The sequence below is a fragment of the Nomascus leucogenys genome, chromosome 13, assembly GCF_006542625.1.
Source record: "Nomascus leucogenys isolate Asia chromosome 13, Asia_NLE_v1, whole genome shotgun sequence".
Classification (NCBI taxonomy): domain Eukaryota; kingdom Metazoa; phylum Chordata; class Mammalia; order Primates; family Hylobatidae; genus Nomascus; species Nomascus leucogenys.
In genome coordinates this window covers 98,425,283-98,562,727 of record NC_044393.1, presented here as the reverse complement: position 1 = coordinate 98,562,727, position 137,445 = coordinate 98,425,283, and the positions used below count along the sequence as shown (strand labels likewise).

At 55.5% G+C, this 137,445-nt stretch overlaps 5 protein-coding genes and 2 pseudogenes across 19 annotated transcripts in view; 1 reads left to right on the top strand and 6 right to left on the bottom strand.

Moving 5' to 3' along the window:
* Positions 1 to 7,025, bottom strand: part of LRRC61 (leucine rich repeat containing 61) — a 15,340-nt gene extending 8,315 nt beyond the window's left edge. The window contains exons 1-2 of the mRNA XM_004092762.2: positions 6,498 to 7,025; positions 4,061 to 4,230 (exon numbers count right to left, since the gene is read on the bottom strand). The gene's annotated coding sequence lies outside the window, so the exon portion shown is untranslated. The remainder of the gene's footprint in view (positions 1 to 4,060; positions 4,231 to 6,497) is intronic.
* Positions 7,026 to 15,519: 8,494 nt separating this feature from the next.
* LOC115830463 lies at positions 15,520 to 16,869 on the bottom strand (annotated as a pseudogene). Its single transcript, XR_004033022.1, has one exon. The product of XR_004033022.1 is annotated as an uncharacterized LOC115830463 (transcript).
* LOC100590961 (V-type proton ATPase subunit e 2) lies at positions 15,520 to 23,201 on the bottom strand. Its single transcript, XM_012504077.2, has 4 exons — positions 21,921 to 23,201; positions 20,446 to 20,493; positions 17,284 to 17,396; positions 15,520 to 16,877 (listed from the first exon to the last, which is right to left on the bottom strand). The coding sequence occupies exons 1-3, from the start codon at positions 22,022 to 22,024 to the stop codon at positions 17,303 to 17,305; spliced, it is 246 nt and encodes an 81-aa protein (XP_012359531.2). The 5' UTR covers positions 22,025 to 23,201; the 3' UTR covers positions 15,520 to 16,877; positions 17,284 to 17,302.
* Positions 23,202 to 28,613: 5,412 nt separating this feature from the next.
* Positions 28,614 to 57,717, bottom strand: ZNF862 (zinc finger protein 862). Of its 9 annotated transcripts, none has more exons than XM_030826115.1 (10): positions 52,222 to 53,517; positions 51,365 to 51,476; positions 49,826 to 49,930; positions 47,664 to 48,361; positions 45,741 to 45,918; positions 36,685 to 36,789; positions 33,712 to 35,823; positions 30,707 to 32,159; positions 29,763 to 29,962; positions 28,614 to 29,674 (listed from the first exon to the last, which is right to left on the bottom strand). In XM_030826115.1, the coding sequence occupies exons 1-8, from the start codon at positions 52,264 to 52,266 to the stop codon at positions 31,984 to 31,986; spliced, it is 3,531 nt and encodes a 1,176-aa protein (XP_030681975.1). In that variant the 5' UTR covers positions 52,267 to 53,517; the 3' UTR covers positions 28,614 to 29,674; positions 29,763 to 29,962; positions 30,707 to 31,983. The 9 variants fall into 9 exon arrangements, with proteins under 9 accessions (XP_030681975.1, XP_030681973.1, XP_030681974.1 ...); XM_030826113.1 differs by having other exon boundaries at positions 28,614 to 29,962; positions 30,707 to 31,159; positions 31,756 to 32,159; XM_030826114.1 differs by having other exon boundaries at positions 28,614 to 29,962; positions 30,707 to 31,159; positions 31,825 to 32,159.
* Positions 57,718 to 62,044: 4,327 nt separating this feature from the next.
* On the bottom strand, positions 62,045 to 119,013 carry LOC100596883 (annotated as a pseudogene). Its single transcript, XR_004033112.1, has 103 exons — positions 118,811 to 119,013; positions 118,339 to 118,421; positions 117,993 to 118,172; positions 117,503 to 117,747; positions 117,311 to 117,410; positions 116,421 to 116,579; positions 116,253 to 116,332; positions 115,673 to 115,825; positions 115,228 to 115,399; positions 114,881 to 115,121; positions 114,435 to 114,579; positions 113,131 to 113,248; positions 112,406 to 112,581; positions 112,094 to 112,321; positions 111,752 to 111,917; positions 111,293 to 111,527; positions 110,359 to 110,548; positions 110,150 to 110,244; positions 109,635 to 109,891; positions 109,150 to 109,284; positions 107,813 to 108,009; positions 107,584 to 107,711; positions 107,407 to 107,516; positions 106,908 to 107,057; positions 106,718 to 106,811; positions 106,457 to 106,626; positions 105,980 to 106,213; positions 105,555 to 105,776; positions 104,857 to 105,093; positions 104,172 to 104,432; positions 103,980 to 104,071; positions 103,667 to 103,898; positions 103,422 to 103,574; positions 103,185 to 103,325; positions 102,910 to 103,092; positions 102,662 to 102,812; positions 101,929 to 102,082; positions 101,772 to 101,826; positions 100,270 to 100,374; positions 99,739 to 99,957; positions 99,503 to 99,630; positions 98,710 to 98,854; positions 98,479 to 98,629; positions 97,881 to 97,953; positions 97,073 to 97,130; positions 95,198 to 95,368; positions 94,771 to 94,914; positions 93,206 to 93,376; positions 92,957 to 93,121; positions 92,037 to 92,216; positions 91,822 to 91,936; positions 91,567 to 91,696; positions 91,358 to 91,483; positions 91,085 to 91,176; positions 89,655 to 89,828; positions 89,182 to 89,346; positions 88,251 to 88,503; positions 86,947 to 86,993; positions 86,597 to 86,767; positions 86,085 to 86,216; positions 85,723 to 85,868; positions 84,259 to 84,353; positions 83,555 to 83,607; positions 83,155 to 83,361; positions 82,836 to 83,006; positions 82,632 to 82,711; positions 81,435 to 81,604; positions 80,847 to 80,893; positions 80,564 to 80,755; positions 80,274 to 80,444; positions 79,843 to 80,043; positions 79,427 to 79,523; positions 79,123 to 79,322; positions 78,694 to 78,833; positions 77,496 to 77,626; positions 77,117 to 77,343; positions 76,744 to 76,785; positions 76,421 to 76,576; positions 75,711 to 75,920; positions 75,341 to 75,508; positions 74,443 to 74,574; positions 74,102 to 74,348; positions 73,673 to 73,825; positions 73,551 to 73,597; positions 73,016 to 73,360; positions 72,536 to 72,703; positions 71,763 to 71,893; positions 71,397 to 71,521; positions 71,115 to 71,161; positions 70,575 to 70,853; positions 70,124 to 70,282; positions 69,856 to 69,972; positions 69,310 to 69,448; positions 68,972 to 69,174; positions 68,672 to 68,799; positions 68,428 to 68,570; positions 68,284 to 68,330; positions 67,259 to 67,476; positions 66,528 to 66,623; positions 66,265 to 66,325; positions 64,762 to 64,892; positions 63,115 to 63,265; positions 62,045 to 62,219 (listed from the first exon to the last, which is right to left on the bottom strand). The product of XR_004033112.1 is annotated as an SCO-spondin (transcript).
* Positions 119,014 to 120,338: 1,325 nt separating this feature from the next.
* Positions 120,339 to 121,855, bottom strand: LOC115837969 (spidroin-1-like). The gene is made up of 2 exons (XM_030826109.1): positions 120,996 to 121,855; positions 120,339 to 120,415 (listed from the first exon to the last, which is right to left on the bottom strand). The coding sequence occupies exons 1-2, from the start codon at positions 121,853 to 121,855 to the stop codon at positions 120,373 to 120,375; spliced, it is 903 nt and encodes a 300-aa protein (XP_030681969.1). The 3' UTR covers positions 120,339 to 120,372.
* ZNF467 (zinc finger protein 467) lies at positions 121,704 to 131,079 on the top strand. Of its 5 annotated transcripts, XM_030826106.1 has the most exons (6): positions 121,747 to 122,178; positions 123,916 to 123,981; positions 124,222 to 124,297; positions 124,741 to 124,857; positions 126,081 to 126,191; positions 129,023 to 130,548. In XM_030826106.1, exons 3-6 carry the CDS (start codon positions 124,264 to 124,266, stop codon positions 130,546 to 130,548), a joined length of 1,788 nt encoding a protein of 595 aa, XP_030681966.1. In that variant the 5' UTR covers positions 121,747 to 122,178; positions 123,916 to 123,981; positions 124,222 to 124,263. The 5 variants fall into 5 exon arrangements, with proteins under 5 accessions (XP_030681964.1, XP_030681966.1, XP_030681968.1 ...); XM_030826104.1 differs by lacking the exon at positions 123,916 to 123,981 and having other exon boundaries at positions 121,704 to 122,178; positions 129,023 to 131,079; XM_030826108.1 differs by lacking the exon at positions 123,916 to 123,981 and having other exon boundaries at positions 124,758 to 124,857; positions 129,023 to 131,079.
* Positions 131,080 to 137,445: the final 6,366 nt, after the last annotated feature.

Below are 137,445 nucleotides of genomic sequence, written 5' to 3'. Positions count from 1 at the left end.
CACCACCCCTAGAATCTCCAGCTCTCAAAAGTGGCCTGGACAGGGAAGTTGTTTTCCTTTTTAAGAAGGACAGGTAATCATAGTATTTCCCATGCTGGAGTGAAATGATTAAGCGTGAGACCAGATAATGGACCCAACCCACAGCCACTACCTTCTGAGGGAGGAAATCCATCACGGGCAGGCCAGGCTTTATTCACATCTTGTTTCCTCACAGCCCACTCTTGGGACAGGGTGCTGGGAACTGTCCCAAGCAATGGGTGGCGGAGACAGGCAGACAGTGTGGCTGGGGGACCGCTGCAGACCTGCAGCTCCCACACTCACCCCACCCAGCTCCGGGCCAGTGCAATGGGACTGATTTGCTCCCTTGGATACTGTACCTCGGTCCCCCATCTCCCAGGTGTCCACAGCACTAGCTGTGTTACCCATGCGTCTGTGCATCTTAGCTTTTATTCCCCTTAATGTTGTTTGTGATGTTGTCTACTTTAATCTCGGTCCCTCACTCCTTACTCTTCCCAGGTACTGAGCAACCTCAGGGATAAGTCGGCAGAAGCTCCAGGCCTGCATAGCAGGATACTTCTGGTTGTTTTTCTAACCACGAAGAGCAACTATATGGAGGACCAGCCTATTGAACTACCTCATGTTTGCCACAGACTTGGCTTTTCTGCCACAGTGTCCTCCTGAAACCCCCCCACCTTCAAAATGTTTCACGGGAGACTAGGTTTCAACTGGATTGCATCAAGACTTGATCTCTGGCTACTGGAAGATTGAAAATTAGACTAAGGTGCAGAGACACCAGGGGACACCAAGGTTAGCTGAGGGTTTCCTAATCCTAGGGCATGGGACTTGCTTCACACACCAGATCCGTCCTTCACTGGATTGTGCTAGGCCTACCATCCACAACAGAGGGTATGTGTGTGTATTCGTAAAAAGCGTGACTTGGGAAGGCTAAATTTTAAGACCAGTGCCCCTGTACCCATCCTGTGCTGTCTAGGGAAGGTATATGAAGCAAGGACTAAAATTCTTAACGTTTCCAAATTCTTGGGTTCAAGGGAGCCCTCTAAGGAGGGCCTCTTCATGTGGTGTGCACAGCCAGCGTCCTGCCCTGCTGCAGCGCTGATTCAGTATCACGGTAACTAAGGAGAAAAGGGGGCTTCATTTACATGCTATAGGATCACTGCAAACCTCCCTTGCTGGGCTGGAATGGGACAAGCATGATAGAATGTGTTCAGGGATGCACATCTGATCCTGGGTTTGTTTCCCCCTGATGTTGCCCCCTCTAGTTCCTGTATTTGTCTGGACTTTGTAGCAGTTGTTGACTGCTAGGTGGTCTAGTTTGTGTAACTGTACTGTGTTGGTCTTTCTCCATGTTCTTTTGGGGTTTTATTGTTTACAAACTTTTTTGTATTTTTTTTTTTTTTTTTTTTTTTTTGAGACGGAGTCTCGCTCTGTCGCCTGGGCTGGAGTGCAGTGGCGCGATCTCGGCTCACTGCAAGCTCCGCCTCCCGGGTTCACGCCATTCTCCTGCCTCAGCCTCTCCGAGTAGCTGGGACTACAGGCGCCCGCCACCACGCCCGGCTAATTTTTTTGTATTTTTAGTAGAGACAGGGTTTCACCGTGGTCTCGATCTCCTGACCTCGTGATCCGCCCGCCTCGGCCTCCCAAAGTGCTGGGATTACAAGCGTGAGCCACCGCGCCCGGCCCAAACTTTTTTGTATTGAGAGAAAAATGGCCAAAGTATCTTTACAGAAAGTTCTGAACCAGGCAAAAAGGATGTAAAACATGAGTTTGGGGGACCCTCATATTGAAGTAGGGATTTTCAACTATCCTTTCTTTGTGTTTCCCTTCCTCTATTTCCTATTTTGGACCAGATCTTCTGCCCTAAAAACTTGACTTCTACTGTACCTTCTTCTCCATTCACCTACCCCAAAAGAAAACCTACATACCCACACACGCACATATTGAATTCTCGGGCTATGTCTGCAACTGTTAAATGATGTATGAGAACAACCTGAAGAAGTTAGGAACCCTCCATCGCTTGTTCCCACCCTGAGTCAATGTGGTTCACCCCAAACACTGAAGACACTACTTTATTTGGATGGATCAAACCTACTTAATCCGTAATCTCAAAGAAGGGAGAAGCAACCGGGGGCCTTCCACGTAGAAGTGGGGTCAGGAGACCAGGCAAAGGAATATGAGTATATATCCAAGTCACTTAGGAATTTTTATGCAAGTGCAAGAAACTTTTTTTTTTTGAGACAAGGTCTTGCTCTGTCACCCAGACTGGAGTGGAGTGGTACAATCTTGGCTCACTGCAGCCTCAACCTCCCAGGCTTAAGCGATCCTCCCACCTTAGCCTCCCAAGTAGCTGGAACTACAGGTGTACACCAACACGCCTGACCAATTCTTTTTATTTTTTTGTAGAGACAAGATCTCAGTATGTTGCCCAGGCTGGACTCCAACTCCTGGGCTCAAGCAATCTTCCTTCCTTGGCCTCCTAAAGTGCTGGGATTACAGGTGTGAGCCACCACGCCCGGCCCAGTGCAAGAACTTATGTCAAAGTGGCTACAAGATTGTTTAAAAGGAGAGAGATGAATGTAACCCCATGTTTACTGCTAGAAACCAAAGCTTTACGTGAAATCTTGAATTTAGGGGCAGGGAGGGAGGGTAGAAAGGCTTGTACCTTCCCTGATCCCTGCCCCTCATTCCTGAACTGCAGGAGACCAGGGCCCCTTGGGCTTTGGTTACTCCATTTCTGGGATGCATCTATTGGATGGTCGATTTTTCTGTACCAGGTACTTCCTTTCCCATTTTCTAATCACTTTGTAACACACACGCTGACCCTTTTCACTTCCCTTCTCCTTTCCCTGGAAAGATATAATGAATAAATAAAGACTTACTGGTACTGAAACTCAGAAAAAAAAAAAAGATAAAAAAGATCTGACAATGAGTGATGTTAAACATTACTCACCAGGGTAATGTTTAAAAAGGGTCACCAGAGATGGCAGGGCTGCCTATAACAGGTGACAAGATGGCTAAGAAGGCTCAAGCAAGACTCTGGCCAGAAAGAGGAGCTCCTCCCAGCCACAAGAACCTCAGAAGGGTTAAGTGGCAACAACTTCGAGCCCATCTCGCAAGAACTTTCAGCCACCAATAAATCCAAGAACTGAAGGCCTATTGCAAGGTGACGCTTGTGGAGGGGCTAGGTAAAGCTGCAAAGGAAACACAGGCTGCTGTCCTGGGCCCACAACTGCTCTCAGATGTCACACTGGAAGGGACTTAACTCTCACTTCATGACTGAGGAAACTGCAACCCCAGAGTGTGAACATCCAGGCCTCCACAGGCTGTCTGCAGAACACAGTCACACTCCAAAGTCGTTTTTTTTTTTTTTTAGACTGGGTCTTGCTCTGTCACCCAGGCTGGAATACAGTGGCATGATCTAGCTTGTTGCAACCTCTGCCTCCTGGGCTCAAGTAATCCTCCCAACCTCAGCCTCCCAAGTAGCTGGGACTTCAGATGTGCACCACCACACCCAGCTAATTTTTGTGTTTTTTGCAGAGACGGGATTTCACCATGTTGCCCAAGCTGGTCTTGAACTCCTGGGCTCAAACGATCCCCCTGCCTCAGCCTCCCAAAGTACTGGGATTACAGGTGTGAGCCACTGCACCCAGCACACCCCAGAATCTTCATCTTAAGACCTACCCAGTTACCCCAGGACACCAATCTTGTTCTGTTTCCCAATTAGCTTTGTCTCATCATAAATGCTATACTCTGTAGATACTCTTGATTCACTCAATCATTTAACAGAAATTCATCAAATGTCTACTATGAGCCAGGACTGTGCCTTCAAGATATGAATAGAGGAGAGTAGCTGCCTGGTTGGCACTTGGGGCTCAGGATGAGATGACAACCTAAAAATGGGCTCATCATTAGACCAGGCGGAAAGTGGGGTACGGTGCTATAAGGCGGGGAGGGATCCCTGGGGGGCCCCCAGGCTGACCTACTGAGAAACAGGGTCTATTACACTGAAGAGCTTAGACCCGTCTTGCAAGGTGTTGTTTACCTTAGGCTATTGCTGCACAATCTTCAATCCTCGCAGACCCGTCAGGTAGATCTGGGATTTTGTGTCATCACTGGTACAACAGTAACACCACCATGTTCTCTTCCACAGAAGTACTTTAGGATGACAGTGCAGTTGGCACTGTTGAGAGCCAACCTTGAATTCAAATGAATCTAAAACGTAAATTTTAAAAAGAAAGTCATTGATAAATTCCAGCACTTTATAACTAAGAAGTTACTTGTGGCTGGGTGTGGTGGCTCACGCCTGTAATCCTAGCACTTCGGGAAGCCAAGATGGGTGGACTGCTTTGAACTCAGGGGGTTGAGATCAGCTTTGGCAACATGGCAAAACCTTGTCTCTACAAAAAAATACAAAAAAATCAGCCAGCTGTGATGGCCCGTGCCTGTGGTCCCAGCTTCTTGGCAGTTTGAGGCAGGAAGATGGCTTGAGCAGGGAAGTGGAGGTTGCAGTGAGCCGTGACTGCACCACTGCACTCCAGCCTGAGCAACAGAGCCAGACCCTGTTTCAAAAAAAAGAAGTTACTTGTGACACAGATCACCACAGCTGACAACACATTGGAGGCCTACAACCACAACAAGACAAGATTCCAAGGGCTTCTAAGCTGAGGCACGGCCTTTTGGGCTGCAAGCCTGCCCACAGTCCATCATCTGGGCAGCAGTCAGGAAAGCGCCCTAGCCAGGCCACATGGGAAGCAGGCATATCCCTGGGAGGCAAAAGGGAAAGAGGGCCAGGCCAGGGTGACGGCAGGGCAGGGTGATGGCAGAACGGGTGGAGGAGACTGTGGGGAGAGCTGTTCAGGATGTGGCCCATGCCTAAGCCTCAAGTGGAAGAGGAGGAAACGATGGAGACTCCACAGTGATCCTCTTTACTCACACAGGTCCATGTGGGCTATTTTGGGGCAAATCTTCAGGCAAGTTTCTAGAGAAACTGAGGGAAAACACCAGAGGGGGCTGCCCAGGTAATGCTGACAACACAGGGAGGTGAGAGGATGAGCAGATCTCAAACGTGACTGAGAGGCAGAGGGGAGAGACAAGGAAAAACCAAAGTAAAGTGAAGTTAGGGAAACCAAGAAAAGACTTTCCAAAAGCAGTGGTCAGCGGGGTCAAAGGTCCCTTCAGTGGGCGGTACAGCAGGAAGTGGGGGAGAAGCAGGAACTGGGAATGCTGGAGGTGGGGATGGGAGGGAAAAGGCTTGGCTCTGTCCCTAAACAGAAGGTGCCCTGGGAGGAGCGGGGAGGCGAACTACACAGGGAAGAGAAGCTTCCTGGAGAAAGGGATCCAGGGCACAGGCGGTGGAAGGGATTGGCTTCAAGAGACCAGGAAGAAATCTCATTTTTCCTGACAGAGAAAGTAGGATGGGTCTGGTGGCAGGCAAGTCCCGGAGGGCTGTGCAGAAGGGAAGTGAGGCAGCTTATGCCTGAGAGCCAGGCGTGTTGATTGCTCAGGGGGAACCGTACATCTGTAAAGGCAGCCAGCGGCTGGCTGAGTGATCTGGCTTAGCCTGGGCTGGGAAGCACCTCCGCACACTGGCTCAAGAAATTAGACACGTTCTTCTCACTGTTCTTATACCAAGCCTTTTCCCAAGTGCGTGCCCAGAGGAAAGGGGCCACTCTTCTACTTCTCTTGTGCCTGCAAGAGAAGTAGAACCCCACCCTGGGCATTCCATGATTATGCCAGGCCTTTCTCACTCCTCACTCCACCCAGTCCCTCCAGACCCTCTGCTCTCAACTCCAGCACTGCGCGGGGAGAGTGTCTACTCCACCCCCACCAGGCAGGGGATTTTAAGCACCTGCTGGGCCCTCAAGTCTCATCTTCCTCCACAACATCTGTGAGAAGATTGAAAGGTGGTGAGAGAAAGGGATTGGAGGAGGTGAACGTGTGAAAAGAGAGCAAGCCATTGTATGTTTTGGGGTTTTGTCCCACATGCAAATTTGAGTACTTATAAAGTCTAAGCAAGATGTTTTAAATAATAATCATGCATCATTAGGTTTCATACTGTGCAAAAAAGTGACACAAGGGGAGATCTGTTACAAACTACACGGCAGCAGTCTGCTCCTTTCTGGAAGCTTAGGGCTAGCAATGGAGTCAGAGCATGGCATCCAGAGCCCATCTCTGAGCACGGCGGTGATCCTGCTCCAGCACACGCCTCGGTTTCCTGGTCTACATTATGGGAATATAACAGCACCCGCCTCATGAGATTGTTAGGGTTAAACGAGTTTAATTAATATCACAGTATTTCAGGGCAGTTCTTGGCACAGAGGGAGAGATGGGTAAGGGCTGGCTGTTCCAGAAGATTGTGGCCTCTCCCAGTGTGTTTCGGCGCGGGGGTACGGCTGGCCCAGGAGGTGGCTACCCGGGGCCGGCACGGGCCCCGACAGCCGCCGCCTTCCCTGAACCTCGGCGGCCCAGTCCCCGCTTACCTGAGGGGTGGAGCCGGCAGCCTGCGGAGCCACTGGCCAAGCTGGGAAGTCCGGCGCAACTCCGCACCGCAGAGCCGGTGCCTCCTCTGCAGGTAAGAGCCGCAGCCCCGCCGCCCGCCGCCTAGCGGCCCCTGACCCCTGGGCCGCGCGCCCACCACCCGACGTGTTGGCCAACGTGCTTCTCCCAGCGCCGCAGGCCTGAGCTCCCGGAACGCGCCCAGGGGGCCTGGCCAAAGGCCGCAGTAGGCGCTCTGGATTCCGGGATGCGCCAGGGGTTAGTTCCGGGAGCGCAGCCTGCGGGGGTCTTCGCGGGCACCCCCCGCCCCGCAGTTGGTACGTTCCTCCTGCCTGCGGCGCCTGAGTGCGCAGGCGTGGGCAGCGAGGCAGTGCGGCCGGAAGCGAAGGGGCCGTGAAGTCAACAGTCGGTAATCGTTTATCGGTGCGGCCTTAGAGAAAGGACCTCCAAGCCCTTATTCAATACATGTTGGGTGGTGGTCACAGGTGCGAGTCTCCGGGCAGATGGCGGCCTAGATTTCCTCCCGGACTCGGTGGCACCCAAGGCCCCCAGCACGCCGGCGCTGTGCGTGCCAGGCTGACCGCCCGAGTGCGACCCGGGCCTCGTCCGCACGTGCAGATGGAAGGGGCCACAAAGACGATAAGGATCCAGGTCTCCCCGCGTGGAAGGCTTATCTATGGGTTCAGGAAACCCACCCAGGGTGTCTCCTGGTGTTACCAGAAAGGGGTCCTGATCCAGGCCCTGAGAGAGGGTTCTTGGATCTCATGCAAGAAAGAATTCAGGGCAAGCCCATAGAGTAAAGTGAAAACAAGTTTATTAAGAAAGCAAAGAAATAAATGGATGGCTACTCCCTAGGCAGAGCAGCTCCAGGGCTACTGGTTACCCATTTTTATGGTTATTTCTTGATTATATGCTAAACAAGGGTTGAATTATTCATGAGTTTCAGAGAAAGGGGTTCCAGCAGTTCCCGGAACTGAGGGTTCCTCCCCTTTTTAGACCATATAGGGTATTTCATGATGGTGTCATAGCGTCTGTAAACTGTCATGGTGCTGGTGGGAGTGTCTTTTAGCATGCTAATGGATTATAATTAGGGCATAATGAGCAGTGAGGACCACCAGAGGTCCCTCCCATTGCCATATTGGTTTTGGTGGGGTTTAGCCAGCTTCTTTACTGCAACCTGTTTTATCAGCAAGGTCTGTATGACCTGTATCTTGTGCCAACCTTCTGTCTTATCCTGTGACTTAGAATGCCTAACCTCCTATGAATGCAGCCCAGTTGGGCTCAGCCTCATTTTACCCAGCCCTTATTCAAGATGGAGTAATTCTGGCTTAAACACCTCTGACACTGGGGTAAATGCCTGTTGCCTGATGACTCCCAGAAGTCCTTAACACCTAACCCAGAGACGTCTGGGCCTGCATTCACTCTGGTGCTCTGCCAGTCGTGCAGCTACAAATTGTGCAGGAGGCAAAGAAGTCACGTTCCCTGGGCGAGTGCAAAATGCCTGTTTGTGCCATGTTGGTTCCACATGTGCACCAAAGTGAACAACTTTTGTCTCCCTCTACCTTGAAGTTCTCTCCACCTCCTGAGTTGGACGTATTCAAGGGGCTGGCCTTGGGGCAGGCTTCCCTAGTCTTCCCAGGGGCAACCTCAGCTTTTCCCATCTCTTTCAGATGACCCTTCTCCTGCCCTAAGCAAATTAATGCCAAGCCAGTCTAGTTCTCCAGCTTGGGCTACAGCTGGGACCCCTGCCCAAGAATAGTGATTTTTATCTTTACACTTTATCCAAGTTATTTATTTTTATTTTTTTGAGATGGAGTCTCACTCTCTTGCCCAGGCTGGAGTGCAGTGGCATGATCTCAGCTCACTGCAACCTCCACCTCCTGAGTTCAAGCAATTCTCCTGCCTCAGCCTCCCAAGTAGCTAAGACTACAGGCATGAACCACCACACCTGGCTAATTTTTGTATTTTTATTAGAGACGGGGTTTCGCCATATTGGCCAGGGTGGTCTCGAACTCTTGACTTCAAGTGATCTGCCCGCCTTGGCCTCCCAAAGTGCTGGGATTGCAGGTGTGTGCCACCCTGCCCAGCCATATCCAAGTTATTTTTAATCTCAGTTGATCTCCATGCCTCGGAGATGGAAGTATTAGTTTCTCCATTATACAGATCAGAAAATTGAGACTCACACAGCATGTTACAGTAGGAAATGGGACTAAAAGAAAAATTATTCAAACAATTGTTAAGGTGAGAGACTTTATTCAAGAACAGCTGCAATAGGGGTTATGCAGTAGGGGCAAAAAAATCAGGCTTAACATCAAATACAAGGACAGGTGGAGATTTATAGTTAAGCAACAGGGTGGAAGTCAGCAGATGGAAAATTACTAAGAAGACACATAAAGGTTAGGGACATTTTTGCTGAACGCAAGCCAAGGTGATCAGATACCAAGGGTAGGGGATTTTTGCTGAGCTGACTCAGCAGGATTCTTGCTAAAACTGAACTAAGTGAGTTAAGGACCAGCCCAGGGTCAGGGCCTAGTCAAAAAGAGGACTGAGAGGACCTTGACTCAAGTTTAGTCAAAGAGTGAGTTCTTTTCATGAGCTACCAATGATTTGAGTTGTATTGTCAGAGGTGTCCTAACTAGAGTGACACTATCCTAAATAAAGGCTGGGGAAGGCAAGACCTGCTGGGTTGCATTCCCAGGAAGTCAGCACTCTTGATCATAAGATGTTTATTGTTGAGGAAACAAGTTAATGGAAAAAGGCATTCTTGTTTTTGTTTTTGTTTTTGTTTTGGAGATGGAGTCTCACTCTGTTGCCCAGGCCAGAATGCAGGAGCACAGTCTCTGCTCACTGTAGCCTCAACCTCCTGGGCTCAAGTATTTCCCTTACCAACCCTTCCTGAGTAGCTGGGACTAGAGGCTCACACCTCTACACACACCCAGCTAATTTTTGTATTTTTAGTGGAGACAGGGTTTCACTATGACGCCCAGCCTGGTCTCGAACTCCTGGGCTCAAGGGATACGCCCTCCTTGGCCTCCCAAAGTGCTGGGATTACAGGTGTGAGACACTTTGTCTGGCTGCTTATCATATTCTTAATTCCTGATTGTAAATTTATTTCTGGACTCTTATTTTCTCCCCTTGAGTCGTCTGCATGTTCATGTGCCAGCCCCACTGTTTGCATTTCTGTAGCCTTGCAAATGGTATCTTTATCTTAGACTTTTTAGTATCTGGGAGTGACAGTGTCCCTCTCAATGCTCTGCTTTTCCAGGAATATCTTGGTTATTTCTTACATGTTTGTTTTTCCCAGACGGCTTTAGAAACAGCATGCCAATTCTAGTATCTGCTTCCTCCCCGCATCCTCCAAAAGCATTTGTGTTTTTACTGAGAAGATGCTACATTTATACATTAAAGACATTTGACAGGAAACACAAAAATACAGATACATAAGCAGGCCCCAGGTATTTTTCATAGTACTTATTTGTCAGGTCCTGTTTTGCATATAAAAGCACGCAGGGCATTTACCACCTTCTCTTCCGCAAAGTGCATCAGTGTGGTGAGCATGACAGGAACAGAAAAGGGGAAGGAAGCTGAGATCCTGGCAGAATAAAATGTGGCATGGAATTAAATAGTTAATATGTAAATATAATGAAATTAATAGCATTTATCGACCAGTTAAGCACTTTAGTCCATTATCTCAGTTCATATTCACAACTTCTATGAGGCAGGTGCTACTAATACTATCCTGATTCATCAATAAAAATGAAGCTCAGAAAGATTAAGTCACTTTCACTCAACTAATCATCAGTAGAGCTGGAATTTGATCCAGCTGTAGACTCTGCACTCCCAACCTCCAAGCTGAGCTGAGCTGCTAAGTGAAGTTAACTGCTTCTGGGAGTCTGGGTAGAGAGAAAAAAGAGAAATATGTTTGCTGAATCAATTGCTGCCAGCCAAGGGCCAGGCCTTTGCACTTGGTATCACAACTGACTGAAGCTGCAGAATCCGCAGGAATTCAGAGCCTGGGGCTCCTGCTGTGTGGGACACAGAATGGGAAGATGAAGTCACCACCCCAGTGTGTCCCAGGTCTTTGTCAGAGGATGAAATGCTGACATTTCAGGAGGGAGGAATCCTGAGGTTAGGGAGCCAAGGCGGGGGTCCTGTAGGGGTCTGAGAATATCCATCCCAACCATGTCTGCCCACCCTGCTCAGGGAGCCGCCTGCAGGGAGAACACAAAGTTCCACTGGGCTCGGGGCAGTGCCGGAGCTCCCTGCCCCCGGCCTCCGGGGAAGCACCAGCTCGCAGAGGGACCAGCTCGTGCTGGGATCAGTGCCTGCTCTGATACCTGGAAGTCCCTGGCAGCTTGGGGGCTTCCTTCTTGCTGGGGTGTGGTCTCCTGGTCAGAAGGTCCAGTCCTGCTGGAGAAGCCAGCTGAAGGCACTCGGCTCCCCTCAGGGCCTCCCAGGCTCCTTTCCCGAGGGTCTGGGTTGATAACTAAGTTTGGAAATCCCTTGATGGGTTGAGGTTCTAGAGCAGTGGTTTCAATGGTAGGGGTGCTTCCCTAGGGAACATTTCAAAATGGCTGGAGACACTTATTATAGTTGTCATGGCCAGCAGCAGGGAGAGGGGTTCTGCTAGCATCTGGTGGGTAAAAGGAAGGGGTGCTGCTAAGCATCATAGGATGCACAGAACAGTGCCCTCCCTTGCTCCCCCTCCCCCGCAAAAAAACCCAAAGAATTATCTAGCTTAAATTGTCAACAGTGTCAGGGCTTGGACATCCTGTCTTCGAGGGCTTCAGTTAGCACCGAAACCCTTGGGAGGTGGTTTAAAATGTGGAGTCTAGAATCCCCTAAACCCATAGGGTGCAGTGTGGGACCCAGGACCTGTACTTTCAAGCACTCCAGATTATTCTATTACAGGTGGACCATACTCCACATTGACAAGTAGCACAGCAGGTTGCACCCGGTGCATGATTCCTGAACTGTGGCCCTGTGTGGGTCTGCCTGTGGCAGAGGCAGCTGGAGAGCTGGCTAAAGCCCCAGCCTCCTTCATCCCTGGAGGTTCTCTTGTAATAGACATGGCTTCCATCCCAGAATTCCATGGGTTGTTTTGTTTGGCTTGAGTGATTTTTTTTTCCATTATTTTTAAGTCGACAAAAATTGCATACATGTAGGTATATACCATGTTTGGAAATGTGTACACATTGTGAAATGGCTACATTGAGCTAATAACAAATGCATTACCTCACTTTTCATTTTGTGAAATCTCCTCTCATCGATTTCCAAGCATACAACACACTGTTGGGCACTTTGTCGCCATGGGCTGCACACCAGGCCTCTTGGACTTATTCCTCTTGTCTAACTGAAATTCTCTATCTTTTGACCAATATTTCCCCAATGAGAGATTCGTATTTAGATTCGCTAACCCAGTATGTGGCCTAAATCCACACAGGACTCTGGTCATCTGCCCTCATCTTCCAGTGCCACAAGTCAAGCAAACCTGTGGTGCCTGCCAGCTGATCTCATTCCCGGAAGCCCAAAGCTGTATCAACAGGTCACTTCCAGCACACAGATAAGGAGATTAGCCACGCCTCTCACTTCACCTCCGGCTCCTCGCTTTTCCAGAATTATCAACTATCCTATTTCTGCTCAAAGCAGCCAAAGTTAACTGCGGGCTGCTCTCTGAGGGCTTCTGCAGGGAGCATGGGCCCTGTGGCCAGCAGGAGCAGCACCTCCCTCCCTCCACTAAGAATCTGTGGCGTCCCTGTTACAGGATGGAATGTGCTAGATCTCTCAGGGATGTTGAGGTACGAAACAGTTCGGGAAGACGGAACCAGAAGACAGTTCGGGAAGCCTGGGATCAGAGTGGAGAACGACAGAGCTCTTCAGCATGGTCCTTTGGTTTCCGAAGCAGTGCCTGGCACCTCATAATGGCTCAATGCTCATCATTCATTGCCACTATGAAATATTCCTGAAGGGCGTTTCCTCCAGGCTGTGGTATTGTCTGGAGAATGATCATGGCTCCCTGCTCAAGCCTATGACTCTAGGGCCACCGTCTCTGACCTCGGCACCATCCACCCCCAGCGATGCGCAGATTGGACAAGGGCTCGCTGGAGACTTCATCCTGCACGCAAGTGCTGCCCTCTGTTGGCCATACTCTTTGTGTGCAGCTTAACTTGGTTACTTCTACTTTTTTTTCTCAGTGGCTTTGTCCTCTGTCTCAGCGTGGCCTCCAAGGCCACTTCCCACTCTGCCACTTGGTATGGTTCAGGGCTGCCCTGCTCTCAGTCACGGCCCATTTTTAGAGCTCTTTTGCATCGTGTAGGTTCGTGAGTCTGTGTCAGAGGCTGATATTTACTGATGTGCCTCCCCCATTGGGCCTGGTGTTGGCGGGGCGGGTGGGGTTTGAAAGTGAGAACTCTAACAGAAGTTGGGTACACAGTGACTGCATCCAAACCCCTGCACCAAGAGACTGGGCCAACCCTAGCATGGCTTCTGGCAGCCCAAAGCGGCATCCCTGGGACCACCTGGCCACCCTTTGAGTTCCTGTCTGAAAAAGCTCAAGGCCGTCAAAATCCTTTAGTGTTTGTTCCTATCAACACCTGACAACAGGCCTCCGACCACCCCCTCACTTTCTTAGAGCACTTATGTTAAAAACACTTAGAGTCGTACCTCCTTCTCTTGTCCCTTTGAGGTGTACATTCATATCTGTCCAGGAGTGTCTTTCTCAAGAGCCTGAGAGCCAGTCCTTTGAAATGGCATCATCAGCAAGGATGGGGCCTGTCTCCCAGGCTCTGGGGGAGGACAGAACCTAACTTCCATTACTGCCAGCTGGCACACACAGCTGGCCTGGCCACAATAACACAGACAGCCCTTTGTAGTTTTTCAGTCCCATGATTCCTGAGCCCCAGGATGCCCTTTCCCAACTCCTACATTCTCCCATTGAACTGTCCAGTCCCCCTGCACAGATCTGAATGGAGCTCAGCTTCTCCCCTGTCAGTGGTTAATGAATAAGATCTGTTTTCATAGCTTGAACTAAAGTCCAGCTTAGTTTATCTTTGACAGACCCACTTACCCTTCAGGTTCCCGCCTTGGGCGTAGAGGGAAAGCCTCTGAGAGGAACACGGTCCTCACCAAACGGTGGGAGACCAGATCGTGCCAGGGAGTGGAGTGGACATGAGCTCTGGGCCCCTCTCCTCTCTCCTGGAATGGCTGCACAGGAAGGAAGGATGGAAGATGTGAGAAAGGCCACCCTGCCTGGGAAGGAGCTGCCAGCCCTCAGCAGTCCAGAGGCTGCCCAGAGAGCAGGGAGCAGCTCTCCAGGACTCCACCTCCCAGGCCCAGAGGATGCTGCCCAGGGGGCGCAGTGAGAATTCAGCCACAGCCACACACATCCCAGGAGAGTGTCTAAAGATGCCACTAATCCAACATCACGGAAGGCAAGAACCCAAAGAGCAGAAGCCGAGATGGGGAAGCAGCCCTTTCGGATACATGTCCCCCACCCCAATCCTGGGCCAAAGCAGATCTTCAGCATCCTGAACCTGAAGCCCCCACGGTGGGCCTGTGGTGGGCTGGGTGTGGCTCCAGAGGTGCAGCGGCAGGAACTGGCGGAGTGGTTCCCCCAGGCCCAGAGCTGACCCACAGCAACATGGGAAAATGGGCCCAGTAGGTCCCTCCTTGTTTAGTTCCCTTTCATTTTTCCAGGTCCAGCTTCACTGGGTCCACGGGGTCCCCATCCTGAGGTCACTGTGTTTCTCACCCCCTACCTGCCCACTCACTCCCAGCCCACTGCAGTCTGACTTTACTGCCCATCACCAAAGATGCCAGCTGACCTTGACTCCTTGAGGGTAGAGGACAATGGGGGTCTGTGTTACCTCGACCACTCTCTCCTGTTGAACCTCTCATCTTCCTGAGTGACACTCACCTGGTTGTCTTCTGGCTGCCTGCAACCTCCCGGCATCCTCTACAGGCCACCTTCACCCACCCACCCCGTGACCTCACACTCCTTGGGGTTCTCTTCTGGGTTTTTCTCACTCTGAACCCCCTGAGCAACCTGCACCCCTCAGGGATCACCGGTTATTTATGCCAATGGCTCCAACTCTGCATCCTGCAGCCTCATCTTCCTCCTGACCGTCCACCCCACCCATCCAGCCACTACCAACACTTCCACGGGGTGCCCTGGACACACACGACTCAGCGGGAAACAAAGGAACATCTCAGCTCCCACAGCCACCCTCGGACCTGCCCCTGCTGCACTCCCCACCACGGGCAGCCTCGGTCTCTATGGGCCACAGCCATGCAGCTCCCCCCTCACTTCTCTGTCCTCACCACTTCCACCAGGGGCGCTAATACAAATGTCAAACCAGCCTGCCATCCACCGTGCAGCTTGTAGAGATAATGCTAGAAATGCACTTGGCCATGTCATGGCCCTGCTTTAAATCCCTTTCACAGCTCCCGTGGCCCTTGGGATCCATCCAAGCTCCTCAGCTGGCTTTCCGCCCTCAGTGCTCTGGTGCCTCCATTGTGCGCCTTCCAGTCCCACCCCACCCTCCTGTCCCTCCAGGGAACTTCTTTCAGCTCTGCCCTGACTACAGGCTGGGCTCCCTCTACCCACTTCCCCACTGGCCCTGCAGGGAGACGCGCTGGCAGATCCCAGCTCTAGGCTATTTCATGAGGCAGGCCTTGGAGCCGCTGGCGACCTGCTTCACTGCACAGCCCCAGGAGTCCTGCACTCTGTCCTCTGGGGCCCAGACGAGTGGTGCTCAAAGCTGCACTTGAACAAGTCCTTGGTCTTCGTGCCAGGCCTGGTTCTCCACCGAATCTGGGCAGTCAGCAGGGGGCCAGATTGTCCTCCAGATCTCAGGAAAGTAGTCCTGGGTGTCTGTGTTCATAACTGCAGCTCCCGGAATCCTTCCCTGCTCCCCTCCCAGACCCACCCACCAGAGAAACAAGAATCAGGTGGGCGGGGCAGGGGACCTGCACACAGGCAGAGGCCAGGGCTTTGTCACCAAACAGTAATCTTTTCATCACCATTGTTTATTAGATATGAACCAGGTTTTCAGCACAAGTCACACTCAACACCCTCACCCAATAGGAGGGGCGACAGAGGCCCAGAGAGGGAGTGTAGGGGGAGGATGTCAATGGGAGGCCCCAGCCTGAGTCCTGAGCAGCTGGCCAGCCGGGAACTGGCATGTGAGAGGCATCCTATCCTCCTGCTGCTCCAAAGACAGTGCCCGCTGAACGGGACGGCAGGCCATATCAGCAGTCCATACAGAAGCGAGGCTGGCGTTTCTTCCCCTGGAGCACCAGCGAGGACAGGCCCCCAGCTGGGAGCCAGGCGAGGTGGGTGAGCTCTGTGCGAACCACACCGGGAGCTCGGGTAAGCGTGAGGGCAAGGCTGGAGAGGCCCGGGACCCCTGCGTGTTGCTTCCCACTCCTGCCAGGCCGGCATGCCCCCATTCTTCACCATCCCTAGCACAGAGCCCAGGGCCCAGGGGCAGAGGGCAGGGCTGGCCCGTCACATAGTGCCACTCACATTGCCCCTTCCCCTCTCTCATCCCTGCTCTGGTCACTTAGATGCTGCCATGAGAGGCTCTGAAATCCACCCCCACTGCAGCCCGAGGCCCAAGTCAGAGCCAAACCTGCACTGTGCTCGGACTGACAGGCTGGGGTCCGGGGGAGGGAAGACATCTACTGAGGGAGGTCCAAGTGGGAGGAGGCGGAACAGGATATTCTGAGGAGACACAGCAAAGGGTGCCAACATCTAGGACTGAGGCCATCTGTCCTCTACCCCCAAGGAGCCCACATGACTATGTTGCTTTTTGTGTGTGAATGTTTCTCTACTTCAACATTTTCAGAAATTTCACATCTAGATGTGTCAGAAAATTAACAATTCCATGCCAGAGAAAAGGCCTTGCCTATAACCCAATAGAGGCCCCCCAGTTCCCAGCAAGATGGTGGCAGAGCTGCTGACTGGGCACAGACTCCCCAGCCTGGGTCAGAGGGAGCACCCTCTCCATGAGGACACGTGTCCTCCTCAGGATGGGCTGAGTCCTGGCATCTGCCCCGTCTGTAAAGGGAAAGGCCCCACCCATACCAGCTCCCCAGCAGCATCTCCTTGGGAAAGAGGCAAACTCCAGAGCAGTGCAGGTACTGGAGCAGGACATCCCCTCAGCCGCTGCTGTGCCCAGGGCTCCCCAGGGCCCGGGCTGGCTGGGAAGACTGGGAAGACTTCCCGGAACCAGGCAGGCCCTGCGGGTCCGGGTCTCTGGGGGCCAGCAGGAGGGAGCTGGTGACCAGACACAGTTGTGTGAGGGAGGGTCCGGACGAAGGGGTTGTCAGGGACAGTGGAGCCACAGTCATTCCGAGAGCACCTGAAAAGCACATCACATGGAAGGGTCCCGGCCTTGCAGTGGAGACTCCGCTGCCCCCAACCCTCCCTGGAAAGCCCCCTCACCCCTGCCCAGATGGTCCTCAGCTTACCCTCTCCCTCCCTCCGTCCAGGTTAGGGCCCAGGTTAGAGTCTTGCCTTGGGGTGAAGCGCTGTGAGGATGGGGGAGGGGGGTGCTGGGAGCATGGTTCCCATTTCATCCCTGGCGGCCAACACGGGCCAGGCAGGAAGGGAGTCGATGTTCAGTCCCCTCCCCGCCTTTTTTTTTCTTGAAATAAATAGATGCCTGAATCCCAACAAGAACTCTAACCACGGCCTTGTCTTTCCCCTCTTCCCCCCCCACACCCCTCGCCACACGGTACCTGCCCCACCCCTCGTCCACACAGTACCTGGGTCGGGGGCAGCAGGTCACTCCCACAGGAAGCGCACGTACCAGATGGTCTCATTCTTCAGCTGGGGCCCGAACAGGGGGTTTAGCTGCGCCAGGATGGCGATGAGCCAGCTGCCAGGGACAGCAAGGCATGGTGAGCCTGGCACAGGAGGGTCCTCCCACACCCACAGGGGAGGCCTCGGTCATATTATTTTGGATGCGACCAACCCAGCAGATGGCGGGGCCTGTGTTCCCAGGGTGAAGAAGGGCCCAGGGAACCATCCACACTCCAGCAGGCACATGGGGCTGGTATGGCACTTCTGGGTTTGGTTTTGGTTTCATTTGATGTTCGGTAGATCTGCAGGATCCCCGAGTTGGGGCTGAGCCTGGGGTTAGGGAAGAGGGGAAGCAGCCTCAGGGGCGCTTTGGGAGCGACTCCCAGCTGTGCCCTCAGACATCTCTGTCCAGGCTCCCCAGGCTCCATGCACCAGGGAGCGAATAGGGCGGGCCTGGTGGGCAGCACGTTAGAATCACCTCTTCTTAGGAGAGAGAAGGAACTACCCCAAGACATGAGGAGCTGACGGGTCAGGGGCCTCCTGCTCAGGCTGCTGCCAGGCCACCTCTGTTCTTCAGGCCAGAAAACCTTCAGGGACCTGCCCCACCTGTCATCACCGCTGGGTGTCTGGGTGGCTGTCTGGCCCCATCATTCATGACAAAGCTCCCAACTTCATTTGCCACAGTAGTTAGTAGGTCCCCACGCTCTGCCAGTGCCTGACCTGGAAGGGCCCCCCACGACCACATCCACACTGCTTTGTCTGCTTCCGCAGGAAGGATCGATATTTTCCCTCTTTGAATCCCTCACAGTAGGTGGGAGGACCTAATGCCCAGGAAGCCATCAGAAATTGTTATCTCCTTTACATCAGCATTCTCTCCAAGTTTATGTTTTGTAAATATAATTTCTAGGCATAACATTTTCTTAGAATGGCCCCACCTTTCTACCTGTATGCATCCAATTTGCAGTGTCTTTTCTGTTTCCCGTATGTTGATTCGGTTGGTATTTGGGATTACCCCACATCTTGTGTAGACCCCGTGTCCCCCACCCTCCCAGCCACCAAACCCAAGCCCCTCTGAGTCCCTGCCATGGGCAGATGAGGATCTTTTGTCAAGCCTTGAAGGACCTAGAAATAGCATTAGAGAAAGGGCCTCAGAGATGCTCTGTCCAGGAAGAATTAAAAAAAAAAAAAAGTGTGTTTAAGTTAAACCATGTGTTAAGAGTCATTTATTTCTAACAAGTTTAGTTTTTGTCAGTAGGAGGGCTTATACATTTCCGGGTGCAGTGGCGTGTGCCTGTAATCCTAGCTACTCAGGAGGCTGAGATGGAAGGATCGCTTAAGCCAAGGAGTTCAAGCACAGCCTTAGCAACATGGCAAGACCCTGTCCCTACAGAAAATTTAAAAATCAGCCAGGCGTGGTGGCACATGCCTGTGGTCAAAGCTAGGCTGAGGTGGGAGGATGGCTTGAGCCCAGAAGGTTGAGGCTGCAGTGAGCTATGATCCCACCACTGTACTCTAGCCTGGGCAACAGAGTAAGACCCTGTCAATTAACTAATTAGTTAACAGCCAGGTGCAGTGGTGTGCACCTGTCAGCCCAGCTCCTTGGGGAGGCTGAGGCAGAAGGATCATTTGAGCCCAGGAGTTTGAGACCATACTGGCCTGGTCTCAAAACCAGGGGTCTTGACAAGACCCCATTTCAATCAATCAATCAATAAAACATAAGGTAAATTAAGAGAATTGGTTAATAGGAATAAAGAATCCATGACCTAATCAGATAAAACAAATTTAACTATGATAACTTCAAATCTGAAATCAATCAAGTAAATTTTTTGAAAGCGGGTTTTGTCCTATGTATTTTGAAAAATTTGGCAACCCTGGAAAATATTCCAGTTGCTTTCAAAAGAATCTGTTACCTCTTAAAGAATGAGCATCTCATCACTTTACCTGTCCTGTTTTGATTGTTCTGAATTAAGAACACCCAACGATGCCAAACTTAACCCATAAAAATAATGTACAAGACATAGGAAGACCGGAAACCCAACAGCCTTAATGCAGCTTGATTAACCATGAGACAGGCCTCCCCGCAAACTAGAACTTGAACTTATCTCTTGGTTGGCAGCCAGGATCATCTAAACATGGAGCAATGTAACAGCAGGACTGGGATGGATGCGGGGGCAGGGTCTTTTTCTTTTTCCTTTTAAAAAATTGTTTTAATAAAGAGGGATTGGCTATTGTGAATGGCAGTTTTAGCAAGAGACTAAACAATGGATACTGAGGATCTGGAAACTGATTCCCTCACACTGTCCAGGTATTCGAGTCCCTTGGAATGTTCTTCTATATCCCCAGGGTACCTATCCCAAGTTTGATGACTTACTCTCACCTAGTGGTTCTTTTTTTAGAGTCAGATTCTCGCTCTGTTGCCCAGGCTGGAGTGCAGTGGTGTGATCTCGGCTCACGGCAACCTCCATCTCCCGGGTTCAAGCGATTCTCCTGCCTCAGCCTCCTGAATAGCTGGGACTACAGGCGCGCACCACCAGGCCTGGCTAATTTTTGTATTTTTAGTAGAGACGGAGTTTCACTATGTTGGCCAGACTGGTCTCGAACTCCTGACCTCGTGATCCGCCCACCTCAGCCTCCCAAAGTGCTGGGATTACAGGCGTGAGCCGCCACACCAGGCCTCTCACCTGGTGATTCTAAGATGGCTGCATTCCAGTCACCTGGGGGCATTCATGAACAATAGGAATTCCCAAGTGCAAATCTCAAGAGTTGTAATTTCACGGGTGTAGGGCGCAGCCTGAAAACTGTGTTTGAACAATCACTCCAGGTGACCCAGTCAGGCACAGACAGCACTGAGGTGGCCTGCCTCCTTCCTTGCCCAGGTGAGAAAACTACAGCCCATGGGGGCCAGAACACTGGGGGCAGAGCCAGATCCAGAGCCCAGGGTTCATGACTTCTGGCCCACTGCTCTCTTTCCCATTCCACACCACCTCCACTCCTGTTGTTTCATAGGTTCAGCCTTTCAAGAGGCATTTACTACCAGGACAGAAGGAAGAGCAGGCTAGGGTGAGGAGGAAAGGAGAGAGGACAAAGGAACTGGCTGATTTTGAGCTGGGGAGAGTAGTACTTACAAGAGGTAACAGCAGACGGCGGTGGCGACCAGCATGGTGATGATCACCCTGTAGCAGAAGAGGACACGGGTCAGGACAGATGCAGCCAGCACCTCACAAGGCCTGGCCAGGACCAGAGCAAGAAGAGCTCCTGGTGTGAGCTCTTTCCCATTGGCCTTGCTGATGCCTCCTAGACACAGGAGGCTGAGTTCCACTCAGGGCAAGAATAGCAAGGCCAGAAAATAAAAACTGCAAGTGCCACCTCACAGAGAGGCCAACCTTGGCCACATCCAAGTTGCCTTAAGAATCCTTCCCTTCATTTCCCTTCTCTACCACCCAGTATTTCTCCATCTTAATGCAGATGTGTTGCGGAAAGGCACTGCACAGAGCTGCGTTTGTGGCAACCCACCAGGGAGTGGTCTGTGGAATTCAAAATTCATGGAGCAAGGGGAAGGAAAACAATAGGCTAGAAGACAGGGCAAGAAGCAGGCAGACTGTGAGCCAGTTCTGAGGCCCAGTGAGTTGTTACAAAGAGAACAGGGACTAGCCACCTTGAGTGTACTCAAAGAAGACCGGAGACAGAAGCTTCAAGTGCAGCAAGAGAAATTTCAGTCAAACTGAAGCAAGAACTCACCAAGATTAGCAGGAGACACAAGACATGAAAATGGTTTACAAAGTGAAGCTGTGGGATCCCAAACCCTGCGTGTCTTTAAGAACAAAGGCAGCACTCACATGTCCAAACGGCCTTTGGGCAAAGCTAACTCTAATCCAAACCAGGCCCTTGATCTTTGATCTAAAGCACTGCAAGCTGGTGCTGGAGACAGGAGCACTCGATCCCTTTTTCAACATTACTAAGCTGGTTGTGCCAGTCCTGGCTGGGCACTGGGTAGACAATGGTGAACTGGACAAACTCCAGCCTCTGGGAACATGCAGTCAAGGGAAGGGTGCTTTGTAACTGAAGATAATATGAAGCAGAAACTGGTGAATGGCGCAGCAATCTGCTAGAAGACCTTCGAAAAATAACGCCAGCTAAACTTATCCCATACCTACAAAGTACCATGCACTGGTAGGTGTTTTAAATGCGTTACCGCAGGTCATCGTCACAGCAGCCTTTTAAGGCAGGAGTCGACATTATCTCCATTTTACCCATGAAGAAACTGAGACTTGATATTGGTTCTAGGTCACACAGCTAGCAAGGAGTGGAGAAACTGCGTCAGTGCCCACCTGTGCCCTTTACTGGCTGCAGGAGAGGTGACAGCCATCTCCAATGTCACTCTCCTTTTTACCTTCTGTATATGCCCTCTCGCCCCACCTCTTGCATGTTCCCGGCTGTCAGAGACCCAGGTGCAGAGAGACCTGAGGTGGCGTCCGGGGTCCTGGCGTCCCTCCTACGGACGCTCGCTGCAGGGCAGGAAGCCGCCGCCCCGGGGCGGAGGGGCGAGCCCGGCCGGGGGATCGAGGTGGAGAGGTCTGCAGGGCCTGCGCGCCTTCCTTACCCGCGGTTGGGTCCCTTCGGCACGAACCAGGGCCCGGCGATGCCGATGAGGCCCCAGAACGTGGTGAAGATGATGACCGGGAGGGCGAATGAGTGCGCCGTCATGGCCGGGCGCAGGATGCCCTAGCGGGATGCAGGGCCGAGCAGCGGGCGCTGCAGATGTGCGGGTCCCCGGCCGGGCAGCGCGCTGAGCATGCGCAACAGGAGTCGAGCACCCGAAGCTATCAGCCGGGCCGGGCCGCGCACGCGCACCTCCTGACCCAGCCCGCCGCGCTGTCACTCAGGACCTGCCTAGGAGCCCACTCGCTGATTGGCTGAGCAGGGCCGCGGACAGAGAGAAACGCCGAGGTCGAGGGGGCGCGGCCGCCCGGGTTCGGCGATGGGGTTATAGGATCCGCGTTCGCCCCGCGCCTGCACAGCCAACGTCGCGCCGCATTCTTATTTCCGAAGACCCCTGGAGCTTGGGGTCCCACCCCAGCGATCTTTCGGGGCGTCCTCTGCCCGTCATGCGCCGCGCCGGCTCGGCCCGAAGCGCCCTGCGGACTCGCAGCCTGGGCCGCCCCAACCTGACGGCCCCGCGGGGGTTGGACGCGGGAGGAAAGGCCTCGCTTTCAGAGACGCAGCGGGAGGGCGGTCCCCGCCGTCCCTCTGGCCGGGTCCTCAGCACGCGTTCTCCTCACTCCCAGGACTAGCGGAGCGGCGGGCGCGGACCGGGGGCCTGGGGTCGGAGGCGGCGCAGCCAGAAAGGCGCCAGCGGCGCTGAGACGTTTGGGGGAAGGCGGGGGCTTCGCGACTCGGTGGCTGGAAGCGGAATGAAGTTGGACCGGCCGGGCCAGCGTTCAGAGACCCGGCGGCTGGCGTCCTCGCGGACATCCATCTGCAGCGAACCCGGCAGAGGCTTTGGGATTAGATCCCTGACTCCTTCCGTCAGTAGCTACAGTTTGTTTCAATATAAAATGGGATGGCCGTTCTTACAAGGTTGCTGGAGGATTAAATGAATAGGCATGTGGAAAGCATCTAGCATAATAAGGCTCGGTAGTTTCTTCCATCAGGGCTGGAAGAGACCTCGGAGCCTGCTTTCCTCCTTGGGCGTTTAGATCTCACATATCCCTTCTTCTCTGGCGATCAAAAATCCCCATCTTCTGTAGAGATCCCTTTTACAGATCAGTGGCCTCCAGGCGGTATCTCTAGCAACAAGTGCTACCCCAAGCAGCCGGCCATACAGATTCCCTGGCTTCATGACATAGGGAGGCGCAGTCGCCACGTGATACAGAAGGGAAATGTGCCTGTCCTTGCACTGACCCCGTCAGCGATGTGTGCTCCTGGCTGTTTTCCGAAAGCAAGAACCAGTCACATCCGCCCTTCTCCGTTCCCTAGTTGAAACTTCCCTATCCATCCTTTCAACATTCATGCAAGTTGGAGGTGGGCATGGGGTGACACCAAACTGTTAGGTATAAAATACCATCCTAGCCTTCGAGGGGTTTCTAAAGTAGTTGAGGAGTGATATATTCTGGTAAAATCATAATGTTGGCCAGCACAGTTCTAAGAGCCCTGTGATCAAAGTAGCCAAATGCCCATTATGAGAATTCAGAGGGTGAAGAAATCCAGGAAGACTCCCTAGAGGAGGTGAGATTTTAGCTGGATTGTAAACAATGGTTATTTTTCTCATCCAGAGTGTGTGCATTGTTGAGAACACTGGCCTAGGATAAGGGTGCACTCGGCATCCAGGAGATAAAGAGGATGTCCATGCAGGCCTTCAAACATTTACCACGAGGGCTGAGCGCGGTGGCTCACGCCTGTAATCCCAGCACTTTGAGAGGCCGAGGCGGGCGGATCACGAGGTCAGAAGATGGAGACCATCCTGGCGAACACGATGAAATCCCGTCTCTACTAAAAATACAAAAAAAATTACCTGGGCGTGGTGGCGGGCACCTGTAGTCCTAGCTACTCTGGAGGCTGAAAAGAAAATGGCGTTAACCCGGGAGGCGGAGCTTGCAGTGAGCCGAGATCGTGCCACTGCACTCCAGCCTGGGGGACGGTGAGACTCCGTCTCAAAAAAAAAAAAAAAAAAAAAAAAAAAAAAAAAAATCACCACCAAAGTTCCGTAGCTCAAAAAAGATGGACTTTTTGAATTTTGTTCTGGAAAAAAAACATACTCTGTATAAAATGACAGCTGTAAAGTGAAATGTATTTCCTTCTTTGCCTCTGCTCCTTTGTCTTGGCTTTGGCCAGAACCAAAAACATTGCTGAGTCTGCGCAGCCACTCATATTAGCAGCCTGCAGCTCTTACTCTTCTCCTTTAGTGTCTTTGATGTTTCATTTCTGTCCTAATTTGCATGTGACTGCATGTGTCACTTGTTTGGCAGCTTTGTGATAGTCTGAGGTCCATGAAGGGATTACAACCAGGAACTGGCTCCTTTTCCAACCACTAAAGCCTCATCTGGGCTCACAAGCCCTGGCTGTTCCCTGGAGCGTGACTGGAAGATGTGAGCAGCTTTGTGCTGGAGCCCCATTTCCATGGGTACACTGTTCACCTGATCAAACAGCTCCCCAGAGTTCCACAGTACCACATATTTATTTTCTAGAACTTTGTTTTTAGCTGAAAGGGATCTTAGAGGCTAAGGCAATCCTATCACTTTACAGGTGATAAAACTGAGGCCCAGAGAAGTGAAGTAACTTGCCTAGGCCCACACAGCTCATCAGTAAAGGAGCCAGAACACATGGCCGAGGCTTCTCCTTCCTAATCCGGTGTCTCCTCCACACTCCCAGCTCACCCCTAGGGTTTGTGCCCAGGCTGAGGACACTATTTTCAGAGGCACTAATGTAAGGCAAAGGGCATGTTACCAGACACAGCCCCGCCTACCCCGGTCCCCTAAGGTGGAGCTCTGCATTCCGCTGGCTTCACGGTTCCCCTCTGCCCTGGCGGCTTCTGGTTGGTATTGGCGCCACTGACTGCTCTGCCACGGCTCCTCAGTGAGTGCTTTGGGTGTGACTGACAAGTTTCCATGACATCTCCCAGGGAGTGGGGTCCTGATGTTGGTGACATCTATATTATTCATCTTTTCATAAATTTGGGGCTGATGAATTCCTAGAAAGGGTAGAAGCAGAAGGAGCCACTGAAAGAGGCTCTTTAAAACTTCCCTGAATCTCCCCCAGTGCGAATGAACAGGAGCCCCAGGACACTTGAAGGCTCTAGGAAATCACACCTCGGAGCCACAGACGCATCCTAATGCTCTCTGCAGACAGGGCATGTGTCGGAGGTGAGGACAACAGCTCCAGATGTCTCTGTCTTTGCAAATAAGGCCTGTGACATTTAATGATGTGACCACCTACCTTCCACCCATTGTTCTGGTGGCCATGAGTAGAAGGAATTGTACCGGGATGTGATAAGAAGGAATTAGGAGCTGGGAGTCTTGCTGGGTGAGGACCTTGGCCCCTTGCTTGCTTGCCATCTAATAGGGGCACTCCTGGCCTGTGGGGTCAGAGAGAACTAGACCCAGAGCATGGTTGTCTCTGTGACTAGTTGGGCCTGTTTCTCCTTCAAGGGCCCCGCAGTGGGAAAACATATTATGACAATTGCACTGTTTTATCAGCCCTTGGCACTCCTGAAGTTGCCCTGAAATAAACATTCCTACCTGCATGCCCGGCCCTGCCTGTTTCTGGAGCTCTCTTAGGTTTACAACCTACCCCCACTGTCCCAGATTGATAGGGTGAGCCCAGGGCATTAAATGGGTGGTACAAGTCAGGCTTCAGGACTGACATGGATCTATGTGCACTCAGTGTGGGTTAAGGGGTGCTCGGCTGTCTTTCTCCCTATGGTGCGTGCTGCTGCCAAACCAGAGATCACTTGTTTGTAGACTTGAAAGGGAACATGAGCTTTGGGTGGAGAATTCCCAGCCCCCAAGAGAGGCCAAAAAGCTACCACTCAGCCAGGTAAGTCTTGATGGAACATCTCTTGCACAAAGATCACCATGTTCATTGGGCCTTTAGTGCCTCCTGGGCTCTGATCAACCCACGAATCAGTATCTCCTCAGCACTTCTGTGGCTTGGATTCAGGTTTTGTACTTCTGTTTCCTGCCTTTATGATAGGGGTTTGGGTAACCTGTGAGAAGCACAGCCACAGTGTAAACCTCTTGAGACAAGCTACACTGAGGGGACAATCAGGGTGAGGGCAATCCGGCGCTGTGGCTGTGTCAGCTCACGTGTGCTCTTTCAGGAGGACATGTCTCACAGCCACAGATCTTCAGCTCTTGACATGCTCGATCTCACAAGCCCTTTTCTGAAACCTCCATCATGTCCTTTCTGATTCTCTACAGGCAGAAAGAAAATAAAGTATACATTTTATGATACAACTTAGCTTGGAGGGATGAAGTGGAAGGTCCTCACTGCACCTCATGGCAGGCTGCTGACGGCAGATATTTAACCGGGCTCACTGAACTGGGCAGTCAGGGAAGGGTCGGCTCCTGCTCTGTCCAGCTCTCTTCATAAGGGACTCTGTGACACTTTTTATAAAAATGACTTTGATTTCTGCATAAGAAGGCTTCCAAGCTTGCTGTCTAGCAGTGGCTGCTGCAGGGAATTATTCAGATGGCAGCAAAAGAGCCCTGACCAGGACATTCCCTTCACATGTGTTGGAATGAGAGCAGGAAAAGCGCTGGTCAGAAGCCCCTCCCCAGTGCTCTGGGACTTCAGTGTTCTCTGACCAACCAGGCCGCTCCTCTGAGCTGGGATGCTGACCCACACTTGGCCCCGGCTGTGGCATCCACAGTACACTGCCCTTAGCTGTCATCTTGCTGGGGCTGGGGGCTGAGGGCTGAGCAGGTCATACTGAACAAAAGGAGTGTGTCCCCATCACTAGGGTAACATCTGAGTTCTCTTCCACAGAATTTGGTAACAAAGTCAGAAAGGAGACTGAAGATGATTCTGGAGGCAACTGGGAACCCCCCAGAATGATTCTACAGGCTTCTGGGAAGCTGAAAAACCCCAAGGCCAGACTGGCCTCTGAGAACGCCCGAGTCTTTTCGATTCCACTGGAAAAGCCATCCATCTGTGCCAAGTGTGTGGAGAGCTTCAAGAGCCATACAGCCCTGGCCACACGTGAGCACAGCCACGTGGGGGAGTGGTCCTGAAAGTGTCCTGGTGTGGCAAAGGCTTTCCACTAAGTGGACCTCAGATGGCACAGGAAGACCCTCCTGGGGATGTGGGAGGACACTGCCTAGTGGGTGAGGGGCCGCTCTTTCAGGTGTGCACACTAAACGCAGAGACAGCCTCTCCTGGCTTCCAAGAAGCCTGTGCATGACCCAGGACCATGAAACACTTGCAAAATGTCACTACCCAGAGGCCCTGTGCCTGTCTGGAGTGTGCCCAGTGTGTCTGCGCCCCACAGCTTGTCCTGGCCCGCCAGCAGAGCTGTAGCACTGCAGGGCCCTTCTGTTGTTGTGAGTGCCAGGGCCCTTGCTGGCTGCCTGAGCAAGGCAAAAGGTTCATAACAGGACGTCTCTGGGCAGCTATTCCCAGGTGCAGAGGGGAGCAGCGGCCACACGGGTGCCAGTGTGGCAGGAACTGCAGTCAGAGGCAGCATCTCAAGAGCCCTGGGAACAGGGGCCGGCCACGTGAAGCCCACGAGTGTCACTGGCACGGGAAAGGGACACAAGGATCACACTGACCCAAGAGAAGGCCCACAGTGAGGAGGCCCCACCGAAGCATCCCCAGCAACAGGGGCTGAGGCGTCGGAGGCAGCCCGCCCACTCGGAAAGGCCTGCTGACTGCACTGGGGATGTCAAGAGCACGCTTGGGAAAAAGAAAGGCAGGAGTGCAGCACCTTCTAGAGCCTCAGCTCGCTTCTCTCCTTCTAGCTCCAGCCGGAGTGATGGAAGAGGCTGCGCTGGGAGCTGCCTCCCTGGGAGCCTACCCTGACCAGCCTGAGAGTGGAGGCTACCGGCATCGCGCTTCCCCTAGTGAAACCCATCTGTCCTGAAGGGAACCCTGGGAAGGGGTCAAGGAGACCCTGTTCATCCCCACCACGGGGTCAGGTCTTCACCGCAGGGAGGCCGCACAGATTCCCAGTCGCAAACCCAAACCCTTGCTGCCTGTGCCTCTGCTTCCATGGTTGTTTCAATGTCTTTTTTAAAAATCACATACACTCGAGTAAGACTGAGTCTCCTCACCGAAGAGACCTGGCTGCATCCCCAGTCTCTGAAACCTTTGCTCCAGTCCCGTGGGAGCGCGCCGTCCTGAGGACGTGCAGCCGCAAGGGCTCACCAGAGGGATCTCAGGAGCTAGGCCTCGAGGAGCATTGTTGAGTGACAGGTCTGATGCAGCAGCTTTTACTACTGGTGGAAATCGATGTTTTTTCCTTGAAAGTCTACCTTTCTAATTTAGTAAACCAAATTAGATCATGTATGTGAAAGCACTTTGTAAACCATGCAGTACTCCCGAAAAGGCAGCCAAGCCCTTCATTATAACTCACCAAACAGCCGACTCTCATCTCTACCTTCGAACTGGCAAAAATGATTCAGCTCACTTTGAAGGACTAGAGAGGAAAGAAACTGAAAGACAAAAATCAGGTGAATACACAGGCACTTCCCCTGCCCACCTCTGTTCCTGGCCCTGTCCCCTCTTGAGCGAGGGCAGAGCTTGTTCTGTCAGCTTCTCTGAGCTCCTGGTCCTCACTTAGGGACACACAAGACAGAGATGTGTTGAAATAGACTCTGCTTTATTCAGGTAGCAAAAGGTTAGGAATCAAACACGGTTTTTAAAACCTCCTTTCGTCTTTGAAAATGGAGGAGAGAACATCCCTGGGCCAGTCACAGTTAGTGTACCTGGCTAAGCAGACACCTGTATGAGGGACCTGCCCCTCCACGCTGTTCTGATAGGTACTTAGCACCCTAGAAACTCACCCACTGCAGGAGAGAGAAGCAAGGGTCTGGAGCGCGGTCACATACTCTAAGGTATCTTCCAGGACAGGGGGCTGGGCTCCCTCACTCCCACCTGGAGTCACTATGGCTATTGGGATCAAACTACCAGTTACATACTGGTTACTTGGAATGTCAGACGCGGTGGGCATCAGTCATCAGGGAGAGGGAGGGGAAATGCCAGGACACGTACATACGGATGCTGTCAAGAATACAGGCAAGGAGGAGGGTGGCGACAAGCGCTAGGACTCCAGCCAAAGCAGGAGTGCATGCTTCTTCCACTCCCAGAGTCCTGTGGTTTTTCTTCTTGTGAGGCATAAACAGGAAGCCTCTCCAACAAGGGGTCTCCAGGCAGTAGGGGCCGAAACCCAGCCAGCCTCTCCAAACAAAGCAAAGGGGCCAGCCTGGGCCAGGGGCCTCTGAGAAGGATGCTCACTGTGTTTCCACGGGGGTCCTGAATGAGGAAGTTCAGGAATGAGACGGCAGTCATCTTCTTCCTTCTTGGCCACTGGCTGACGAAGGGGAACGGAGCAGGCCTGCGCCCCTCGAGAAATCGGGCAGTGCAAATTCTATGACAAACAGCATTCTCAGTGGCCCTGCTGCAAGGGGACCCCCTTTCCCACCACCTAAGGAAGGCATTGGATGGTGTCCTCGGAGCACGCTGATGCTGACGTGGAGAGGGCGAGATGCTTCCCCTGGCTTCCACCTCAGCTCCAGAACTGCTCCCACAGAGACCCACTCACGGCTGCTCACAGGATGGCCTCCTGCTCTGAGGGATTCTTCAAGGATGAAGAGGCCGCGGGAAGCGTGGGCGCTGGAATGGCATCCTGATGTGGAATCCCTGTGGGTAGGGCAGAGGCTACAGCCCCACCTAAAAAAGCCTTTCTCCCTCCCCTTCCACCAGTTCACATCGCCTCACAGTGCCTGACCTGGGCAAGTTCCTGAACGTCCATGGAGACGGTGATGGGGAGAAGGAGGCCTGTGCGCGTCTTAGCCACGCGGATAGTAACACCTCCCAGAGCTCCCGTACCACAGGCCTGTGGGGTCCCTCTGACCTCCAGACCCACAGGGCTGGGAGACATTTCCACAGGTCAAAGGCAGAAAGCAAGAAAGGAATTCCTGACTAGAACTGAAAATGACAGGAAAGAAACAGTGCTAAGGCTAAGTGCTGGGGTGGGGATGAAAGGGCATGTGGGGTACTAGGGCACCTGAGGTACTGGGGAGGGGCTCGGACGCCAGCATCTACCCCGGGAATGGGAAGGGTACTCAGACAGCAGCTTCTACCCTGGGAATAGGACGGGTACTCAGGTGCTCAGATGCCAGCATCTGCCCTGGGAATGGGAAGGGTACTCAGACAGCAGCTTCTACCCTGGGAATAGGACGGGTACTCAGGTGCTCAGATGCCAGCATCTACCCTGGGAATGGGAAGGGTACTCAGACAGCAGCTTCTACCCTGGGAATAGGACGGGTACTCAGGTGCTCAGATGCCAGCATCTACCCTGGGAATGGGAAGGGTACTCAGACAGCAGCTTCTACCCTGGGAATAGGACGGGTACTCAGGTGCTCAGATGCCAGCATCTGCCCTGGGAATGGGAAGCGGCGGACTATGGAGAAAGGGCCCACCCACAGGGGCCCGCGGCACAGCACAGGACCTGCCTGAGCCAGGCAGCAAGCAAGCTGGGATGGATGGCGCCCACTTCCTGCCTGTTTAAAACAAGTATCAGGCAGGGCAGAGAAACCCTGCCCGCTGACTTTCCTTATTTCTTGCCCATGGTTAAGGCAGGCAGAACCTAGACAAAATCATCCCCCTCCTGATAAGCGGCCTCCTGAGCCTGCCAAGACGGAGCTGCCCCTGGAAGGAAAAGTGCTTCACCTTAGGTGCAAGGAAGATGGGTGAGGAGGGTGTGAACCTAGCAGTGCCGGCAGCCCCTCTGTGCCTCTAGTGTGGTGGTTCTGTGGTTCTGAAGCTGGAGCAGGCCCACAGTCCCTGGAGGAGCTTGTTCAAAGTCCTTGTCACTGAGCGCCCATCCAGAGATGTCTCAGTGGGCCCTGGAGATCCTGGTGCAGAGTCCCCAGGGCAACTCGGAGAAGAGTGGACTAGCCTGTCGTGCAGATGGTGCATTCGGAGAGCAACTCCTACAACAAGGACCTTGGAGACAAATTCCTACCTGTCCCACTAAGGACGAGAATGGGGCAGAAGGCAGCTAAGTCCACACTGCAGCCAGAGGTCTTTCAGGGAGCTCGAGGCTCTCATTCACTAATCCTAGGGCAGATGGGGAGTCAGCAGGCACTTGGATTTTCTGCTGCCACTTCATGGAGAGGGAAACTGGGGCACAGAAAAGAGGAAGGGATTAATCAGACCACTGCCTGCAGCAGAGCTGGGGCTACATCCCAAGCCTCCCAACTCCAACTTGGTCCCATCGTCTCCTGGGGAAACCGGGCCAGGCATGCTGCGGGTCAAACGCAGCTCAGCTCTGTGGGAAGCACCAGACCGCCTGCCAGAAGAGCCCTAGCTCCACCATCTGGAGCTGCAGGAAGAGAACTTTCTTGGGTGCTCTGTGCAAAGGGCTTGTGATTGTTTTGCCCTAGAGGAAGCCCTGGGAAGAGGTAGAGTTCCGCATGAGACCGAGGCCTCACTGCTTCTGCTGCGGGAGCCAGGGTAGGAAGTCCCAGAACAATGCCTCTGGGGGCTCTTGCAGCCAGGCCAGCTGTCCCTAGAGCAGGGGCAACCTCCACCTCTAACAAAGTGGCCTTTCCCATTCCCACTTAGGCTGTGGGCAGCCTCCCTGGAACATTCCCCAGGGATGTCCAACAGTCTCCCCCACCAGGACAGTCCTCTTGCCACCAGAACTCAGGGGCTGAAACATTTCATGATGGGGTTATTTTCTGGAGCACCTTAAAAATGAACTTGAGATATAGAACCTTCTGGCACATTTGTGTGCTATGAGGCATGGCTGTGCTGAGTGGGGCCTCAGGAAACAGGTCATGCACCTCCTAATACCCCTGCTGCTCCAGGACGCCACTGCCCACTTCCTGCTGCTTACAGACCATCGCCACCAGCGGAAGATCCTAGGGCAGCCTAGAATCTGCAGAGCCTGTCCCAGTGATCACAGAGGCATCTCCAAGGCCGTCGCAAGGACTCCCTGTACCTCAGGACATCCCGGGGGCCTCCTGGCTGGTGTGGGGGTACAGGAGTCTCTCGGGAGGCTCCATGACGCAGTCCTTCAGAACCTCCACTGCTTCCCTGGAGGGCAGGATGGGTGGCTTCTGGGTTCCGGACTCCTCCACATAGAGAGCTCCCGTCTCCTCCTTCCTGAGCCTGGCGCCTGTGAGGGAGGAAGGAGAAGACAATTAGACTGACTGGCAGTGACCGCCTTCAACATCCAACTTCGCCCAGGGGCTGTTTGGTGAGGAAAGCTTGGCAGGACAGACTGGAGTCAGGACCACGACTGCTCTTTGCAGCCCTCATCTGTTCCTACTCTGTTCATTCTTTTATCCTAAGACAGGAGATCTCAACTGGGGGCGATTTTGTTCCCCAGGGGCCATTTGCCAATGTCCGGAGATGATTTTCTTTGTCACAAATGGGGGGTGTGCTACTGGTATCCAGTGGGTATCTGATAGGTAGAGGCCATGGATGCTGCTCAAGTTCCCACAGTGAACAGGAAGGGCCCCCAACCAAGATTACGCAGCCCCAGCGTCAACAATGCCAAGGCTGAGAGCCCTGCCTGGAAGGAGGCATCGGTGCGTAGTTCAGTAGTATTTGGATCAATCTGTGCTGGTCCCTGTGGAAAGAGTAACTTGCACCAGGGCACACCTGACATCATTTTTTTCTCCTCAGCACCCACAAGGCTGGACACAGAGCACCTCGCCCGGCCCTCTCTCAGCTTTCCCTTTCTCTTCTCAGTGAGGGGTCTCTTTTCTTCTCCCCACCTGCCCTACTGTGGCTTCAGGGCCACCTTCCTTCTTACACAGCCTCTATCAGCCATGAGACCCAGTCCCATTTCTGGTGACCACAGACTCAGAGGTGAAAACTGGGAGCAGCAACAGCTGGAAGGAGACCAGCTAGAGATGCCAGGAGAGAGAGCACTGCTCCATCCTTGTCAAGTGGCCGTGAGTGGTCTGGAGAACCCCAACAACGGGCATATTTTCTTTGGTTTTCAGTGACTACTTGAAGAGAGAAAATTTCCTGTCTGTGGCTTTCAGTAACTTGCCCTCCCTTCTAATACAGCTTCCCCCTCAAGCAAGCTCCTGACCCCAGCCCTCCGGTCCAGAGAGGCTGTTTCTGTTCTCCCCTGCCCCATGAGATTCCTGCCTGAAAGCCCCACCATCTCCTCCATATCTCACCTTCTCCACAGCCACGTGGACCTCTTCCCTCTTGAAAATTCCTGCACAGTCCAGAGTCTGTACAGCCCCACTTAGAATGTGATGGTGCTACCTGGGGCTGGTCAGCCCTCTCCTTACTCCCAGCAGGAGTCTTGACCTTTAACTAGTAACATTTGCACCACCTGCCAGGCATTGTCCTGAGTGCTTTACACGCATAACTCATTCGGCAGATGAGAAACCAAGGCATCAAAGGATAGACTTGCCCAAGGCCACACAGCCAGTTGGGAGCAGAGCCAGCACAGCACTGTCACCAGGGCACACAGGCTCTAGAAATGCACGCTCTCTGCATTAAGCCCCGCTGCCTAGAGCACATGTGCGTCATCTCCCCGGCAGGGGCGCAAGCTCCTGAAGGGTGGGCATCACACATCGAGTACCCACTGGCCTAGCAAATGGGTGGGTGCGTGACAGAAGCTCCACAGGCACCTGCAGTCCTCTCTTGTTGGCCTCTGGCTCAGCATGAGGCTGCCTTGGGGGAGCTCTGCCACATGTACTTACTTGCAGGGGAGCGGGCTGGCACCTGGGCACAGGCGTACACATGGCTGAAACGCCGGCCTGAGGAGGTCAGGTACCAGTGCTGGATGGCGGGCTGGGGGTCGTACTCTGTGACGGCCACGCCGTTCACAGCTGTCATCATGAGCATGTTGAGCACCTCGTTGGAGAGCTTGGTCCTCTCATCGGTCCTGATCCGGTTCATGGCCTTGAACCCCCGCTCACAGCAGGAGGTGGAGATGGGCACACAGACCACCACGGCCATGAGCTTGCTCAGCAGCGGGAAGCGGCAGTGCTGGGCCAGGGCGTTTTTGCAGAGCATGGAGAACGGGAGGTGCTGGGCAATGGCTTTCAGGCCCAGCCACTCCTCCAGCAGAGCTTCCTCACTGTATCCTGTTGGGAGGGAGCACTCGAAATACCTGGCCAGGGTGAGAATGTCATCATTCCCAAAACTGGCAAGTTCGATCCCACTCGGCCAGGCCCTGGTGTCAAACACCTCCATGTTCTTGAGCTGTGGGGGTCGGTCTGCGTCAAACCTCTGCTGGAGGTACTCAATCCCCGTCAGGACCGTCCTCTCCCGATCCGCCTGGAACCGCTGTTCCGCTACCTCCAGTTTGTCCAAGCAGATGCCATGGAGCCGCCCATCCTTGAAGCTGGTGTTGAATTCTTCCTCTTTGGGCCCCGCCTGGTGACGGAGGCTCTCCAGTGCCACGTAGGCCCGGCTCAGCGTGGCGTTCACCTCTGTAATCAGCACGATCTCCTTCTGGCACACCTCGGACAGAGGCCTGTAGATGCTCAGGAAGTCCAACAGGAAGTGGCAGAACTTGACAAAGTGGAAGCCGCGCATGAGCTTCAGCATCCCCTTGGCCCGGTGCCCAATCTGGCCCCCAGCCTCTGCCACGCTCTGGAGGTGCCTGGCCAGGGCAGGCCAGCTCGCGAGCAGCGCGTGCAGCGTGCGCCTCCTGCTGGCCACCCAGCGGACCGCATTCAGGTCCTTCAGGCGGATGATCTCCTGCTCCAGAGGCGCTGCACCTTCCTGCAGCTCGTTCAGCCTCTTGTTTGAGGACTGATAAAACTTGAAGACGGTGCGGATGTGCCGGTCACACTTCTTCACCAGATCGATGCTCCCGCAGGCGTCCACCACAGCCAGGTGCAGCCGGTGGGCCACGCAGTGGACAGGCAGCAGCCGTGGGATGACCTCCTGGAACTTTTCCACAAGGCCTCCTCTGCAGCGCAACATGGCTGAGCCATCCGTCCCCAGCCCCACCACCCAGCCAGGCTTCCGGAAGGGGATGTCCAGCTCATCCAGGGCAGAAACGATGGTCTCGAAGTACCCATCAGCTGTCTCGCTGTAGAGAGGGGCCAGAGTGATGTAGGACTCTTTCACCTCCATCTGCTTAAAGTAGCGGATGTAAATCCCCACGCAGGCCTGCTCGGAGGCGTCGGTGGAGCTGTCGAGCAGCACACTCACGCAGGGCGAGTTCCGCACGTCCTCCAGGATCTCCCTCTTCAGGGTCTCCGAGATGTACTTGATGAACTGAGTGCACGCCGTGCGATTGCGGTACTTGCCTAATATCACGGTCCCAGTGCTTTGGAGGAGCTGCAGGATCTTCTCAAAGTCATTCAGAGGCCTTGAGTGGTATGCAATGGAGTAGGCGGCATTGAAAAAGTGCTCCATGTTGGCCATGAGGTCGCTGGAGATCTCTGGAACGAGGGCAGTGTGAGGGGTGTCTTCCTTGATTTCAACCGTGTTGACACAGAGCCTGTGCGCTTTGCTGACTTCGTGGTATTTTAAAGTCTCCACTTTAAAAGGCCCCGTGTAACCTCTGACTAACCGAGATGATTTGTCGTGGAGATTAGGTCTTTCTTTGCAGGCTGAGCAGAAGAGTTTAGTCTCTTTGGGGTCAATTACTAACCATGGGAACTGCCCAAACCATGACCTCTGAATGGAACGGGGCCTGTATGTCCTCTTGATTCTCCTAGGTCCATCTCCTTCTTCACAAATGCTCGAACTGCAGCAAGAGGCACGGGCCACCATGGGAGAGGCTGGAAGCAACGCGGAGTCTGCAGCCAAGGCCTGTGTGTCCGCCTCTCTCACTGCCACCATCTTCTTGTACCCTTTGGAGAAAATTAAATCATGCTTGGTTCTGCTACCCAGAACTCTGCCATCTCCTATCAGCTAAGACACCCCCAAATTTAATGAGTATCCCTTAAGCAAGGTAGAGAAGATGAATGCATTCCTTCTTTCTAGAGATCATTAGTGGCATCCACTTAAACCCTCACCCATTCTTATCTGTGAAAGTTAATCTGGCTCCCCCAGAGTTGTTGCTAATCCTTGTGGGTTCTTTCACCAGCGCCCCACCCACCCTATCCACACAGCTACCCTGGGATCATGTGACATCAGATACCAATAAGTTCAATTAACCCCCTTGGCCACAGAGACTGTTGGATAAGCAGGTGGCTTTCACTCTCGGGTGAGGCTCCACAATAGAATAGGTTAAACACCTGCCAAGTCTTTTATAAGCCTCAGAAAGAAGTAGGTACAGAAGTAAGTGTAGCAGCTACAAGCCAAGAAATGACTGATTGAGATATGCAAGACAACGAATTCTCACAAACCAATGGTGCTGTCACCGAGCACTGAAGAAGGAGGGAGAAGGGATGAGAGGCTCACAGATCTCTGGGTCCCCTGGCTCCTCGAGACCAGTGTCCCCACGTACCTGCTCCCACCAGCTCTGCCACAGCCTCCATCAGCACTTCTGCTTGCAAAAGGACCTGTTTTTTTCCCAGTTTCCCAGACTACTCTACACTCTGTGGGCAGGGTTAGTTGCGTATTCATCTTGTCTACCCAGGGCCTCCTGCCAGGCTTGGTGCCCAATCGGCCCCCATCGGATGAGCATGGCTGAGCTCATGCTGTCTGACTCATCATAGCCGCCTGGGCTCTGGCACATGTCCTTCAGAACGCTGTAGGTTTAGACTCACCTGGAGGACGACCTTTCCCCCACTTTGGCCCATTTGGGTCCTTGATCCAGGGTGCAGCCCTCCGCTCCAGTTTGGAGATCAAGTCTGGCTTGGCAGCAGCAGGTCCTGTTGTAAGGATGAAGAATCATGCTGATGTCACTGCTGTGGCCAAGTCGAGTAGCCCCCTCAAGCTAGACCCGCTCCCTGAAGTACACAGAGGTGTCTCTGGGTTCTGTCCTTATAAAGTCTAGTTGGTCAGGGGCAGGCTGAGCGCCAACCCAGAGTGCCAAAGAGGCAGTAAGGGGAGGGGCACCCCTCAGCTAGGATAGGACTTCCTCAGATCCACGGGCCAGCCATACACACCAGAGGGGGAAGGGTGGAAACAGGAAGAAACATAGGGACTAAGCAGGAGAGGCAGGGGGAAGCAGCAGCCACATGAGAAGTGGAAGGTGCCACCCATAGCTGGCCCATACATGTGCCCCTCTGCCCCCACAGCTGACCCATACGTGTGCCCCTCTGCCCCCACAGCTGGCCTTTGTGAAGGTGACCAACTACATGGGTTTTTGAAAGGGGCGCTTGGAGGGCCCCCCGAAATACCTACCACCTGCAACGGAGCCTGAAATCTGACTAAAGAAGATTTGTGTCTTTGGATTAAGCACTGCCCTTTACTTAAAATAGGAATATTGTTCAGGGGTATGCAAATAAACCATTTCCTCTATTGAAAATAAAATCCATCACTATCTACATCATGCTTTTGTGTGTGTCTATGTGAATGTGTACATAAACTTTCTGTGGAGAGCCACACAAGCAACTGGGCCTGTGGGTGCTCCTGGGGAGGAACCGAAGGACAAGGGAAAAGGGAGATTGGTTCCCACTATTCATCTTTGGATCACTTGAATATACTTATATATATAATGACACATATATGTGTGTGTGTGTGAATATCTACATATTTACTACTAATAAAAATATAAATAAGTAAATTACTAAAGTGTGTTAGATTGAACATATATCCTTCTTAAAATATCTCTAAAGAGGGCAAAGGAATAAAAATAACAAAATGAGGTATAAGCCCAAGATAAATTGGATTAGGAATGCAAATCCATTTTTGGAAGGAAAGAAGACAAAAGGGAGAGAAACAAACAGAGCTGAACACCAAATGTCTGCAGAGGGGTTAACAAGGAGAAGCAAGTTGGTTGGTACCAGAGAATCCCAGAAAGATTCAGAAATTGCAGGCACCAGGTATGGGAGAAAGTGGTGGGTGGGGAATGGACGGGAGCAGCGGACTGGCTCAAATCTGAGAGATCTGATCAATCCCCGGTACTCTCAAGTATTCCAGGAAACCAGGAAACACCACCACCACCACACCCTGGAGGAGAATAGAGGCTCGGTCTACAGAAAAACTTAACCCAGAAAGGCTCCAGACCCCAGATACCACGTACACAGAAAGGTGAAGGGGTGGTGCGGTACTGAAAGCAGGGAGATCAAGTCACGTCTATGGACCAAGGGGTGCACTGCTTGACTCCAAGAATGCTGGCTGGGCTTATTATACCCTCCAAACAGGAGACGGGAAGCGTTTTCTTTGGAAAAATGGAATTGCCCTCCCCTCTCCCCTCAAAAGATCTATGGACACTGACTTTTGTGGGTTCTTCAGTAAGACATCTAGGTTTACAGCTGGTCATCCTACAGTGAAAAGTGAAACCTACTCTCTATGCTTCCCAGCCATGCACAGGTCTGCAGCCATGCACAGGGCTTCCAGTATGTTTCTAAGGCTTACTCGTACACAGGAATCAACCTAGAGATAATTATTTAAGAAAAGCCTCTAACATGAAAGAGAGAAACCAAAACAAGTAGGAAAAGATTTGGAAAAGCTTGAAATATAGCAGGAAGCAAAACAAAACTTCAGAATAATGAGAATTAATATTCCCAGAAAGAAAACTCATGATAGCCATTCATGAAAGAGGAAATAAGAGTGTTTAGCAACTAAAAAACCCAATAGAATAAAAAAAAATAGCATTGTTAGAAAATAAAATGGAGGAAATGTCCAAGAAAGTAGTATAAAAAAGATAAAAGCAGAAAATAGGAGAAAAAGAAACAAACAGAAAACCAGAGACTCAATCCAGGAAGTCCAATATCAAACTAATAGGAAGGAGTTTCTGGAAGAAAGAAAAGAGAAAATAGGAAGAAATCACACAAGAAAATTTTCCCAAACAGGGAAAGACCAGTTTCCACATGGGAAACACCAGATACCCAAAACAAAAGATGAAAAACACACTTTATATGAAACATCAAGGCATATCATTAAAAACTTGAGAAAATTGAAATCAATTTCAAAAGTTTTCAGAGTAGAACAAATATGTCATGTTCAAAGATTCTGGAATAAGAAGACACCAGACCTCTCAATAGCACCAGTAAAACCTAAAAGGGCAATGCTTTCAAACTGCGGAGGAAAAGTATTTCCAACCTAGAATCCTATATGCCCAAACAAGTTATCACTGAATCGTGAGGGAAGAATATGATGTTTTTAGACAGGATGCGTCACAGAAAGAAGGCCTCCCCTGCACCCTTCCTTAGGAAGCCATTGGCGCACTAAGAAGATGAAGACGTCAACCACGAAAGAAGAGAGAGACTCGGGAAATGGGGGAGAGACGAAGGCACATCTCAGGCTACAGTTGTGCCGCAGGCCTAACGGCTGCCTGGGTCAGACAGAGCAGGGGAGGAGAAGGCCCTGGGAGCGAAGTCTCCAGAGAAAGAATGAAATGGAGAGATCACAGGATGTCCCGTCACGTGTAAAAGACTCTGCGGAGGAGTTTTAGAATTCCACTGGAGAGTCTGGGAAGAACTGATGAGGGTAAAGAAAGTGAGAAAAATAAAAAAGAAGAAAAAATTTTCCAATTTGAGGGGGAAGAGTCCGACAATGAAGGAAACACCATCACAATACACCACCTTGTTCAGCAGTAAATCACACATAATCATAACTGGGCAAATAATTTATACCAATGTAACCAACAAAGTGTGATGTACCTGTTCTGAGAGGATGGAGGGAAGAGAAGCGGGGGCCCAGGTGATGTAACAGGGCCGTCTCCATCTTCCACAGTAGGAATCAATAGAGAATATCTAAAATCAATAAATCAGGAATACAATAAACATAAGCCACAGGATATTAAAGTGTGATTCCGGCTGAAAGCCCCCCAAAGCAGGAGCCAGCTCTTCCGCATTCCAAAGCCAGACATGGACACATGACCTGTAAAGAGAATGGCTGAGGGCCGGGGCTGTGGCTCCAGCCTGTGCCCATCGAGAGGAGTCACAGAGCTGAGACTGAAGGAGCCAGGAAGTTGGGCACCAGGGATGTTTCTGGAAGGCATTGTCAAGGGTATTGTGAGCCTCTCTGACTATGGGGAGTGGTGGGTGCGCCCTTTCCCTTAACGTCACCTGTATCTCTGGGAGCTGTGAATGGCCATGAGTCCAGCCCTGGATAAGACTACGGTAGCCATGGGGTGCCTTGGAGGTGGCCATGTCGAGAAAGGGCTACAATCCCAGGTCTGGGAGAGCACAGGGCCTGGAAGTGCTTCTATGGTTCAAATGTGGGCCACATGGGGAATGAGAAGAGGCCTGGTGTTGTCTGTGGGGCCTGCCCATGACGGCTGGCTACCAGTGTGATACTCCTCTGTGAAGGCGCCTATATAGACAGGCTGCCAGGGCAGACATTCACCCATGTCCAGGCAACTGCAAGCAAGAGGGTCTCAGTGCCTGTTGGGGGTATTGCAGAACCCACAAACACCCAAAGAAGAGAACCAGCTTTAAAGGACTACAGCTCTAAGTAGCTGGTGTCAGATTACATGTCAAATGAAACCTTTCTTACACCTCTCCCACCCACCAACGCCATTCCCACTGAAGATGCGCCAGAAATTCTGAAACCAGCAGCGGGTGGGAGAAGAGGAGCCCCTTTCTTCCTATGGCATGGGTCCAGATTCTACAGCCGCAGCAGGTTGAGGCGGGAAAGGCAAGAATTGAGTGTTAAATGAAGTCCAGGTTTTCTATTACTACACAGAGACGGGGCTTTTGTTTCCTAAATTTTCCTTTTGGTAAATCTCTGATATAATTTCAAATTTACAGAAAAGATTGAATAACACAAGGAACTCCAATCATTGACGTTCTGCCCCACGTGTTGCAGCATGCTTGTGAGCTCGCAGGCACGCTCTCCTGCTGGGTCTATACATATAGCTACAATATTTTTCTGAACCATTTGAGAGTAAATTGTTTGCATGCCCCTTTATTCCTAAATACTTCATGTGTATTACCCAACAAAAAAGGACCCTTTCATAGGCAGTAGGTGGGATTCGAACATGGGCTCCAGGGCCTTCACCCTGGCCTAACTCCTTCCCCTTGAGGTGAGGGGACTCTGAACAGGATGAGAGGTCACACTGTCATCATGTTACCTTGCACAGGCAAAGGGAGATTAGCCGGTGGAGCCGACCTAATTACACAGCTCTTTAAAAGCTGGTGCTGTTCTCAGCTGGCAGCAGCCCAGGAAGTCAGAGCTTCAAGGCACATGACGATTCCACACACTGCTGCCGGCCTGAGCACGGAGGCGGCCACAGGGAAGCACCCGAGAGCAGCTCCTGGGCTGAAAGTGCTCCCCCCTGACAAGCAGCAGGAGAACAGCAAGGAACTAGATTCTGGCAACAGCATAAGTGAGCTCAGAGCCTCCAGACAGGAGCCTGCCTGGCCCGCCCCTTGGTTTGGGCTAAGACCCTAAGCAGAGAACCTGATCAGGCCCACCTGGACTCCCAACCTGCAGAGCTGTGAGATAATATATGAGTCTGCAGTCATTTGAAATGGGGCAGCAGAAAGCAAAGGTGTCTTATACAACCAGAGTTATAATGATCAAAACCAGGAAACTCAACACTGATATCATACTATTATCTAATCTAAGTTCATACTAAATGTCTTCACTTGTCCCCAAAATGTCTCTATAGCCCAGCATCTGTCCTAGCATCATGCACGCAAGTTGTCACACCTCTTCAGTCTCCTTTAATTGAGGTAGTTTGCCAGCCTTTCTCTGTCTTTTTTTGATCGGGACACTTTTGAAGAGTTTTGTACCAGGCATTGCGCTCACTGAAATTAGAACAGGAAGATTTTATGTTATTTGAGTGTGACAAGAAAAAGTTCCAGGCCCTGCCTGGATTTAACCCAGAGAGTGAGAAAGAAAAGGCCCCCAGAGCTGACATGCTCAGCGGTGAGCAGGAGGATGCAACTGTTTTATGAGCGCGTCCTGCTGGAGTCCATCCCTCCTAAGATAATGTCCACATACGTTATTTAGAAATAATGCGGCAAATTATTGGAAGAAACAGCTACAAGATTCTGGGGAACAGGACTTTGTAAAAGAGAAAGGTGGGACAGGGGACTGTCATTTTCTTCTTTCTTTTTTTTTTTTGAGATGGAGTCTGGCTCTGTCGCCCAGGCTGGAGTACAGTGGCACGATCTTGGCTCACGGCAACCTCCACCTCCCGGGTTCAAGCAATTCTCCTGCCTCAGCCTCCTGAGTAGCTGGAACTAAGGGCATGCACCACTACGCCCGGCTAATTTTTGTATTTTTAGTAGAGATGGGGGTCTCGCCATGTTGGCCAGGCTGGTCTCGAATTCTCGACCTCAGGTGATCCACCTGCCTCAGTCTCCCAAAGTGCTGGGATTACAGGCATGAGCCATCGCACCCGGCAGAAATATTTTTAAAGAATAATTGAAAACAAACAGGGACCAAATGTTCCCAAATCTGTTTGCCTCCATTTATATTCCCTTTGGTGACTGTCCACCTTTGACTGCTGCTGGCACCACCACCCTGGCCCCAGGAATACCATAACCTGATGGTACCTCTCTGAAGCTGCAGCCTACATCTTATCAAAACCTCTTCTTTTTGTTCCCTTCCAAACAAATGAAACAGAGGGGAATTTCCAGCGTTTTCTATGACTTAGTAATGGAAAAAGAACAAGGACACATAACTGTGGCGAGTGCGTGCACACACCCACAAACACCCACATACCATAGCAGTCCATAACAATGGTTTGGCCTACAAAGGACTCCTCATCCTTCCAGGCTAACTTCACCAAGGGCCAGCAGGCCCTATCCCATGAATCCATTCTGCAAAAGCCACTCTAGCCAGGTGCAGTGTGCGTGCCTGTAATCCCAGATACTCAGGAGATGGAGGCAGGAGGATCGCCTGGGCCCAGGAATTTCAGTCCTGACTGGGCAATATAGAGAGACCCTATCTCAAACAAACAAATAAATAAATAGATGCCACTCTAGACCCTCGCCTTGGTTCTTCTTTCTCTAGCTCCTGGCTGCCCCCACTTGGAGGCCATCATCACATGCCCTGCCGTGGAGAAGCTGGCTTCGCAGATACCACGTGGGGGACTCGAACTCCCCTGCTCATCTTCTTTAGGGCCCTCCCACTCAGTGCTGGTTTCCATGAGTGACACAGCACCTTCCCCCAGCTCTGTAAGGCCTGGCTGTAGTTACCGACTTCTGTGGACAAGAAACTGCCCACCTGCAGTGAGTGGCCACTCAGCATACGATGACACCTTTACAAATAAAAGCAAGGGCTACCCACACAGTCCCTATGTTGGCCTATTTCTGTTAATGACAAATATTAGTTTCTTAACAGTGGGATGTAATTGAGATTTCTGGCTGCTTTTTACGAAGAAGAAACAGACTTCATCAGATATGGCAAGCCAGGTGCAGTGGCTCACGCCATAATCCAACACTTTGGGGGGCTGAGTCAGCAGGATCACTTGAGTCCAGCAGTTTGAGACCAGCCTGGGCAGCAAAATGAGACCCCATTTCTACAAAAAATTTTAAAAATTAGCCAGGTGTTGTAGCATGCGCCTGTAGTCCCAGCTACTTGGGAGGCTAAAGCAGGAGGATTGCTTGAGCCCAGGAGTTCAAGGTTACAGTGAGTTATGATGGCACCACTGCACTCCAGCCTGGGCGACAGAGTGACAGCCTGTCTCTCTCTCTCTGTCTCACACACACACACACACACACACAAACAAAACTGAGTTCACCCCAAGAAGAAGTTTTGTGTTCTATTTACAAAAAAATAATTAAAAGATAATGCAAAATAATATTTGGTTTTCAACTCTTAAAGCATTTGTTATGGAGGGTAAAGTGTGGGAAATAAAAAAAAAAAAACAAGCCAAAGTAAAAATAATAATAATAGCAATTAGAGAATCTTCACTATGTTTTAACACTACTTTATATCCCAATTTAATACTATTATATATCACTTTTAAACATACAAATAGCTTATGCCAGGCCCTGCCCATAGTCTCCAGGCTCCTTAAGATGCCTTTATATCTCAAACATGAAGAACTGTTTAAATTCGGGGATAGTTAAAAGGATAACCAGAGACCCAATTAAAGTAACTGAAAGGAATCACATACATGCAACTCCGTTTCTAGACTCCCACACCTGTCTCAATTTCAGGGACAACCGGAGAGGCCAGGCCCACCCCCTAGAAAGCCTTGCTGATTCCTGCCTCTGACCCTCAAGGAAAATGCGTTTCCTTCCCTCTGATTACATTTTTTTGTTCATCCAAATAAAACTTAAAGACTTTAGTTAGCTGAGATTTCTCTATTGCCTAATTTATGTAAATGAAAAAGAAACTGATAAAATGTTTAGATCATGCTCTGTCAAAACACAAAACGTGAGGGAACAGGCACAGGCTAAACAATCCTGGCCAGCCCTCCCTGCACTGCCGGAGAAGCTGTCCTGGGCCGGCAACACCATCGCCTGGTACTTTCACAATCACCCAGGGGGCTTCACAGTGAAACTGAGTCGCTAGTGCCGATTACGTTAAAGGAAAACCCAACTTTTTGTAGAGGGTATGCATTTTTAAGACAGGTGTGAATTTCACCCTCACTCTCACTGCTCTTCAGCACAGCGGGGGCAGTGATGCTTTTTGAAGGGATATGCCTAACCTAGGGCATGACGACAAAACCTCTGTCACCACAAAATAAATAATTTAAGTCACTTCTGAATATTTGGGGAGCCATTTAAAAATTATGAACAATGACAAAAACGTGTTGGCCAGGTGTGCTGGCTCATACCTGTAATCCTAGCACTTTGAGAGGCCAAGGCAGGTGGATCACTTGCGGTCAGGAGTTCGAGACCAGCCTGGCCAATGTGGTGAAACCCTGTCTCTACTAAAAAAACAAAAATTAGCCTGGGAGGCAGAGGTTGCGGTGAACCAAGATTGCGCCACTGCACTCCAGCTTGGGTGACAGAGCGAGACTCTGTCTCCAACAAAAAAAACTTGTCTTTCCATCTTGATGCTTCATAAGAACCTTGCTAATCTGCCAGAAAGAGGCAAAGAGAAGATAAAACAGCAAATGCAGGAGAGGAGAGCACCATCCTGAGGAGTAAGAAGCACTGCCCTCTTCCTAATATGCCAAGCTCCAAACCCCATGACTCCCGTGCTGAAGGCTGCCAGCCCTTGCTGACACCTGGACAGGATGCAAGAGCCTTAGCCCTGGGCTGCACAGATAGGGGTGGCTCTGCCAGGCCGTCCCCTCCATCATGGCTCAATGCCCTTCCTCCTCTGATCCACCTGGTTTTGAACTCAATTAAAACATTTCCTACTCTATAAAGGCTTCCTGATTCCTCCTGCCAATACGCAGGAAATCAAATCCCTCTTCTTCAGTAGCCCCGGGTACTCTTCTGGAAGCTCTTTTATGGGAAACTGTATTATTCTATAGTTTCTTATTAAAATGTCTGTCTCTCCCACAAATGTGCTAGGCCCTTGAAAGCAGAGACCATGGATCAGCTGTGCTCATCTGGCACATAGTAGGTACTCCAAAATGTCTGGTGGGGGATGAATGGATGAACAGATGGGTGGATGAGAAGGTGATAAAGCACAGTTACCCCAAGCAGGGGAGTTCTGAGGTGCAAAAGACAGGATCGGTCTCTGCCTACACACAGGGAGGGGGCAGGAATGGGAAGATAACCACAAGCCAAAGCTCCCCTTGTGGGCTTCCCAAGTCAAATGAGGGTGGCGAATAAGAGGTTCGGTGAGTCTTTACCCAAGGATGCCAACAGCTCGTAGTTCATCCGCATCACGTCTCTGTACAGCTCCTTCTGCCGCTTGTCTAGCATGCCCCACTCCTCCCGGGTGAAATACACTGCCACATCCTCGAACACCACCGGCAGCTCCTCAAACACCACAGGAACCTCCTCCGACAGCCCCTCTGCAGAAGGATCCTGGAACAAAGAGCAGCGGCCACTCAGCACCGCCTGCCGAGCAAGATGCCCACGTGACACTTCTGGGGCCTTTGGAAGCCCTATTTCTCCTGGGAAGCTCACCAAGAGGCCCAGATGCACTCAGAGGAATTAATTTATCCATTGAAAGTCAAAGAATCAAATTCAGGAGGCCAAAATTAGTAGGTAAAAACCAAGTGAGACTTGGTCAGATCCTAGGATCTCCTGGGTGGAAATGAAAGCGTGTGGAAAGAACAGGCAGCTGGGCAGAGCCTCTCACTGCATGCTGTCCTCAGAATCCTGAGAGCTGCCTCCTGGTCACCTACAACTAAAAGGTGACCGTGTGCCTCTAGGAGCATCTGCTAAGATTTCCCAATGGGATGGGAACAAAGAGGTGGTCAAAAAAGCTAAAGATGCTTACGACCAGTGAGTGGTTTACACATGCCTCACTGCTGAAAGAATTCAGATGATAAAAAGTTAGATCTGTTCATTAGCTTCTAATACTAAAAAATGTCAGGAACAGGAAAAGAAATGAGCTATGCTGTTTTTCTGGATTTTAGAAAAAATGAGAGTTTACAAAGTTGAACTGGATTCCTTATGATGTCAGCTCTAGCAGGAACCTCCAAGCTATTCTCACCAGACTCCTGGAGGGGAGTTAAAAATGATTTGTTGTAAAATTCTACTTCTATGCAATAGGTGAGAAATGGGGAAGCTTCTAATGAACGTAGTTTCCTTACAGGACAACTTTCCAAAGCATTCGGTAACTACAAAGGAAACCTAAGGTGGGCGCTAGAGTACTTTAGTGCCCAGCAGTGCTGCGGGGAGTGGAAGGAAAGCATGGGCTGGCAGCTCAGGACTCTGAGCAGATTCTGGCACTGACTACAAGAGCTCTAGGATCCCGGGCATGTCACTTCCTCCAAAGTCTGTTTTCTTCCAACAAGATGAGTTTAATAGCACTTGCTCTACCGGCCTCACAGCAACATCAGAAACATTACATCGAACAACATGTGTGAAAAAACTCCAATGTTTAAAAGTGCAACATGACTCCACACTTAAAGTGAAAATTTAAAAAATACTAGCCAGGTGTGGTAGATCATACCTGTGATCCTAGCATTTTGGGAGGCTGAGGTGGGAGGACTGCTTGAGCCCAGGAGTTCAAGACCAGCCTAGGCAATATAGTGAGATTCCCATCTCTACGAAAAATAAAAAATTATCCAGGTGTGGGGGCACACACCTGTGGTCCCAGCTACTTGGGAGGCTGAGTGGGAAGGATTGCTTGAGCCTTGGAGGTAAAGGCTGCAGTGAGCTATGATCACACCACAGTCCAGCCTGGGTGACAGAGCGATACCCTGTCTCTTAAACAAAACAAATTTAAATATTGACTATTTAAGAGCTCTGTGATTTTGTGGTTGCAGGCTATTTCTTGAGATCTGTGTTTATTTTTGATTCTGAATAAAGATGATTGTTTCCTTTATACCAGAAGTAGAAATGTCCTATCTCACTAATTATGTTAATTGCAAAAACGAGATGATAATAATAGGGTTGTTGTCCACATTAAATGAGATAATACATGGAACGCATCTAAAACAATGCCTAGTCCATGATAAGCATGTTGGTATATGCGAACATTATGATGTTAGCAGTGGGTTATCGCTAGTATTCTTTTTTCCATCATCAGCATGGATATACATTGTTCTCAGTATAGAATCCTTCTCTGTAAGATACAGCAATCATTATAAACGTATTACCTGAATGCAGGATTCTACTGCATCATTATATAAAATATCAATGTCTGAGGAGTTGTGGATGCCATCAGTGATTTCTTTTTGCCTCAAATCTGAAATGCAGTCTAGATACATTGCGGGAATTGCTCCATTCCCCCCAGGGTCCTCTAGTTCAGCTCTTGAGCTTGGCAGGAGTTCAGCCATGCTATCAAAGCCTCCCAGAGGCCCTGGGGGATAGAATATGGGGTAATCTGCAGTGAAGAGTGGCTCCGGGCTGGCCAGGATATCTCCAGGTGGGTCTCTGACGCTCCGGAACCGGGCTGCCCAGATGGGGTCCCTTGCTGCCAAGGCATTGACACAGAACATGTGGGCCTTGCTCTTGGCGTGGTATTTGAGAGTCTCCACCTTGAATGGTCCCGTATAACCTTCTATTAGTCTTGACCGTTTGTCCCTGATGGAGGGGTATTCTCGGCAAGCAGAGCAGAACAGAGCCGTCTGCTCCTCATTCATGATCAGCCACGGAAACTGCACAAACCATGACTTCTGGATGGACCGGGGCTTCAGAAGTTTCCTGCTTCTTCCTGCCCAGTCTCCCTCAATGTGTCCACTGCCTGTACTGAGGTGGGAAAGGTAGGATTTCTTCTGAGGCAGGAGGGACTGTCCACTCTCCCTGGTGGGACCTTGCACGTCCATTTCTTCCATGTAGCCCATCTGTTTTTTTCCTTTAGAGAAGAGACAGAAGGGATTTGCTTTAAAATCCTATAGTTAGAGCCACTGCAACTCACAGGGGCTCTGAGGTACATCAAATATGAAAGGCGGAAAGCACACACACACACACACCTGAATTTTCTTCTAGTCCTGGCCAAGTCTGCAGGCCCTTCCCTCACCTAATCCAGAATAAAGTCAAAGGGATGGGCTTTACGGAACCCTCCCCCTCCTTTTTGTTTTTTGAATTTAAAGGACAGATACAACCGGCCAAAAGGAAATCTTTGCAATCTGATCTATGAAACATACAATCTTCAGGAGTCAAAATTTATTTATGGATAAGAACACTGACATAATAGAATATAGGATTTAAAAAAGATCACTAAAGCCACACACCGCAACTCCAGGGCAAGAGAGCTACCTACACCTCCTGGGCAGGCAGTTTTGGTACCCAGGTAGTTTTCCTTAAGCTGTAATCTATCTTCGAATACTTCTACCTCAAAGTACTGGATGCTGACCTAGTCCTCAAGAGAAAGTCAAGTCTAATTCCTCTCTTATAACATAAACCTTCAAACGGATGAGGACTCTCATGACCTCACATCTTCCTTCTTCAAGCTGAACTAGAAGTTTCTTTATTCACTTAGGTGAAATGCAACTCAAACGACTCTAACTCCTGTGGAACCATTTCTTATGCACCAACATAAGTTCCAATGCCCGGTGGCTGAGGACTCAACATTTTTTGTTCCAGGCCAACAGACTGCTCTACAAAACTGTAGGGGCGTGAAGCTGTTAATAAGAGTCAGAAGGCTCAAAATAAGAGCCAAGCAAGGAGAAATGAAACAAAACAAATTTGTCTCTATGATACTTTCCAGAGTCACAAAGCTGTCTAGAGCTCCTTGTGGTCTGAGAGAAATCACAAAGGAAAACAAACTTCCGTGATTTGATTCATACAGGATCTTGTTCCCCACCTCCCTCTTCTCCCACAGTAGGGGCTGGGTTAACTCAGTTATTTTACATAATGCCAAGATGTCATCTGGCCTGGCTAAGCCAACCCCTGAACAGGAGGGTCTTATCAAAAGAGGAAAGAAAAGATAAATCCCTAGAACTTAGCAGACAGCTGTTCATTCATTCATTCATTCATTCGGTGATTATCTATTGTGCAACAGCTGGGTGCCAGGTATTGTTCTAAGCACTAGGAATATGGTTGTAAATAAGACAAAGTCATGCCTTCATGGAACTTATAATAATTATAAATAAACATATTCTCCTGGGTAGAAATAAGACAATGGGAGATGAGAGGTTGGAGAAGGACATTAGAGGCAGTGTGTATATTTAGGTATTAATCAGATGGCACCTGGGAGAAGAACAGCAGTGTCAGCTGGTGGAGAATAGGAAGGGCAGAGGATGAGCCTGGAGTCCTGGGGCTGCCCCTGCTCCCTCTCCAGCCAAGCACCCGCCCCTGAGTGCAGGTCCACACTCACCTGGGTGATGCTCCAGAAGGCTCCTCTGGCCCTGGACGCTGCCTAGCCATGGCTCTGGCCCTCGTCCGAACTTACAGAACAGCTCAGGATTGGCAACAGTTGGTCCTGAGTAAAAAAAATAAATAAATAAATAAATAAAGAGAGAGAGAGAAAAGCACTATGAAGACCTGGCTCCGGGTCACAACACGAAGGAGGTATCTGTCTGCGACATCTCTCGGCATGGTGAGATAAGGGGCCAAGGAGGAAAGTAGGAGTCTTGGTGGTTCAGCACAGTGGTTCAGTGATTTAGAAACTCTTATCTGTGAGGCCCCTAATAGAATAGGAGACTAGGAGAAAGGAATGAGGGCACAAGGAGGCTAAACAGGTATAAAAACTATGGGTCAAAAACCCAAATGCTGAGAGGGGCCAGCCTGGTAATATAACAGAAGAAACCAGGCCAAGTGCAGAGGCTGTGGCAACCTGCAAGACGTAAGGGAACAGTAGCTACTCAGCTGCAGAAGGGCTGCCACTCAGGATGCAGGCTCAGCCCTGCCACACTGTTCCGTTTGTCAAGAGATGCCAGAAATCCATATTCTTATGTGAAAACTCCTAATAAGTAAATATTGGCAATTTACTTAAATATTTTTAAGAAGCCAAACAAAAGAAATGAAAGCCAAAAAACAAAGCAAAACAAAACTCGAAGCAGTGAGCCATATCTGGCCCATGAGCTGCTATTTTGCAGCTTCTGGTTTGGAAGAATCAGTGGTTTTCAAACTCTTTTAGCTGGCACAGAAGACTCACCCCAGCTGCAATCCTTCCACCCACAAAACGCTGAGACATGTTGCTTCTACCATGCCTTACACAGGGGCCAAGATGAAATAAGAAAAGACAGGCGTGGTAGACAGTCATCAACTTGCAATCAGCAAACAGTGCATATGTGTACACACATGTTGAAATACAACCAACCACCTCTGTCCTTGGCACAGAAAGTCTACCCAAAGAATCAAAGGAAAGAGCATTCAAAAAATAAAAGAGATGAAAATACCTACACTTGTGCAAACTCTTAAACTGTTTTATCTCACCAAATCCCTACAATTTCCTAAGAAGATGGAAATTCAGGCTTAAAAAGGCCAAAGGCACTCAAGTATCCAGTGGAGAGCAGGGATTGAGACCAGATTTCCACATTGTAAATGGGATGCTCTTGCCACCACTGCTTCCTACCTCCAACATCCTACGGGCTCCACAGATCCACAGGCCTAGTTTCCGAGTTTCCCTCCTGGCCCCTTGGGGCATTCTGAGGCACCAGGAGACAGACCCAGGAGTCTAGCCCAGGCCTGCCAGATTGCCCCACTTCTCTTGATCATTTTAAGGGAAGAAGAGAAAGGGTGATGTGTGAATTTGCATGCAATTAAGGTAGATACAGGATGGAGCAGATAGGAGTAAAGATGCCTAGACACATGCTTGGATTCCAGAAAACTCTCTCCAGTGTTCCTGACGCAGATGAGGTTGGGAATGCTGATCTAGATTGACGGTGGCAGGGATGTGGATGGGCACCCATACCCAGTGTTGCCACCGGCTTGTCAGAACCACAGAGCTCCTTTTGTTGCTGGCTCAGCAGCACCCATTCCTCCTGGAGTAAGTACACAGTGATGTCATCAAATGTCACAGGAGCCTGAAAGGAAAATGACAGCACTAAGTACCACCCTCTTCCCTAGATTTCTCTTCCAAAAGTGTTCCTGACCACCTGAGGGCACCCTACACGGGGAGGGGTGTTGTCAATTTACATGCATGGCCCACACCCCATCTCTCCCCACCTGGGTACAGATCACAGTGAGAACGAGACTCGTTTCTTCCGGGAAGTGCCACGCACTGAAACGAAACTGAGCCATGAAGGAGGCTGGCTCAGGAGCTTCTCTGTCCCCTCCCTGCATGCTCTTCACCCGCCTCCCACACGCCCGTTCCTTCTCAGCCAGGGGCTGGGCAACAACTTAGGGCCCATTCTTTCATGGAACCTTAAACATGGTAAACCTTCAACATGGTAAATCTTCACTTAGAAAGATGTGTCTGATTTCTAGGAATAGCTGAAAGTCATTTAGAACTATGTCTGTGAATGAAGTCGATGATGAAAACAGGCAATGCTTTGGGGCTGAGATCTACATCCCATGTGGCTTGTAAAGGAGCCCTGTGGGGTAGGGAGTTCAGAAAGTGTTTGGAGGAGTTCCAGAGGAAGATGGCAGATTAAACAAGCCTATTTAATTTTGTTTATTCCCCATGAATTTAAAAGACCCCCTCCCCAAAACAAAATCCCCACTATAATAGGGGGCACAACAAGGAGATGACAGCAATACGCTCTTGGAAACCGAGAAGCAGATGAAAAAGCAGTCACTTCAGCAGATCCAAGAAAATCAAACCCTCACCCGGCAGTGGGCAAAGCAGAGAACCGCCCAAGGTATACTCTGCATCCTCAAAGGCTTGGCATCTTCCAGCACAGGAAACCTCCAGCATGGGAGGGTGGGCAGGCAGCCCAGTGGAACAAGAACTAGGGGAGGGCTGTCCCCAACAAATGCCTCCCCAGGTTCCTTTACATGAGGCTCCGGCTGATAAGCCTGTCCTCCCTCTCACAAGCACAGAGCTATTAGATTTTTGGTCTTCCACCACTAAATGTCAGCAGACTGGACTACCAGACACTTGGGGAAAGGATCTAACAGGGACTATAGAGACCAAAATAGATGGGAGGTGTTGGGTTTGCGGGGGGTGGGGGGGGGGATGGGTTGCTAAGAAAATGGAGGGGAGGCATGGAGAAAAAAACTTAAACAACTATCATCAAGCTATACCATCAAAGAGGTAAGGTACTGCAGCCACGCAACAAAGTGTTATAAAAAAAATCAACAGAAAAAGAAGCAGAAATGTTTATCATTTTAAGTTTTGTGCCATGAAAACATTACCTAGTTAAAGAAATTGTAAAAAGAAATAAATCAAATTATCAACAAAAAACAAATTTCTCACTCCAAAGAAAAATAACATTGGGAAATAGCAACATGCCATTTAAAATAGGTGAAATATCGATTTTAACCTCAACAGTAGACATTTCTTGAGGAAAATGATATCGATCATTCTTACTGGTCACTATTATAAGATTCTTATGTTGACTGCAGAAAATTTGGACAATAGAAATAAGCAGAAAAAAATGTATTAAGATCACCCATATCCCCTTTATTGAAAAAGAATTACTTTTCATTACCCTTCTTTCCTGAGAACCTGTTAACATTTGCCATATAACCTCCCAGTCTTTAGTCTATGAATATGTATGAAGTTTTAAAAACAAAAATAGAATTGTACTGCCAAATGTGTACATTTAAATAACTGTTTGCTCTACAGTGTCTTCCAAAGCAAAATGAAATATTTCCCAAAACCGACTGGAAGACAGGCTCCACTAAAAGAAAGCAGTCAAACAGGAGTCTCCATGAGATACAACCTAGGGACAGCCAATGTGAGGAAGCATTGAAGACAACCCCAAGATTAGGCTGAAGGCAGATTCAGGATGACTGCTGTATCCCAGGACTGGAGGGCAGCCTGTCCAGATTGGGGCAGGTTAAAACACTTGTGATTCAGGACAGCCGGGATCGCTCTTCATGCCCATCCTTCCCGGGCATGCACAGGTGAGCATAATAAGGGCCAAGGACCCCCCCCCCCCCCCCATCACGTTAGCTCCACCTGAGGAGGAGCATGGCTAGGACTGTCCATTTGGATAATAGTGTCTTCCCAGCAAGAGTGATAACACTAACACCTGGCATCTCTCTTAAGCAATATTATAGCAAGAGCCTTCTGATTCCAGGTGACTGCAATGTAAAGAAAACACAAATCTGCATGAATAAGAGGAGTTCCTCATCTGTGTGAAATGCAAAGAGTATCTCTCGATGTTCTATTTTAGCGGTTCCCAGTCACTGTCTACAGGGTAAAGCTGTCTGAATTCTCAGTCTAGCACCAAAGCCCCCTCAGTCTGAATCTAACCCACTTTCTAACTACAGCTCTGTGCATCACTTCACTTGGAATGTCTCCTCCAGCCAGATTCATATCATTGCAATCACCCAGCCTATCTCGCACCATTCCTCTCTCTACACTCCCAATCTTTAGATCCTGACTGCCCACTTCCTCCCACCGACTTAGAATCCACCCACACATAAAGTTGCAATTCACATTCTCTTTCAGGAAGGATTTCCTAACCACCTGGCCCAAGCATTTATCCTTCTCCTGAGCAAGGAAGGCTTTATATCCCCCCTAGAGTCCAGTGTTAAGGAAATCTATGCTGCTTGGTTGATTTTATAACTTCCTTCATCAACACCACCCTTCTCCCCACAACCATGTTATATGGAAAGTATTTTATAGGCATTTAATTCATTTTTTCATTCAACACACATTTATTACTTAAGTGTTTCTATGTGCTTGATGCATGGTAATTCAAAGATATGAGATTAAAATCTATCAGGAGGTGGCAGACAACTAAGATACAAGTGTAATAATAGAACCATGTTCAGAAAAAAGTGAGAAAGGAGTATCAGTCACTTGTACAGGAAAGATAGAGAGGGCCAGGAAACAGAAACGTTGAGGCAACAAATACATACAGCAACAAGTACACATACAGACTTCTCTTTGGGGACAACAACAGCACAGTCTCCTAGGAGGCACATGAGGTGGCGGGCTGCAGTGCTTCAGAGCACCCACACCTTGCAGCAAAAGGGCTCCTGTGGTGATGCTGTTTTATGAGCATTTCTTCCTGAGACCCTATTAAATGCCAGGAACTGCTCCACTGTTCTAGCTGGGGAGGTAAGAGTCAAGTCAACCAATATGTAAATAAATAAATAAACATGAGAATTTTGTTTAGTGATAAGGGTTGGGAAGAAAATAAAACAGGATCATGGGATGGAACACGATGGGGAAAAGTCTGACCCTTATCCATTATTCTGTCAATGACAGGCAAGAGGTCCTACATTCAATGTGGGATATCAATCCAATGGCCCAAGATGGCTCTTAGTTAATAAAGACCACAAAACAGCACCTAAGGAAGGGTCTAGTAATAGACCAAACCACTATCTCACGAGGTAGTCTCCCAGTTCTGAGCCATAAGAATGCTGTTCGGAGTGGAGTTGCAGAACAGCACCGCTATTCCTTGTCACTCATTTGCAACACATCTTACACTGCCAGTTGGTTTTATAATTACTTTATTTCATTCTTGCATGAAGTTCTCATTTCCCATATTAGAAAACAACTATATTTGGGAAGGGCAAGCACCTTTCTGAGATGCCCTAAAATCAAGATTATAATCAAGGGTGAAATTTTCAGTCTCTGATGTTTCACTTAGTGGTTGGACAGGACACGGAATCAGGTTTCTCCTCTACCTCCCAAAATGTTTGTACAGTCATGCGTTGCGTAACAACAGGGATAAGTTCTAGCCAATGTGTCCTTAGGCAGTTCTGTCATCGTGGAACATCACAGAGTGTACTTATATAAAACTACATGGTACAGCCTACTACACATCTAGGCTATATGGTATAGCCTTTTGTCCCCTAGGCTACAATCCTGCACAGTATGTTACTGTACTGAAAACTGTAGGCAACTGTAACACATGGTAAGTATTTGCGTATCTAAACATAGAAAAGGTACAGTAAAAATATGGTAGAAAAGACAAAAAAAAAAAAAGTACATCTGTATTGGGCACTTACCATGAATGGAGCTTGCAGGACTGGAAGTTGCTCTGGGTGGGTGGGTGAGTGAGCGAGTGGTGAGAGAAATGTGAAGGCCTAGGACATGACTAGACACTTCTGTAGACTTTATAAACACTGCACACTATGGCTACACTGAATTTGTTAAAAATTTTTACTTCTTCAATAATAAATTAACCCTAGCTTATTGTAATTGTTTTACCTTATAAATTTTTCAAACTTTTGACTCTTTTGTAATAACACTTAGCTTAACACACATTGTACATCTGTACAATATTTTTCTTTAAATATTTTTGTATTTTTATTTTCTAGCAAACCATTCCATCAACAAAAAGTATTTTTCTTTATATTCTAATTCTACGAGGTTTTCTATTTAAATTTTTTTTTTTTTTTTACTTTTTAAGCTTTGTTAAAAACTAAGACACAAACACACACATTAGCCTAAGCCTACACAGGGTTGGGATCATGAAGATGTCACCAGGTGATAGGAATTTCTCAGCTCCACTGTAGTCTCAGGGGATTGTACGTGAGAGCGGTGTTGATGGAAACCTTGTTATACAGCGCATGACCGTATTTCTCTTCTCCCATTAAAGGCTAAGAAAGCCTCTGACTAAACAGAATAGCTTGGAAATCAACTTCAAATCACTGATTCCAATATCAATCCCAATATTTTATAATCCTTCTTCCCTCTACATTTTGCTCCTCTTTATTCAAATTCAGGTTCAATCTAAACCAATCGGGATATTTCTAAAGCGTAAGGGCCATAAGCTCCATCTTTCCTTGGGTTTTGTTGAGCTTTATTGTCTTGGACCATGTACTCTGTAGGTGCCGTGTCTGGAACATGCATCACTGTAGCTTGTGGAGGGAGGGAGGATGGAAGAGATGCTCATGCGAGAAATCACCTCTTTTGAAATTCAGAGTCCTTCCTAGTTTTCCCAGGAAAAACTACAGCATCAAAAGAACCTCATTATCCTTTTCTCTCTTTTCGTGTGGGACAACCCTTCCAGGCGTGTCCAAGTTATTGAAGTGAAAACTGCAGGAGAGCTCCTTGAGAAAGGTGATCATTTCCTATTTATCCTCATACTTCCAGCATCTCGTTCAATGCAAATCACAGATCACAAATGTTTATTAAATGGACAATTTTTTAAGGGACTCAATAAACAGTCGAAAACGTTTGTTGAGAGAGTTCTCCTCTGTGCCAAATAAGAAACAATACTCGAGAACTGGCAGCAAACAACATCCAGAAGGATGTTAGTCCCAAGAGGCTGCCACTGTCTCCAAGCGAATGTGCCCACAACCACACTGGTCTTGGATGACACGGCCTGGAAGCGCTGGCAATCCCGTCAAATCCCTGAACTCCGCCCCCACGCACTTTCCACCTTTTCTTCCAACTCAAAGCCTCTTGCCCAAAGCCAATTTATGAAACAGGTTTCTAAGCAATGCCCAGATATTCCATGAAGTATATAACCTAGAAACAGAAGTGGCAAAAAGCATGCCAGATGCCCTCTCTTTTCAGCCCTTTATTGGGAAGAAGGATCTAGGCAGAGCCAAGCCCTCAAGCGTCCCACCCTGCAGCTCCCACTGGTGTCCGATCCAGACTCCAAGCCTTAGCCGGGCCTCTTCAAAACGCGGAAGGTAGTGGGGGAAACAGGAAGCACCTTCGCATCGCTCCACTCGGGGGTCACCCAACCCAGCATCGACCCAGCGGCCGCTCGCCAGCTCGGGGAGGATGCGCGGACACCGAACGGGAGCGTCCGCTCCTCTCCGCCACCCTCCCGGGGTCGGGCGCCGAAGTGCGGGAAGAGAAGGCGGGCCGGCGAGTGCTTCCCTGCAAGCCTGGCTCATCTGCGGGGCCTCCGCCCGAGCCGCCCCGCCTCGCCCGAGCCCGGCTCAGGGATCCTCGGGAGGGAGCGGGCGGCCCCCGGGCCTTCCAGTCCTACCTTCCCCGACTCTCTGGGCTCCATGGCCCCGCTTTCGGAGGCCCGTGCCGCCCCCTCCCCCCGCGGCCTGGCCTGAGGATGCAGCCGCCGCGACCGCCCCGGGGACCCAGGCTCCCGGAGGGGGAGGGCACCCAGGCAGGGAGTGAACGCGGCCCGAGAACTTCGCTCTCTCACGTCGGGGGGCGGTAGCGCCGGTGGACCCAGGATAGGAGCTGAGCTGGGACTCGCGCCGTACCGAGCGAACAGCTTTACGGCCACTGCCCAGCCCCAGGCGGCGGGGCGTGACGGGAAGTGTAGTCCGCTGTAGGTGAGCGGCTCTCGAAGCTGCTATTGGCTCCCGGAATGCAGGTCCTGATTGGACGCCGGCGGCGCGCTTGCGGCCCTCCCCTCCTTCCTCCGGCGATAGTTACTAGGCAACGGCGGCGGGGCGTCCTTTAGTCCTCTGCAGCAAGGGCAAAGCGCTCTGATTGGGCTACGCGAAGGCCAATGTCAGGCTTGAAGTTCTAGGTTTTCTTTTATTAAGGAGGGCAATACTTTTTGTTCTATTCACTCAGAAAGTATCATTGGTTGCCTACCATGGGTCAGGCCGTGTTCTAGGGTTTGGGAGAACACAGTTGAATGAGACAAAGGCCTTGCCTTCAAGGAACTCACGATCTATTAGGGAATCAGAGCAGAAACAGATAATTACAAAACAGAGACAAGGGCCATGAAAGAGGTAAGCACAAAACATGAATTAAAGCCTGCGTTGTTACCTTAGAGTGAAGCGGTGGGGGATATGAGAGATTAGTCAAGGACTTCCTGAGGAAGTGATGCCTGAACAGAATTAAATCAAGAGGTAGGGTCTGCCAGGTAAAGGAGGTGCAATGGACTGATCGGTGTTCCCCTCCCAGGAGATGGGGCGTTTGGGAGGTTTAGATGAAGTCGTGAGGGTCAGGCCCTTATGGTGGGATTAGTGTCCTTATAAGAAGTTTTGTCTGAGTGCGGTGGCTCACACCTCTAATACCAACTCTTTGGGAGGCTGAGACAGGAGGATCACTTGAGCCCAGTAGTTTGAGACCAGCCTGTGCGACATAGTGAGAGATCCCATCTCTATAAAAATAAAATAAAATAATTTTGTGAGGTGGAAGGATCACTTGAGCCTGGGTGGTCGCGGCTGCAGTAAGCCGGGATGGCGCTTCTGCACTCCAGCCTGGGTGACAGAGCAAGACCATGTCTCAAAAAAAAAAAAAAAAAAAGAGACTTTCAGGGGGCCAGGGCAGGGATGTGCCTTCATGAAGGTGTTAGTGACCACATGCGTGCTGGGGGAACTAGCTAGGCCCTTTGCCCTTCGGCCCCCTGCCTTCTGCCATGTGAGGACAGAGCAACAAGGTGCCCTCCTGGAAGCAGAGACCAGGCTCTCACCAGACACAGACACTGCTGGTGCTTTGGTCTTGGATTTCCCAGCCTCCAGAATCATGAGAAATAAGTATCCATAATTTATAAATTACCTAGTTCTAGGGATTTTGTTACAGAAGCACATACAGATTAAGACAATGGCCAACTAATTTTTTTGTATTTTTAGTAGAGACAGGGTTTCACCATGTTACACAGGCTTCAAGTAAGCGTTTTCCATTATCCAGCTCTGCTCTCCTGGCCAAGGTTGAATAGACCTAAATTCTGTTCGAGGAGTGTAGGGGAGTCTGCATTACTGAAAAAAAGAATGAGACACAAGAAATATGGAGGAGAAGGCAGAGAGTGAGGACTCTGTGGATTCCAAGTGGCCTGCCACTCACCACCTCGGCTATATCACTACCTTGAAGAGCTATATTTCTGCCCATGAGTTATCCATGTCTTTATAACAGATTCTCTTTTGGGGGTTAAAAAACTGGAGGACAGCTAGGGTAAATCATTCTTTTGACACATTTTTCCATAAAAGGTTTTCCATCTTTCCAAGAAAAATGGAGCAGTATCTAGGGGGAAATGGGGAATCAAAGCAGTAGGACTAAGATATGACACACAAGATCTTGTTTCTGTGTTAATAGGAAGGAAACTGATGATTCAAAGGGGGACAGTGCAAGGACCCAAGTCCTTGAGAAATCAGGAGGGTCTAGGAACAGGGTATCAAGGGCCCTTCCTAGGGATAGGAACACTTTTTTTTTTTTTTTTTTGAGATGGAGTCTTGCTCTGTCACCCAGGCTGGAGTGCAGTGGCACAATCTTGGCTCACTGCAACCTCCACCTCCCAGGTCCAAACAATTCCCCTGCGTCAGCCTCCTGAGTAGCTGGGACTACAGGCGCGCACCACCACACCCTGCTAATTTTTGTATTTTTAGTAGAGACAGGATTTCACCGTGTTGGCCAGGCTGGTCTCGAACTCCTGACCTTGAGTGATTCACCTGCATTGGCCTCCCAAAGTGCTGGGATTACAAGCCTGAACCACCGCGTCTGGCCGGGATAGCAACGCTTTTGATTATGCCAGGAGGGAAGAAGAAGATGGAGTAGATGTACATTTGTTTGTAGATTTACTGAGGGAATTTCCATCTGATGATGTCTCTTTGAGGCAAGATCATCTCATGAAAATGAAGTGGGGAATAGAAGGTATACCAAGTCATCTTGGAGAATGGGAAATAGAGCTTACCTCAAACCTTGAATTAAAGGCCAATTTGAAGTTTATGATCACAAATTTCAGTTTTAAAAAAGCCTAGCTGCGAAATTCTGTTTATAAGCAGAAAGTTGGGTAGATATTTGGCTTCATCCTGGCTTGGAGTATTGCCAGGTAGGTATGAAGGAGGCACAGAAAAGCAAGGGAATGAACAGTACTTGCACTGGAGTAATTATAATGGTAGGAAAGTGATTCTCAATTCCAGCTGCACATTGGAATCACCCATGGACCTTTCAAACATCCTGATTCAATAGGCCTAGGATGGGGCATGGGCACTGATTTTTTAAATTTGTTTAATTTTTTTGTTTTTGTTTGTTTGTTTGTTTTTTAAGAGACAGGGTCTCACTCTGTCACCCAGACTGGAGGGCAGTTGCGTGATCTTGGCTCACTGCAGTCTTGACCTCCTGGGCTTAAGGAATCCTCCCACCTCACCCTTCCGAGTAGCTAGGACTACAGGAGTGTGCCATCATACCTGGCTGATCTCAAACTTCCAGGCTCAAGTGATCCACCCGCCTCCCAAAGTGCTGGGATTATAGGTGTGAGCCACCATGCCCAGCTGGCATTGATATTTTTTAAGAGCTCCTCATGTCATGTGCTTCTCACGTGCAGTTGGTGTTGAGAATCACTATATAGACGATGAACCTAAGCTGTGTCACGAGGGAAGATAGGAGACTAATAAAAAAGTGAGAAAGTGGTGGGTCAATGAAATTGAAATCACAAAAGCAGCCATAAATTATAGCAGTGGAGTACTAGAGCAAGTCAGCTGGAGGGATGGGAGTTTACGATTGGTAAGTAAATATTTGTGAGGTTTTGAAAATGGTCTAGTCGTAGGAGTGGATTCCCAAGACAGAGTGGAGGAGGTCATTGTAGGTGAGCAGGCAAAGAATGTGAGGCCGGAATTTTGAGTGGAGTATCCACATGGACACTGAAAATGGGTGGAAAGGAATGCTGGGCCATGAGTTAAATTCTTCTGTGGACGATAGGGAGTGACCAGGGTGGCAGATGGGAGTCAGGGAGGGTGGTGTCACTACAGAGTAGCTCAGACAACCCGGGAAGAGGGCTCTTTGCAGGAGGAACAGGGAGAACTGGCCCACCAGAAACAATAAACATGAACGTCACAGAAGACAAGGATCTCTTTTCCTGGCCTGGAGGTGGGAGGAAGTCTCAGCTTCCAGGTGAAGTGAAGGCTTCAAGGGATGGGCGAGCTAGTGTCAGTCATGACATGATGGTGGAAGAAGCCTTTGGAGATGGGGACGATGGAGCAGAGTCTACGGAAGACAGATGTGGAGTCTCAGAGGCCCCAGTGTGCATCTGGGAGGGAGAGGCGGTGTGGGGGATCGGGTGAGACTGTGGGATTTACGAGAGGATGGCATGAGAGGTGGTGATGTTGAGGGACAAATGGGGAGGCCTGGTCTCCTGAGGAGGAATGGAGACCATGGGGACGTGGAACAGGATGAGCTAGTCTTTGGCAGCACAGTCGGCCTCTTTTGATTTTTGTCCCCATTACTTATCTCAATAGTGTGCTTCTAGCTAGCTATCTCTGGCTTCACAGGGTAGGGTAGGACTTTGGGGTGAATAAAACAAGGAAAGCAATTGGGAGGTGGGCAGAGCAGTGTTGTAAAAAAGGAGGTTATAAAAAGGAGAGAGAGAAGCAGACATCAGCCCACATGTAGCGGAGGAATATGACCTGGGACACTAGCGGCGTCTAATACGGGAGGTCTTCAGGCTCCATTCAACCCTGTCCAGCTACAGATGGAACTGAGGCTCAGATATGGGAATGACTTGTCCAGGTTCACCAGTCAAGGGGAATGCCATCCTGAGTCCATAGCAGATGCGCAGAGGTCTCCAGGAGACAAAGTCCTCACATGGGTCCAGGCCAGGACTCAGGCCCACCCTCCCTCTTCCCTCTGAGCCCCAGGATGGAGACGCTGCACAGGGACTTGTTGCCAGTGTCACTTTATTTGGAACATGCTAATGCCAAGTCATGGGCCCCCAGTTGGGGGCAGGTGGGAGAGCGTGGAAGGACGTGGTCAGTGCCACTGAGTCCCACAATCACAAGAGGGATGGCTGTGGACTCACCCAGCGGAGCCTGTTAGCGCTTTGAGAAGTCACCTCCTAGGGGACAGGAGAGACGGGTTAGTAAGAGAGGCAGAGTGGTCAGGCTGGTGCCAGGAGGACGCCCAGAGCCAACACCAGGCTTTCCACTGTGCTCCACCCAGGCGGCACGGGTGCCTTCCACCTCTGTTTCCCCTTCATCTGCCACACAGTGGGACCTCAGGTTATCATATGGCAGGTACTTAACAGAACTAGGCACCTGCCAGCCACTTCACATGCGTGCCCTCACCAAGTCCACCCAACAAGCCTGCACAGCAATGTCAGCCTTGCTTAAAAGATGAGGTCAGGGGGCTGGGTGCAGTGGCTCCTGCCTGTAACCCCAGCACTTTGGGAGGCCGAGGCAGGTGGATCACTCGAGCCCAGGAGTTCAAGATCAGCCTGGGCAACATGGTGAAACCCCATCCCTACAAAAAAAAAAAAAAAAAAGAAAAAAAAAGAAAAGAAAAAGAAAAATTAGCCAGGCATGGTGGCTCACACCTGTAACCTGTGGTCCCAGCTACTCGGGAGGCTGAGGCGGAAGGATCACTTGAGCACAGGAGTTCCAGGCTGCAGTGAGCAGAGATCACACCACTGCACTCCAGCCTGGGTGACAGAGTGAACCCCATCGCAAAAAAAAAAAAAAAAAAAAAAAAGATGATGTCAGGGAGGCTGAGCAAGGAAACAAAGGAAACAGATGAGCTGGGGTTTGAACTAGGTGCAATTACTCCAGACACCCACGCTTATGCATGATAGGAGACGAAATTAACAAGAACACTGAGAAGAAGGAAAAACGTGGACTGGAAGGACTCAAGGAAGAAGGATGGAGTGAGGAGCTACACGTGTGTTCCTGGGTCTGGGTCACAATACTGGGTCCTTGCCCGGGCTCCTGCCCCATCCCCTCCCTGCCCAGACCCACCCTGGCAGGAGCTGCACTGGCAGCTGTGGATGACCGGCAGCACCACAGGCTCTGTGTGGCCACCCAGACAGCGCAGGTTCAGGATCCGCACAGGGCTCTCCGGGTCTAGACGGTAGCTGCAGCAGTCACACTGGCTCTGCAGGTATGGCTCCTGGGCGAGAGGGAGTGGGTGAACTGGGGCCAAATGGAGTTTCCTCCCCTCCCTTGGCCTTTCCCATCTTAGGCGGGGTGGGATGGTGGGAGGGCCAGATCCCACCCTCTTCACTGAGCAGCGGGGCTGGGCCTCTGCCACGCCCCTTTTGCAAGAAGCCCACCTCCTTCACTCCCACTGTCTGAATGTCCAACAACCTACAGGTTAAACGAATACTTTTAATGTTCCCATCAGTGCCTCCTGGCTGCAGGGGGAAGGACATACTTCTACTGCGAGGGGCTTAGAGTCTAGTTGGACAGACAGACTTAGAATATATGAAACTACAAATAAGTCAGTTCTAACTGCATAGTTCTGATCCCAAGTGCAAAGTGAGTTCTCACTCCAAAGCAGATCCCTGTGCACTGTGGTTGAAGCACCTCTATCAGAGTCCGATGGGCATATCATTTAATTTTATGTATAATTCTATTTATAATTTTACTTTGAAATGGGTAGTACATTCATACAATGCCAGGTTCAAAAACTGCAAGAGGTTATTCAGCGAAAAAATTTCCCTCCAATTTCTATCCCACTATCAATTTCTTTCCTCAGGAAAAAAAAAAAAATCTCTTAATTACTTTCTCTCTTTTCTCACTCTATGTTTTAAAAATTCTAGAAGTGTGAAAAAAAAATTACGAAAGTGATTTGGAAAAGTATTTCCAGGAGGTCCAGGGCGCGCCTGGGGGAGCCGTAGAGCGGCCGAGAGTTGAGGGGCTGTGTCTTTGGGGACCAGGTAGGAAAGTATCTTTGTCTTCCAGGATGAGATAAACCAGGTGGGCTGAGGCAGAAGGGATGGCCGCAGAGTGCTGGGAGGTGGGCCCAGGGGCAGGCGGGAGTAGCGTGAGTGAAGCTGGAGAGAGGACCCTGGCAGGAGGCAGCTCAGGTCACAGCTCATCAGGCTCAGGCTGAGGGGAGTCAGGGTGGGCACAGAGCCCCTTGGAAGATCCTAAGGATCAGGGGCTTCTGGGTCCACAGAGGGCAAACGCAGAGCGGAGCCACCTGTCCAAGACTCAGAGCCAGCCTGGCTTGGACAGCTTGCGGGAAATGTGTGCAGTGATCCTATCTGTAGAAAGTGCATTCTGGCAGAGCTCTCATGCACCGTGTGATGGGTTCTGATGTCAGAGGCTAGCTTAGCTCCTCCATGCCTTTCTTTGCTGGGCTCCTGGCTCATTGCCTTGAGGGGCACAGTGGGCACACTCTGGGAATGGTGTGGGGCCACAGAAGACCTCTGTGGGAGGGGGTCAGGCACCCAGTGAAACCTCTGGGCCAACCTGCAGGTGCACACCACTGCCTTGGGGAAAGCTCTGACCATCTGCCTCCCCGACTCCACTGTTATCTCCATGAGAAGCACCTTGTGCCTCATGGCCTCTGGCTCTGCCCAGGTCCCAGGCTCAGGGCAGCCCTCGGTGGCCACTGGCCAACATGATTCCCCTGGCCTGGACAGCAGGTCCCTGGCTCACCTCTGGCATGACGTGGGTGCTGGATGGGCAGTACCCACTGCAGTAGCTCACTTCTACCTGGTCCAGGTAGCAGGTCCCTTTGGTGAAGTTTCGAAGCTCCGTGAGGAGCTGGCAGGAGGGCGACTGCTCTTCTGTGGGGAAGGGCATTGAGTGGCAGGAGGTGGGGGTGGGGCACAGGAGGCAGAGGTGACCGAGGGGACTGTTGGAGGGAAGGTACAGGAGAACGAGGTGACAGAGGGACTGCAGGGGGAAACAGGAGGAGGAGGTGACAGAGGAGACTGTGGGGAGGGCACAGGAGAAAGAGGTGACAGAGGGGACTGTGGGGGGGAGGCACAGGAGGAGGAGGAGGTGACAGAGGGGACTGTGGGGGGAGGCACAGGAGGAGGAGGAGGTGACTGAGGGGACTGTGGAGGGGACACAGGAGGAGGGGACTGAGGGGACTGAGGGGACTGTGGGGGAGGATACAGGAGGTGGAGGGGACTGAGGGGACTGTGGAGGGGACACAGGAGGAGGAGGGAACTGAGGGACTGTGGAGGGGACACAGGAGGAGGAGGTGACTGGGGACTGTGGAGGGGACACAGGAGGAGGTGACTGAGGGGACTGTGGGGGAGGGCACAGGAGGAGGAGGGGACTGTGGGGGGACAGAGGAGGGGACTGTGTGGGAAGGCACAGGAGGTGGAGGGGACTGAGGGACTGTGGAGGGGACACAGGAGGTGGAGGGGACTGAGGGACTGTGGAGGGGGCACAGGAGGTGGAGGGGACTGAGGGACTGTGGAGGGGCACAGGAGGTGGAGGGGACTGAGGGACTGTGGAGGGGACACAGGAGGTGGAGGGGACTGAGGGACTGTGGAGGGGACACAGGAGGTGGAGGGGACTGAGGGACTGTGGAGGGGACACAGGAGGTGGAGGGGACTGAGGGACTGTGGAGGGGACACAGGAGGTGGAGGGGACTGAGGGACTGTGGAGGGGACACAGGAGGTGGAGGGGACTGAGGGACTGTGGAGGGGACACAGGAGGTGGAGGGGACTGAGGGACTGTGGGGGAGGCACAGGAGGTGGAGGGGACTGAGGGACTGTGGAGGGGACACAGGAGGTGGAGGGGACTGAGGGACTGTGGAGGGGACACAGGAGGTGGAGGGGACTGAGGGGACTGTGGGGGGGCACAGGAGGTGGAGGGGACTGAGGGACTGTGGAGGGGACACAGGAGGTGGAGGGGACTGAGGGACTGTGGAGGGACTGAGGGGGACACAGGAGGTGGAGGGACTGGAGGGGACTGAGGGGACTGTGGGAAGAGGGGAAGTGCCTGGGTCTGAGGGGAGCGTGGGGGCGAGGTGGCCAGGGGCTATGATATGTGCTGGGGTCTTCACTCCTCAAATCCCCATGGTGAGTCGGCCTGGGGGAGGCAGGCACCTGCCAGGCTGAAAAGGCCAGGTGTGGGGCGGCAGGGGAGAAGGGTCTAGACCAGGGAGAGGCACCCAACAATGCAGCCAGGTTCCCTCCATACCCGGAGCCTCCCTGCGGCAAGAGGGACAGCAGCTCCCTGGCTCCAGCACCATCTCCTCGCCCTGCAGAGGGAGAGAGTCCCAAGGTCGTCTTGACACCTGGAGCCTGGCCCGCCCTCCCCCCTCAGAGACCCTAAGACCAACCTCGGAGGAGGGTCCCAGGAAGGAGCCTGAGGAACCAGGGAGGGTAGTAGGGCTGCAGGGGTTACCTGAGCACAGGTGAGGGGGGAACCACCCCAGAGAGTAGCAGGGATGCAGGGAGTACCTGAGCACAGGTGAGGGGGGAGCAGCGCTGGGTGCAGACAGGCCTCCCACTGAGGCAGAGGCAGCTCTCACAGGCCTCCTGCCATTCAGATCCAGGCTGGGGAGAGTAGGGGAGAGCCTCCTCTTGGTCTCTCCCAACTTGTAGATTTGTTTTGTTTTGTTTCGTTTTGTTTTTTGAGACGGAGTCTCACTCTATCGCCAGGCTGGAGTGCAGTGGCGCAATCTCAGCTCACTGCAACCTCCTCCACCTCCCCAGTTCAAGTGATTCTCCTGCCTCAGCTTCCCGAGTAGCTGGGACTACAGGCACGCACCACCAATCTCAGCTAATGTTTGTATTTTTAGTAGAGATGGGGTTTCACCATGTTGGCCAGAATAGTCTTGATCTCTTGACCTCATGATCTGCCTACCTCGGCCTTCCAAAGTGCTGGGATTACAGGCATGAGCCACTGTGCCCGGCTCCAACTTGTAGACTTTTCTATAATAGTATCCCTGATCCGCAAGCCCAGCCTGTGGGTGCCTAGCCGGGGCAATGGGCTTGGATGGAGTCAGGCAACAAGAGACCCAGGAGGAAGATGAACTGTTGGGGCCAGAGACTGTCCCAGGGGGAGAGCGGAGCCCTGCCGGCTGCTGCAGGGCCTGGAGTAGGGGGAGAAGCCAGTGGAGTTACAGACAGATGGGGAGGCTTGGGGTCAGGAATGGGTGGGTGGTAGCAGAGGGGGTTCGGTGCCTCACCAGGTGGGGATGCCCGAGGTGCCAGCACTCGCAGTGGTCTTCGGGGACGCAGGGGCCTGCCTGGCTGCGGAAGTGCCCAGGCTGGCATACGCAGCCTGAGGCTCGAGCTGAACTGCAGTTACTCCGGGTCTCTGTGGCGTTCATCTCCTGGCACGTCTGCTCACAGAGCCCCTGCTCCCCTGGGGCCACCTGCTGCCACATTTCCCCAGGGGAGCACTCTGCCAGGGAAGACCATCCAACCCAGCTTTCCGGTCAGCCCTGGATCCAGCCTCTATTCCGCCCCTCCCAAGCTGAACACCCGCATGTCCCCGTCCTGCCTTCTCAGCCGCAGCAGCCTCCAACCACACCTCCTGATCTTTCTTATCCACCCACCCAAACACTAGCTGGACCCAGGCCAGGTCTCACCTCCTTCAGAAAAGCCTCCCTGACCAATCCTGTCCACCCGGCCTCTCTATTCTCAGCACTGATGTCTCACCCTCTGGGGTGCTACCTGCCTGTCAGAGGACCTAGAGACTGTGCCCTGTCTCTGCCGGTTCTGTGGGGTGGTCTGCCCAGAGGCTGGCCGTGCTGCATGTCTGCACTCACAGAGCCCAGTGTGGCAGAGCTGGGAACACGGTGGGTGGGCCCTTGGTCTTGATCAGATGGGGGTAACACTGCACTGCACAGGGCAAATGCTACCGGCCTGGGGGCTGCCAGGCCAGGCCCCTCATTTCCGCTCACCCCTCCAGACCTCAGTTTCCTCACTGGCAGGGAAAGAACCTTCCACTTCCTGGCATCACAGCCCTGGCTCTGTGTATACTGTGTGCTAGGGAATGCCCCCAACAAGTGAGGCAGACCACACTGAGTGCCCAGGGAGCCCTGGGCAGGGGGTGCTGGGTCTCCAGTTAGAGAGAGGTCAGTGTGGACAGACAGGGGAGGGCTTCCTGAAGCTCTGTCTAGTCTGTGAGCAGGGCCCTTCTCTCCTCAGTGCCAGTCCCCGGCCTTGACTTTGGAGGTGCAGCAGGGCATGGACAGCCACATCTCACCCTGACAGTCAACGAGGGAGCAGCTGAAGGCTCCACCGTGGCAGACACTGGGAAGACAGAAGCATACTCAGATGCCTCCCATGTCCATGTCCTCCTCCCCACCCTTCCTCATCCCTGCTCCCCACCCCAGGGCCAGGCCCTCACCAGCGGGTGCAGTTCCGGGTAAGCACAGTCCCTGGGGGCAGCTCCTGGGCCTGCTCTTCCAGGGTCAGGGTGAGGCCCCAGGGCAGAGAATGCTGGGTGCAGGGGCAGGCAGCGGGAGGCACACACGTGCCATTGTGAAGCAGCTGCAGCAGGGCAGGCTCAGTGACACTCAGACCACCGCCTGTTCCCTCCCCACCTGCTGGCTTCCCCCACAGGGAGTCAGGACACAGCACCCAGTACCCACCTGCCCTCCAGGGCAGCCACAGCCAGGCTGGCAGGGCTCCTGCACACAGATGGCACCAGGCTGCAGATGCCAGCAGAGGCGCGGGCATGAGGTGGCACAGGCGCTAAGCACCTGGCCAGGGGGGCACTCTGTGGGGAGCACACAGGTAGGGAGATGGGAGGGACCCAGCATCTCCATTCCCAGGGAGGGAGCTGCCCCGGGTCTGACCTCCTCTCCCCACACCTACCCCCAACAGCTGGGGCAGGGCCTGGGCTCAGCAGCAATGGAGGGGGTCAGTCACCTGCCACCCAGGGCACTCACCAGGGCAGGGCTGCAGGTTACACTCCTGCCATTGCTCTGTGTCCTGGGCCTGGCATGGTGCCACCCCAGGACCCCCCTCGCAGCTCCGATGTCGCTCCATAGTGCCCCCACCACAGGGGGCCGAGCAACTGCTCCAGGCTGACCAAGGCCCAAGGACTGGACACTCCTGGTGTGGGCACACCAGGGACCCATTGACACAGGTGCTGTGGACGGGGTAAGCACAAAGGGCTCCAGTCAGGGTGAACAGGACCCTCACTCCCCAGCAATGCTGACGAAGGCTGACCTGCCCCATGCCTCCACCCAAAGCTCCCTTAGCCCCGGCGTGGCTGCAGCCATACCAGTTTTGGCAGTCCAGCTGCACCACCTGGGCCGGGGCCAGCTCCCAAGAGGCATTGGCACTGGGGAGGCCACAGCGGCAAGAGGAGATCGGCACACAGCGCCCATCCTGGACCAGCTGGCCAGGGGGACAGCGGCAGCCTAGGGGTGTGGGTAAAGAGGCGGAACGAGATTGGGTGCTTGGGCAGGGCTCACACAGTGGATCCTCCCCCGGCAACCAGATGGAGTCCAAAGCCTGGTTTCCACAGTATCTCCCACTGCCCATGCACAGGAAGGGGCTGCTCCAGCCTGTGTGGGCACCACCCAGTAACCCTGATGGCCACCTGAGCATCCACATGGAACAGTGGCCCTGAGTGACCCTCACTCCTTGCAGGACTCAGAGCTGGCTGCTGAAAGTGACCGCTTTCCTGCCCCGTCACTCATGACCCAGCAATCTGAACTTCCCCCACCCCTGCCCGAGATCACACACTCTCTGGGGGCAGGAGGCAGCTGGGGGAGGCCCAGGCTTTCCTGGAGCTCCCAGCCAGGTGGTGGGGCCTGCTGGCTACCTGGGCGGCAGGGTCCCTGCAGACACTGAACACGGTCCCAGAGGTCGACACAGCTGCGTGGGCACTGGTTGGCACAGTCCAGGGTGAATACAGTGTCTCGGGCCTCGCAGCTCTCGCCTGATGACCAGATGATAGGAGTCTGTGTTGGGGACACTCTTGGGCCCCCGCTTCCACTGCACGGCTCTGGGGCAGAGCCAACTCTCCCCTCAGGTTTGGTCTCGGATGTTCCTGTCCCAGGCTCTCCTCTGGATGCGGGGATGGGAGTTACCTGGGCAGGGCCCTCTGTTGCAGCTTTCTGTCTGAGCCCATGGCCCCCGGCAGCCTCCTCCCGGGGGGACCTCTGCCTCTCTCCAGCGTAGCCTGAACCCCCCACTGCAGGGCACCTGGCAGGGGCTCCATGGCCCCCACAGACTCCACTGGCATGAGTCTGGGGAAGGTACGATGGAGTCAGTACCCAGGCCCACCTCCTGCCTCCCCCTCAAGCCTTGAGCTCTGTCGTTGCCAACGCTCTGGCAGGCCTTAAAGCCCTCTAGGCTCTCCTGCTTCTCTTTCTAGCTGCTGCCTGGACCCCACCCCCAGCTTCAAATCCTGCAGGCCCTAGAGACAAGCAGGAGGGGTAGCAGGTCAATGTGCTCTATAGCCTAGCCCCTCCTGGCCAGGTCCCCCCAACCTGCACTCCAGGCCCCTCCTGTCCCGTGGCCTCTGCCTCTCCCCATTACCAGGGCAGACTCCAGGGTCAGGGCAGAGGCGCTGCTGGCTGAGGGACGCAGTGCAGAGGTGAGGGGCTCCAGTCCAGGGCCTCCCTGTCGCAGGATCCAGACAGAGCCGGTGGCGGTGCTGCTCTGAAGCCAGCAGCGGGGCCGAGGTAGGGGAGAGGCCGGTTGGGTCTCGGAGCCAGCGCTCCTCTAGGGCAATCCTGGAGGCAGGGGCCAGGGCGCTGGGCGGCAGGCAGGGCCCACAGGGCGACCACTCGGACCACTCACTCAGAGGCAGAAGACCTGGAAGGGCAGGGTATGGGTGCCCTTCCCAGTGACCGCCCCCCGGCCCAGAGACCCTGGTGGACAGGCAGGAGGGGCTCAGGGTCATGACCAGGAAGTGCTGGAAACAGGAAGGCTGAGGGTGGTGTGGGGGCAGGGTAAGGTGACCCACCATTCCAGTTTGCCTGGGACTGTCCCCGTCTTAGCACTGAAAGTTCTGCATCCCAGAAACCCCCCCAGTCCCAAGCAATGGGGACAGTTGTCTCCATAGGTCAAGGTTACCTTGGCAGCCCTGGCTGGTGCAGTGCAGCTCCCCATGCCGGCATTCACTGCGGGAGGGGGTGGTCAGGGTAGACTAAGGGAGGCAGGGCCCAGCCCAGGACCTCCGGGGGTGGGGCGGTCATGCAAGGGTAACCTGAGCCCTAGGCACATGTGGGGCAAGATGAGGGAGCTGCAAACTCTGCCATCTCAGGGTCCTCTGTCCTGAGGCTGGACTGGGCCCCCCAGGCCTCCCTGCCCTATTCCCTGGCCCCAGCCCTCTGTCTCCCTTCCACCATCACTCACCACTCCTTACAGCCCAGCTGCAGGCGGTCCCCAGGGGCCAGGGTCATCCTGGCTCCCACTGCTGATGTATGCCAGCAGTTACACTGCTCCGGGGGAATGCAGCCCCCAGCCTGCTCCAGCAGCCCCTGGGTGGAAGGAGAGATGGGGCAGTGATCATCGTGTCATTCCAGCACCCAGCACTGTGCCCCACCTGCAGCAGGTGCATATGCATGATGCCAAGTGAACAGCAAGCTGGGAGGAGGCACCGAGTTCCAAGGGGTTTGAAGGAGGCGGGGCCCCCATGGACATCACAGAGAGAAGGAGGAGCGGGAGTATGAGCAGAGGACCCCCTTGTCCTTGGAAGTTGCTCCAGCTCCCAGCTCTCACCTTGGGGCAGTAGCAGCCCGGCTGGCAGGGCGGCAGGTACTGGCAGAGCTGATGGCTCAGGTGTGTGGCACAGAGCCCAGCACTGGGGGAGCCGCAGGCATGGAACTCAAAGGGAGGCGTGCAGCTGTCCTCTGGGGGAGATCGGGGAGAGGCAGGCTGGTGGGGGAACAGCCCAGAGACACCACTCCCAAAGCCCAGAGCACATGCTGCATGGTTCTGAGGCCCCTTGGGGTCACCTGGCAAGAGTACAAGATGCCCACCCTCCGCAAGTTGGAACAGACCAGTGTCTCCCATCTGGCATCCACTCAGCACCTGTGGGCACCTCCAGGGAAGGATCAGGATGGGTTGGGCCTTGGAGAGCCAGGAAGATGCCTGGAGGAGGCAGCTGAGGAGGGGGCTGCAGGAGTGAGGGGCCTGGCAGGTGCTCCAGAAATTGGCAGATGGGAGACAGAGGGGCAGAGATGGAGGGCAGCCGCAGCAGGAGCTGGGCAAGGCACCCTCCTAGAGGGCAGCTACGTGGGCCAAGGCCACAGGCGGGCCGGCAGCTGCAGGGTGGACAAATTGTGGTGAGGGATTGGGGGCGCAGCTGTGACAAGGGAGTATCTGCGGGGAACAGGGGAGCGGCTCAGTTTGAGGGCAGGCACGGGCGCAGGCACAGGCGCAGGCAGCTGCTCTGAGGTCTTGGGGGCACTACATTGGCCGTGAGGGGAGCAGGGACCCTTGGTGGCTGCTGCCCTGCTCAGCTCCCTGGTTTCTTGCTCCTGGAGCCTCACCAGAGCAGTTGCTGATAAGGCAAGGCCGGAAGCGGCCATCCAGCCGCGTGCAGGGGGCATCTGCCCTGGCCCCTCGGGACGCTGGGGCCTGGTGTCGGTAGCGCTGCTGCACCAGCACCCGGCAAGAGCAGCGCGTCCAGCTGCTCCAGCTGCTCCACACACACTCCTCTAGGGACCGGAGGGATGTGTCAGCCCGCCTCTCCCCTGCCTGCCCTCCCTCTCACCCCAGCCCTGCCGAGACCCTGCACAGGAAACAGGCAAGAGAGGCCTGAAAGGCCTGGCTGGCTGGACGCCCTCTCACCCTACAAGGAGGGCCCCGTGGGAAGAGATGGTGGGAAGAAGAAAGGAACTGAGCAAAATGTGGGGGCACAGACAGGGCTTATTTGAAGGGATCATCCGGGAACTAGGAACATATTTATTTTCTGAATCTCCCAAGGTAGGAAAAGTAGAGAGGTGATTTCACTTCCCCTGCACACTCACCAGGGCAGGGCCCTAGGTAGCAGCCCTGGGTGTCCAGGTGGAGGAAGGTGCCGTTGCAGGTGGGGTCGGCCTTGGCCATCAGGCAGGGGCAGGACCCAGAGCGAGAGGCCAGGCCCGGGCCGCAGCTGCGGGAACAGGTCCCCCATGGGCCCCAGGAGCAGGCCTCCAGCAGCCCTGGGCAAGGCTGCTGCCCACAGGGCTGGGTCTGGGTGTCAGGGCCCAGGCAGAGTGGGCTCCTGTGGTGAGGGGCTGCGGCCCTGCAGGCCCGGGTTCGGACCTGGTTTCCACCTCCACAGGAGACAGGGCAGTCGGACCAGGAGGACCACAGCGTCCAAGCCTCAGGCACTGTGGGAGGGCACAGGTGAGGTCAGAGGAGGCGGAGGGAGCAAAGGCCAGAGGACTGGGTCGGGACCTGCATGGTGGCCCAGGGAGTGGCAGTTAAGTAAGGTGGGAGAAAATGAGACACAGAGCACATGGCGGGCAAGGCATGAGGCCAGAAGGGTGGCTAAGGCGGGGATCCGGAGGCAGCCCAGACCTGCACACTCCGTGTCTTCGCAGATCACACCCTCCGGGGTGCAGGAGCTGGGAAACAGCTGGGACTCAGGACTCTGCTCTCCAGCAGGGTGGTCCCAGCCCCCCTCCCTGTCCTGCACTTACCACTGCTGGCACTCCCCCCGCAGCCAGCTGTCCCCCAGGGTGCGGGAGCGAGTGCCCTGCAGGCACAGGGGTGGGCACAAGGGCTGAGGGCAGGGCTGGCTCTGGGACTGCTCCTCCCGACACTCTGGGGCCCACGAGCCGGACGTGGAGGACCTGAGTGGGGCCAGGGCAGAGGAGGTGAGAGATGGCCCAGGCTCCTCATCACTTCTCTGTCTCCCGGTGAGACACCCTGGCGGGACACCTCAGGGTGGGCATGGGGGTAGCCGAGGAAAAGCCAGGGTAACCAGGGACAGAGCTGGCCCAGGGCCTGGGGTGGTGCTGTCGCTGATGAGAGCAGGACCCAGGAACTCTGTCAGAAGGGAGAGACTGCGCCTTGCAGAGTGAGGCCCTGGGTGGCAGAAGGGACATCTAGCCCTGCCAGCCCCATACCGGAAGCGGCTCTGCTGCCCTCCGGGCCCGCATGAGTGGCTGCAGGGACTCCAGGCCGACCAGCGGCTCCAGGCACAGTGGGTGGGAGGCGGGCAGGGCTGAGCCGTGCAGGAGAGCTGACCAGCTTGGCATGAGCAGTTGTTGCAGGCATCCTGGTGCTGGCTCCCTGGGGCCCAGCTGTGGCCCTGGGCATCGGTGCAGTCACAGTGCCCAACTGGCACGCAGCCGCCATCCTGCTCCAGGGACCCTGTGGGGCAAGAGCTGGAGCTTGCACCCCTGGCCCCACCCACACCTTCCCACTCAGCCACCCTGACACTCCTGAAGGACAGGGCAGCACCTACCCTTTGGGCAGCGGCAGCCCTTCTGGCAGACCTGGTCATCCTGACACACAATTCCCTCCTGGAGGTCTGAGCAGCGGCGGGGGCAGCGGTTGGCACAGGTGACGACCTCCATGCCTGCTGGGCAGCCGGCCTCTGAGCAGATTGGGGGCCCAGAGTCAGGAGGGCCCAGGGCTCAGAAACTCTCCCTCTGCCCTACTGAGGACTCCCTACCTCCATAAAGCTACAGGACCCATCCCATCCCCCACACTGGTGCCCACTGAAACACGGGAGACTTGGGAAGACTCTGGGATTGGGACATTCTAGGTAGACAGTGAGTTCCTCTCACCTCCTGTGAGTTCTCAGCACCTACCCTGGTACCCAGTAAATGTTTGTGGAGCTGGACTAAATCTGTGGGTCTCAAAAGCCAATAATGTCACCTGGAGCCTCTTTTGTGTCCACCCAGAGGATGGGTGGGGATAGAGGAGGGGAGCCCTGGGGGAACCCACGCCATGGGGCTGGTGAGAGCCAATTAAAGAAGGAGCTGAAGCCTGGGGGTGACAGGAGGAGGCACAGGCTCAGCTACAGCCACTGGCTCCATCCACCACCCACGAGCGCCACACCCGCTCCTAACAGTGCCACTGTCAAAGCCTCCAAAAATCGTGACAGGGCTGGTGGCTCTTTCCCACCTCGGGGGTGGGAAAGCTGAAAGGAGGAGCTCTCCTGTGGGTTGGGGTGGCCGGGGTGGATCCTTGGGCCTTGGCACAGACGATAGACATACTCAGGGTACCCTTGCCCAATGCCAGGCCCAGCCATCCACCCCAGAGGGCTCAGTTTCCAAACTGGCCCATGAGGTAGCAGCCGGGCCCCACGCAGAGTGGAGCCCAATAGGGGTAGGACAGGACTGTCACCATTGCCATACCACAAGGCATGGGATTGCAGAGGCGGGCCTGGTGCCGCTCCCCAGTGCAGGGGGCACCCCCGTTCTTGGATGGGGGGCTCGAGCAGCTGCGGCTTCTCAGGGATTGGCCTCCCCCACAGCTGCGGTCACACCAGGACCAGGGACTCCAGTGTGACCAGCCCCCGGGCACTGTGTGGGAAAGAGAACGGCTACCTGAGGGGTCGGCTCAGGCAGGGGGCCCCCACCTATCCCGCGAGCCTGGGTCAGGGTCTGGTGCGAGAGACGGAAGTGCCACACTCAGGTAGGCTGGATGCCTGGGAGGGGGCACTGATGCCAGGGGCCTTCAGGGGCAGGGCCTGGGGCACGCCCTGGTCTCCCCCAGCCGCCTCACCTGGACAGGCTCGCAGGTTGCAGAAGCAGCGCTCTTGGTAGGCAGTAAGGATGTCGGGGCACCAGTGCCCGCTGGGCCCAGGGGGACGGTATGCCCGCAGGCGGCGCTGCTGGCCCACCCCGCAGCTGCGGGAGCAAGGTTCCCACAGGGCCCAGGAGGTCCAGGAACAGTTCCCAGCCCCACAGCCAGGGCCAGGGCACACGGGCAGCTCTGTGACACAAAGCAGAGCTGGAGCCAGTCCCGGCTGCATGGCACCTGCCCAGCCTTTCCTCTCTGCTCCCAGCTTAAGGGTGGACCTCCACCACCCAGGCCAGCAGTGGCCTCGTCCAGAGTTCTGGGCTCTCATTCTGGATCTGACACTGACTGCTGTGTGGCTTTGACAGCTGGGCCTCACTATCCCCTTTTCTCATCAGGGACAGTAATCCCAGACTCACAGGGCTGCGGAGGGATTTGGGTGGGACCTTGGAGGGGGTGGAGAGTTCAGCACACACACCAGAGAACAAGGGATGTGCTGGAAGTTGGGCTCCCCAGCAGCTGCTGGGGTTGGCAAAGAGGATCCAGAGCCCGGAGTCAGACACTGATTTGAAATGAGATGTCATTTCAAAGAAACCAATGATTACTTGAGGGGTATTAGATATTGGGAATTGGGGGTTAAAATGAGTTGTCTGAGGGTGGTGGCTGGGATCAGAGGTTGAGGCTGGAAGGTGCACCTGTGCATGAAGGCAGGTTGCAGGGGCGCTCCTGTAATGGGTCCCCCATGGTGCAGTTAGCCAGGCAGAGGCGGGTGCGGCTGCGCCATGCAGGGCGAGCGGGGTCCGTGCAGCTTCTGGAGCAGGGGGACCAGGAGGACCATGGGCCCCAGTCAGCTGGGGGAGGGAGTGGGGAGGGTGCCTTGTGATGAGTCGGCCCTGAGCTTCAGCCTCTCCAGGAAGCAGGGGAGGGGGAGGGGGGAGGGGGGAGCAGGGAGGTGTCCCTGGGCTTGCTCTTCCCACAGGGAGGCCACGAGGCAGAGGTACAGGGAGTCTGGAGCTACCTGGAAGGCCTGTCACTGGCTCCACCGTGGACCCTTCAGCCCCTGTGCCAAAGGAAACCCCACTCAGAAATGTTTTGGTACCCACAGCACACTGGGACCACGCCTAAGGCTGGCAGCTGGCACTGCAGGCTCACGGCTATCTAGTCCAGCCCTCCTCAGCTTGAGCTCCTGTGGACACCCAGGCCCCAAGCACAGCACTTCCTTGCAGGATCAAGGCCTTTGCTCAAGCCGTTCCTTTCCTTCCAATGCTGGTCAAAGTTCCCTCCCTCCCTCAAAACCCCTCAGATACTGCCTCCTCCAATAATGCCTCCTAGACGTGTGTCCAGTGCCATCCTGACCACAGCCCTGCCCACCACCTTCCTGCTGTCCTTACCAGGGCAGTCTGGGCTGGGGCAGTACTCGAGGTCCTGGCGGGGCCCACGGCAGCCCTGACCACCACTGGGGGTGGGCATGGTGAGCACACACTGGCGGCTGCGGGTACAGGTGCCCAGCCCACCACAGGAGCGGGAGCACGGGCCCCACGGGCTCCAGGGACCGAAACCACCATCGGCCTCGAAGCAGTCCTCCAGGGAGCAAGACAGCTTCCCGTGTGCACAGGAGCTGGGGGAACAGCCAGGTTAGCCCAGCCCAGGTGGGGTCAGAGGGTAGACTGGGGTTCCTGGTCCCTGTCCTCTTACCCTCTAACCCCTCCCTCCACTGAAAATCTCCTTGACCCTCCCCAGCCCAGTCCCCACCCTCACCATCCCCCTCACCGGTTGCCACAGCTTGTATGAAGTGTCTGGCCCGAGCCCAGCTCATCTCTAGGCCTGAGGGGCTGACCAGGGTCACCTATGGTGGCTCCCAGCTCCTGCAGCAGCCAGGCTGTCAGCACACAAGGGCACTCCTGGGAGAGTGGGGCAGAGGAGGCAGCATCACAGCACAGGCCAGCCACCCACCCGGGGCTGTGCACATCCCCTGGAGAGACTTGGGGAGGGACAGTGTGAGGACCCGGAAGAGGGCTCCAGGCTCCAGGAAAGCATTTCCAAGAGCAGAGGGCTGTTCACCCCCATCAGAGGCATGAGCGCACCATGAGAGGGGCATGGCCAGGGCTTGGCCTGAGCTGGCTTCCCCACGAAGAGCGCCCAGCAGGACACAAGGAGGCACCAACACAGGCCCTCCCAGGCTCACACACGATGAAGGGGGCAGAAAGAGCCTCAGCCAGGAAACGGGACATTAGGTTTGGGTCTGGCTCTGCTGCTGTGCGTGACCTTGGTGTGTCCCCTCCCCTCTCTGAGGCTGTCACCATCTCTAGGCCTAGGAGGTGAGACCAGGTGGCTCTTCTGGTCCCTCCGGGCCATGGGATCCTGGAACTCTGGCTCAGGGGTGGCCACTGGGCAGCCAGCTTTAGGATTAGGAAAGGGATCCCTGTGTGCCCGTCAGGCTCAGCAGAGCAGAACTGGGCCCTGGCTGCCGCTGGGATGCCCAGCGGGGACCAGGTGGGGCCAAGGGGAGTGAAGGTGAGGGGCACTGTCCCCACAAGCATGGGACGGGCAAGAGAGGGGCAGTGAAGACCCACGCCCCACAGTGGAGGACAGGGAGGTGAGGCTGGGCCAGTGAGGTTGGGGAACATGGCAACCTGGCAGGAAACTGCCTCTCCCTACCAGGGTGAGGGGTGGGCGGGGAATACAGGGGTGAGTGTGAGCTCCGGCGGGGCTGAGAGATGTGCCAGTCAGGAACAGAGGCCAGGCAAGTCCAGAGGCGGCAGGTGCTCCCCATTCCCAGGGAACCGGGAGGCTGCGTCTAACTCTGCCTGCCTCTGACGCTGTCAGCAGAGGCCTCAGCTGGCCTCACCAGCCTGTATGCTGCTTAGGGGCCTGCCCAGGGATGACAGGGTCTGCAAAAGTGACAGACATGACAGAGGGGACAGGCGAAGGGAGGGCAGGGAGGGCTGTGGGGTGGACAGGTTCTGACCTGCACACAGGCCAGGCGGTGCTGGAAGGTGCCCTCGGGGCAGTGGCAGCCCACCTGCTGCGTGACGTGGGTGCAGGAGAAGGGGCATCCCTCGCCGGGCTGGCATTCGCGGTACAGGCGGCCGGCCGGGCAGCCTGCCTCTGAGGCAGCAGCCACATCAGCACCTGCTCCGGCCCCGGCCCCGGCCCTCACTGCCCACCTCAGGAGCGCCTTTCACCTGCCCATCCCCCAGCCCTGGGCAGCGCCCCCTCCCACAGGCTCCCACAGCCTGGCTGAGTCCTCCTTCACTTGTCCATCGCTGGTGGGAGGGCACTGGGGGACAGGTGGGGGTGGGGAGGAAGAGGCCAAAAGGCACCCATGAGTCAGGGTCAAAGGCCAGGATGGGACTTCAAAGGTCACAGTGGGGTTAGGTCCTGGGCTGGCACTCACCTCTGCAGACCTGTGTGCTGCATGTGCGGCTCTGGCGGGCAGGCCCTGGGCAGGGAGGATGGGCACAGCGCCGGGAGCGCAGCTGCTCCCCGCCCCCACACGAAACACTGCAGTCTTCCCAAGGACCCCAAGAGCTCCACACCCCAGGGTCCGGGCAGCCGGGTACCTCCTGGCATTGCAGAATGCCTGCCACACAGGTGCTGGGGACAAAGGAGGGGGCTTCAGAGACAGGACCAGCCCCATCCCCTGAGGGCTCCCCTCCTGGGCTCTATGCGCCTCCCCGCCCCCACTTCTCTTGGCTTACCAGTTGTCACACGGCCCAGTGACCACCTCTCCAGGTTCCAGGCTCTCCCAGGAGCTAAACCTAGACCCTGCTGAGCGGCTCTGGTTCTCAGGGATCCCTGAGGGGCACAGGAGGGAGGGTAGGGGCTCCAGACAGCTCAGCTCCCCCCATCCACCCCTCCTCCCACCCCATGGCCTTCTACTCCCCACCCTCTTGCCTCCACCGCATGGCACCCTGTGTCCTGAACAAGGAAGGTGGACGCTCCAACCAGACCAGCCCTGGGAGGGAGTCGAGGGACACGAAGGCCTGGAGAGCTGGTAATTGCTCATTTTTGTTCTGCAGCCCCAGGCTGGGTCCCCGGGGCAGCAGCACAGGGGCCAGACAGGTGGCACTGCAGTGCTGGGGGCTGGGGGCTGGGGGAGAGGGGAGGCACTCACGCATGGCTCCAGGCTGGTACTGGCAGCGGCAGTGGGCTGGGGGCACGCACAGCCCATCCTGGGAAAGCCGGCCCAGGGGGCACCCACAACTGGGCTGGCAGCCCACAGAGCCTGGCTGGCACACACTCCCAGGGGACAGGTCCTGGCAGGAGCGGGGGCAGGGCTGCCCACAGGGGTGCAGACTCTGGCCACCCCCGCAGTCTACGCAGGAAGAAAGCAGAGAGGGTGGTCACTGAAGGGCATCCTGAGGGATTCGCAACCCTCCTGCCATGCCTGTCCCCCATTTGGACCCGCCACCTTGACCAGGTCCATGACTGATGGCCTGGGAACTGTCCCTTGAGAGAGTGACATGATGTGTGTGGAGGTCACAGGTCAGAGTCAGCATCTCCCTAGACTTAGAGGGGCCCTCCCAGACCTCACTGAAGCCTGACCTGTGCACTGGGTGGAATTTTCCTGGCAAGGGCGACTCTGCGTGTGGCTCCCAGGGCAGGGCCTCCCTCCCTCAGGGGTAGGGGGCCGGCTGCATGCCCGGCTCCGGTGGGACTGCCCCAAGCACATGTCGCAGGGAGACCATGGCCCCCATGGTCCCCAGGCTCCATCCACTGTGGCAGGAAGACAGATCATCTGCATTAGGAGGCCCAGGAGGCCCCAGATTAGCGGGGTTGGAGCAGGGGTTTAGGGCCTTTTGGGGGAGGGACATGGGCCTCATGGGGCATTACACCTGGGCACGTGGCGTAGCTGGGGCAGGCCTCCCTCTGATGCTGGGCCCCTGCCTCCCCAGCCTCTCCAGTACACAGGGCACCACCGTGCTGAGGAGTGGGGCAGGCACAGGCCCTGGAGCGGCTCCTGGTCTGGCCCCTGCAGGGCTAGGAGCACACTGTCCACTCCGACCATGGGCACCAGCCTCCGGGCACTACGAGGAGAATAGTGGGCACTGGGGCGCAGCCCGTCCCTTCCCTGGTCCCAGGCCCCCCTCCTCACCTCCCTCCAAGCTGGGCACATACCTGGGCAGGGCAGGTCTGTGCAGTTCAGCCTCCCCTCCAGGCAGGTGCTGGGCAGGGGGTGCAGACACAGAAGGAAGAGGCAGCAGCTTAGTCCTACCCCAAACCCTAACTCTGCACCCCCCCAGCTGCCTCTCCCCTCCCCTCATCCTTATGGTTGATCCTCAGTTTTCTCCCAGACAGTGCCCCATCTCCCGGCTCTCCAGTGCCTCCCTATCCTGTTTCCTGCCCCACTTAGCTAGCCCTCTCGGGGTCACCAGATGATGCCTACTCTTGGGGAAGGACTGCAGGTACCCTGGAGCCAACTGTGTGGTCAGATGGGTTGTGAATGCCATATCTGTCACTCCTCCCGCCCAGACCCCTCCTGCCCCCGAGCACATGCCCAGCCCCTGCAGACACACAGGGTCAGCTTCAGCTTCCTCACCTATCAGACGCGGGTCATGGTGCCTGCCCCACATCTGCTCAGGGATTGTGGGGGGCGGGGGACAAATGTGACCATTCGCGGAGACTCCAGAGAGCTCAAGAGAATGGGATGAAGTGGGGCGACTCCTGCTGGCATCCCTGCCTCCCACCACGGCGAGGGCCCCTTACCAGTGGTTGCAGCCGTCAGGCCTTGCCAGCCGAGCACCCGGATGGTGCCGCTGCCTGGTCAGCAGGTCCAGGCAGCTGCAGTGACCCAGCTGCACACAGATGGCCCCATTGGAACTCAGTACCTGGCCTGGTGGGCAGTAGCAGCCAGGCTGGCAGCGCCACACGCAGTGCTGGGGGACAGTAAGTGGGGGCCATCAGCAGAAAAAGGAAAGCTGTGCAGGGAAGACGACGGAACAAGGGGCTGGGGAGGAAAGTGTGACAGGCCTCACGTTTTAAACACAGAGTACGCCTTCTAGTGCGGATGAGAAAGGCAGGAAGGGGACCCAGGTAGCCTTGCAGTTCCCACTGGAGTCTCTGAGTTGGCCCCTCCCTGAGGGTGGAGGGGAGGGAGGAGCAGCTGAGGAGGTTCCCTTTGGCTCCCTGGTGCAGGGATTTGGAGCTAGGTATTCCCAAATGTAAAACCCCAATTCCAGCGGGTGACCTGGACTGATGGCCTGGAAGCTGGGGCATGCCCCAGACCGCTCTAGAACTTAGGGAGCTGGCTGGGCAAGGGGGGCAGTTTGGGAAGGAGCTGGGAGGTCCTGGGGCTGCTGGGAGGAGGCACTGCCTGCAATGACCTTCTCTTCTTCTTTGCTAGCTCCTCCTCTTTCTCCTCCCTTTCCCCACCTCCCTTAGCACCTCCACACCCAAGGCCTCGAAGCCCCACCTCATTCTTCATGGCCCCTACTGTGACCATCCTTTCATGCATGTCCATCTTGCTCAGCCCAGAATGTGGGCTCCGTGGTGACCCTGTGTTTGCTTCCCTGGGTCCGGGGTTCCCGGGTGGGCACATAGTGGACACCCACTCCCCCACCCACACGCAGATGCAGGTCTAGACACCAACGTGCTCATGGGGTTCAGGAGATGATTTCCCCCTTCCTTTGTTTATGCCATTTTTGTCATAAAGCTTTGATCTGAGAAATGTCTGATCTACAGACAAGGGCTGTCAGGTGAGGCTGGCTCTCTGTGGGGCGAGGCTGGTGTCTCTCTGGGATGGCCTGGCATGCTCTGTGAACTGAAACCAGGGCCCCCACCCATGCCTTCCTGTGCTGGGCTGTCGAGGCCCCAGCAAAAGAGGCGTGAGCCCAAATTCACACCCTGCCCTCCTGCAAAGTGGGCCTTGGGTCAGGTGGCAGTGCCAAGGGAGCTGGGACTCACCACTAGGTCATCACAGGAACGAGGGCACGGAGGGCCACAGGGGCTATACTCGGCCCCTTCAATGGCGGTGCAGTTGGTCACTGAGGGCAGACAGGATGGGCTGAGAGCTGTGTGGGGCCATCCACCCTGGCCTCTATCCCTGGAATGCTTCCTCTAACTCCCCTTCCTCCGTCCCTGACCCCCACCCCCATCCCTGGCAGGTACCTGGGCAGGGCAGAGCCTGGCAGACCTCCCCCTGTGCCCGTGGCCCCTCGCAGTAATCCCCCAGGCCCTGGGGTGGGGGCTGGTCACAGGCCCGGGTCCGGCTCTGCAGGCCTCCCCCACAGCTCCGGCTACAGTGGGACCAGGGCCCCCATGGACCCCATCCCCCAGCTCCTGGGGACACAGCAGAGGAAGGAGTGAGGAGGGGCTTGGCTGGGGCCAGGGGGCAGCTGGTACAAGGCAGCAGCATCCACAGCGCACAGTGGGTACCATCCTGGGCTCCCCAGGAGGGTCCAGGCGGGCAGGGCAGGCAGGCACTCACGATCACACCCCTGCAGGAGACATGGCTCCTCCTCAGCCTCGGGGCCTGAGCAGAGAGGTGTGGGGGTGGCTGGCAGGGGCAGCAGAGCCACGGTGGATGGCGCTGCACTGGGGGGCCTGGCACAGAACCGGTGCCGATGGCGCCGGGCAGGGCCACAGGAGGCTGAACACTGGCTCCAAGGGGTCCAGGGTGACCACGTGGGCTCACCTAGGGGATACCCAGGAGACGGGCAGGCAGGAGGGGGACAGGCACAGGCTGGACAGGCTGAAGATGGAGCATGGTGCCTCTGCCCCCCATCTCTCCTGATGGCTTTCCTGCCCCAGTCTCAGCCCTGGCCCACTTCTGCAGCCAAGGGATGACGCAGCTGGGATGCAAGTCAGAAGTGGGGACGCTTCCTTACCCTCCGCACAAGGCCAGGCGCTGCAGTTGGCGATCAGCCCGGAGACACAGGAGCTGTGGGGAGCAACAGGGGTCGGTTGGTCTATGGGCTGCATTGTGGCCCCCCAAACCCTCAAGTTCAAGTCCTAGCCCCCCAGGCCCTGGGACTGGGAGCTTATTTGGAGATGAGGTCTGTACAGAGGTGATCGGGTTAAAAGGAGGTCACTGAGGTGGCCCTAGTTTTAATGCATCTTATGTCCTTTATAAGAGAAAATGTGGGAAGATGACATGAAGAGACAGGGAGAAGGCCACCTACAGGCCAAGGAGTGCCAAGGATTTCCGGCAAACTCCCAGAAGAGGAGTGAGGGCTTGAACAGTCTCCCTTGCAGCCCTCAGAAGGAGCCCACCCGCCAACACCTTGATCCTGGGCTTCCAGGATCTGAGACCATCAGGGGCTGCTGCTCTAGCCCTCCAGTGTATGGCACTCGGTGGCAGCAGCCCCAGGAGGCTAACACAGGTGGGGAGAGGGAAGACAGGTGGGGGACAGGGGGAGGGAGGGGCGCAGGCAGGTGCAGCCTCAGAGGGCTGGATGGCTGTGCCGAGGGGCTGGGGGTGGGGCGCACGTGTGTCTCTGTCCCCGACTGGAGCCAAAGTCCCTGCCTCTGAGGAGGAACAGCAGGTCCTCGGAGGTCACAGGGCCATAATGGGATGGGGGTGGTGTCTCACCAGTTTTCACATGGACGAACCACAGTGCTGCCTGGGGGGTAGAGGTGCCCCTCGTGGGCACAGGGGCAGTCCTGGATGGGCACACACACGTTGTTCTGGAATCGAAACCCTCTATCATCTTCTGGCTCCAGATGGGCTGGGCCTGGGCTCCCCACCCCTGGTCAGAGCCAGCATGCAATCTTCAAGCTCCCCCTTAAAAGCCAGCCGCCCTCCTTCCACAGACGTGCAGCTCTCCCCACTGCCCTCCCGCCAGGCAAATGTGGACCATCGGCTTGGGGGCTGTGGGGGTGTGGACCCTCCAATTTCTAGGAGAAAAAGATCATCTTAAACTGCAGGACATGAGACTGAACTGTCGAATCCCCGTGAAGTCAGCCATGAAAACATGAAATGTGCAATTTGTACAGCAATGGTAGGAAAAGACACATTTTCATCAACAAAATAAAAACAGAAAAACATTGTGCACAGGGAATCTGGACAGAAGTGCTTCAGATTTAGAAGAAACAACCGTCTTGCGGCGCACGACTCAAGGTCGAATGCACAGAAGTTTACGGGCCAGGGCCTGGGAAGCACTTTCCCTGCGCCGTCTCACTGACTCCGATGACTGGCTATAATTTTACCCCAGTTTTACGAAGGAAGGAACTGAGGCACGGGAATACTATCCCCAAGCTCGCAGGGCTACCAGTAAAAGAGCCTGATTTGGACTCTGATATGATTACAATGTGTCCCTTTACCATATACCACAGCTCACCCCACGGCTTTGTTCAATCCCACCACGCAGCCGGCATTTCCTAGCCCCAATTCCCACCACCCTCTGACTAGAGTGGCCACCTCTCTGCTCTCCAATCTCAGATCTTCAAGTGCAGGACCCCCTCCTTCAGGAAGCCCTCCATGCCTCCCTACTCTCCACACCCTCCAATCTCTGATATTCAAGTCAGGATCACCTCCTACAGGGAGCCCTCCATGGCTGACCCAGCCCACTCCACAATGTGCAAAGCTCACTTCCTGCCTGTCTGATGGTTCTAGCTTCATTTTAGGGGCTCTGTGTCTGGTTTCCCCAGACTGGCTGCTTCTTGAGGGCAGAGACTACTCCTTCCCCACAGAATAGCTCAGCCAGAGATTAAACATACTATAGGTGCTCGACAAATAACTGGTGATAACATAGTGGACAGAGCACTTGAGCAGGGACAATTCACAAAGATCTAGACCTATCACCATTTTTACCAGTGAGGAAACAGAGGTTAGGGGGAGAGGGATGAGACCTGCCCAGGATCCCCTGCTGGTTCCTGCCGGAGCTGAGTTGTGACCCATGAGTTTAGTACCCTTTCCTCAACCTTGCAGGGTCTCCGTCTCCAGCCTCATACCCTTTGTTCTTCGCTGTCCAGATCCTGCCTGTCCCTTCCCTGCCACCCCATGGTCCCCAGGCTGTACAGAGGCCTCGCTGGGGCCAGGCAGGAGGACACTCACCAGCAGGAGCATCCCGGAGGGGCAGTGGCAGCCAGGGTGGCAGGTCTGGTTAGCCCCTCTTGGGGCACTGAGCTCTGCACAAGAGGCAGGGCCCTGGGCACAGTCCAGCCACTGCTTGTCCCTGGGACACATGCCAGGCACTGGCCCTGGGGACATAGAAATTGACAGCCCAGCCCCAGAGCACTCAGCTCTCCCCTGAGCTCCCAACCTGGGAGAGGCACCAGCTCTGGGTATGGGTGGGGTGGTCATGGGGACTGCACAAGGGCTGAGGGACAGGGCTGTGCTGGGGTGGCAGTCAGGGGGTTGACAGTGCCCTGGGTTGGTAAGAATGAGAACTGGAGGGTCCCCAGGACAGGCCTCACCTGCGCAGGGCTGCAGACCACAGGTGGAGAACTCCATGGGGCTGCGCAGGCCGCTGCCTCGGGTGCGATTCCTGTAGCCACCACCACAGGGCACGGAGCACGGAGACCAAGGGCCCCACTCCCCACCAGGACCTGGGGGTGGTACCCAGGTCACCACAGGCCCTGCCTCCCATGCCCACCCCACCTTCTCCTCCTCCCACCCAGACACCCCTGGGGACCACTCCACCGCTTCACCTGCAGCGTCATATCCCACTTAATGTGCCTCACACCTGCTTGGTGGGGGGGCTCCAGGATTCGGCCTAGAACTGGGCTGGTCTCTAGGAAGAAGCTGGGGCTACTCTGAGGAGCGGCCCTGTTAGGGAATGGACCCTCAAGGAATCTCTGGGGACCATCTCTTAGCGGCATCTCTTGCACTTCTCTGGAGATTCAGGGTGCGGGGCGATGGGAGTCTTCTTGGCTTTTCTCTGGAAGGTTCTTTAAGGAGGTCTCAGGACCTCAGTCCTAGCTCTCACCTCGACATGGCCACAGGCTGCAGAATTCAGCCTCCATGGTAGGGCCTTGGCACTCAGCACCCCCAAAGGCAGCTGGGGGTGCAGTGCCTGCCCAGAAGCGGCGCCGAATGCCCACGTTGCAGCTGCGGCTACAGAGACTCCACGGGGTCCAGGGACTCCAGCCACAGGCCACTGCCAGGGCGTGTTGGGGGCGGAGGGCAGTGTGTGTGAAACCAGGTCAGTCTTCTCATACCCTAACTTCCCTGGGCACCACCGAGCTCCCAGGAGTTTATCTCAGGAGGGGCCTAAGTCCCCTATGGTCCCTGAGGACCCACCACTGCCCAATTCCCGTGCCCCAAGCATGGGGGTACCTGGGCAGCGCTCCGAGGTGCATGCCATCTCACCGGAGACACAGGTGCTGCAGAGAGAGGGGGCAGTGAGGCTCTACCTGGCCATCACGGCCACAGTCAGCCCTTAACCCCGGGGAAGCAGCTGAGACCACTGCAGAAGACAAACCCGAGGGTCTGGGGTGTGAAGCTTGCTGCCCATGTCCCCTGCGAAGTTCGCGATGTGCCCTCAGTGAGCCCCACAATGCCCAGGCGCTGCGCTGTCCTTTGTCCCAAGGTCTCATCCATTTGTATTTATTGGGAAATGACCTCGAGGGCCAGAGCCAGGTAGGAGGGATTTAGAGAGAGCTGGAGTTCTCCTAGGAGGGAGAACTGGGTACTTCTCTACACTTGCTGTTCTCTCCAATACTTGTTTTAAAGCCTATTTAATAAATACTGGAGGTCCCAGAAAAAGATCGGAAAAACAAAGTGAGAAAGAAAGGATAGGAGGGAGGAAGAATGAAGGAGGAGGAAATCGAAGGAGGGGCAGGGTATACAAAATAAAAAGTAAGAGGGAAATGAAGAATGGCCTGGGCGTGGTGGCTCACGCCTGTAATCCCAGCACTTCGGGAGGCTGAGGCAGGTGGATCACTTGAAGTCAGGAGTTGGAGACCAGCCTGGCCAAATGGTGAAACCCCGTCTCTACTAAAAATACAAAAATTAGCCTGGCGTGGTGGTAGGTGCCTGTAATCCCAGCTACTAGGGAGGCTGAGGCAGGAGACTTGCTTGAACCCAGGAGGTGGAGGTTGCAGTGAGCTGAGAGGCGGAGGTTGCGGTGAGCTGAGATCGCACCACTGCACTCCAGCCTGGGTGACAGAGCGAGACTCCATCTCAAAAACCAACCAACAAACAAAGAATGAAGGAAATGAAGTGAAGAAAAAGAAAAAAGAGAGAAATCGCTTGGAGCACCCTCTGCTGGCAGGTCCTGATGTCAGCTTTGGGTACTGGGCACTTGAATGTTTCTGAACAGAAATCAAGTGGATCCCAGGTATGAAATTATATTCACGAAAGAGAACCAGAGAAAGCTGTGTTGGGAGGTTAGACCCCCTCCCATCTCTATTTCTATCATAAATCGCTCCATCGATCTGAGATCCAATCTTCCCATAAGTCAAATGGGGATGACTACTCGCTCTAGTATTCCCAGGACCCTGCCTGGCACCCGTGGCTGCTGTGTTGTGTTTGGGGAACGGAGCACCCCACCACAGGGTGTGCTTGTGAGAGGGAGCCTGTGCCTGCCCACCTCTAGATCCCCGACCCCTCTCCCACACTGCCCCCACGCTGTGACCCACCAGTTGTTGCAGGAGTCTAGGCGAGCCATTGCTCCTGATGCGTAGAGCTGCCCGTGCAGCTGGCAGGGGCACTGATTGCGGGGCAGGCAGCTAGCATTGTGCAGGAAGAGCCCAGGGGGGCAGGTGCAGCCAGGGGCGCAGAAGCCCGTACACTCTATCCCAGGGCCCTGCGTCAGGCACAGCCGAGGGCAAGGACCCCCCTCCTGGCGACACTGCTCTGCTGAGCGGAACACCATGTTCTCTGGGCACTGGGCTGGATAGGAAGACAAAGCAGGTCTCAGCAGGGGCAAGAGGGACGGGATGGGAGGGGAAGGGAAGGGAGGCAGAGGGGCGGAAGGGAACCTGCAAGCAGGGCATGGGGCGGCAGCCTGCCGGGCAGGACTGTGCCAGAGAAGCCACCCCTCCTGCCCCTACCCTCACAGCTTTGCTCCAGTGTCTGGGATGGCACCAGGACACAGTCACGGCTTTGCTCTACTTTAATACAAATATTCTTGAGAACAGACCATGAGGAGTCCAGTCATCTGGGATAGGAGGAGCGCTCAGAGGACAAGGGAGAGTAAGGAAGGGGCCAGGGTCACAGGGGCCAGCGAGCACTGCTCCCCCACGATTCTGGCCCTGAGTGTGTTCTGCCCTGAGGAAGGCCAGTCTGACTCCCTTGGAGAGCCTGCTCTCTGGGGAAGGAGACTTGCCTCCAGCAAGGAAGAGCAAAGGGCCGAGGGGCCACAGCCGCTGGGACCTGGTCCCCGGTGGCAGGTGGGAGGGGCAGGGAGCTAGATGAGACACAGGAAATCCCAGGCTCCCTTAGCTCCAGGCATTACCTGGCCTGGAGTCAGAGGGCAGTGATGGGCGGAGGTGAGGGTGGGGAAAAGGTCAAAATCCCCAGGAGCTGGGCCAGGGAGGCCCGCTGGAAAATAGGCAGGGAGTCTGGTACCTGTGCAGGGCTGCGTGTTGCAGTCCCTGGTCTGACTGTGGGGTCCTGGGCACATGGTATCCCCTGGAGCCAAGCTGGAGCAGCTGCGCCCGCGTGTCTGGATGCCTCCATCACAGGGGGCTGAGCAAGTGGACCAGGGAGCCCACAGACCCCAGACGCTTGACACTGCCAGGAAGAGCCCAATCCAGAGTCACAGACACCGGCACGACAAAGACAGTCCAGGATAGGGTATCGTGGGGCTGGAGCTGTGTAGCTTGCAGGGTCTTAACTGCAGCCTCCAGCCCCCACCTACATCTACCACTGAGGCTGGCTTGCTGGGCGATGGCTGGGGTGGGAGAGGCTTAAGAACAACAGCCAGGTTTGCTCCAACCCTTGGCCCCTCCCAGGTGCCTAGAACCAGTTCAAGGGGGCATTCTTCTTTGCTGCTCATCCCACCCCAGCGTCCGAGCCACCACTGGGCCCAAGGGGGATACCTGGGCATACAGGGGGACTGCAGGGCTCCTCCTGGGTGGCCTCTCCTGGGCAGGATGAATCCCCAGGGCTGGGGCAGAGCCGGGAACGACTGCGCCAGCCAGGGCCTCCTCCAGGGGCAAGGCAGCTCTGGGAGCAGGAGGACCAGGAAGTCCAGGGCGTCCAGCCCAGCACCTCTGTGGAGGGGGAACAGGACAGGCCATTTGTGCAAAGGCCTTTTCTGGCAGGGCCAGGGAGGGTCAGGGAGCCTGGGTTAGGTCTGAGAAACTAGGTGGGCAGAAGAGGGCTCACAAGGAGGAGGGAGGCTGCTCTGGGCTCAGGGTGCAGCCTCTGCCCCTTCTCAGCTCACTTGCTGGGACCCCCACTCTCCAGCCCCACCTTTTTTCTGCCTTTTTGGGGGGTCGAGGACAGGATCTGTCAGCTGGAGTGCAGTGGCATGCTTATAGCTTGCTGTAGCCTCTACCTCCTAAGCTCACGTGATCTCCTATCTCAGCATCCCGAGACGCTGGGACCACAGGCATGCGCCACTACGCCCGGCTACATTTTTAATTTTTTTTTTAAGAGATAGGGTCTCTCTATGTTGCCCAGGCTGGTCTTGAACTCCTGGCCTCAAGCAATCCTCCCACCTTGGCCTCCCAAGGTGCTGCAATTATCGGCGTGGGCCACCGCACCCGGCCTCCAGCCCCATTTCACACCCTCAGGAGCCAGGCACAGAGCCTCCTGTGAACCTGGGCTCAACTACATTCCCACATCTCTCTCCTGGACTCGGACAGCACCTCAGCAGGACCACCACCAATCCTCATGCTTCCCCCAGATCAACACTTCCTGATCCTTCTATGCCAGAAACTGATGAAGAGTCCCTGTGGACACTGTCAGTGTCCCACCAGCCACTCTCCACTGGCCCCTCTTTCCCTCCTACTGCAAGAGCCTGGCCCAGACCCCCTGGATGCACCCTGCCTCTCTCCCCCTCTCCTGCCCCACTCCTCTTTCTTCCCCCTTGCCCACCTCGTCCCATTGCCCTGCACACCTGTGGGGCTGCGCCTGCTCTGCAGAGACCTCCACTGGCACAGGCACTGTCTGAGAAGCACCCGGTGGGTGGAAAGAGGGAAACCATCTGGCACCTTCATCTGGTCTCTAAATGTTGCTGCTGGCCTCCCTCAACCCACCAGCCTCACCTCTCTCGCCCGGCTCTGCAGTTGCCTGCTGCACCCAGGCCAGCCTGCTCCTGGCGCCCGGGCAGTCTGGGCGGGAGTCTCTGCCTCTCCCCATCAAAGCCCCTCCACCAAGGCCAGTTCAAGGGCTGCCTCTCAGACTGCGGAGGTGTTACCAATCCCCCACGTAGAGTGGTCAGTGGGTCCCATCCCGTGTGTTCTCAGGGTACAGAATTGGGAGGAGGAAGGGGGGGCTCCTGCATCCAGGCTCCCGGCTATACCTGTCCCACACTCTGTGTGGCAGCCCTGCAGTTCCTGCCGGTCACCTTCACACGGGGCACCCCCCCAGGCTGCCGGAGGGTTGGAGGGAGACCTGGGGAGAGAGGCAGCACTGAGCACCCGCTCTGCTCTCTCCCTGCCCTCACTCCCGCCTCCTTCATCCTTCATCCCCGTCCACCGTCTTCCCACTATCGCCCCCTCAGGGCTGGCCTGGCTCCTCACCTCCCTGGGCCCCACCACTCCTTCTCACACTGCCATCCACCCCTGTCACACACCTGAACCTGGCCCTCACTCCAGAGCCACAGGAGCGGTCGCAGGGAGCCCAGGAGGACCAGGCTGACCAGCCGCAGGGCAAGGGGCAGCCCCCTGGTTGGCACAGCAACTCCCCCTTCTCACACATGCTGCAGGGGAGGGAGAGGCTGAGGAACTGGTCAGGGCTGGGGAGACCCCGGCACAGTGCCCTCCCTGGTGCGGCTGCCCTCACCATTGGCTGCAGTTGCCCAGGAGGAAAGACACCCCTGGCCACTTCAGCTCTTCGCCCACCAGGCAGGGGCACTCAGAGAGGGGCAGGCAGCGAGTGTCATGCAGAAGGAGCCCCGCGGGACAGCGGCATCCTGGGAGTGTGTGGAAGAGGGCACTCAGCCCCAAGGGGCATAGCAGGGAGGGGAGGCTGGAGACTAGGGGCTGGTGGGCCTGTGTGGGCACCCCACAGTCCCCCTGCAGGCCAGGTCTGCCTCACCTTCCACACAATGCCCACTGCAGTTTCTGTTGGCCTTGGGATCCAGGCAGGAGGGTGGGCACCAGCCCCTTCTGGCACAGATCGGCCCCCACATACACATGGCCCAGCTCGCAGTCTGGTGGGAGATGGGCACCAGGTGAGCCTAGGTGCTGGGAGGCCCAACCATCCCGTGCCCACAGTGCTCCCTCCCTGTCCCCAGCCCAGCTCCCCCTTACCTGTACCACCTGAGCAGGGCTGCAAGCCGCAGGGTGCCCTCTCTTGGGAGGCCCCAGGGCAGGGGGCACCGCCATTCTTGGGTGGTGGGTCCACACAGCTTCTCCGGCGACTCTGATGGCCACCCCCGCAGAAGACGCTGCAGGGTCCCCAGGCCTCCCACGTGGCCCATGCCCCAGCCACTGTTGGGGAAGGCAGCATGTGGGTCCCCCAGGAGAGGCCCGGGAGACACAGGCTATGAGAGAGTGGCCGGAGCCAGGGCTCCCCTCCTCCCCCGGCCTGGGCAGCGTCCAGCAAGGCAGCCAAGGGCCCTGCCCTGGGCGTTCCACAGCTCCTCTTCCGTCCCACGAAACCTCCCCTAGGTGGCAGGTGCCTGGAGAAAGGGCTCTAGGTGCCTCCCAGGACAAAAGCTCTGCTCCCTGGGAAGCGGCCGGTACTGCGGGGATCCTGGGGAGAGCTGCCCTGATGGCAGCTGTAGGGCCACCACAGCCAGGGAGGAGCCAGGGTGGGGCTGAAAGAGGCCCCTGTGGGGGGAGCCCCTCTCTGCCATGCACAGAAGTGGGTGAGGGCCACTCCCTTGGATTGATGGAATAAAAGAGTGACCAGGCCTTCAGCATGGCACCCAGGGAAAGTGGCACAGCTGGCCGACACCTGAGGCCCGGCTCCAAACACCCCCACACACCATCTCCCTTAATCCTTCCAGTGACTTCTGAGGCAGGAATGACCATTATTTCCAGGCTATACACGAGAACCTGAGTCTCGGCTCAGGTAGGAAAGGAGGGCAGAGCTGGCCAGGAGGCTCTCAGATGGAAACCCACCCCAGGTTCTCACCCGAAGTTTCCCGAGGAGACTGGATGGGGGGTTCCCCACCTCCCTCTGGGAGCAGGGCCTTTCCCAAGAGAAGGCTGGGGTGCAGGGTTACCTGGGCAGGCCTGCACGAAGCAGGACTGGCTTCGGAACCGGTCACGCAGGCAGCTGCCCCCTGGCAGAGGAGGCCGCAGCAGCTCCTGGCGCTGGAAGGTGAGGCCCAGGCCACAGCTGCGGCTGCAGCTGCTCCAGACAGACCAGGGGGCCAGCACGCAGTCCACTGCAGGGGCATGGGGGCCAGGGCTCAGAGGGGCTCATGCAGGAGGGGGTCCTCAGGGCTGCCCCTGCCCTGGCTGGCACATACCACAGCCATCCTCATCCGAGCCATCCCGGCAGTCAGGCCGCAGGTCACAGCGCCGCTCAGCAGACAGACACTCCCCGCTGCTACAGCTCAGCTGGCTCGGGGAACAGAGGGCCCTTGAGGCTGGAAGCCCAGGCAGGGCCATGGTAGGCACCGTGAAGGGCACAGTGCTTGCTGCCCACAAGGCAGGGAGAGAAGGGAGCCACATAAGTAGATTCCTGGCTGGATGATACACTCAGCCCCTTCTCAGGCCAAGAGCCAAAGTGAGCTTGCTGACTGGAGCCCCTGGCCTCCCCTTCCTCCTGATGCCTCCTGCACCCCATGCCCAGAGCAGGCTTCCTTCCACTATGTGTTCCTTCCACTATGGAGTCTTGGGTCTACACAAGCTCTCACACAGAGATTCTAGATGCTTAGGTACCTTCTTCCTGAATGCATACTCCCTGGAGTGGCCATTCTTGTGATTGATTAACATTGGATTTCTTTGGTCATGATTGGAAGACTAAGCTTTGATCACAGTGATCTACTTTGCATGGATGGATGGATGGATGAATGAATGGATGGATATATGGGTGGGTGGATGAATGAATGGATGGATATATGGGTGGGTAGATGGATAGATGGGTGGATGAATGGATGCATGGATGGGTGTATGGGTAGGTGGGTGGATGAATGGATGCATGGATGGGTGTATGGGTAGGTGAGTGAATGAATGGATGGGTGGATGGATGGACGGGTAGATGAGTGAGTAGGTGGATGCATGGGTAGCTGATGAATGGATGAATAGAGGGGTGGGTAGATGAATCGATGGGTGGATGGATGGGTGGCTGATAGATGCATGGGTGGGTGTCGGATGGATGGATGAATGGATGGGTGGATGGATGGATGGCTGATAGATGAATGGATAGAGGGGTGGGTGGATAGATGGATGGATGGGTGGGTGGATGGATGGATGGGTGGCTGATGAATACATGGATAGAGGGGTAGGTAGGTGGATTGAGATGGATGGATGGATGGCTGATGGATGGATGGATTGATGGATGGATGGGTGAATAGACGGATGGATGGGTAGATAGATACATGGTGGCTGGCTGGATGGGTGGATGGATCGATGGATGGATTTGTGAGTAGAGAGATGGATGATGGGTGGCTGATGAATACATGGATAGAGGGGTTGGGGTGGGTGGGTGGGTAGATGGATGGATGGACGGGTGGGTGAGTGAGCGGGTTAGTGGATGGGAGGGTGGGTAGACGGATGGATGGGTGGCTGATGGATGGATGGATAGAGGGGTAGGTAGACTGTTGGATGGGTGAGTGAGTAGATGAGTCTCTTCAAAGGTCAAACAGGTTTTATAAAATAGGCTGAGACCCCAGGCCTATCCTATTCCCCATCTTGACCACCCCCAAAGACACACACACTCCTGTTTTTACCCATTTTCTCCATTCCCTGCTGCCCAAGCCTCTCCCAGATCCTTTCCAATATGAGCTACAAATGGGGGCAGACACTTTCCTACACTGAAGGATAAGTGCCACCCCCTACCCATAGGACAGCAGGCCCTCCAGCAGCTCACCACAGTGCCTCTCGTCGGAGCCGTCGAGGCAATCCTCCCTGCCATCACACACCTGCGCCTGTTCCACGCAGCCCAGCACCTCACAGGGCGTCTGGCCGGGGCCACACTGCACAGGTGAGAAGGGCCCTGGGGCGACGCTCTGGCCTGTGGGCACCATCACAGCCAGCTGACCGGTCACTTGGCCTGCCCTGTCCTTTCTCCTTTGCCACCTCCCTGAAGCCCCCAACCTCCCTCCTCTTGGCATCTGCTATGCCTCACTCTGCCTATCTTGGGATAATAGAAAAAGGGTAAACTAGGCTAGGAAACTCGGGTCCTTCCCAAAATGACCTTGAGCTGTGTGACCTTGAACAAAGGGCCTCTGTCCCCCTCACAAGGAAGGTGGGCTCACAGAGGCTTTGCACACAGGTAGAAGGGCTTGGCGTCTTACCAGCAGGGGTCGCTGGAGTCACAGGATGTGGGGGCAGCACCGTCACAGCTGCCATACCTGGTGGCACGGTCCTTGCCTCCATCTGGGATATGGGGGTGGTGGTCACCATCTGCACAGATTCCCCAGGGTGAGGCACGCCGGAGGCTGGGCCAGGACTCACGGGCCTTGTCTCTGTGGGTGTAGGTGGAGGGAAGTGAGGCTTGCCCAGCTCCCCTTCCCAGGAAAGGAAGGTGGGGGCCCTCGAGAGGGTATCCCAGGCTTCTGGGTCGTGCAGAGTAATCACAGGTACTGCAGACCAGGCTTGGGGTAGCAGGGGCTGGAGAGGAAGGAGGGCGAGGGCGCCAGGGCTCCTCTTTCATTTTGGCTCATTCTCCCCTGGGCCTCACCGTGCCACCTGCCTGGGCCTCAGCTTTTCCCCATCTGTGACACTAGGAGGCCTTATAGACAACTGTGGCCCTTCCCTATGAGTTCTGATGGAAGTTATTCAGAACCTGGCCGGACTGTTGCTGTGTCTTTTGTGAAAAGCAGACAAAGCAATTGATGCCTTCTGAGAGGCCTCGGATCAAAAAAATCCAAGGAGCACAAGAAGGGCTTTGGCTGAAAGTAGAAGACTTGTTTTGATCTGAGATTTTTATTCTATTCCCAAGAAGAAACACATGGCAACTTCCAAGTTCAAACTCACCATAAAATACGATATTTAGGGAGACAAAGAACTGAGGTCATTTTAACACAGCAGCAGAGGGAGTAAACACTACCAGAGACTCAGGGTGAGTTCATCGTCTCTGTTGCAAACAAACAAACAACAACAACAACAACAAACTGATTTTGGGCTTCCTGGCAGCTACAGTGAAAAGGGTTAAGAGTCTCATTTTCTGGCAAGAGATGCATTCAAAGACAGCCATTATTTTTTTTTTTTAAGAACCAGACTGAGAATGAAATTAGAATGTATCCCATGGGTCTGCATGTTATGGATCTGAGGGATGGCATCAATTGCTTTGTCTGCTTTTCACAAAAGACACAGAAACAGTCCGGCCAGGTTCTGAATAACTTCCATCAGAACTCACAGGGAGGGGCCACAGTTGTCGATAAGGCCTCCTAGTGTCACAGATGGGGAAAAGCTGAGGCCCAGGGGAGGATGGGCCACAATGAAAGAGCAGACCTGGCACCCTCGCCCTCCTTCCTCTCCAGCCCCTGCTGCCCCAAGCCTCAGCCAGGTCCTTCCCATAGGGGCTAGAAATGAGGGCAGGAACTCACCCACACCAAAAGCCCTCTTACCAGCCCCCAATCCCCGCAGGACAGCAGGCCCTCCAGGAGGCAGCTCTCTGCTGGCTAGCAGGCAGGAGAATAATAAGGTAGTTCCAGGGAGGCCGGTTCACAACCAGGCAGAGCCCCTTCCTTTCTTATACAGGAGCATGCCAACTTGGTGACCACATCCAAGCCCCCACCCACTTAAGAGACATTTGATGCCAGCAAACGCTTCAGAAAGGGGGGCCTGGCTCCATGGATGGTGAGCAGAGGGAGTGCAGGCTGGAGCCAAGTGGCCTCCCACCCCCATGGGGGAGACCTGTCCTGACCAGGCATCTGGGGAGGCAGCCACATTACAGGGCACAGGCTCAGTCCTGGGAGCTGGCCTGGAGCTACCCGGCCCGCCAACCTACAGCCACATACCTTGGAATCCCAGGGGGTGGGCAGGGGCAGGACCTGGCCATGTCCAAAGTGACCAGTGTCTCCTCCCTGAGCCAACCCCATGACTCTCTCGGTTGTGGGGAAGTCAGGGGTCAGCAGATTTGAACCCCTGAGGTGTAAGTGCCCCTGGCTCTGGAAGAACAGGTGGGACAAGGGTTTGGGGAGGAGGCCTGGAGTCTGTGCACACACCTGTCGGGGACGTGGGGGATTCCTGCCCAGGAGGCCAGTGCTCAGTCTCTGCCAGGCCCTGCAGAGGGAGAGGGCTCAGCACCCTGCACGCCCCAGGCCCTGAGGGCAGCTCCCATCCCCTGAGGATACAGCCTGGGCGCTCACAGTCCCAGCACTGCTTCCTGTCCATCTTCCTCCCCCGAAGCCCAGGGCAGAGCTGAGGATGCAACTGCGCTTCCAGGCACCAGCCCACTGCCCTCAAGGAGCTCAGGGACCTTATTCTCAGCAGCCCACCACGGTGATCCATTTCAGCTCTTGCCCCTCAAACTCCCCTTCCCCCACCCAATGCACGTGTCCCCCCCACCCCCTACCCCACCCACACACTCTGGGTTGCTGACCAGGCTATTCCAGGTGGGAAGGTGCTCCGCGCCTTCTCCACACTACAGACACCCCTCTCCAGCCCTCAAGTCTTGTCCGGGAAGCCCCTGGGGACCAGGGCACAGAGCTCTTTTCGGCTCTGAGCACCAGATGCCCTGGTGCCTGCCCTGTGGGCATAAGCTCCCTATTAGGGGTGCAGGCTTCTCTTGTCCCCAGACCCCTCTGGGCCCTCGCTGTGCCTGCACATCTCTGCATCTCTGTGTTGGCCCAGCCCCCAGCCCTCTGCCAGGCACCGGGAAGGTTCCTGAGAGCAGTACCAGGGAACACACAGGAGGAAATGCTGCGGAGAGGGGAGATGCCGCCGGCTGGTGCAGGAGCAGGGCTGGTGAGGCTGTGAGGTGAGGTCCCCGTCCCCCCACTCCACCCTCTGGGTCCAAGGCTCCACACTCACCTCCCTGGGCCAGTGCGGCAGCTGCCCCAGCTGGGCGGAGGAGAGCGCCAGGGTCTTGGCTGTGGAATGGAATCTGGGGAGAAAAATAGCCAAAAGGGCTCCAGGGGCCCTCCCAGCACCAGTGCCCCCCTTCCAGGCAGGGGCGTCAGTGTGCTTTTGCCAGGCCTGGGGTCTTTGCTGGGGTGGGCATTCAGGAAGGACTCTGCCCACTGAGGCTGGACAAAGGCGATGTTCCCAACAGTAGCTCCCAACTTGACCATGGGTTAGAATCACCTGAGGGGCTTGTAAGACGCACGTTGCTGCACCCCACCCCTGCAGGTCTGGGCGGGCCCTAGAACCCGCCCTTCTAACAAGCTGCAGGTGCTGCCGATGCTGCTGGTCCAGGGCCCACACCTGGAGAACCCCTGAATCAACTATGAGAAAGGCAGGGAATCCTAGAATCCAGGTGGGAACGGGCCTTGAAGGCACCCGGCTGCAGCTCCTCAGCATGCAGGGTCTGGGCACCTTGGGGGTGAAGGCAGTGCCAGGCCCCTCCCACATGGCTGTCCCCTCGAAGGCCAGCCCAAGGGCGTGAGCTGCACAGCCAGCAACAGTATACCTGCCAGTGCCCTCAGGCAGCAATACACAGCCCTCCTCGTCCGAGCCATCCTCGCAGTCCAGAACACCGTCGCACGGGCCCCCTCTCAGGACACACTCACCACTGGCACAGCGGAGTCCAACCCCTGGGCACAGAGGTGCCGGTGGGGACCCTGTGTGGAGGACGTATGGCTGAGGGCTCCTCCCATGGCCCCCCTCTCTCCTGCCCTGCCCACCCCTGTGCAACCTGTACCTGGCTCGCAGCCCAGCAGCTCCACCTGCAGGGGGACATCGCTGTGGTGGACATCGTGGGGCCACACCCTGACAAACCTCGCCTGCACCATCTGGCTGAAAGTCCATACGGCAGGGTCCAGGTCATCCCAGTTTCTGGGGAAAAGCTGCCGGAAGAGGATGCTGATGACTGAGCTTCACCTCTTTCTCAGGCTGACCTCATGACTTTGAGTGACCCCACTTTTTCCCCATTTTCACGGCCCCTCCCAGAGCCATGCCTCCCACCCTGGCAGTAGGCATTTGGGCTCTCAAGCCTGGAGGGGGCTGGTCCTGGACTGAGCTCCTCCCGCTAAGCTGGAGGTGCCCCTAGGGCAAAGGCCAGGTCCTGTTCACTGCTGTGTCCCCAGGGCCTGGCTCGGCACCTGGCACAGAGCAGGTGCTCCTGAAACAGTTAAGACTTAACACAGAGCACGGACTGATTCCTACCGCTTCGTGCAATTTGTCTCCTGAGGGTGAAGGCTGTGCCCAGGCTGCTCTCCACGAAGACCTGCGTGGGTCTGGGCTCCCGGAGGCTCTCAGTGAACTTGGTGTCTCCCCACCCTCTCTCCTTTGTAGGCTTCACATACCTGCCCTGAGTCTAAGCCACTTGGATGGTTTCCAGCATCCATGTGACAGTGACACCCAAGCCTCAGCTCCACAGAGCACAGTCCCTGCTACCTGCCAGGGAGACTGGAAGGCCCTTGGGGACAAAGGCTATGGAACCCACAAAAGGGCATGGTGGGCCGCTGGCCCTATCGGCCTTGGGCGGGTGGTACCTTGGGCAGGGGCAAGATGCCAGGCAGGATGTCATGCTAGTCATGCCAGTGTAGACCATTGCTGCTGAACTGGAGTGAGAAGCTGGTGGCATATGCGTTGGAGGAGCCAGTCTCCGGCACTATGATGCCTGGGGAGGGAGGGGCCAGGGCAAGAGCAGAGGTCAGAGCTGAAGAAGCTACACCTGCTGCCCACCCATCATCACCGCCTCCCCTCAAGCACTGCCCTCCTCACTGACCAGTGAGGTTCCGGGGCTGAAGCAGGTCCAGCTGCAGGTAATGGGGCTGAGTGTGCCACTTGGCATAAGCATCCCCTCCAGCGTGCCGTCTCTGAGGGCCAGGCCCCTGGGTGGGAGCCCCCAGGAAGGTAGCCTGGGTGGGGTTTTCCAGCTGCTGGGATGATGCATGCAGACTCCCCTCAGCCAGTCCAGCTAGTCCCAGGGGAGAATAGCAGGGGTCTGGGTGCAGAAGAGAGAGACAGGCTGGAGTGGGGGAGGACAGAGGGTGGCAGGAGCCTGCAGGGACACGGTTAGGAAGTCGCACGGGGAGCTAGGGGATGTGAAAGGCCCACATGGGTGCCTTTAGCCCAGGGAGGGAAGAGTCAAGAGAGGCAACTTAAGATAGGATGACTCCCAGATCCTTAGGATGACCATCCACAGTGTGCAAGGCAAGGAGGATGTCCCCAAGGGCCTGTTTCCCCTCCCAGGTTGGACAACCCCTGGGCAGCATGGCCCCTCTCAGCACTGCACTGCACAGCACATGGCCCTTACCTCCTCGTGGAGGCAGAATGTAAGTGGCCAAAGGGAATCTGATCTGGGGACTGGGAGCTGGAGCTGCGGCAGGAGTGGCCATGGGCTGGACTGTCTGGTTCTCTCCTGTGGGAGGAGACTTCAGGGTCAGGAGACAGAGACCGAGAGGCTCACAGTCCCCGGCCCAGCACTCAGGCCTCTCCCCACTTCTTAGAGCACTTTGTCCCTGCTGACTTCCCAGGAACAACCTCCTAGCTGGGAAAGGTCCCTCCTCCTTCCCTTGGTGTGAATCGGGGGCTTTCACATCCACTGAATATTTAGAGAACACAGAGTAAACCTGCCAGCCTGAAACTACTTTCAGCCCAGGACCCAGCGACTGCAGTTACTAATCCAGGGGTGCTGACACCAAAAAGGCACCTTCATGGGCATTAGAAAGGGGCTGCCTCTGGATGAAAGCGGCTCTGTGGGCTGGAGTCTAGGCCCCAATCACCAGCTCACTTGTACAGTGAATAACCTGTGCAACTGAGTATGCTGGCTCTGTTTTAACCTCAGCAACCTGCGGATGCACTTTTAGGATAAGAAAGCTGCAGCCTGACCAACATGGCAAAACTCTGTCTCTATTAAAAATACAAAAATTAGCTGGGCATGGTGGTACATGTCTAACCCCAGCTACTCGGGAGACTGAGGCATGAGAATCGCTTGAAGCCAGGAGGCAGAGGTTGCAGTGAGTCGAGATCACGGCACTGCACTCCAGCCTGGGCATCAGAGCGAGACCCTGTCTCAAAAAAGAAAGAAAGAGAGAAAAGAAAGGAAAAGAAAAGGAAAGAAAGAAAGAAAAGAAAGAAATGAAAGGAAGGAGAGAGAGAGAGAGAAAGAAAGAAAGAGAAAAAAGAGAAAGAAAAGGAAGGAGAGAGAGAAAGAAAGAAACAGAAAAAGAAAGAAAGAAATAAAAGAAAGGAAAGGAAGGAGAGAGAGAGAGAGAAAGAAAGAAAGAAAGAGAAAAAAGAGAAAGAAAAGGAAGGAGAGAGAGAAAGAAAGAAACAGAAAAAGAAAGAAAGAAAGAAAAGAAAAGAAAAAGAAAAGAAAAGAAAACCTGGACCCATAAATGCATCCATTTCAAGCCTTTGTATTTTCCTGTTTCATTTATAACTCATTTCCAGGCAAAGATACTTTTGAAAAGTCCAACTTAACTTTGTCTTGGCTGTTCTAAGAGGAAAAGAAAAGCAACCAGAGCAACTAGATCTGAGCAGAACCAGTAGAAACAGAGCAGCTCAAAGGTGGCACCATGGGGGAGGCAGAAAGCCCCCAAAGCACAGGAAGGCATGGTGGACGGAGAGGGAAGGCAGAGAGAAGCCTTCCCACCCCGAGGTCCCCTCCTTCCCTTGGCATGCAGAACTCAGGCTTCCCGCCACCCTGAGGCTGGGGTATCCAGCCACCCCCGCTCAGTGCCCCTGGTTCCCTCTCAGAGACCCCGCCGACTGTCCTCCCCCTGGGGCTTCTCTGTCATCCCCAGGCACACTCACCAGGTAGGGCACAGTGGCAGCATGATTCTCCCGTCCCCTCCACCAAGACCCAGCCCTGCAGAGGCACAGAGGTCAGGCCGCCTGCCTATCTCCAACCCACTCCACCAGCCTCCACATCCCCTCCAGCTCTACCCACCACACACTCCAGTGCCCTCACCTGGGGGCAGCTGCCAAGCGGGCAGTAGGGTGAGCAGCGTGCGGTGAGGTTGTGCAGACACTGGCACACCCTGCAGGGGCCCCCACGCCAGCGTTCCCCGACACGGTGAACCTGGCCCTGATGCTCACACCCCTCACAGGGCTCCGTCTGGCACCTGAGAAAGGAGGATGTCCCTGGCCTGGTGACGGGGCTTGCTTGGGGTAAACAACTCTCCTGGTTCGCCTGGATTGAGGACATTCCCAGGACTTGGGACTTTCTGTGATAAAACTGAGGAAGTCCTGGGCAAACTGAGACATTTGGTCACCCTATAAGCCCACTCTGCCCCTGCACCTGAGACATTGCAACTGGCCCAGAAGAAGGCCAGGGAAGCAATTTGTGCCAGCACTGCAGCCAGCGCAGTGGGTCCCAGAGGGGGCTGGGGAGGCAGCTATGGCAAGAGCCCCCTGCAAGCCTCAGCCCAGGAATTCAAGCTGAGTTTGTGAAGCTGCATCTGCGGGCTCCATCTACCCACCTTCAAGACCTAGAGGGCATAAAACTAGAGAAGGGGAAGGCCAGGGGTCCCCAAAGAGGTTCTGGGACTCCTAGGGTTTAGACGGGTAGGGGCACAGGGCAGGGGTTCCAAATTAGGGATGTGTGGTGGATGTGGAAGGGGCACACAGGAAGCTTCCTAAGTGGGAGGTGGGGTGTGGGTCAAGGTCCCTGCAGGTCTCCCAGTGGGTGGGGAACAGAGCACCTGCGTGCCTTGCGGTGGATGCCACGGCACTGGCGACCTCGGCCGGAGGGGCGGGGGTTGTTGGGGCTCCGGAAGGACCACTGGATGCTCTGGCTTCCACAGGGGCCCAGGCACTCAGCCCAGGGTGACCAGGAGGACCAGCCACAGTCCACTGAGGGTGGGCCAACAGTCAGAGCCTGAAGGAGGTGGTGGATGCGCAGCTGGGCGGTCCAGGGAGAGGACTAGGGACCCCGAGGGAAGGGCCTCACCAGCACAGTCCGGGTTGAGTCGGCAGCGTCGGGGCCGTCCGTCTTGGCAGATGCAGAGCCAGCAGTCGGCCTTGATGCGTTGCCCGGGCCAGTAGCGGGTGCCATCCACCAGGCAGGGGCACTGCCGGGGCCACACACACCGCCCCTCGCTGCCCAGCACCTGCCCTTCTGGGCACCAGCAGCCTAGAGGGGGCCCAGGGTGAGGCTTCCATACAGAGGGCTGTTGCCACAGACCCACACCCTGGAGCCAGCGCCTGGGCCCAGAGTCCCCTTACCCGGGCTGCCGCAGGGCCAATCAGGTGGGCACATGACCTGGCCAGAGATGTCATCACAGGTCAGTTGGCAGGGGGCACAGGGCTGGAACATCAGCTCCCCAGAGCAGGTGGCATTGGGGCAGCCGTCCTGAGGGCAAGGCTCTGAGAGAAGCCGGAAGCAGAGGTCAGAGGTCAGGGAAGGGAGCTCTGCAGAGAGGATGACCTCCCACTAGCAGCACCATCCTCTCTTCAACTCACTGGTCTGGCGGGTGCTGTGCGGGCCTCCGGGCAGTGCAGCGCAGGTGCGGCCCCCATTCTGGGGTGGGTGGCACTGCCGCTGCCGCGTCATAGTGCCCCTGCACGGCTCAGAGCACACAGACCAGGGGGACCAGGCGCTCCATTCACCGTCCACTGTGAGGCAGGGGGACCATGGGGGAGGGCTGAAGGCCTAGTGGCCTTCTTCTCTCTTCCTCTGTCCAGGCCCCACCGCCCCAGCCCCTCACCTGGGCAGGCTGCCGTGAAGCAGGCTTGAGACTGGTGCTCAGGCCCTGGGCAGTTCTGTAGCACCAGGAGGCCGAGTGGGGAGCAGTGGCGGCTCCGGCCCTGCCCCCCGGGCCCACATGTCCGGCTGCAGGGCCCCCATGGGCTCCAGAGGCCCCAGACCCCACAACCCTGCTCTTCTGGGGAGGGTCCCACCTGCCCTGGCCCTCCACAGTCAGGCTGCCCGTCACACACCTGGGGAGGGAATGGGGTCAGGGCTCCTGTGCTGGGAGGCAACATGGCACTGCCATCTCCGCCACTCACTCCCACCCTCACCAGCTGGAAGCCTATGCAGGTGCCATTGGGGCAGGTGTATTCTGGGCAGGGAAGCCCTATCCTGTTGGGGCCTCCCAGGGCTGGCAGCCCCCCTGGGAAAGAAGAGGAGAGAAAACACAGTGAGTAGGGGGGTGCAACCTGTGTCCCGGGCCCAGCCAGGGGGGCCTCCCTCAGGGAGCAAAGCGTCCTCACCGCAGTCCAGCTCGTCCTCGCCCTGGGGACAGTCTGGGATCCCGTCACAGAGCTGCTCAGGGGTCAGGCACAGCCCCGGAGCCACGCCACAGGGAAAGAGGCCAGGGCACGGAGGCAGCTGGGTGGAGCCTGCGGGCACCGTGAGATGTGTCCTGCTCTGCTCCTGTCCCTTCCTGCCCTCTCCCTGCAGAGGGGCAGGAAGGCAGGTGGGAGGCGGCCAGACAGGCCAGCCTGGGAGGAGCTGGGGCCTGTGACAGCTCTCTATAGGGGGAGGTAGACAGGACCTGAAGGGCTGACTTGCAGTGACACAAAGGGTCTGCTCAGGTCTGGTGGGGAAACGCTGAGGGCGGGACCCCTCCAAACAGACACACTCCCCATCCCCGCAGAGCCTCTGTCCACCCTCTTATCCTTTCTTGGCCAAGTGTGGGGAAAGACAAAGCCCCTTTCTTCTCTCCCCTGGGCCTAGGTGGGAGGGTAACAAATTTTCAAATAAAGTTTCACGAAAAAGAGCAAAGGAACGCAAACGTGGCCCAGCCTCGGATGCCCCCAAACTTAAATCGCTCTAGCTGCCGCGCCCACCTGTGCCTCGGGAGACAAAGGTGGGGATGGGGTGCGCGGGAAGAGGTGGGACCCCCCGGCTTGGCCAGCGGGGGACCGCGCATGGCCGGGGGCGCGGGAGCCTCACCGCAGACGTCGGGGCCCTCGTCCGAGCCGTCGGGACACTGCCGCACGCCGTCGCACAGCTGCTCGGGGGATACGCAGTGAGGGCCGCGGGCGCAGGGCGCGTGGTGCGGCGCGCAGGGCTCTCCGCAGCCGCGCTCGTCGCTGCCGTCGGCGCAGTCTTCCTCCTGGTTGCAGCGCCAGCCCCGCGGGGTGCACTCGCCGCTGCCGCACCGAAACTCCAAGGGGCCGCAGGGCGGCGCTGCGGGGAGCGTCCGCGCTGGATCCTCTGCGGGGGAGCGCCCTCCCACCCCCAACCGCGCCCAGGTCCGTCCTTCCACCTCCGCCGCCGCTCCCCTCCCTGGTCCAAGTCTCTTGGCCATTTCCTGGGCCTGGCCCTAACCCACCTGCAGCCCCTTCCCGAGAACAATCCCTCCTGCATTTTGCTGCCCTGTTGGTTTTCCCAGAGCTCTCCCCTGGGCCAAGAATTTCCATGAGACTCTCTGCAGCTGGGAGGGAGGCCTTGAACGCCAGGAAAGAGTGTAGACTCTTTCAAACGCCCTCCACTTCATTCATTCGAGCGTCTTCAGGTGTCTCCCACTGCGCCCTGCTTCTTCCCATCCCAGAGCAGCACCACAAATGCCTCTCTCCGAGGCTTCCATGCCCCTCTCCCCCAGGCTTCTGGCCACCAGCTTCCCCACCTCTTCCCTCCAGGAGACTCACCAGGGCTGGCGCTGGCCAGGGGACTTGACGCAGTGTCCAGGGAGCCAGGGGAGGGGCCAGGCAAGGTGCCGGCAGGAGGCGTGGGCAGTGAAGGTAGGGGGCAGTGTACGGGCCCCTCATCAGCTCCATCTGGGCAGTCCCAGACTCCGTCACACAGCTGGATGGCCCCCAGGCAGGTGCCATCGACACAGGACACCTCCCCGGGGACGCAGGTCACCTGCCCTGCAGCCAGAAAAGAAGAACTGGCCCTCGGGCACTGCCCTGTACTCTACTGTTTGGGGTACCCCAACTCCCACACCCTCAGGACCAACTTCATAGCAGGAACCTGGCAAAGGAGGGGGGAGGTGAAGTCGGGGCTCTTGAGGAGATGGGCCTTGCGGGAGGGAGTGCCGGGTGGGCTGGCGTCCAGGGCGGGGACAACTCACCCAGACAGGACTCCTCGTCGGCGGCGTCTGGACAGTCAGGATGCCCATCGCAGAGCAGGGCCGGGGGCAGGCAGCGTCCATCAGCACAGGCCAGCAAGCCCTGGGGGCACGGGCAGCCCTGCTCATCCGTGCCATCTCCACAGTCATCCTGGCCGTCACAGAGCAGGGCCAGGGGCAGGCAGTGGCCGGAGCTGCAAGTCATCTGCCCCTCCCCAGAGCCTGGGGTGGCACAACCTAGCACGGGGCAAGTACGCAGGCTCAGGACGCTGCTGTAGGGGCCCAGAGAAGCCCTGAACCCCAAAGGGACCAGAACACCCTCCCTTCCCCTCATCCCTCCAAGCCACAGGTAGCCCCTGGCAATGGGAGCGGCAGCTAAAGATGCCACTCCAGGACAGCTGCCTTGGCCCCAGGAAACTCAGTTACATGTGCAAGGACTGACCAACCCTGTCGCTTCCACACATGGGCAAAGACACTCACCCTCCTCATCAGAGCCATCACCACAGTCGTCCTGGTTGTCACAAAGCCACCCATGGGGCACACAGTGCCCATTTTCTCGGCATAGGGCCTCTCCCTCTGTGCAGGCAGGCACAAGTTCCTCACAGTGGCCACCGTCACCCCCACAATGCCATTGACCTTCCTGGCATGTGCTGAGCACACAGTGTCCTGGGATCAGCCACAGGCTGGGCTTGGCCCAGTGCTCCTTCAGTAGGTCCCCTCCAAGGTGACCTCCCCACTCACCAGTTCCCGCAGTCCTTCTGCAGCACAGACCCCGGCGGGAAGGAGTTGTGGCCCCACTCACAGGGGCAGGAAGCTGGCTCCAAGCAGGCTCCTCCTGAGGTCACAGAGTGCAGGGCTCAGAGCAAAAGGGCACAGTGGCCCCTTCCCAGTCTCAGTGCCCCTCCCCTCTGCCCTTTGTCACTCTACACACCATGCAGCAGAGTCCCCTCGGGGCAGAAGCAGCCCTCCACACAGGCCACCACCTGGCAGTGCCACCCGGGCTCAGGATGCTGCTCATGGCAGGTGGGGGGACACGTGGGGCCACAGGCCTCATATACCTGTCCCCCTTCACACTGCAGGGCTGGGTGGAGAGGAGAGAGCTTGGATCACTGAGGCACAAGGGCAAAAGGATGCAACCACACCAGGCTGGCTGGCCAAGGTGACCACCATGGAGGGCATGGGGCGTCTGGTGTAGACCTTGGGCAAGACCCCCCTGGGCCGATGTGTACCACGTCAGCTCTACTCGGCAGCCGTTCTCGCATATATGGCTCATCTAGAAAAGTGTCTGGCACAGAGTAAGCACTCAATGCACAGCTTGCCCTTGAATGAATGAACGGCCGTCTTGTGGGACAGGAGAAGCTCTTTCAAGAAGCTGAGCCTGTGGCAGTGGCAGGATTTAGCATTGGGGACTGAGGGCGGGGCACACTCACGGCAGAGCTCCTGGCTACGCCAGCGCACGTGGTGCCCATGCCGGGCACATTCATCTGCGTAGGTGGCGATGGCCGAGCAGAGGCACTCACAGTCACCCCCTGAGTCGCAGCTGTGGGAGGAAGCATTCAGTCCCAGCACCCCCACCTCTACCCCACTCCAGGTTGGCTCCTCCTTACCCGCAGGCGTCATACAGGCACCACTCATAGTGCTGCTGCGGGGGGACCTCCGCATGGCATGATGCGAAGAGCGGCTGCAGCAGTGCCCCGCAGCGGGCCCGAGCCCAGCCAGCCCGCTGTGTGTTCACCTGCAGGCACAGGGTGGCGTCTCCAGCACAGTGGACCAGCAGACACCCTCCCCAGCCCTGCCTCTGGGAACATCCCTTCCTGCTTTTCTGCCTGCACTCACCGTGCAGGGATGTGGCAGGTCTCCTGGCTCAGGGCAGAGGGGGCTGAGGCGCCAGGAGTGGGCAGCCAGTTCAGCTGTGGGCTCCAGGACGCCCTGGCGGCTCCGCAGATCATTACTGGCATCTCCATCAAAGTCACCACACAGCCCGGCCACGCGACCACGGAACTGAGGGGACAGTTGCACCAGGACCCGAGTCCCTGGTGGCAGCATGATTAAAAGTGACCCCACCAGCCCTTATCTGGGCCAGAAGACCCAGGGTCTGTTTTACCACCACCAGGTGCCACCCCCACCAGGGGGTGTGGTTACCTCTTTTGTGGGGGGTGATTGGCAATGATAAATGAAGAGACCTGCATTTGGGGGGCTCAAGGTGGGAAATGGGAGCCTATTTTCCTAGCTAACACCAAGCCAAGGGCTGAGGGGGAGGGAAATTCTCCATCAGGTCAGATCCCGGGAAACCAGACTCCAGGATGGACTGTGAGACCCAGCAGCATCAGCCTTGGTGGCGGCAGGCTGGGAGGGTGGCCCAGCGGCTCAGAGCCAAGTCCATATGGGGGTTATCTGGGTTTGCCTCAGTTCCGCAGAAGCAGTTAGATATAACATATAAGCCAACTGCTTATATGGGTGATGGGAAGTTAGGAGATTTATTTTCATTTCGCTTTTCTAAAACTTGGTATTTTCTCAATGTTTCCCTTGGTGTGGAAGGATTGCTTTCATAATGATGAAAAAGATAATTATGAAAACCTAATTTAAAAAAAAATTTTCTCGCTCTATTGCCCATGCAGAGTGCAGTGGGGTGATCACGGCTCACTGCAGCCTTGACCTCCCAGGCTCAAGCAATCCTCCCATCTTAGCTCCCAAGTAGCTGAGACTTCAGACGCGCACCACCGTGCCCAGCTAATTTTTGTATTTTTTGTAGACGGAGTCTTGCCATGTTCAACCCAGGCTGGTCTCAAAGCCCTGGGCTCAAGGGATCTGCTCACCTCTGCCTCCCAAAGTGCTGGGATTACAGTTGTGAGCCACTGCACCTGGCCAAAAACCTAATTTGGAAACTCGGACCTCTTGCATGGACTGGGAGGTAGGGGTGGCGCTGGGCTGGGCACGGGGCAGGGCGAGTGCCAGCCAGGCAGGGAGGTAAGGTGAGAGCTCAGGGTCCTAGCCTGGCTGTCAGCCTAGCTCTCAGCCTGGAAATCTGCCCTGTGGAGGTGTCAGGGGCTCAGTGGAGGCAGACCAGGAGGAGGGAGGGTCAGGCGTTGGGAGAAAGAAGTTGGGGTGAGTCCAACCCTATGGTGCTAAGGCGGGGCACGGGTCCAATGGTTGAGGGACAGCAGGGGCCTGACCTCCATCCCAGAGCAGGGTGAGGCCCAGGCGGGTCGAGAGCAGCAGGAAGAGGCCAGCACGACGCAGGCTCAGCCCGGGGCCTGTGTAGACCTTGGGGGGCATCACGCTCACCCCATTCACTGTCACTGCCCGGCCTGTAGAGGAAGAGAGGCATTCAGGCCCAGCTTGGAGGAAAGGGTCCTCCAGACTGTCATGAGGCTCTGTAGCTCCCCCGCCCAGCCCTTCTTTTGCTTCTCTACCTATGTGACCTTGGGCACGTCATTAGACTTCTCTGGGACTTCATTTCTGGGAGCCTTCTGGTATTATGAGTCCCAACCAAGAGGACAGGCACCAACCCCGTGGCATGGAGGGCAGCCAAACCCAGTAAGGAGCCAGCCAGCAGTGAGCAGACACAGGGAACCCCGTCCCCGCCCACCTTGCACAGCTGGGAAGCCATACAGGTGCGCCCCTCCCTGGCAATGTCACCCTTCAATGTTGCAGCCACCTCTGAGCATGTGCACAACGGTGCCCTCCAGACGCACGGCCAGCGCTTTGGTGCAGGTGAGACCGCTGGCCCCACAGGGCAGGTTCTGGGCAGAGACTGTGAATAGGCCGCTGGCCTCTCGCACCAGCAGATACTCGCAGGCCCCAGGAAAGGTGAAGGCCAGTCCGTCAAATGTCACATAGTGGGGGGCGCCTGACGCCTGGCACTGCCCACTGCACTGCTGGCCTGTGCAGTGCCACTGCCGGCCCCAGCACACGCTATGGGCAAGGTGGGGGAAACAGAGTCACTGAGGACAGGGCCCTGGGGGCTGGATCCAGAGGAGGCAGCTGGTCCAGGTTCCAGGCAATTTCAGCAGCCCTCAGCGTGGAGGGGTCCTGCAGGGTTCCCCTGGCCCAGGCCAGTCTGGAAACCCAAGCCCCCACCGCCCCGACCCCTTCTGGTGAAGGGAAGGATGATGTGTGGGGAGCCATGGGCCACAAGGTCAAAGGGTTAGAGGTCACGGCAGCTGGGCATACCAAACGTTGCAGTCTTCCTGGATGGTGGCGTTGGGCAGGTACCACTGCCCACTGTGACGGCAGGGACAGAGGTCAGGAGGCACACAGCGCTCGTCCTGGGCAGAGGGCAGGGACAAAGGGCACCATGTAGGAGTGCAAGGGGACCAGGGCAGTGCCCTGGCTTAAGGAAGGCCATCCTGTTCCCCCACACAGCTCCTTCTTAGACTCACGAGTAGCACCGTGCCTGGTGGACAGACACAGCCATCAGCACTGCCTGCAGGGCAGGAGTGATTGGCGCTGGGGCTGTCACAGGTGAGGAGACAGGCACCAGGGGCATAGACAAGCTCCCTGGGGCAGAATGCCTGCTGTGGAGGGCAGTGGCGAGCCGTGCAATTCCAGAGGCCTCTTTCCTGGCAGATGCTGCAGGAGGTTGAGAAGGAGTAAGAGGCAAGTCCGAGCTTCCAGGAACCTGGTCTGACCTGGTGAGCATCTCAGGAACCCAGACACTGGGTTCCCAGGTGTCCAGATCCCATCATGTTGAGTGAAAACCCAGCCCTGATGCTGGAGACCTGAGCATCTCAGCTCCCAACACCCAGTCACCAGCACAGGGAGTTGGGCTGTTTCCAGCACGCTGACAGGCCTGGAATACACATTGTCACTCTTTCTGTCCCAGCTCCAATAGGGCCATCCTCCAGGCTCTGGAGCAGGACAGAGATATTTAACCACCCTACTCTCAGCCCAGGTAGGAGAGGGATTGCATTGAAGCCTGCACCCTCAGCCCCCACCTTCACCAAGCCCTGGATCCTGGCCCTGCCTGCACAGATCCATAACCTGCCTTCACTTCACTTCTCATGAACAAGCTGTGTGACTCAGCAAGCTGTTTAGCCTATATGAGCCTCAGTTTCCTCATCTGCAAAATGGGAACAATTTTTCCACTTCTTACTTTATTAGGTTGTGGTAGGAAAGTAAAACTAGATAAAATGATGCACATGAAAATGCTTTATGGACCCTAAAGTGCCCCACGACCGAGGGGAAGTGACCAGCACTCTGTCACTCCCAGCATGCATGCTGCGACCAACAAGGCTGCACACCCCACCCGTTATCTCCCAAGCTACCTTTTCACCCCCACATTCTTCCTCTTGCCCCAAAGGTCGCTGCCCTCACCAGCGGTTGCACTCCTTCATGGTGGCACTGCCAGGGGCATAGCGACGGGCTCCGAGCTGGCAGGGGCACAAGCTGGGGGGCACACACTGGCCCTCAGGGTCCCACAGCAGCCCCAGAGGACAGTTACAACCAGCCACACAGCTGCCCAGCTCTCTACAGTCCTCTGGTTCCCCGCAGTGTTGACCGCATGCTGGGGCACACTCTCGGGACTCCTGGCCACCAGGACACATAACAGCTGGGCACAGGGACACACACAGGTCAGGGGAATAGCCACCGCTGGCTCTCTCCACCCCCTCTGAACCCCACACCCCACACCCCCTGTGCCTTTGCAGGAAGAAAAGCCCGGCAGTCTGCCAAGGGTAGAGGTGCACCCTGGGCCCCCAGCCATTCCTGGAAGGGGGGTGGGCTAGGGAGGAGGGGAGGAGCCTGGGTGGGGTTGGCTGGGCTGAGCGAACTTACGGCAGAGGGTCTGGTTCCTCCAGGGAGGTGAGGCACCTTCCTGGGCACAGCGAGGCGCATAGGCAGATAGCACCGGGCACAGGCAGTCCCTGCCAGGGTCACAGCCACACACAGCTGCCAGGCAGCGCACATAGAATGGCTCCTTGTCCACCAGCCTGTGGCATTCCTTGGGAGGAGATGGGGAAATGGGTCAACTTCTCCTCCACGGAGTCTACATCCCCCTGGTCCCCAATACCACCTCTGGGCATGTCTGGTCTCCCTTGATCCTCCCAAGAGCCCAGGTGGAGGGCAGGGCAGGTGTTGGCCCATCTTACAGATGTGGGAGGAGCCCAACCCAGCTACCTGGAAGACAGAGCTGTGCAGGATGGCACAGGCCGCCTCTGCGAAGGCGTGGCGCTGGGAGTGGGTGGTGCAGGGAGAGAGCAGGGCACTGTCCCCAGAGGGGCATCTTCCCTTGCCGGCCATCTGGAACTTGCTAGCAAAGGCAGCAACGCTAGTTTCCACATCTCTGGCTGGTGTCAGGAAGTCGTCCTGCTGGTTCTGGGTGAAGGTGCCACACAGACCCTGCACCTGGGCCACAGGCACGCGTGTAAGACAGCCGAATGCAGTCCCACCGCACCCTTGCTCCCCCACACACCCGCCTCACTGGCACACCTGGTGGGCATGGCGGGGGTCCAGGGTGATGTAGGCTGCAGGGTCAGACAGTCCCCAGAGCACCTGGGCCCCAGGCCAGCGCAGCAGCAGAAAGGCGGAGAAAGCTCGGCGCACACTGAGGCCCTCAGCGCCAATCCAGGGCAAGCCCACATCCTGCCCATTGACCAGCACAGCTCCTGGAACAGGGGGCCTGATGATGGCGGAGGGGCACGTGGAAGGATAGGGCTGCGAGAAGGGAAGGAGCTTGGGTGGGAAGCAGGAGGTCTCATGTCAGGGTGGGCTGCTGGGGACAACTAGAGGGTCCACCTGAGCTCCCCACCCCTGTGGCCCAAGGACTACCCTTGGCTCACAGATTTTCCAGTCCCTCACCCTCGTGATCAGTGTGTAGGAGGCGCTAGATGGCGAGCCAGGAGCTGGTTGGGGAGGGTTGGAGGGACCCTGCTGAGAGTGGCCTGCCCGATCTGGTCATGCCTCGAGGCCTTTCAAGCTCTCATAGCTGCACGACCTGTATCTGACCCCAGGACGGGGCAGAAGATGCCTTGGAACATCTCCTCAGGACTCTGGATGTCTGCTTCAGGGATGAGCGGGCCGGGGAAGTTGAGGCAGTGTGCTCAGGTGCAGGAGTCTGGGGAAGAGCGTTTGGACTCCAAAGCCATAGGGTAGTGTGGAGGGGGAGCAGTGACAGGAGGCCTGGGACTGCCTCAAGTACGCAGAGCAGAGGCTACCTGAGTCCCTGAGCTGGATGTGGGTGTCCTCCAGGGAGATGGAGATGGCGTGGAGGCAGCTCCCAGCATCGCAGGCCCCATGCTCCAGTAGGATCAGTAGCTGTCCCTTCACATAGTCCTGGGGCAGGCAGGGGGGAGTTCAGTGGGGCCGGGCGAGCCAACCCTCTCCGGGGAGGCTTCTGGAGACCTTCCCTACAGAACACCTTCAGCATGCACCTGGAGGCAGCTGCCCACCTTCCGGCCAGCCAGACTCTCTGCCAGGCAAGGGGCTTCGTCCTCACCTTGGGCCAGCATGCATGGATGTCTGTGTGCATGTGTGTGCCGGGCCATGGATGTGCACATAGGTGTCATGTGGAGGTGTGTGTGCATGTGTGTTCACGAGTGTGTGTAGGTAAGTGCGTGTCTGCATGTTGGGGTGCGATGACTCCTCTCTTTCCTCCTCATGGATATGTATGTTCTCCCATATGTGTGTGCATGTATACACACATGCTAAATCTACATGCACATACATGAGTGTGTGTCATGTGTATGTCTGTTTGTGTCTCTCTGTAAGTGTGTACATGGGTGCATGTATATGTGTGTGGATGCATACAAGTCTCTGTGTGTTGGTGTGTAGCCTGTATGTGTGTGTGTGTACACATGCAGATCTCTGTGTTGGTTTGTAGCCTGTGTGTGTGTGTGTGTGTGTGTGTGTGTACACACATGCATCTTTGACTGTGTTTGCTGGGGGAGATGGCCATCCTCTTCCCTCCCCATGGACAGGCACAGCCTCTCTGAGGACTGTGCTCCCAGGACCTCCTCACCCCATCACTACTTATGAGAGGAGTGGGAATGGTCCAATAGTTCAATGGAGAGATCACTCAGGGGACCCCAGATGACTGGGAAAATCGTGGCCTGCACCTGAACTTGAGAAGTGAGCTGACTTCATTGGGGAAGGTTTAGGGTGGGAGCAGGGCCTCTTATTTCCCCTGAGGTTGTTTTGCATGAAGTAGTCTGTAACAAGCCCAGCCCACCCCATCTGTGGAGACAGGACTGAAGATGGGTTTTGGTTAGTGGCCCTGAGCTGGGTGGTGATGACAGAGGGACTTTCACAGGGAAGCTGGGGAGGAGGTGAGAACCCAGCGGGAGGCCTCGAGGCCTGTGACAGCCATGCCCCCAGTGTTGGTTCTCCCTTGGCCTTTCCTGGGAAGACTCTGGGTTTCGCTTATTTATTTAGCGGTTTCCTTACAGTCAGCCCCACTGTGCCCTCTAGGAGGGCCCCTACTCTGGCACAGTGCCACCCCTGCAGACCGTCCTCTGCCCACCTGCACCAGGCTGTAGTGGCAACCTTGACCACCCCGGAAGGAGTAGCTCCGCCCATCGAAGGTGAGGTAGTGCCCGTCCCCGCCCACGGCACACTCGGCGGGGCATAGGGCCTGGGCACAGTGCCAGCGGCCATCCCTGCACACGCTGCGGACACGTGGGTGAGACAGTGAGCTCTGGCATCAGCCCCACCCTGAAGCGGGTGGAGATGACCCCTGAGCTGGAGGAGACCCCCAAAAAACGCTTGTTCCTCCCCTCCCGTGGAAGCCCCTCCTGCTGAAGGGGTAGAGGTCAGCCGGCAAGGCCATCAGCCATGCCAGCAGCAGTTCCAGTCTCCGAGAGGAAGACCTGGAATGGGCTGGAGGCTTAGGGGAAGCAGGTTGAAGAGAGGGGAGGGATCCGAGGGCACCATGTGGCCAGCAACCCCCAGTATGGCTCGAGGACCCACCAGGGGTTACACAGCTGGTGCACGGTGTCACTGGGTGCATAGCGCTGGCGGCGGTAGTAGCAGGGGCAGTGGGCAGCAGGCACACAGAGGGTGCTGTTCCAGAAGAGGCCTCGCGGACACTCACAGCCACTCACACACTCTTCCCTGCAGGACTCCTCCTCTCCCTGACCCACCGCCTCACAGCTGGGTGGGCAGAGGGAGACGCAGTCAGAGTAGAGCTGGCCCCCGGGGCACAGGCGCTCTGTGGGCACAGGAGTGAGCTGTAGTCCCCCGCCAGACCCCAGTCAATCCTGCAGGGTGGGGAGGCTCTCAGTCAATCCCGCAGCGGGGGGAGGCCCGAGCAGTACCGCAGAAGCCAGGCTTCCTCCAGCGAATGTGGATGTGCCGCCTGGCACAGGCCTGGGCATAGCTGGCAAAGGTGGCACACACAGCCTGCTGCCGCCCCTCTTGCCCGCTGCCTGCCATGGCCCCTGCACAGTAGGCAAAGAGACAGGCCTCGTGGTACTCAGCAGGGGAAACCTGTAGGAAAGGACAGCCCCTCAGCAAACAGCCAGCACCCCCTACCTCCTGCTTCCATCACTCCATAACTTATAACCAAACGGATCGGCCCCAGAAGGGATCTCAGAGATCACATATATGAGCGGGCCATTTCCCAGAGATAAAGCCGAGGATGGAGAGGTGGGGGTTTGACAAATGGCCCAAAGTAACCCACAGGCAGGGCCAGACCAGCTTGCTGACACTTCTCTATCACCTTCCCTTGGGTGCCAGACACCACCCCCACCCCACCCATACCTGGGCATGGCACTGCCCGAATGGACCTTCCAGCAGCTGATGGCACACGTCCTGGGCTTCAGCCCGCAGGTGGTCAGGTTCTACATCTGCCTCTGTGAGCCCCAGGGGGCCGTCACAGCCCTGGGCCACCTCCACCGCATCCAGACACCCAGGCTGCAAACAAAGGACATCAGGTCAGGCGGCAGTGATGAGGGACGTTAACCAGGACCCCAGAAAAATGCCTCCTGCTCTCACACAGCACCAGGGCCCCACCTTCAGGCCCACCGCCCACATCCTGGGGCTGGGGAGAGAGGCGAGGTGGCAGCCCCACGCTGGGCTGCAGTGATGGGGATAAATGACTAACTGGTTCACCAATGCTGGCCTCAGATGGCTAGTTCACAGCAGGCAGCTGGGCTTTCTGTGGGACCCCAAGGCCTGCCCTCTGCCCCTGAGGATCTGGGAGAGGGCCAGTCCCTGTCCTAGGGAACAGGCCAGCAATGAAACTGGGACAAGGGCTTGGAGGTGCAGGGGTCAGGAGCCAGGCTGAAAAGCTGGGAATGGGCAGGCGGCTGGGAGGGAGGGGCCCCAGCGGCAGCCTCACCTCCGAGTCAGGGAGCCTCCAGGAATTTCCAAAGTTGGCTGCTAACATGGCAAGCCCTCCGCCTGGCTCCACGAAGTCATCTGAGAAGGGGTGAGGCAGGGGTGCTGGGTCTAGGGCCTCCGGTCTTCCCTTCCCTGCTACACCAGCAACCAACCACACCCCACTTACCCTCTGGCCAACCATTGTAGAACCCACAGAGGCCTTGCGTCTGTCCCCAGAGCTCGTGGTCCACAGAGATGGAGATAGAGCCAGCCCTGTCCAGCCGCACCACGACCCCCAGGCCCCCTGACAGCACCAGCCAGTCCCCCAGCCATTGCAGGCTCAGCCCTGGGCACAGAAAGAGGTCACTTGCCCCCTGCAGCCACAATTCTCACCCTTCCCACGACCACAGCTGGGCTCAGCTACCCAGGGATGGAAAGGAGAAGGGAAGTAACTCACACAATTCTCACATTCTAGAGAGCTCTGCACTTTATACCAAAAGTATATGCTTTACAGCAGAGTAACTGATTTCCATCACAGCTCCCTTTGAGGAGCTCATGAAAGCTGCAGACACTCTCTGGAGAGAGTAAACTTCAAGTGAACTATGAAACACACATGCACATGCACACACACGCATGCACACATACATGCACACACTGCACCCGTGCACACACAGGCATACACACAGGAAGCTCACCCCCACCTCACCCTGCAGCCCAGCCAGGACAAAGGTTCTGTTAGGAGAGCTTTCCATTGCTTAGCACCAAAGTGCTACCTCACAGCATTCCTCTGAGGCTGGTGGGGAAACTGAGGCTCGGGCAGTTAGGTAGAGGGACTTGTCTGAGCTGGTGCTGCGAGAGTTTGGTGGGGGTAGTTGCAGAGGGTCGGGACTAGGCCTGGCTCCTCCTGGCCCCTCACTAGCTCCACGCTTCAGTGCCTCCCAACAGCAATGGCCCCACTGTGGGCTCATTCCCAAACTGCCCCCTGCTCCTTTTCTGACCCTGCCTGGAGGGTGGAGAGACTGTCCCAGAGGAGCACGTGGGGGCCCAGGCAGCCTCTTGCTCCCCCAGTGCTCTCACCGTGGAGCAGCCAAGACTGCCCTTCAGGTACCAGCTGCCCCTTCACAGACACATTTCCAGCCTGGATCAGCACCTCCTCGGGTCCCATAGTCACCTGGACCTTGAGGAGATGCATAGTGGAAAAGGGGGCCAGGGCTCTCTTCCTCCCCTGTCCAGCCTCCTCCCTGTGGCTGCCCCATCTCCCTCCCTCACCAGCTGACAGAGTCCAGGCTGGGGGCAGCGGTCCCCGGGTGTTAGGTGGACAGCCCAGGTGGAGTCCGCAGCACCCGCCAGCAGGTAGGTGCAGCGGCCCAGGAAGTGATAGTGGCGGCCGTCAAAGGTGCGGTAGTGGAAGCCCGACCACGAGGCACAGGTGGCAGAGGGATGCTGGTGCTGGCTCCAGAGCTGGCCCACGGCCCCTGCCAGGGGCTGCAGGAGGGCTGGAGAAGAGGCACTGCCTGGGAGAGACACACCAACTGTGAGCCTCTGAGTGTGAGGCAGAGGTGAAGGGTGAGGACACAGGGCTCCCGGCACAGCGGGAGGCAGGCAGACAGGACATGGTCACTCTAGTGGGCCAGGGAGCCAGTATGGGCCCTGTAGAAGGGCGCAGAGCACAAGGACTCCACGTGGGAGTGCCTGGGGAGGCGGAAGGGGTGATGGCCAGGACTGTGCGTGTCTGGCAGGCTGGAGTCTGTGGACCCACCTGGCAGGTGTTGGCTGGAGCAGCTGAAGCAGGCCTGGGAGCTGCCATCCTGCCAGCTTCGTCCCCAGGGCCAGGCGCAGCACTCCTCCAGGCTTCCTGCTGAGGCATTAGTTGAGCCTGCCTGTAGCTGGCACTGCCGCATGGCAAAGCAGTGGCCTTCAGGACTGGCTTTGGCAAGGGCTGCGGTAGGTGGGGAGAATGGGGCAGACCCAGGCAGTGAATATGGGGTAGCCTGGAGCTCTCAGCCCAGCCCTGGTTCTCTGCCTGAAACCACAAATCTGAGCTAACATCCCCTGCCCAGGACTCCCAGAAGGTACCGCTTCCCCAAATGCACTCAGGTGCTTACCCTCAGTGCAGTGGGCGCCCCCCCAGCCTGGGCAACAAGCCCTCACTGTCCGGTTCCACTTGGCAGGCCGGGTTTCTGGAGGTCTGCACCCACCGAGCAGGTGGAAATGGGGAGGAGATGTTAGCGTTCAGCCCAGTCCCACCCTGGGGAGGGCTGGGGACATTGTTTTGTCAGCTACTCTAATCACATCATTTCCCCTGCCTTAATTTCCCCACATGCAAAGTGAGAATAATGTTGGGAGGGCAGACCATGGGGATTGGGGGCAGGGGGTGGGTAGAAGGAGCAGGCTTTGGGCCCACCATAGCGCTCACTCACCCCCCATACTAATCTCACACGCTCCACCCTTCTCCAAGCCCACTCCAAACCTACTTCCCAAATGCCTGCTTCCTCCAGAGCCTCCCCACTCTCAGGATGTCCGGCCTGTCACTCCTTTCCTGCCCGGCAGACAGCCCAGGCTCTCACCCTTACTCACTTGTAGATAGGACAGAGCCCAGGCACTGGGGAGCGGGTAAGCCCTGCGTGGCCACTCCAGGGAAGGTCCAGCCGCCAGCCCAGGCGGCTGTAATGGTAGAGGCTGGCACAGGGTACCAGGTCCTCCTGACGGGGTGCTACTTCCTCCTCCACACGGATGGTCTCTGTCCACTCACACCACCGCCTGCCCATGATGGGGAACCACAGCTGCTGCCACCATTCCCTCTGTCACCAAAAGCCCTGTCCTATGACACCACTCCCAGGGGTGGTTATTGAAGTAAGGAGGATGCTAAGGTAGGGAGAGACACTCATGGGAAGTGGTGGGGGTGGAGGGAGGACCCCGGGGGTGGGGGCCGTGGAGTCTGATGCCCCAGAGGGTCCCTGGGCATGTGGCAGAAGGAGGACCCTTGTCAGAGGGGTCCAGGGTGGGCTGCTTACCCGTCAGCCAGGGCCCACGCCATCCCAAAGAGGAGGGCAAGGAGCAGCATGGTGCCCTCACCCCCGGGGCACCTTTGGGGAACGTGAGGCTTGGGCTCAAGAGAGGCGATGCTGCAGAGGGGGCACAGAGAGGCCTGCGGTGCTCTCTCCTGCCCCACGCAGCCTCCCCACAGCCCAGTGGCCAGTTCTGGGGGCTGGGGAGGCTTATTCCAGTCTCATGCCCCAGGGCACCAGCTGCCCACAACCGGATTGGACTTGCCACACCAGCCCCTCAGAGGCCAGCTCTCCCTGGAAACAGTCTCCTTCCTGTCCCCTTCCAGTGCATCTGTTTCCGTGTGTGTGTGTGTGTGTGTGTGTGTGTGTGTGTGTGTGTATTTTCACACTCTCAGGCACTACCACAAATTAACATGGGGCTTCAGGCAAGCCACCCTCCCTTTCTGGGCCTCAATTTCCTTCCCAGTAAAAATTTCAGGGACTTCCCAGGGATGCACAAATAGGACTCAGACTCCAGTAATTCTTTGAAATTATATGTGCACATTTTTCTGGAGACAATTCGGTAACTTTTATTAGATTCTCAAGAGGGCCATGACCCCATGAAAAGGTTAAGAGCTCCTGGGCTAAACGACTGATGGGGTCTTCCAGGCTTGAACTTCTGCCTGGATGGTGTTCCCCTGCCTCCCGCCCCTCTCTTGCCCAAACTCAGGAGTGGGGGGCAGTGAGCAGGAGCGCTTCCAGGGTAGCTGGGGTTCCTGAGTGTGTGGAGATGGGTGGGCAACATGAACCCTTTTCTCCAGGGTCCAGTTTCTTGCTGGGGATGATTATGTGTGGCTGGTTGGGCCCACCCTGTCTCCTTCGAGGGTCTCCTAGAGTCTCTGGGGTCTAGAACTGGGGAGCCTAGGCTGAGGAATGAGAGGACCCTCTGGAAAGAGTGGGTGGGGAAACCAGCTCCCCCAGCCCTGGGACAGAGCTAAGCCGGATGAAATAATCCGAGAGTCCGGCTGGGAGGGGCAGTGACAGGCTCCACAGGGGAATCCGGGGTCCATCCTGGTCCCAGCAGAGCTCCGAGCACACCCGGACACCAGGGCTGGAATGCAGCCTGGCTCCGATTCCACGCCCCTCGGTCTCCTAAACCTGATATCCCTCCAAGTATCCTGTAGAGTCATTCCACCTAGGGGAGGAAGGGGGCTGCTGTTAACCAGAGCTGGGCCGAACTGTCCTTCTCCTGGGTTCACCATTGGTCCCAGGGCCAAAAAAGGGCCCAGAGTGAGTCTCTCAGGGGGTCACGGATGGCTGGGATCAACTCCCACTCTGGAGTCCTCAGAAAGAGCCACATGCACACCCAGACACCCCCTTTCCTGTTTTACACACATGCACACTCTCACTGTAAGTCTCACAACACTGGCACAGGTGCTCGGCCACACCCCAGCATGCACAGTGACACATGCTACTCCAGGGGCTCCCTTCATCCTGGAGGCAGAGGAGCCTTCACAGCTGAGCCCGAGGGATGGGCGCTCTTCCAGGCACTCATCCTTGTGGTGGGCTGTGGTAGCAGGAGCTCAAGGGCCATTCATACCCTCCCCTTCCCAGCCTCATTCTCAGCTCTGGATTCAGACCAGGGTTTATCAGGCAGCACTGGGATTGGGAAGAGACCCGAGTTGCAGTCACCCTTTCCCGTAAAGGGGCAGAAGGGAGGAAGCTGGAACCCGGGGGTTTGGAGAAAGTTCGTGGAGAGGAGACCGGGAACTAACAGTCCAGACTTCAGCATCTCCGGAGCTTTCAGGAGTGGGCGCAGCGGGAACGAAGCCGAGGAGAAACCTCGTAACCTGGGCAGGGAGGGCGAGTGGAGTCCCCTGAAGCTGGGGCTGAGGGCTGAGGGCTGCCCTCCACATCTAACTCCAGGTGGTGTCTGGGCCAGCAGGCCCCCCAGCAGTTGTTTCCCGCCCATAGAGCCCTCCCCTCTCTGCAGCCCCCTCCCAGAATCTCCGCCCAGCCCCGTCCCAGCCTTGCCCCCTGGAGCTCCCGACCCGGCCCGGCCTTCTCCCAGGGGACCTGGCTCAACGTCCTCTCCCCAGTTTCTACTTCGAAGGACCCGTTCTCCCAGGCACGGGGGCCCAGCCCTCTCTCCCGCCTGTCCCCACGGCTCCCGCGGCTGGTTTCGAATCGGGTCCTCGGGACTCCAGGCGAGGGGCTGCGGGTCTGGGTGGATCCGGGTGGAATCCGGGTGGAGAACGGGGGCGGGGCCAGAGTTTCCCAGACCGACACCCCGGGCCGTCCTCCCGCGGGAGCGCGGCGCTGCACACCCGGCTGCCACCGGCGACTTAGAGACGGCAGCGCACGACTTGCTGGCTCCCCCCCGACACGCCCCCTCCTCGTTCCCCCAACTCCTCCTCGCCCCCCCCACCCGTTCGCGCTCCACCTTTCCCCGGCTCCTCCCTCCGCGGCCGCGAGCACCCTCCCTTGGCACCCTTCCCCGCAGCCCGAGTGCCCTTCCTCCCCAGCCTCCTCGCCCTCCTCCACCCCCTCTCTCATCACCCTCCCCTCCCCTCCCCTCCCCCGTCCTGCGCTCCCACTTCCAGCACCTACTCCGGGCTCGGAGCCTTAGGACCATCACCTGCCCACCTAAGCCCGCGGTGCTCCCTCCCGGGACCCCATTCCTGAAACCCCTGCCCCTGCCTCCCCCAGCCCGGTGCGCCGGGGCTCTCCCCCTGCTCCCTTGGTCCCTCCTCCCTTGCAGGCGCCGTTTCCCGGCTTCAGCTCCCCGCGCGTCTATCCCTCTCCTCCCCGCGAAGTTTCGGGGCTGTCAGTCTGTCAGTCTTCGGGCCGTCAGCACCCGAGCTGCAGGCAGCGAGCGCCATTGTGAGCAGAGCCGGCGGGGCAAGAGGCCCGGGCGCCTGGGTCCCCTCGGCGCGGGCGGAGCGGCCGGCCAGCCAGGTAAGGGCCGGGGAAGCTCCGCTGCAGGCGGCCCCGCCCGTGGCTCCCTCAGCGCCGCGGTTGGGTCACGGCCGGCTCCGCGCAGGTGACAGCCCCGGGGGTAGGGGCGCGGACGGCGGGCGTGGGGGAGGGGCGCGGGTCAGGGGAGGTCGGGGGCTGGGGGAAGGGAGGGCAAGGCCGGCGCGGGCAGGGTGAGGGCTGTGGGGTAGAGGAGACCGGGGGGGCTGGAGGGAAGGGCGGGGGCTGGGAGGGGTCGGGCGGGAGGCAGGTGGGAAGGGGGCCGGCGGGCCCCGAGGGGAGGGGAGAGGGAGTGTGGGAGGGGGCCGAGGGGGAAGGGGAGGAAGAAGCGGGCGCTAGGGACGGGGCCGCTCGGGAGGGGCGGGAGAGAAGGGCGCTGACAGGTGAGCCCCGGAGCTGGGGAGGAGGCCGGGACCTGGAGTGAAGTCGGCGATCGGAGCTGCTTGGGAGGGCGGCGGGGCAGGGGGGTGGAGCTGAGGGTCCCGTCGGGAGGAAAACTTGGGAGGGGTGAGAAGTCTGAGGGGAGCAGAAATAGGGAGGGGGCGCCGCCGCGGAGGAGAGAGGGCGGAGGGGTGTTCGGAGGGGAGGCGGGGTGGGAAGGGCAGGCCCGCGGGAAGGTCCCGAGCGAGCCGGTCAACCCTAGACCCCCAGGTTTGGGGGCCGGAGGACCCGGGAGCTGGGAAGCGGCCTGGGAGGGGGGAGGGGAAGAGCAGTTCTGGGGACTGGGGACGGGGAGGGAAGCGAAGCTGGAGCCTGCTGGGGAGACAGAGGGGGAAGGGAGGCGGGGGCCTCGGAGGGGAAGGAGAGCAGCAGAAGGGAGGGAGGGAGAGGGAGGGCGGTGGGGAGACGTGGGGGAGGGCTGGAAAGGGGGAGGGAAGGGAACCGAGGTGAGGCGAGGAAAGGAGAAGGAAGGGAAACCGGGGTGGGGGAGGAGAGGAGGGAGGGGAGAGGAGAACTGGGTTGGGGAAAAGAGCTGAGAGGAGGAGGGCGGGTGTTGGGGAGGAAGGAAAAGAGGAGGGGGAAAGGAAGGGAGAGGGTGTGCAGCCGGGGAGGGAGATGGAGCGGGGGAGAACCGGGAGGGCAGGGAAAGGCAGCCTGGAGTCTGAGAGGGGGAGGGGAGCGCTGCCGCCGAGGCGGCCCGGAACGGAGGGTCAGGGGAGGCGGTGGCAGGGGAGGGCCGACCCGGAGGGGGCCTCGAGAGGTTGGCCCTGCCGGGCGCCGGCGGGCGGAGCCTGAGGGGCGGGGACGGGGGCGGAGCCGAGGCGCCGGCCCGATTCGCAGGGGAGAGAGGGCGGAAGGCAGAGGGAGCGGGAGGCGGGCAGAGGGAGCGGGAGGGCGGGGCAGAGGGAAGGCTGCCAGGGAGGTGGGGGAGGGGAGTCTGCTGGGGGAGGGGCGGGGGAGCCGCGGAAGGCGGAGCAGGGAAGGGGCAGCAGGGGCGGTTTCCGGGCCTTGAGCAGCCCCGCACGGGTGAGAGGTGGTTTTGTGGTAGGGGTTTAGGGAGAGGCGGTCATTTTCTACCTACAAGAGGATCCTCTCGAGGACCTCCCCAAGCAGTACCCCTAAAGTGACACTCACTCCCGCCCCCGGGCTGGCTCCTGTTTCACCAGCTCGGGCAGTGACAGCTGGAGGGCCTAGGAGATGAAGTTTCCCACTCCCCACCCTGGGCTCCCACCCTCAAGCCTCTCCCCAGAGAATCGAATCTTTCCTGTACTTTGCCAGGCAAGGACACTGGGGCGTGGAGTTGCGGTGCTGATGGGCCGGGATTGGCGGTGAGAGACCTGCCAGGTGAGGGGGTGGCGCGGCTGGTTTCCAGAGCTGACAGAAATCATTTCAAGGCCTTCTTGGGCCACCTTCAAAGATCTCTTGGCTTTCTGAAACCCAGTTTCCCTAATTTCCCCCAGCTGTACCTGGGGATGTCACCTTTGGAGCTCCTGGAAGAGCCCATAGGGAGAGGTTGGGCAGAGCCAGGGCCCAGGTGGAAGCTGGCTTGGGAAAAATCTGAACAAGGCTGTCTTTTCTCCGTAGGGTCTGTGGCCTGATCCCCAGGAGGAGCTACTCTGGGTTACCATGAGAGAGACCTTGGAGGCCCTCAGCTCCCTGGGTGAGCTGGCAGAAATGAAGGGACTTGGGGAAAAGCTTAGGAGGATTCAGGGGCATCTACAACTCAGACAGCAGAGCCACCCTCAGGAGGCTGCAACCCTGAGGCCCCAGGGGCCTGTAGGTCAGCCTCCTTTTCTGTAGCATGGGGTGTCTGAATGCCTGGCACATGGTGGAGGCTGCGCTCTAGACCATATGCGCACTTGAGCACTCACAGAGCACAGTCATATTTCCATCTATGCTATCTCTTCCTTCTGTCCTTTCTGACTCAACTCAAAGGGACTGAGGTTGGTACCTGTCCATGTCCATGCTGGGGAGAGACCCTGTCCTTCCTGAGCAGGTTGGGAAAAGTCTCTTGGGCAGGCTGGGAAGGGGAACAGCCCCTGCCTCTGGTTACCTGTTCTGTACTGGATGCTTTACTGGGACCCATCCTTCTGCCTCTAACAGGATTCTCTGTGGGACAGGCAGAGATGGCCCCCCAAAGTGAGCCCAGGGAAGGATCCCATAATGCCCAGGAGCAGATGTCCTCTTCTAGGGAAGAGAGAGCACTGGGGGTGTGCTCAGGTAGGTAATAGGAACCATGGAGAGGCCCAGGGAGGAGTCCCCCTGCTTTCCTCCTGCCCTCCCTGCCTCCCTCCCTTCTTCCCTCCCCCTCCCTCCCTTCCTTCTTTCCTTCCTTCCTTCTTTCCTTCCATTCATCAAACATTTATTGAGCACCTATTATGTGTGGGATGCTATTCTAAACATTTGGAATACCTCAGTGACCAAATAGTCAAAGATCCCTACCTTCAAGGGCTTAATCCTAATGAGTGCAGAGAGTCAGCAAACAATAAATAAGGAAATTTATAAACTATGTTCGAAGGTGATAAGAGCTCTGGGGGAGGATAATGTCCAGTGAAGTGGGTTGAAGGGGGCCGAGACTGCTGCAGGTGGGGGTGGGTGGGGCATGTTACAGGATTAAATAGGGTGATGAGACTGGGTTTCTTTGGGAAGGTAAGATTTGTGCAAGATTTGAAGGGGCTGGGGGAAGCCGGGCATGGTGGTTCATGCCTGTATTCTCAGCCCTTTGGGAGGCCATGGTAGAAGGATTGCTTGAGCCCCGTTCGAGACCAGCCTAGGCAACATGGCAAGACCGTCTCCACAAAAAATTAAAAGTTAGCTGGATGTGGTGGCTCATGCCTGCGTTCCCAGCTACTTGGGAGACTGGGGCAGGAGGATCCCTTAAGCCCAGGCTGCAGTGAGGTATGAAAGTGCCACTGCACTCCAGCCTGGGTGACAGAGAGGACCTTTCTCTAAAAAAAGAAAAGAGGTGAAGGCTCAGCAGATTTGGGAAAAGTGCTTCAGGCAAGAGTACAGCCAGAACAGAGCACTAAGGCAGGAATGTGCCCGGCTTTTGACATCCTGATTCTCCCCAGTGATTTGCTTGGAACCAGGGTCCATCTTGGGGCTGGGAAGGCCCCAGCCCTTCTCCTGGGGCGTCAGATCAGGGGACTTCCTTGCTTCCACTGTCTTACATACACATATTCCAGAAACTCCTCAGAGTGGTGGCTCTTGTAACCTTGTAGTCCATCTCATACATACCCTTAGCAGCCGCCCTGCTTGAAGGAGTCTGAGGCAGCCCCAGGGAAGCTGGAAACTCAGCCCCTTAATTCAGGTAGGATGTGGGAGGAACCCTGTGGGCCCTGCTGGAGCCAGGGTTTCAAATGCTCCTGCTTCCCAGCACCAGTGGGGCCCTTTGGCCATCTGTGATGTCTCCAGAGTCCTTGAGGTATCCTATTCTCTGCCAGGGCACAAGGCCTCTACACTGGAGGAAGGTGCCCACACAGAACAAGCCGAGGCTCCCTGCAGAGGCCAGGCATGCACAGCACAGAAGGCTCAGCCTGTGGGCGCCTGCTCAGGTAAGTCTTCCCATCACTTCATCCCACCATGGGCTCAGGCCAAGGGAACGGGGCCCAGCGAGATCCGGAGCTGCTGTCTCATGAGGCAGGTAATCCCCCAAGACAGGCAGTCCAGGCCCTTCCAACTCAAGTTGAGTTCAGGCCCTGGCACCTTTCTGCTGTGGAGCTTCAGTGCCGAATGGGAATTTCACATCTGTAGATGGCAGGAGTCAGAGAGGCTGGTCACCAAAGAGAAACACAGCCTCCCCTCAAATGCCTTCTAGAAATCCTACCTCCCCCTCTTTATTTCCCCCAGTGTAAGTCTAATTACAGTTGCCATGAAGATACATGGCTTTGATCAACATTTTCACTGCCTCTCCCCTGACATGCCGCCTTCCCCAGCTTCCACTGATCGTGAAGGTACCCAGATGCCCCACATCTGCTGTATTCAACTCATCTCCTCATATCCAGGGTGATCAGACTGCTCATTCTCTCTCAACAACCCCACCATGACTTCCTTCCACTACCACCTTTTTTTGCCTGAGGGATATCATTTATTCAGCAAGGATTTATTGAGTGCCTACTCCATACAGGCTGTGTTAAGTACAGTGGAAAGAGATGAACTGTAGAGTTACTTGGACCTGGTTTGAATCTTTGTTCTGCATTTACTAGCTGAGTGCCCTTGGATAGGCACCTTGCCTCCAGGAGCTTCGGTTTGTGAAGGTTTGTGACAGTGTGTGTACAACACTTCATCTACAGTTGGTCCTCGATAAGTGGCAGCAGTCCCCATTTTTATCAGACACATAAAGACACCTTTCTTATTAGACACGAAAGAAATGGAGCACAAAATGTCCATACCTCAGAAGATAAAATCTGGTTGAGATGACCTTAATATGAGCTAGAACAAAGAATTAAAAGAACAGTATAAAGGCAAGTCACAAATAAGCACAAAAGTGTTAACAGTAAGTGCTATAGGAGTTTATGCCAAAAGATCCGCCTGCATTGGGAATTTGTCAAAAAACATTAATTTGTGCTGCATTTTAAGAAAGGTGTAGACTTCAGTTCTGAAAGGGGTGGGGTGGAGGATGGGAAGACGTTCTAGGCTGAGAAGATCTTGAAGCAAGAAAGGGGAGGAGAGCAGCCTGGCTGAAGTGGAAGGTCCATGCCTGGGAGAAAGAAAGTTGGACTAGGGTGGGGTGAGCCTCAGATGCAGCTAGAACCTGTTTTATCTTCAAATAATAGGGTGCTGGGCTGGGCACTGTGGCTCATGCCTGTAATCTCAGCGACTCAGGAAGCTGGGGTGGGAGAACTGCTTGAGGCCAGGATTTCAAGACCAGCCTGGGCAACACAGCGAGACCCCATCTCTGAAAAAATAAGAAATATTAGCTGGGCATGGTGGCGCACACCCATAGTCACAGCTGCTTGGGAGGCTGAGGTAAGAGGATCACTTGAGCCCAGGTGTTTGAGTCTGCAGTGAGTCATTATCATCCCATTGCACTCCAGCCTGGAAGACAGAGCAAGACTCTGACTCAATTAAAAATAAATAAATAAGAGCTATTGATGGTTCTTGAGTAGAAAAGTAAAGAGTGCCACAATGAAGGTGAAAGCAGTATCACAGTATGATAAGTAGACAGGGGTCTGGAGTCAATGGACTGATAGAAGAAACCGGGAGTACCTCTGATTGTGGAAGTCCACATGTGATGGAATCAAGCCTCAGGCCAGACAGGAACCCAAATTATCTGGTTAAATGATTTACAAATGAGAATCACTGGGAGCTTTAAAGATGAGAACACACTCATAGGCCTTGCCCCCATTTGTGCATTTTCTCAAAGTTCCCCAGGAGCTGATGATGCAGCACAGGCGTAGGAGCCTTAAACTAGTCCAACTGTTACACAAAGGGCAAACTTTCTTAGCGGACTAAGAAACGTAACTCAAAGAGGTTAAGTGACTGAACCAAAGTCACACTCCTAGTTAGTGACAGAGGAGAACCTAAGTTGGACCCTCCTGTCTGGACCCCAGGCTCCTTCCTCTTGGCTGGACCATTGCAGCACCCGACAGGGGCAACACTCCAGCGGAAGCCCCTGCAACCTGCCCTTAGGCTGAGGCTCCCCCAGAGGGCCCTCCCAGTTTCTCCAGTGCCAATGTTCACTAGTTCCCCAGACCCTGTAAACTCCCTCGTGGTCTTCCTAAATGGGACTTCCCCTCAGGCTGTCCAGCAGGAAAGAAGGGAGTAGCAGGAATACGAGGGCACCCTGGTTCCGTGGCCACTAGAGGTAAGGTGGGCTGGGGGTGGGGGTTAGAGAGCAAGAGAAGCAGCCCAGGTGAGATGTCAAAGATCAAGTTTTCAAGGCCACCAGGGAAGGAGGCTCTAGTCCTATTAAAGTCAGGGCTCAGTTTGGGAAGCTCAGGTGTGTGGCGAGAAAGCTGCTGAGCCGCGGCCAGTTTGCAGTACCAAGGAGAGCTGCTGGACCAGAGATGGAGACTGGGGTCCCAGAAAGGCACTGCTGGAGCAGGAAGATCTGGGCCAGCCACCAAAGGGATGTGAACCTGGAGCAAAGCAGGAGGACTGAAGCTTGGGCAACGTTCCTCTTTAGGGGTGCCGGAGGGCTCCTGGGCACATCCAGGCCGGGGAAGAAGCCCCCGAGAGGGGTGTGGTGTTCACACGCATTACAGGCTTCCGAGAGTGCAGGAGGAGGCCTGAAAAGAGCTGCGGATTTGGTCACTCCCAGGAAGCGTTAGGTAGAGTGGAGAGCATAGCCAGACCGCAGGGATCCAGGAAGTGGAGATCCTGTGGTTAAATAAACGTTGCCGCACGTGGAGCTCAATAGACAATTCTTGTTTTGACTTTCCAGGAGAGGAGTGGATGATTCGGAAGGTAAAGGTGGAGGACGAAGATCAGGAGGCAGAAGAGGAGGTCGAATGGCCCCAGCATCTATCGTTACTTCCCAGTCCCTTTCCCGCGCCTGACCTGGGGCATCTGGCTGCCGCTTACAAACTGGAGCCAGGGGCCCCGGGGGCACTGAGTGGGCTCGCGCTGTCTGGGTGGGGTCCGATGCCCGAGAAGCCCTACGGCTGCGGGGAGTGTGAGCGGCGCTTCCGGGACCAGCTGACCTTGCGACTGCACCAGCGGCTGCACCGGGGCGAGGGCCCCTGCGCCTGCCCGGACTGCGGCCGCAGCTTCACGCAGCGCGCCCACATGCTGCTGCATCAGCGCAGCCACCGCGGCGAGCGGCCTTTCCCGTGCTCCGAGTGCGACAAACGCTTCAGCAAGAAGGCCCATCTGACCCGCCACCTGCGCACGCACACGGGCGAGCGGCCCTACCCGTGCGCGGAGTGCGGCAAGCGCTTCAGCCAGAAGATCCACCTCGGCTCGCACCAAAAGACCCACACCGGCGAGCGGCCCTTCCCCTGCACAGAATGCGAGAAGCGCTTTCGCAAGAAGACGCACTTGATTCGGCACCAGCGCATCCATACGGGCGAGAGGCCTTACCAGTGCGCACAGTGCGCACGCAGCTTCACGCACAAGCAGCACTTGGTGCGGCACCAAAGGGTGCATCAGGCGGCCGGCCAGGCCAGGCCCTCTCCCGACTCGTCCGCTTCTCCTCATTCCACTGCCCCGTCCCCGACCCCATCCCCTCCCGGGCCAAAGCCTTTCGCCTGCTCCGACTGCGGCTTGAGCTTCGGCTGGAAAAAGAACCTCGCCACGCACCAGTGTCTGCACCGCAGCGAGGGTCGCCCCTTTGGGTGCAATGAGTGCGCACTGGGCGCCACCGTGGATGCACCCGCCGCCGAGCCCCTGGCCAGCGCGCCTGGCGGACCGGGCTGCGGCCCAGGGTCCGATCCTGTGGCGCCCCAGCGCGCCCCCTCGGGCGAGCGGTCCTTCTTCTGCCCGGACTGCGGGCGCGGCTTCGCGCATGGGCAGCACCTGGCGCGGCACCGGCGCGTGCACACGGGTGAACGGCCCTTCGCCTGCACCCAGTGTGACCGCCGCTTCGGCTCGCGGCCCAATCTGGTCGCCCACTCCAGGGCCCACAGCGGCGCCAGGCCTTTCGCCTGCGCTCAGTGCGGCCGCCGCTTCAGCCGCAAGTCGCACCTGGGCCGCCACCAGGCGGTGCACACTGGCAGCCGCCCCCACGCCTGCGCCGTCTGCGCCCGCAGCTTCAGCTCCAAAACCAACCTAGTCCGCCACCAGGCTATCCACACAGGCTCCCGCCCCTTCTCCTGCCCGCAGTGCGGAAAGAGCTTCAGCCGCAAGACCCACCTGGTGCGGCACCAGCTCATTCACGGCGAAGCCGCCCACGCGGCCCCGGACGCCGCCCTTGCGGCCCCAGCCTGGTCCACTTCCCCCGAGGTGGCGCCGCCCCCGCTCTTCTTCTGAGCCTAGTTCTCACCAGGACCCTTTCTTGCCCACAGTTTCGAGAGGTCTGTGCCATGAGTCCGCCTGGGGTGAGCACCGTGGTCTGGGCTGCTGCCGGAAGGTTTGGCGCCCGCGGGACTCCTGTTTCCTTCCCGCAGTGTCTGCGTCCGCACAGCATACCCAGCTCGGACCTCCTAGGACAGAGACTCAGCGAACCCTTGCTGGGAACCGTTGAGCTGAAGTTCTTGGAAGGCTCCCACCCAGGTGCCCCCTTGGAAAGCAGATATTTCCTGGACCCAGCGCGACCTCAACCAGGGCGGGAAAGAGTGGTTATTTACGTACTTAAAGTTTCATTAAAATTAAAATCAGAAACTTCTGGGGCTGTTAAATGAGTTGGGGGAGGGAACCCCTGACTCTTCGTAGCCACTGTCCCACCTCCATCCACACATAGACCACCCCCTTCCACTTCCCCTTCTGTCCTGGGTGAGTTACATTTAGCCAGCTGCAGTTAATTGGTTCTCCCAAATAAAAATGTAATATTTTATTCACTAAGCCACCATCCTGGCTCCTGCTTCTAGCTCGGAAGTATAAGGAAGGAAGATTAGGGTGCATTTCTCTCACGCCACGTGTCACAGACTAGAGCTGAGGGGGGCAGGCCGTCCTTTGGCATGGGCTTGGGAGCTCTGTGTGGTCTCTGCAACTCTCCCGGGGGATTCGGAGCTTGGTGGCGTGAGGAAGGAGGTGGCACATCCACTGCAGATGAAGGTTGCTTTCACATCGCACTTGCAACAAGTCCTTTCTTAAGGCTGCTGGGTCCAGAAGTCTCTGTGTTGCCCTTCTCCAGCCCAGGCAGGTATGAGAGCTAGGGCTGCCTGGCCGTGAGCGGGGAGGGTAGAATGATGGGGAGCCTATGGAGCTTTCAGTGAGTAGTCTTGGGGTTAACCCCCGTCTGCCTCTCGTGGGACTTGGAGCGCAGCATTATTCATTTCCCAGTGAGCGGGGATGAGAGGCCAGAGCAGTGGCCTGAGAGATGAAAGGGCCTTTCACACCTGTGAAGGAGTTTAGACCGTGTCCAAGAGAGGGGGAACCATGGCAAGGTTAGGCGGGGCAGGAACAGGGCCACGCTTACATTCCTGCATTTTGGAAAGATGTTTGGCCAGACAACTCAGGAGCGAGACTGGAGGCCTGCGCATCAGTTGTCCTGGTGACAGGTTGTGGTGACCTGGGACCATGGTTGTGTCAGAGGAGACAGAGAAGTGATGGATCCAAGAGACACTTAATAGGCAGAGGACACAGGACCCGTTGACTAGTGTGGGTGGGGGAATCAATGAGCTCGGCCCGATTTCTGCTTGACACTGACTGGATGACAGTGGCATACTCCCAGAAGGGAAACGCGGTGTGGGGGGCAGCTTCGTGCTGGGGGAGCAGTCCTGGGTCTGCTGAGTGGTGAGCAGTGCGTGCCCAGCAGGAAGGAGGCTGTGTGGGTGGAGAGCTCAGGAGAGGGCCAGGCTGCAGACATAGAGCTGAGAACTATCCGCATGTGCTTCTGAAGCTATGGGGGAGTGGATGATCTTCCCAAAGAACTGAGTGTGGAGTGAGAAATTGGGGGCCTGGGACAGAAGCCTCTGGGACACTAACATTAGGGGATGGCACCGAGAGAGGCCTGTAAACAAGATTGGAGAGTGGAGGTGCAAGGACTGGACAGGAAAGCCCCAGGTGGAGGTGATAGAGGAGCCAAGGAAAGACGCGCTTCAGGGAGGAGGAGGCAGCTGGAGGCTAGAGAGAGGTCACCTAGGCGAAGAGCTTCCAAACCCTTTGGATTTCGCTGCAAGGCAAATCCAGTCTTGGTGACAGCAGCATCAGGAGCAGCTGGGTCAGAATTCAGATCACAATGGTGAACTACAAAAGCAAAATCCCAGAGAAGGTAGGAGACAATGAGACCTGGACAGAGGTGAGGGAGGGGCGTTGGCTGGGAAGCCTGTCAGAGGAGGCATGAATGCAGGTGTGTTTATAAGTTTCGTGGCCAAGAATGAGTCAGTGACTCCAGGTTATTTTAAATATCTTGAAATGTCACATAAAAATCTGGACTTCCAGTTTCTGTTGTGCAAAAAGCAAAAGGTTTGGCAACTGGTGGCTGGAGCTGAGTGGAAGTTGTCCTCTTTGGACTAAGGGATCGGAGTCCTCGGCACTCCCCCTCATGTTAAAGCCCAACTGGGCTTCTCCAAGCTTCCCTACTCAGCCTCTTAGGCACAGAGCTTGTGATTCCAGCTAAAAAAAAAAAAAGTCATTTCACAGACTTTTAAAATCAAACACATAAAAACAATGTTTGTGTTGGTTAGACCAATGTTTTCCTTTCTTGAAACATTCTGGAATTCTCGTGTAAGAACAGCTTTTAGATCTTACAGCATATTTGGTGAGGCCTACCATGTGCCAGACGTTTTCAGGATTTCACATTATTTTAAAGATTCTCTACAAGGCGAGCATATCTTTGTCCTTATTTTTTAGCTTGTTTGCAAATAGTCAAAATTTGTTTAGCATCCAGTCTGGCAATAGCCAACTCAGAAGACGTCTGCTCAACAAATGCACCGTGACTGTGATGGCAGACTGAGGTTTCTGAAGGCTCTTCCCAAGGAAGAGTTCCAGACTCAGAAAGTGGTGGCCATCACCACCCCTATGTCACCCCAGGTCTGAGCCACCCCAGGTACACCTACCTTGATAAGGCACCAAATTTTTGACTTTAGAACCACATCCTGGTGTGTGAAAATGCTGAGAGAAGTAAAGCACTCATTTACTAGTTCTATGTCTAGAAGAGAAAGGTTTTATTAGTTAGCTAAAATTTATTTACTTCTCCCCAATCCTGTTCAAAAAAAGAGACTTACTGTATAATGGATATTGAGTACCCAGTATGTGCCCAGAATGTCCCCAGTATGTGCCCAGAATGTGCCAGTCCCTGTGAATAGCACAGAGATGTCTAGCACATGCCACCTGTCTGTAAGGAACCTGCAGTCTGACTGGAGATGAGACATCGATGTCCATGAAGCAGAGAATCTAAGTGCTAGGTGGCATTCTGTGGGCTCTAAAGACCTGAGAGGACAGAGAAAGCTCTGGAGAGGAGGTGGGGCTGAACATGGAGCTGCATAGACGGGATTCGTGGATGGCCAGGGGAGAAGGAGAGAGAAGGCCCCAACCCCCCCCTTCTTACAACATATTTCTCCCTCGATTCTCTGTCCTCCCAACTCTTATCTACCCCCAGTCAGCAGCCCCTCCTCCTTCTCTAATCTCCATGGAGCCTGTGCTTCCCAATCTTTAAAACTTTTTTTATTGTGGTAAAACATAAATAACATGAAATTTACCCTTTTAACCATGTTTAAGTGCACAATTCAGTGGCTTGAGCACCCTCACAATGTTGCGTCACCATCACCACTGTCTATATCCAGGACTTTTTCATCATCCCAAACAGAAACTGTTCCCAGTCTTTTTAATGGGATGGCACATTTAGGTAAGGATAATATTAGGGTCACTGGGGAGTCCACTGGAGGCCTGTGGCGATGGCGGGGGCCGCCCCAGCCCCACTCCTGGTGGTCCTGATAGCTGAGAGAGTGACCTCCATATCCCTGGAACTCCCAACACATTGGAGAGCTCTGTTCCATGTCACAGACCCGAATTCTTGTTTCTGAGGGAGATGGGACATATTCACTTGTCACAAGAATGACAATATCCAAGTTCCCTGGACTGTGATGGTTCATAGAGAGAAGAAATGCCATGGAGGCCTTAACCCCACCAGGCATCAACCTAGTGATGCCTCAGTCTTTTTCATGGCTTAGCCTTTATCAGAGCCCTCAGTTCTCTGTACCTTACCTCCACCCCATCTCAAAAGTTTGAGCTTTTGAGCTCAAACTATCTCATTGCTATCTCATTCCAGAATTTTCGGCAGCCGTTGACTCAGAAGATCTTTACACACTTGTGTCCAGTTAACCCTTCATCTTCCTCTCAGTCCTTTCAGTGGGTTCCTATCTCCTCCCTCCACTGCTAATCTATCCCATTCTTAAAACCTCCAACTGATAGATACCTGACACCTGGATAATTTTTTTTTTTTGAGACGGAGTCTCACTCTGTCACCCAAACTGGAGTGGTGAGATCTCAGCTCACTGCAACTTCTGCCTCCCGGGTTCAAGCGATTCTCCTGCCTCAGCCTCCTGAATAGCTGGGATTACAGGCACGCACCACCACACCCGGCTAATTTTTGTATTTTTAGTAGAGACAAGGTTTCACCATGTTGGTCAGGCTGGCCCTGAACTCCTGACCTCATGATCCACCCGCCTTGGCCTCCCAAAATGCTGGGATTATAGGCATGAGCCACCGCGCCCGGCCAACTTGGGGAATCTTAAATGAAACCCAGTCCACAGCCATTCTGATGAAGATCTTGCTGGAAGGAGGTGGAGAAAGACAAAGAACAAGGCTGCCCTCCCACAGGCGAGGTTAGGCACCCAAGAGGAGAGCAGAGCAGTGGTTAAAGAGGGCAGAGTTTCTCATCTGCTTAGGATTTCAAGCCTAACCCCAAGACTCAGCTCCTTAGAGCATGAGCACCAATTAACAAGTACCCAGTGCATCCAAGCGCTTAGTTCCCAAGTTGCTGCTGCCTTTTCAATTTGAGGAGCAGGGGAAATGGTCAGTAAACAGCCAGTGTGCCACATGGCCAGTGTATTGCTTTATACTGGAAGATTCTCAGGTGCCTGGACTGTTCCTCTTGTCCATGCTGGGGAAATGAAATTAATCAAGACTGGGTTTGGCAGGGTGGAGTCAGAGCATAGTGAAGGGAGGAGACTAAAGACATATGTACTTCATTCGGGCTTTAGTGAAGCCTGCCTATCACAGGACTAGTAAGACACAAGGATCTTTTGTGCAGCCTGGCCTCCTGTATCTTCTCCCTCTCCATCTGCAGGGTCGGACAACAAGAGCCGCTAGTAGAGTGATCTGGTTATGTTCCCCAGGCTTGACTGCCTCAGGCATCCAGGGCGAGTCCAGCATTTTAATCCTCCATAAACACTGGCTGAGCTTTAAAATCTACCCAGCCTTGTGCAAACATGGTAGGAATAGAATGACAGCTCTTGCCCTCGTGGAGTTGATAGTTTAGATGTAAGGCAAGTTTAATTAAGGATCGCTCATGGCGCTGGGTGCTGGGTGCTTTGGGAGACTCCGGAGAAGTAAATATCATACATGGTTCCTGACCCACACACCTAACCCTTAGCTGGGAGAGAAGTAAATATCATACATGGTTCTGACCCACACACCTAACCGTTAGCTGGGAGAGAAGTAAATATCATACATGGTTCCTGACCCACACACCTAACCCTTAGCTGGGAGAGAAGGCTGGAGTTTCACGACACACCTAAAACTCAACCCAGGTATAGTATCCTATTCTTCAGGAGAGGGCGTGGGCTGGAGCAGTCAGGGGGTTTCTGAGGGAGGAGGGTCCTGGTTGAGTTTTGACTGGAGCTAGGACTGGAACAGACAAAGAGGAGGCAGAGGAACAAGAGGTCAATGCAAGACAAAAGTGCAAGTAAGTGCTCAACTATGCTGGCTGCAGGAGGTCAGCTATTTGCAATACTAAGTTAGAGGTGAGAAGGGGTCATCTTCCTTAATGTCAGTGCAGGGAAAATCCACGTCTGCGGTGTCTCCTACTCTAGTTCCTATGCCATTGAGGCACTGGATGAATAGAATTCCTTCTTCCATAGCCCTTCGCAGAGCCACAGCTGCATGACATCTCCGCCAGTCAGTGCTCCAAAGAAAGGGGTGGGCAATAGGAAAAGTGTTTGCCATTATTACCACTAATAATAATGGTAGCCAATATTTGTCTAATACTTGCTCTATCAGGCTCTCCAACCTGAGTTCTTCACACGCACACACACACACACACACACACATATACACATGTCATATATATTTCCACAGTCAATCTTCATGGTAATCATTGTTACCCCCAAGTTTTTTTAGATGAGGAAACTGAGGCACAGAGCAATTAAGTCATTTGAACAAGGTCATTTATTCAGTCACATATTCAACAAACATGCACTGGGGCTGGGCGCAGTGGCTCACGCTTGTAATCCCAGCACTTTGGGAGGCCAAGGCAGGCAGATCGCCTGAGGTCAGGAGTTTGAGACTAGCTTGGCCAACACGATGAAACCCCATCTCTACTAAAAATACACAAATTAGCCAGGCATGGTGGCAGGCGCCTGTAATCCCAGCTACTCGGGAGGCTGAGGCAGGAGAATCGCTTGAACCTGGGAGATAAATGTTGCAGTGAGCCGAGATCGCACCATTGCACTCCAGCCTGGGTGACAAGAGCAAGACTTGGTCTCAAAAACAAAACAAAACAAACAAAACAGAACAAAAAACATGCACTGAGTACCTGCTGTGTATCTGGCATTGTTAGACGCTGGGAATAATGATACTAATAAACTAGGCCGCGCGCGGTGGCTCACGCTGTAATCCCAGCACTTTGGGAGGCTGAGACAGGCGGATCACTTGAGGTCAGGAGTTTGAGACCAGCCTGGCCAACATGGTGAAACTCTGTCTCTACTAAAAATACAAAAAAATTAGCTGAGCGTGGTGGCACATGCCTGTAATCCCAGCTACTCGGGTGGCTGAGGTATGAAAATCGCTTGAACCTGGGAGGCAAAGGTTGCAGTGAGCCAAGATTGCATCACTGCATTCTAGCCTGGGCAACAGAGTGAGACTCTGCCTCAAATAATAATAATAATAAACTAAAATTTATCAACACCTACTTTTTGCTAGATACTATATAAATTAAGGGTTTACAAGTGTTGCTTTGTTTATTCTGACCACCTCCTTATTATGGGGCATCATTGTTCCTGGTCCAATTATTCTTTTTTTTTTTTTTTTTTTTGAGACAAGTCT

Bases quoted from the DNA above. Each gene is read 5' to 3' on its own strand.
- LOC115837969 (XM_030826109.1), bottom strand. From the start codon at position 121,855: ATGGTCCTAAGGCTCCGAGCCCGGAGTAGGTGCTGGAAGTGGGAGCGC. The intron at 120,416-120,995 runs GTTAGTTCCCGG...TTCCTCCCCTAG, and splicing joins GAGATGCTGAAGTCTGGACT to GTGGAATGACTCTACAGGAT.
- ZNF467 (XM_030826104.1), top strand. From the start codon at position 124,264: ATGAGAGAGACCTTGGAGGCCCTCAGCTCCCTGG. The intron at 124,858-126,080 runs GTAGGTAATAGG...ATTCTCTGCCAG, and splicing joins AGCACTGGGGGTGTGCTCAG to GGCACAAGGCCTCTACACTG. The intron at 126,192-129,022 runs GTAAGTCTTCCC...TTGACTTTCCAG, and splicing joins GCCTGTGGGCGCCTGCTCAG to GAGAGGAGTGGATGATTCGG.
- LOC100590961 (XM_012504077.2), bottom strand. From the start codon at position 22,024: ATGACGGCGCACTCATTCGCCCTCCCGGTCATCATCTTCACCACGTTC. The intron at 20,494-21,920 runs GTAAGGAAGGCG...CTTCTGCTACAG, and splicing joins CCGAAGGGACCCAACCGCGG to GGTGATCATCACCATGCTGG. The intron at 17,397-20,445 runs GTAAGTACTACT...TGTCCCTGGCAG, and splicing joins GCCGTCTGCTGTTACCTCTT to CTGGCTCATCGCCATCCTGG.
- ZNF862 (XM_030826110.1), bottom strand. From the start codon at position 52,266: ATGCAGAGTATACCTTGGGCGGTTCTCTGCTTTGCCCACTGCCGG. The intron at 51,477-52,221 runs GTGAGGGTTTGA...TTTTCCTTTCAG, and splicing joins TCTGCTTTGCCCACTGCCGG to GCTCCTGTGACATTTGATGA. The intron at 49,931-51,364 runs GTATGGGTGCCC...TTTTTTACTCAG, and splicing joins CAAGCCGGTGGCAACACTGG to GACCAACTGTTGCCAATCCT.